Genomic DNA, 123110 nt, shown 5'->3' with positions numbered 1-123110 from the left:
TTAAAGATGAACATTTTCCGCTAAACAAATAAGCTGTTCAAAATTTAAGTATAAAAAGAGATAACGATTGCGTCGCATTTCACACGAAAAAAAAGTTCAGAAAAAAGGAAATTTTTTGAACGTAAGCAACTTGTCACCCGGTATCCATAATATGGGAAGAGCGAAATTTAAAATATCTGAGCTGAATTTCGCTCACGTGAAGCTAGTAATAAGCATAAACAAAAAATACCAAGACTGGAAACTCGGCGGTCAACTGACGTTTGCCTACAAGCTGCGAGGTGTGGTGAATGTCGTGAACCTATCATTGTGTTCGTGTCAAATGTGTGGTGAATGTCGTGAATCTATAAATGTGTGCGTGTTTACGTCATTTACCAACGTGGTGGCTTTCACATATATTCACAGACAGCACTGTACACAAGAGGGTTTTGGGGGGAAAGACGTACGAAAGTTTCCAGTCTTGGTATTTTTTGTTTATGGTAATAAGACTGCAGACAAAAAAAAATCAGAAAACTATTAAGTTTTGTGCCATACCTTGGAGACTTGTAGGTTTAAAATGGTGGGGATTTTTGTATTCTTAATACTTGAGGAATAATCTAACCAGTGCTGCCATTTTGAAATTTAAAAAAAGATGATAAAAAACATGATTTCTGTTGAAAAAACATGATTTATAAAAAAAGCAAAAACTGATAGAAAATGAACATCCACATCGTGACTAGGGGGGAATAAAACAAATTATTTCGAGTTCATTTTAGAAAATATTATTGATAAAGTATCAAAGGTATAACTACACAAGGTACTTTTTGCAAAAAGTCTTAAAGTGAAAATTTTCAAACTTATTTTATGATGCAGAAATCATAGATATTGGCTTCAAAAATTTAGTTTATAGTTTTTTTTTTCTGGAAAAATTACCTTTTGTAGGAAAAAATAAATTATTTGCTTTTGTAATTTTCCCACTTTTTTTCAAAAGGTGGCCATTGTAGTTATAACTTAAATTACAAAAATGGCAGGAATAAAACTTGAAAACATAGATACATCACTTTATAATTTGTACTCATTTACGGCCATATTATTCACTAGTTTAAAAAATACATCTGGATGTAAGGAAATTAAAATGTCAAAAATAAATCCAGATCCATAATATTCACTATCATACAGAGAAAAAAGTCATTTTTAACTATTTTTAACTATTTTTATAGTTAAAATCGGGATAACTATTTTGGATTAGGATTTACTTTTGACAATTTTACATTCAGATGTATTTTTTAAACTAGTGAATAAAATGGCCGTTAGGGTTAATTTCATATATAAATACTTCATGTAGGTATTGAATAACTTATTAAAAATAACAGTTCACCTAGTGAAGATTGTTGGTTAATAAATTGTTGGATGATAAAGATTTTTCTCTTGGATTAAAAAAAAACATGATTTTGGGCACGAAAACATTAAAACATGATTTTAGTTCAAAAAACATGAAAATCATGCTAAATCATGATTTCTGGCAGCCCTGAATCTAACATACTTAGTTTTTTTTTTAACATTAAAAAAAGAGTATATTTCCAAAATAACAAAATGTGGCACAAAGTCAGCTCAAATATTTATAAAATAGTACGTATACACCACAGTGAACAAAAAGTAATTTGCTTCTCGGATTTTCATTCATTAAATTAAAGTGTTATTTTTTTATAAAACCAATACCTTGAATCAAACAAGCCCTTTAATTTGGTTTTTTGAAGTTACATAATTTTAATCAAACCAACATTACGATGATGGAGAATTCCAATAAAGTAGTTTTCTGTGTGTGCGTTGCGTACATCTGATGCCTTAGCGGGTTATATTGTCTCTTCAAATTAGGTATAGATGGTTGTTATGTCGTTGTGAAAGTTAAAAAAAAATAATAATACATTTTTTCCCAAATCATTTTTAGCGATTTTTTTTTATTTTTGACTTTCTCCCAATTTCTTCCCAGAATTCTGGTCATTACAAGTTTATTTAAAACAAACAAACAGAGCCCAAAGCAATTTGTAGGTGTGAGTTAGGGATGTTGTGAATATTCGCATCCGCAAATGCGGAACATCCGCATGAATCGGGACATCCGCATCCGCAATAATCGATGCGGATTTTCATGCGGATGCCAGGAAATTGTGACAAGAAAGAAGTTGGGCGGAGCCGGCGAATGGCGCGTACCAATGGGATTCACACCGAGTAATGGTCTCTTACTGATTTGTTTTAGGCAAAACACAGAAAAAATTCAAAAGTCTTAATTTTATAGCCCATTTTCACTAGAGCCCAAATTAGATAATTTCGCAAATTATCTCATTTCGAATTTCAAACTGTATAGGAAATTTTCAGAATTTGAAATTCGAACTGACCTAATTTGCGATATTATCAAATTTGGGGTGAAAAAAAGACTAATAGAGATCTTTATTTTCAGACAAAAAAAAAGGGCCAGTGCCAGTAAAGTCTTTAACGATAATTTCTACCTACTACTCAGGCAGTTTTCCTAGGGAACAATTATTTAGTAGCGCGGGCTTAATTAACCAACCTCTGTGTAACCGACTTGATGCAGAGAAGGTGGCAGTATTACTTTTTATTAAGCCTAATGCACCTCTTTTTAATTTCTCTCACTAAACACAAATAATAAAAATGTTATTTATAACTGTATCATTATTTTAATCCATTTATATTAACTTTTTATATAAGATCTTAAACATCCGCATCAGCAGATGTTTACTTTCAAAAATCCGCATCGCATCTGCATCCGCGGATTTGAAAAAATCCACATCCGCAACATCCCTAGTGTGAGTGTAAGAATATCATTTTGAAATTGTGTTTGATTGGACGCATGAGATATTCAAGTCTTGCCGTCGAAAAAAAGTGACTCACACTCCCGCCGTAGTGCATCTGCGTCTTAGGTAATAGGCATGAACACCATCATGTCCTCAAAATAATTGAAAAAATTAAAAACTACCAACTGTATTTCAAATTAACATTAACAACGTTTTTATTTATTTTCTTAGTCAAATAAATAAATTTTTTAACTTAAAGATAATAGGTATGCATTGATTGAGTCTATAATTGCTTAAGTAAACGCTAAAATAAATTAGAAATACAAATTTTGTTTGTCTTCTTATTTTTTCTTTAAGATGCCATCAAAAAATCCATTTATCTTTTTATTTAAAGTAGATGGGTTTTCACATTTTTTTTTTTCAATTTTTTATCCAGATTCAATAATTTTGTACTATATTATGTTTTTATTATTGAAATTTTGTTTTTAATTTAATAAAAAAAAAAGTTAAGGCAAATAAAAAATATAATAAATGCTATTTTAATATTATGATAATAATTTCAAAAGTTCCCACTACATTTTTTGACTAGACTAGATACCGGCACAACAATTTTTTTTACGAAAAGAAAAAAATTTTAAATTGAATTCTAAAATAAAAAAAGATAATTTGTACGAATCAATCGCTAGACCAGCACACTACACATTTAAACAGAAATCACATCACTCTTTTTTGGACTTAATTGCGGAGGAAGAATTAATTATGTATCGAAGTATTTTTTAAAAATCTAGCAACTATTAATAAAATAAATGACGTCGTTAGAAAAATGCTTCCAGGAATAGAACGTCTTATTGGTAGATTTGGGTCCCGTTCTCGTTGTCTAAATAATTCCATATCTGTTTCGTAGGTTTCAAAATTGTTCCAATTCAAACATTTTTTAACAGCATAATCCCATCGACAATAAAGAAGTTCACGACCTAAAAAAAATAACAAAAAAAATAGTTTAAAATTATAAAGTATGACCAAGACTTTTGAAAACTTACGATTTGGTGCTGTTGTAGGATGAAAAACATCATAAGGAGGTGTGAACATTTTTTGAGCATTTTCTATCGATATAATCTTCATAGTTATTCCAGCTGCAATCATCGTTCCCAGACATGAAGATGAGGTAGTTTGTGGTCGCTCTGCAATATAAAAACACATTATGTATTTCGGAAAGCTTATATTATAATATATCATAAAACTTACCCAAACCATTTCCAATAATATCCGCCATAAACTGCATAAAATGATTATTTTCCGAGAACTCTCCACCAACAATTAGTTTCGGTGCTCGATCCCATGTTGGAGTATCTTTACGAAATGACTCTAAAATTTCATGAACTTGAAACCCGGTCGATTCGTAAGCGGCTTGAGTAATATTCTCAGCTGTTGTATGACTATTTAATCCCAAAATAATGCCTCTAGCATCATAGCGCCAATATGGCGCATACAGTCCATTGAATGCTGGTACAAAAATGATCTCACTACGTTTGGCAGTGTTTCCATTTTCATTTAAACCATTCAACATTGTTGATGATGATGATGAAATCATTGAATTATCGCCAAGAAAATTACTCAAGACTTCAGCAACATTTCCATTTTGATTAATTTCTGTATTTATTCGCAGTTGATCTTGGAGCCATGAGACTGTTGATCCGGCATTAGAAACGGCTCCTTCTAAAGCGTAGAATGTATTTTCTTTTGGGCCTAATTTAAATGCTACGCTGCTAAGGAGGCCATTATTTGAGTCTATAACTTCTTGGCCTGTGTTGAGAAGCACAAAGCAGCTGTCTTCTATTGTGCAAACACATTGGCCGACTTTGGTACACAATTGCCCGAGCAAGGCTGCGGGCTGATCTCCCATGCACTGTAATTAAAAAAAATTAATTTTTTCTGTGATTTGTGTATTAAGCCTTTATGTTTTCTTAAAAAACATGTTAGCATTTATTTGTTTCTAAATATTTTTAAGGGTAATTTGATATTTGTAAACCTAGAATAGTAATAGAATTATTTTTCCAAAATTTTTAATCAAAATTTCTGAAAGGATCACATAAATGCAATACAATTTATAAGAGTGTAGTAAATGGATACCAAAAATTATGTCTTACCAATGCAAAAGTTGAAAAACGTTGTGAGAGATTGGTGTTCAGGGCTATTAATTCCTTAAATATTTAAAACTTGAAGGCATTTGTTTAAAATCACCGTATAAAAAAAATATATTCAAATAAATAAGTAAACCCTTCTTTATCCTGTAAAATTCTGCACAAAATAAATGAAAGTGCATATCAATACTGAAATGGTGCTTTATTGACCACTTAACCTGATTATTGGGCCTTTAAAATTGACTGCAAAAAATCTAACCTAGAATCAGATTAATGTTTAAAAACCCAGTCGCCCAGTACTACGAGTACATCGACAACTTTTCGAAATATATTGAAAATCTTTTAAACTATTTCTCAAGGTACCCACCCAATGGGCGCAAACTTGTGGGTATTGACATAGTTGATATCTTAAGAAACAGACAAAGGAACAATTATTCTCTCCGTACATATTAACATTTAATCGTTTCGACAAAAAATTTATCTGCTTAAACGGGTATCAGCAGATAGTCACTACTGTCAATTCTGCACAAGAATTTGAATTGGTTTCCTTTTAAGGTTCAATTACAAGCAGATTAATCCCTGTATACTTTCTGAATCGCTCAAAAAGAGGTTGAAATAGTGCTCAACATTATTTTATGCTAGATTATACTACTTCCACACCTATACGGATACATGTAGGTAAATAAGCAAAATTGTTGAATAAGGAATGATTCTACACCAGAAAATCTCAAAAAGAAAGACAATCTTCCAGTTCCAGTGTGTGGTCAAAAAGACGTATTATTCTAAAAATTAAAAAACTGTATTTAAATAAAAAGTATTCATTAGGAATTTCCATAAATACATTTTGGCAAGAAAATATCCAAAACCAACTTGAATCTATATTTCAAATATTTTAAATGAAAAATCAGATCAAATCAGCTTGCTTAATAAGAATCAGTCTTTGTTTTATTTTTTAATTTCCTTGTTAAAGGCATTAAAACTCGTTTAATATAAAATAGTAGATCATTCACTCTTCAAAAACGAAAACCCATTTACTTGGTTGCTTGTGCAATAATCTGTATATATAAACTTTTTTAATATGCTTATTATTTATATTATTTTAGCATAAGTAAGCATCTAATGGATAGTGCCGACAAACCATTTCATTCAAATTTCAAAATGTTTATTTTAGCAAAATCTTATAAACATCTTAATTTTGTTTATAAAATATTATGTCTGTTTGCTATTTAACCAATCAATGGGTCGTTGTATGCAAAAACATAGGTTCAAAAATTTAATCATATTTTAGTGTATTTCATTGAAATTGATTTAAAGGAAGAAGTCTTAAAAGTAAACAAACTGCTTCAAATCCACTCCATCTATATGCTTAGATTTCAATATTTGCTTGTTTAAAATCTATTGATTAAAACCAATTAAAAATGAGACCATAACATCCGGAATTCATAAAAAAACAAACATAATTACATATGTTAAAATCTAAATAAAACTGATAAGGATTTTAAGTTGTTAAAGCTAAGGTATGAGATCTTACAAAATGATAAGAATTGGAACAGGAAATAAAAACATACCTCATTTCAATTTACATACAAGTTTCTACTAATAAGGAATACTTACACTTGCAATAGGTAATCCATGAAGAGCTCCATCAACAACAAATCCATACGTCTCCGAATTGGAACGAATTTCTGGTAAAATTTCAATTGGAATTTGAAAGAATTCACACAACTTTGGTTCCCATTTCAGAGTGTGTACATTCATAAGCATTGTATAGTTGGCATTTGTAACATCAGTTACATGACTTCCACTAGTTACTCCACCACTAAGATTCTTAAAAAAAAAAAAATATAAAAATTATCAATTACATTAGTTTAAAAAAAAAATTAAAATTTTTTGGACACCAAGTGCCGTTATACTTTTCGTAGAGATTTGAGCTCAAAAAACTCGAAAATTGTATCTAAAAAAATTTGTATGGATAGGTTTTCGAGATTTTTCGAATAATATTCTTCAAAATCTATTGATAAGTTATAAAGATATGACCAAATTTGTAACAAACAATATTTTTCTGATACTTTTTGAGTTTTTGTTTATAACTTGAAAATCAAGCCAAATTTGAAAATTAAGGAATTTCTTGCTTTTATTTATTTGCTTTTATGCATCCTTTTAAAAAATTTTAATAAAATCAAAATATTGTAAAAAAACTGAAGAAAAACTATTAAAAAAAGAGAACAAATACAACATTTTTAATGTTTTTACTAAATAGTCTATTTTTAACCTTTGAGCATATAGATATTGAACATGCAAAGAAGAAAAGGAGATGCTTAATCTTTCAACTTAATGGCCACAAAAATTGGATACGACTAAAATTGAATATAATATGGACTTTCAAAATCTACTGTTTTTGGTTTTTTTAACCATTTTTCTTTAACACATTCTACAATCAATTTATACCTATTTAAAAAAAAAAAAAAAAACAATCTCATATCATATAGTTTATCCTAAATCCCGAAACTATTTAGTTAAAACATAACAAATGTCGTATTTGTGTCTTTTTTGAATAGTTTTTCTTAAGTTTTTTTTTTTTCAATATTTTTATTTTTAAAAGGATGCATTCCGATAGGAAATTTAATTATCAACAAAAAATTACTTAACAAAAATTTTCAAATTCGGCTTTCTTTTAAAGTTATAGACAAAAACTCATACTTTGCACTTAAACATCTCTAGTGAACCAGAAAAGTTATTCTAGTGTTTCTTGCTTATTTATTCAGCTTTTGGGTGCCGGTTTTTCTGTTCAGATTAGTCGTTTATTACTCAAGATATAGCCCGAATCCCAAGTATGCATTACGGTTACCATCCGTTCATTATAATAATGAACTGTTCATTATTTGAAGTACATGTTCATTATGAATTATTTTGTATTCAAAAACATAATAATGTTAATTATTTCAAAAGCCGTTCATTATTTGTTCAGTATTTAGAATTTGTTAAAACAAAAACGAAAAACAAACGATATTTTTGGAACAAAATGATAATGCGAAGGTGTCCTAGTTTTCTGAATCTGATTTTATGATGAAAGTTTAATGGACATTATGAAAAAGAAGAGCGGTTTGGATCTAGATGATCCCGAGGATTTTGGCGAATGTTCTTGTTTGTAGAGGAGCTAGATGCTAGATGGATGTAAGATTTTAAACATTTTTTAAGACAAAAATTTCAAAAATATTTTAAAAATTGTAGAAATTGACTTGTCCTCAGGAATTTTTTTTTACTCTTAATTAATGTTTTGACAAATAAAAACACAAATTAAAGTCAAAGCTCTTTCTGCAATACGAATTTAAATTAACTTTAGTGTTATTCCAAGTAAGCCGACCACTAATTGGACAAGAATGTTTAAGAAATTAAATGATAATACACCGAAGCAAACTGAATCGATTTTCTAACATCAAACCGGTTACATCTTTTCTTAAGAGATTGTGAAGTTACAAGAAAAGTAAACAAAATGTAATTTTAGAAATATAATAGTAAGTAATTAAAAAAGTTACCTCTTATACCTATTGAATACCATATTCAGTGAATAGTGCACAAAATGAGGAACAAAAAGGAAGTCACTGTGTCACATTTGTGTTGTAATTTAAAAAAAAAAAATTATACAGCCCAATTCTGCTATTCGATTCACGTGAATCAAAAGATTTTCTTCTCTTTTCACGTCAAACTGGCTTTAAAAAACCTCTAACTTTCGACAGCAAAACGTTACTTCCGTCTGTTTTCGAAATTCTAAAGAAAAACAAAATTGTTTAAGTTTAATTTTTCCTCCCATTCAAATGCTTCTTATTTTAGACTTTCACGTGAATCGAATAGCAGAATAGGGCCGATAGTCTATTTTATTTTTTTAAATAAACAAAAACACCTACAAAAATACTCTGTTCAATTTTTGTTTTAGTTCATTATTTGGAATTCAAAAATATAGTCACCGTAAGTATGCTGGAAAAAATAAATACAAAAAACTTTGAAAAATCATATCTCGAAAACCTATCCATCGAAATTTATTTTTAAGTTATTTCTGAGTTCCTGAGGTCAAAATAAGTAAGAAAAAAAAAGTGGGATTGATTGTCTATTTTGGCTGTAAATGTAAACCAGTGTTATCTTCATTTTCTCACAAACTAGGTACATTTTCTTACCCATATTATCCAAGAATCAAGAGTTCCAAAAAGACATCGTTTATCTTCAATACTTTGATTAACTGCTGGTAGATTCTGCATTAGCCATTTGATCTTCAATGAACTAAAACATGTACTCAGCGGCAAACCACAGACAGATTTTAAATAATTGATTTTTCCTTTGACAATGTCTAGAATCGATTTCAATGTCGTTGATGTCCTGTTGTCTGCCCAACCTTCAAAACAAAATTGATTTAAATTAAACATGAATGAGGTCATGATGCACACAGAAATCAAAAGTGACATACCAATGGCATTATGTAATGGAATTCCAGTAACTTTGTCCCAAAGAACTGTCGTTCCACGCTGTGTACAGACTCCCAATGCAACTATATCTTGTGGATTGATTTCTAATATTAAGAGGTTCTTGCAGGCAGTCTTTGGTTTGAGAAGAAAGTCTTTTGATTAATCGATTTTTTAAAAAGTAAATTTATATACAAAAATCAAACCTCAATACATTGTTGGGTACATTTCCAAATATCTATTGGATCATATTCTATCCATCCGGGGTTAGGAAAATATTGTTTTAATTTAAGTTCATGAAATGTTAGGACTTCGGCGTTTCGTGAAGAGTAAACCTTAAAAAATTGTTAATTGTTTATTTTGAATGAATTTTTAATAGAATTTTGCACTTACTAAAAATTTACAAATATTATTTGCGACGGAGACTACACCTAATAGAGGTCCGAAACGACCGAAACTTGCCATTATTGGTGATTGCATTGCCGCTGGAATTTGTATTGCATTTAAGTTTTTTTTTTTGGTTGCGTAAATGTTTTTGAATTTTTTTCGTCGGCTCAGCTCGGGAGGTGAAACTTTTTTTGGTTTTCTTTTTTTGGGAGAATGACAGATGTCAATTTTTGTGTGTGTGTGTTTTTTTTTTCTGACAGATTGTAAAAGGGTATGTTTGATTACAATATTTGTATACCAATTAAAATTTTTTATTTTATTGCTCAAGTTAAGACCAAGTTCGCATTTCTTTAAAAATAAAAGTATTTTGTTGTATTATGTGTTTAACCAATAAAATTAAAGACTTTATTCCACTCTTGGTATTATAGTATTTTATTAATTCGCATTCCAAAACCAAAAGAGCCTATTATAATTAAATCAATAAAAGTATTTTGTTAAAGCCCAAATGTCAGATCTGATATCGTTTTCTATTGGCGATATTCAGAATCAAATTTGTGAATCTGACAGCTGAAAGAGGGGGTGAAGAGGGGAAAAAGTGGAAAAATCTGAGATTTCATGATCTATTTGCGGCTTGAGATTCAAAAAATGAATCTGAGATTCAAAAAAATGAATCTGAGATTCAAAACTCTGAATCTGGATTTTAATCAAGATTCAAACATACAAGCACACGCACTTTCACACACACTCCTCTGTTTGACATTTGTCTGAACATTTGTTGTTGTTTTTTTTATACGCTCAGATTTACACAATTAAGGTTTGACCACACCGGAGGGTATCCGGTAGCGGCACGGGTAGCGGTACGGGTAATTGTGTGAAAAAATTTCCACAGCTGAATTTTGATGTTCCAGTTTGGAATTTTTTTCATGCAATTACCCGTACCGCTACCGTGTGGCCAAGCCTTTAGGTGTGGCCAAGCCCTTAGTCAGCTATTACATGAAGCCTCAAGAGGCGCGCCTCTTTTCAAAACTAATGAGTGCAAAAGAGATAGAAGATCAAACAAAAAATTATCCGACCGGAGAGTATGTATGTATGTATGTATTTTTATTGAGACTTGAAAATAATGTTACATGAATACATGAGTAAGTATATTTAGTTCTTTCTTTCTTATTATAAGTAGAATAAGCGGAGGCTGTAATGTATGGCCGTCCTGTTCTGTTGTTTTAGTGTCGAATGCCAACATGGCTTGTCTTTTTCTTTTTTAGGAATATAATAGTTCTTGCTCTCGGAGCTATAAAATAGTTTCTGTAGACGATTGTCTTTATACTACTACTAATGACTAAGATATTTATACATATATATACAATTAGATAAAATAGGTACGCTATAAATACAGAAAGTGAGATGTATAGATATTTTACATAAACGAACATATGTTTTCTTTTCTGACATTTATTGACATTACCTATGAAATGTCAGTTTCTTTGATAGGTTTATATTCTTTCTTTTCTTATTTTTGGTTATTGTTTGTATTTTCATATTTTTACATTTTAATATGTTTATTTTCATAAATATAGTTTTGTTCCGATAGGAAGTTTAGATTGTTTATTTTTATTGTTGTTTTCGAGTTTTTTTTTCTATGTTTTGTTATTGTTTGTTGTTTGTTGTTTTTTTTTTTACATTTGTGATTGGGTTTTGAGTATATTTATGTTATGTTAATACAATTTGTGATTACTTTGATAATTTTGAGAGCATTTCGTTTTGATTTTTGTTTTTTTTTTTTTTTTTTATTTAACTTGATTAGTATTAATCGTATCGTAGGTTGTTTACACATATTTTATTTTCTTAAAACTAATACAATATTAAGTAGCAAAGCAAACAATGGTAGTATAGTTTTGACCCAGCTAGAGATCTTTTTTTTTTTGAGAATATGTTTTTGTTTTGTTTTTTTTTGTTTTTTTTTTTTTTGTTTTTAATGATTAATGTTGAAATGTTTTTATTTATCTTATGATTTGTTTGTATTTTCTTTATATACTTTTTAAATTTTAATTTCAGGTGATTTTTGATTTTACGTTTGATTGATTTATTAAACATTTTTTTTTTTGTCTATTTTAGATTGAAAGATCTGATTATTCTTTTGGCTGATTTAGCCTCTGTTATTTCCTCTGATTGAGGTCAAGAAGAATTCAAGAATTCCATCAGGAGTTGATTGGAGGTTTTCGTTGCTTATGCTGATTGGTGATGGATAGAGAGATTCAGTCCATGAATTATTATTTTGAGAGAAGTAAATTCCCTTGATCAAATCATTGTCTGAATATTTCATTTTTTCAATGTTTTTAAACATGAGTTCGACTGTATATTTGATCAATGGAGTTATGTTTGCTTCATTATAAATAAAGTTGTTTGAATATCTTTTATTTCTAGTTTTGAAGTTTTTACTTACACAGAGGCGTAACATCTTTCTTTCGAAGATTTCGAATTCATTAAGGACCGTTGGTGAAACGCTGAACCATACCGGGAATGCGTAAATCAGTGTCGGCCTTATCAACGTTTTGTAGAATAGAAGTTTAGATTTTTTGCTTAGCATAGAGTGCCTTAGGAAAGGCATTAGCATGTTGGAAAGTTTACTAGCTTTGGATTTATTCTCCCTAGCGTGAGGGTTGAATTTAAGCAGGTTAGTAAATTGAACCCCTAGGTACTTGAGCTTGTTTTTAAACGGAATGTTGATGTTGTCAAGGGATAGTTTCAGGTTTTTACTTTCGCTTACTACGCCAGGTTTACCTTTTCCGCTGGCATTTCGAAAGCAGATAGCTTCCGATTTGTCTTTGTTAATATGAATGCCCCATGTTTTGTAGTATTTGTTGATTATATCTAGATGGACTTTGAGATTAATGAGTGCTTCTGTTGGCTGCTCAGAGGGAGCATAGACAAAGGTGTCGTCAGCAAAAAGGATTGCTTCTGATGTGATGGTGTTGTTGGAAAATACAGTATGTGGAAAGTCGTGTATGAAAAAGTTGTATAGCTTTGGGCCGAAAATGGAGCCTTGGGGGACTCCCCTGTATGTCAAACAATTTTCTGACTTTGTCTGTTGAAGTTGGATGAAGAAAAATCTGTTGTTGAGGAAACTGCGAATCATGTTGGTTATGTGTGGTGGGAAATCCATCTGGCTGATTTTAAAAAGAAGGCCGTCTCTCCACACACTATCGAAGGCTTTCTCGATATCGAGCGAACAGGCTACGGTGCATTTTTTCTCTCGTAAGTTGATTGTAACTTCGTTGTGGATTTTAAGTAGTGAATGTACTGTAGAGTGGGACCTTTTAAAACCAAATTGGTGGTCTGGAATAAAGTCTATGTGATCGTCAGTGTGCATTTCAATTTTATTCATTAGGATTTTTTCAAGAATTTTTCCTACATTCGAGAGCATCGAAATAGGTCTAAAATTGTCTAGAGTGAAGATGTTGGGTTTTTTTAATAATGGTACAATTTTCGCGGTTTTCCATTCTGTTGGAAAGTATCCGTTATTTATACAGTTGTTGTATATAATTGTTAGGTATTTGATTGCTTCTGGTGAAATTTTTTTAAGAATAAAATTGGAAATATTGTCCGGGCCTGTCGATTTTTTAGCTTTAAGATTTTTGATTATGTTTGTCACTTCCGGGATAGAAGTGAAAAACTGGTTATTTTGGTTGATGGCGGAGTTTTCATTTGAAAAGATGAATATTCTTTCTGGCATAGATTCGGCTAAGCGAATCATTTCTGCCTGTACTGAAACAACAACATTGGGGTCATAAGAAGGAATTTTTTCACTGTAGAGTTCCCTGAAGTGTTCTTTAAAGGTGTTAACTTTCTCGGATTCGTTTGTAATTATACGGTTTCCGATTGAGATTTGGTCGCATATGAATCGTTTCTTTTTACCTGTTAGTTTAGCTGCTTCTTTAAAAGCTTGTGGACCTGGTTTGATGTTACTGAGTTTTAGGCTGAGTTGGTTATTTAGCCAAATACTAACTTTTTCTTTTATGATTATTTTGAGTAGGGAAATTTTACTTGAAAGGGCTTTGTACTCACAGTTTACTTTGTTGTATGATCTGTGGAAGATTTTTTTGAGATTTTTTTGCCAAAGGTGTTTAATTTTGTATAGATTGTTAATGTCACTTGGAAGATCTTTATATTTTTTAGTATTACATACAGAACTGGAGGAGTGAAGCTCTAAAGTGTCAGAAATGGTTTCGTTGAAAGTACTTATTTTCCGATCTATTTGTGCATTCGAGAGGGAAATAAAGGGAGATGGAAGAACAGTGCTTAAGGTTAAATCTAGGTCTTCCCTAAATCTGGGCCAGTTGGTATTTTTGTAGGATTTACCTACATAAGGTTCAACTAGGGGCAGCATTGCATCCGATATAGTCAGTTGCAGTATAGCTGGGAAATGGTCACTGAAAGTTGGAATTGTTTTGATTATGTAGTTATTATCAAATACATTGATCAAATTGGGAGAAACTAAAAAGTGGTCGAGGTAAGCCGAGCTTCTTGGGAATGTTGGATCTGGGGGGGTGATGTTTATTAGCTGAGGGTTGTTAGTATTGAACCAGTGGTCTAGGTTTCTACCATTTTGGTTGATTTTAGAGTCTCCCCAATTAGGGTGTCTAGCGTTTAAGTCGCCACCCAGGATGGCCCCGTCAAATGCTTCGGATAAGGTATTTATTTTCTCTAGTTCTTCTATCATAAGATTGGATTGGCAGTTAGAGGGGAAGTATAGAGAACCCAGTAAAATTTTTTTTGAGATGTTATTAATAGTGAGGCTTATGTAACAGAAGTTACTTGGGAAGATTGGATTTATTAGTTGCACATTTGTATAACTTATGTTGTTTTTTATAGCTATAGCTACGCCTTGGTTAAAAGGATTGGAAAGAAAATTATAATTGTCTAAAAATACTTTGTGTCTGTGTTTAAGGTGTGTTTCCTGGATGAACGCAACCGTGATATTGTGAGCAAGGAGAATTTTAAGAAGTTCGATTCTCCTGCTCTGTTCTATTAAGGACGAAATGTTATAGCTTAGAGTTTTTAATATCATTATGGTGTGCTTATCATTACCTCATTGAGGAGGTTTAAATATTCTAATCTTTTTTGTTGGAGGGATCCACTTTTATTGATGTTTTTTACGAAATTTTCAATCTTAGTCAAAAGTTCGGAAACACTGATTCCAAAGAGATCTTTGGAGAGGTCTAGAAATTGGTTCAGGTAATTACTGTTTGTGGTTTTTGGTTGGGAGAGACCCAGAGGTGCACTTGATTCTTGCCTAAAGAGGCTAGCGAAAGATTTTTGTGGAAGTATTGCGTTTGATAGATTTTTGGCAAGGCTTATGCCTTCCGATTTCTTTTGGTTAGCTTCAAGGATGGATTTTTTTCTGGAGTTGATGTATTCTTTATATTTTTGACAGCCACGATAATTGGCTGGGTGTTCTTTGTCACAATTGACGCAGTGTGCTTTCGACTCAGGGGTCGACTTCACTGGACAATTGCCTGGCTGGTGGGTATGGATACATTTAACACATTTATAATTTTTGCCACAGTTTTTAGCCAAGTGGCCAAAACTTTGGCAACGTCTGCATTGCAATACCCCTGTATTGCCTCTGGGTCTTTCCCAACTAATTTTTGTGTTTAATACAAAGTTTATTTTTATAATCTCATTTGAGAGTATTCCCTTGTTGAGTCTAACAAGGAAGAGGTTGGTATTGAAACCTAAGCTTCTGGATCTCTCCGTTGAGAAGACCGAGACTTTTTCTACCGTTCCCGGCAGGACGCTTTCTAGATAACTATGGATATCCGATTCATTGAAGTCGGATGTTAAACCCCTGAGGATTAAGTTAAGTGTTTTATTTTCTTTAAGGGTGTATGAATATCCCTGAATCTCTCCACTCTCTCTAATTTTGTCCATCAGCTCCTGGTGGACTTTGGGATTGTTTAAATAGAGCTTGGACGTACCATTTTTATGGTTTTTAAAATAAAATTTAAAATCACCTGATTTTGATAGACTACTTAGATCTAATTCTAATTGTTTTACATTTGTATTTTCTAAAATTATGGCTGGGCAAAACTTACTTGAATTAATTTTACGATGGCTGGAACCTCCTACGATGACTTCTCCTGGTGTTGCAGCAGCGCTGGTGCTGGTTTCGGTGGAAGCTGAAGTGGTGGCGTTGTTGGTGGTGGCGGTGCTGGTGGTGGCGGTGTTGGTGGTGGCGGTGTTGGTAGTGGCGGTGTTGGTGTTAGCTTGCGGGTTGGTGGCGATTTCTTCGTTGGTAGTGTGAGCTACTGACTCGTCTGTTGTTTGAGATGGTATTTTAAAGTTGCGTCTATTGGTAGACGAACTCTTTAAAAATTTTATGTCGCTCAAGGTTGAGAAGCGGTTACTGTTATTTATTGCCTCTGTTGCTGGGGCAATTGGGGTTGGCGATTTGGCGCTTCTTTTCGCCTCCTTCCAACTTTCGTTGAATTCCTCGATGAAATCCATATCGACATCGTTGCTAGGTTTAGCCCTTTTGTTAAGAGGCTGATCCGTTAGGATGTTTGAAAATCCATCGTTTTTCAGTTGCATGAGCAAATGTGCTGCACGCATCTGGTTAGGGCTGTTTAATAACGCAGCGTTTTTAGCGTTAGGTTTTTTCTTCGTTATGGTTGCTGATTCTTCTTTTTTATTTTTAGTGCTACTTGAGCTGCTACAGGATTTCGAGGAGCTCCCCATGTGGGGGCAGTCCACCTCACCGGGTCCTTGGATGTTTTTTGTATGTGGCTTTATGGTTATGGCGGTTCGCACATGTGCCGTTGAGAAATTGTTATTTTATTTTTATTTTTTTGTTAAAATTACCAAAATTGTAGCGTGGTTGGTAAGACAATTTAATTTTGAATTGATTGGACTATTTAATTTCACTTTTGCTCTACTGATGTATAAATTAATTGCGGATTAAAGTTAGCCGCGATGTTACTTGTTGCTCGTCCAAAAATCCGAGACGACCGGAGAGTCGTGGGCCAAAATTCTGAGACTCTTTTTTGACGTTTCTTTTTCCACTCTTTCTTTTTTCAACATTCCCTTTCATTCTTTTTGCTTCTTGGTGGAATACAACAACAACAATACTTAAATCAAAAGAGAAATGTCAAATTTGAGTCTTTGACTCAAGAGGCATCGTGTAATAGTACGCACCTCACAGAATGATTATCAAAAGAAAATTCGAAAAAAGAGTCAAGCCTCTTGAGGCTTCATGTAATAGCTGCCTTATAGTTTTTTTCAAAATTACTTGAAGAAAAAAATTTGTACTTTTAGCTGCGTTCCTTTGGAAATATTTATCTACTTTTTAGTACTTAAAACTACTTTGAACTACTTTTATTGCTATATTGAAAAAGTAGTTCAAGGCAGCTTTAAGTACTAAAAAGTAGATAAATATTTCCAAAGGAACGCAGCTTTTGTAAATTGCTCATTTTTTGTAAAAAGTTTCCATTGTAATTTTACCTCTTGTATACAACTGGCCCTAACCACGTCCACTCAAAAGTATTAATTAATTTACATTTTTGTAATTAAAATTTATTTAATTCTATTTTTAGTAGCCATCACATCGTTCTTTTTAATTTTTTTCTACCACCCAAGAAAGCCATCTAGTTTTTGTTAACTTTTGAGGCCTGGTACGCAGATCGAGCTAAATTTTAGCCGAGATAAAATTCCCATACAAGTTATCGATAGTTTGTATGGGATTCATTTTACCTCGGCTAAAAATTTTCGATAATTTGTATGCGAGCTAAAATTTATCTCGAACTGCGTACCAGGCTTGAAGTGAGTAAAAAGAAAGCAATTTGGCATCACTCTTCGAACCGGCATTTCTGTAACTTCTTAAAATTATCAAATCAAACAAGTCTTTTCAGTGACCAATCAAAAATCGATCACACAGAACTTGAAAAAAGGATAGCAGCTGAAATGACATTTCGCATTCGCATCAAGGATTTCATTCTACATTTTTCACAAGGACCAAGTTCAAAATCAAAAAAATTCGTCTAATTACCTAAATAAATTTTATTCCAAAAAGTAATAATAAGGAATAATATAAACATTAATAAATATGTCTATATTAGATTATAATTATAACGGTTCCACCTTAACATTTGGTAAATAAATAAACAAAAATTTTGCATAGTTTTTTGTTGATATTTTTCTTTACATTTTCCATGTACACAAAAAAATAAAAGATGACCGATTAATCGATTTGGTCAGGGCTCATCCGGCCATTTATGATGTGAACGATATAAATTACAGACGAAATAGTGCTCGTCAAGAAATATGGCACAAAATATCTCGAATGCTTGGTGCTTCATGTAAGTTCGATTGATTCTATTATCCCAAGAGTCAGAAGTTAATTTGGCTATTGAACTCTTTTTGTTTTCTAGCAAAAATATGTCAAGTCAAGTGGAAGAACATACGCTACAATTATTTAACTGAAATCAAAAATCCGAAAAACCCAAATATACGTCGAAGAAGATTAACTCGAGATTTGTCGTTTTTGAAGACGACGGCTTTTACATACAAGAAAAAAGGGTAAGTTTACTTAAGTACCTTATATCATGGTGTCCGTTTAACGGGAATGTCAAGGAACACAAGGAAGTCAGGGAATTTAGAAAGCGGTCAGGGATATTTTTTATATCATTTTTTAAATATTCTCTGAGAAAAAATGTATAGTTAGTTATGTTATCAATCACAGCATCGCACCTAACTTTGAAGATAAACTCCTTAAAGCTGTAAATAGATTTGAAGTAGCTCAAAAAAGACAAATGGATTTTGTTTCTTCGATTAAAGAAAAGGCATGGTCTTAGTATGTAAACGATGGTGCAGGGTCAACGTTCAATTTTTTTTTTCAAGAACATTTTTGTAAATTGATTTTTTAGTTTTTTTATGCCTAATTTTATTTTTTTTTTTTTTAATTTTATGTTTTTCTTAACTGACTCGAGTTTCGTTTGTAAAGCATATTGAGAAATTTTCGAAAACTAGCACAAAGAAAGCAGAACAAAATTTTGTTCAAATGACGATTAGTTTGGAGTCACATAGTGATAATCGCCAATGATTTGGGCAACTATCTCGCAAACAAAGCGGGTTAATTAATTACACTGGTTAACAAAATTAAACTTTTTTTTTGTTGCCGAAACAAAAATATACTTTTCTGAAGGTTTTCGGTGTGCTGAACTCGAATCCGAAGACAAAAAAAATTTATCAGCTCCCGTTTTTGAAATATTACCGTTAGAAAATGCAGTACTTTGGACCTTATTCTTTTATACAAGGAAAATTGTTTGAGCATATTTAGTAACGGTTTTTAAAAGAACTATTTTCCACCTTTTTAAATCTGTTTTAATCTTTCCGATATCTTTTTTACTGCTCGAGATATCCTCAGTTGTTTGGTATTTTTATAAATTTTATTACGTAATTATCTCCTTTATGATGTATGAAGCCAAACCGACTTACTTCATTTTAAGATATCTCAGGCAATACAAAAGATATTGAAAAGATTTAAACAGGTATCGAAAGATGGAAAACAGTTCTTATAGAGACCGTTACTAAATATGCTCAAACGATTTTCCTTATACAAAAGAATAAGGTCCGAAGAACTCAAAAAAACATTTTTTTGCATTTTCTAACGGTAATATCTCAAAAACGGGAGCTGATTAGTTGTTTCTGACTTCGGATTCGAGTTCAGCACACCGAAAACCTTTAGAAAAGTATAATTTTGTTTCGGCAACAAAACCCTTGTAAACCAGTGTTATCTTACGAAGATTAAAAACAAATAAATCCCAATTGATTGGCGGAAAGCGAAGTGAAAAAAATTTGGTCACATGAGAATCACCTCAAAATTGATTCTCCCGTGGGCAAAATTTGTTTCCGGTTCGCGTCCGGCTTGTGCAATTTAAATAGATTCTCATGTGACCAAATTTTTTTCCGCATCGCGTTTACCGAGTTATAACATCTTTGGTGTTCGCTCATCATACAATTAGCAAAACGGGCTTTTTTCATTTAATGTGTATTCTAATGTGTATTCAAATGTTTTAAAAAGCTTGTGAAATTATTGTATAAATGTTGAAAATTGAAGTAAAACCAACTTTTGGAAGTTGGTCTTATTTCACTTGGACTAATTTCATGGCAAACCAGTTGAACATTTAAAGAAGAAACTTTCGAAAATCGACGAGTGTTCCAGTTTTGAATTCTTATTAAAGTAATTTTCTGAGATTCACTCGAATTTAAAAGATATTTGCTTACTTTTTTTTTATATGTGCCCTTAATTATGAAAGTGGACTAAGTCACTCCTAAAAATGGCATCAAATCTAGCCTAAAAAAAAATTATTATTTAAGGGGTAAAGTTTATTTGAAAGCGAAATTGCAGCAAATAGACTTCTTTATTGCTCCTCTAGTGATTTCATAAAAGAAATATAATTAAATCGTTATAAGAAAATTATTATGTAAGTTTTTCTTCAAACAATGCAAAAAGTGACTTAGTCCACTTTCATAATCATAGGCACATATATGTATGTATGTATGTTGTGGAGAGATATTGCGAAAAAAATTAGAAGATGAGAGTTGAGCCCCATTATGAATTTTGACTTTCCTAATTGGTTACAAATTTTTGTGTGAACTTTTGACCCTCGTGGGTGGGTTGTAAGTCCATAATTGATTTGTGAAGCTATGACCCACACTAGTAAGCCAAAAGTCCATTATGGACTTTTGGCCTGTGGACTTTTGACCCTGCACCGTAAACGATATTTAAAGAGCGAATTTGTGGGTTTGTAAAATCCAAAGATAATTTAATACACTTTTTAACGGGATCCAGTATTAAGACAAACATAAATTCTTCAAGTGTCTATGGATGGGCCAAATTTTAATTTGTCATTAAAAAAAAAAAAAAAAACTAAAGCAAGAGTGAAAAGAGACACCCCCAGATGCCATGCAACTCCTTGATACTGGGTTATGTGGTGTTCATGTTGTTCATGGATCAATGAAGTCTGGGCTCTCGAGTGTTTCTTGTTAGGACCTTCATATCTTCTTAAGACTTGTTCATAAACGTTTTCACAACTCATGTTTCTAGCTCAAATGAACAGGGAGGGTATGTAACCTTAAATCCAAAGAAGAGACTGCATATGAGCATATGTCCCATTTTTGCATAACAGCGATGTTCATACTTTGGAATAAGGACCCTATCAATTGAGGAAACAATAAAGCTGTTGGAAAGAACTGACTCAAAATCTCTCGCCTTATTCTTTAAAGATATTTACAAGTAGTATAAAATGTTAATTTTCACAGAATTTTAATACATAGTTAAATGTATTTATTATTTTATATAAGAAAAGTTATTTTTATACACATATAAATTTGCTAACCTAGCTGACGGCAATGGCTTTAAATTATTAACGTGTATCAAAAGAAAAAATCAATAAAATGAATTAATTACTTACTTACTTGTTACTTATAAACGTTTTCAAAGACACTACAGCAAGGAGAAGTTTGTTTACATCCGAAACGGGGTGTACTAAATTTCCTTAAAATATTGTGAGATTCGATAGTTAGAGAAAAAAAGTGTTTAAAGAAGTGCTTCAACATAAAAGTGATAATCTTTACACAAAGAGATTTCAAAGCTTCCCTCATAATCTCCTTGAGCCTAATCGTAGAGGCGATGAAATTGAGGAAAGGGTAAACAAAATGTAAATAAACGCACCTATGAAATGATATCTCCAAACAATATTTTGAAATTGGTCAGGGAATTTTATTTTAGTGGACACCATGTTTGTATATTGACCAACCATAGTAAATTTAATTTTTTTATTTTTTTATTTTAGTGATCGAAAATCATCAGATAGCAGTGGTTACATTTATAAGCCCGATAATCAAGATGATTTCTATGAAATTGTCATGGTTGAACCGAGTGAAGATGAATCAACCGTTGGAATGTCTTCTTATCCCGTAGATGACGAAGTAGATGTTAAACCTACAATATTAGCTGATGCTGATTTAAGTAAAGTCACGGCATCAGATGATACCACAGCAGAAACACCCACAGAAACTACACCGATACCAACCAAAAGTCCAGAAATCAATGAAGTAGCAACATCATCTGTATCGGATTTCAGATCATCAAGTACACAGCGGAGAGAAGAAGAATGGAATCAGCCAACACGAAGAGAGTTGGATCGCAATGCTCCAGATGCCATTGAAATGTATTGCTTGTCATTAGCTGATTCATTGCGAGCCATGACAAGAAGTGAAAGAGAACGAGTCAAGTTTGAATTTGCACATATTCTTAAAGATGCTCAATATCAAGATAATAATTAATTTTTTTTTGCATTATTTTAATTTTTCTATTTATCTGCGTGTGTCATAAGTCATAATCAATTATAAGTCATTATTTATACATTCATCTTTTATTTAAAACTATTTATTAAAATTTTAATATTAAGCAATAAATCGAAAGAAACGCTAGTAATGTTTTTAAACCAAAAAAAGTTATGTGTATTTACTTTTGTTTGGAAAAATAAGGCAAGCAACTAGCTAAGATGAATAATGAAAGGTTTAAAGGTTGAAATGAATATTAAGCAATATATGAGGTTAATTGTGGGATTGGGGCCCTTCAAAGACAAATGTTGAGTTTTACTTTACGCTTTCTTGAAGGGAGTTAAGTAATCAAAGTTAGGGATTTTTTAGTTTTTTTTTAAGCTTATCGATAAAGTCTCAAAAATGATGCATCTGCCGCAGTCGATTTAATGGTCAAATCATTGAGCAACAAATTCAAGAATTGAGCAACAAAATAACAACAAAACCAAAATATTGCGTACTTAGATTATTATTATTTATTTTGTGAATCAAAAGTTGATCCTGGCAACAAAGGGCAGCAAAATAGCTTGATTTAATCCAAGTAAAACTCGTTTAGCTTTAAAATCTCTGGTATTCAGTTTCTTATACGGAAATTTACAATAGCGCTGAATGGAGGCTTTTTTGTTTCAATCATGCGCTTATTACAACGCTGAATAAGTTGTGAATTAAAAGGATTTATAAATAAAAACAAGTTAAGTTTGATTCCATTTAACATCAAGTTATATTTATGTATGTATTTAAGGATTGTGTTTTTGTATTTTTTTTTTTGTAGTTTTAATGTTTTTTTTAATGATAAAATAAAAATTTACAAAAGAAAACAATAAAAACTATTTTTATATAAAGTTCAATTTTGTTCTTTTTTTTCAATATTAACATTTTTATTTATTTAAATTTTGTTTATCCTAAAGTTTTTTTTTTGTTTTTTTTTTTTTTGTTTTTAATTTAAAATTTCTTTTAATCACCTTTCGCCAAAATGAGAACATAATAATTATTTTGATTTAATTTTGTATATAACCATCTTCAGATTTAATAAAAAAGAAAAAAACAAAATTCAACTACAACATTAGAATAGATAGTAATAGATTTTTTGTTTATTATTTTAGACATCGATTATTTTTATTTTTTACTCATTAATATTATTACTTTTTTTTGTTGAGAAAATACATTTATATTATTTATTCTGCATTATCGCCATATTTAAATATTATAGTTAATCATTTATTATTAATTCTTTTTTTTTTTTATTTTGTTGTTATAAAATTCCTGAAATTGCACAATTAAAACCTGTATTTTTTTGTATTATTATAAGAAAATGCATCTCGACAGGATGCATAACGCTTTGCATTGATTTTATCATGATTTATTTAAATTTTTATAGCTAAGTATTAAATTCCAAAAAAATAAAACAAAAAAAATTAAAAAAGAAACTCAAAACATTTATGAACTGAAAAAAATAATAAAACAAAAAAAAATATTTAATACGAACAGAAAATTCAAACTTGGCAGTGATCAGAATTACATTTTTTTATTTAGTTTTTGCAAAAATAAAAAAAAGAGATTAAGGCTGTGGTTTTGGTAAACTCATATCCACTTTCAACCAAACTGTTTACAATGATTCCCTTTCCTCTCTCTCTCTTTTGTCTCTTTGCTCTCATTTTGTGCCACAGACTTTTTTAAAGCCAAAATAACTATATTTTTATAATATTACTACATCGACATAAGACTAATATTTAATATTAAATTTTAAATTTATAAGGAAAAACGTCCGAATGGTTTTAAACATTTATGCATAGTGAAGATGTTTTTTGCTTTTTTCTTGTGAGAACACTGAGAACACATTCATTTCATGATACATTTAGAAAAAAACACAATTTACGATTCCCATTCGATTAAATACTGCGTGTGTCCACTGGTAGTTCGACGTTTTGCTCGTATGGTAAATTGTTCACCATTTTCAATACGATTGGCCGCTCCAAAGTATTTATTCACTGACAACTTCAGATCGGTCAATGGGACTGCACTCTGGGACTGAGATGAGGGCGGAGCCAGTGTGGCGCCTGTGTATGAATTTGAACTTGAGGAACTGGATATGGAATTTCGTCGACTATTTTGGGGTGAAATTTTTTCAGGACGCTTTCGCAGACGCCGGCCATGCGTCGCAACTGCTGCTGATGGTACACCGTCTAAGCTAGATGATGTGTTACTGGGTGAAGTTGATGGTGGCTGTGAAGATGTTGTTGCTGTTGTGATTGTGCTGGTTGATTTACTGTTGCTTATTGTTGTGTTTATTGATTCGGGTATTGGAGCACGAATTGGAAAGAAGTTACTTGGAATTTGATTTATTGTTGTTGTACTTATGACCTGAATGAGCAAATAAGATAAAATTGCAATTAGACAAGGTAGGATTTTTTTTTTTCAATTTCAAAGTTAAAGTTAAGACCCCTTCCATGGCCTTGATGTAGCTGAGGGGCTTATGGTATATCCTACTAAAAACCCTAAAACTATGTGTTTGCGGGCCTTATTTCCTAAAATGGTTTCCCATGGTCACCAGATCGAAGCGCAGTAGGTTTTTGATACTTATTAATGCTCAACAAATAAGTGTTACCTTTTCGTATGTTTCCATACTTGCAGTTAAGCTGCTATTTATTCCGTCAATTTCATTATGATTTTTGAACAAAAACAACATCTTGAAGGTGCTACCACTCTAGCCATAAACACTTGGTGGTAGCACCTTCCAGATGTTGTTGTTGTTCAAAAATCATAAATATGTAAGTGTTCCTTTCAACTCAAGAAACTTTCAAGGTATCAACTGTAGCGCCACTAGTTGCAATGAGGTGGAACTACTTCGTGAGCACCGTAAATAGGGTAATACAACATAACAAAAGTACAGGTTTGTAAGGTTAAGTCGAACTCTCGTCCTTGGAATCAGATCTAACTGATGAGCCCACTGTCGTACCTGGGCGAAACGCTTTATAAATTTTTGGAGTTGAGGTCACTTGAACTTATAAATTGAATTAGATTCATATTAACATTACAATAATTAATCCCAATCATTTTTCAGAAAACTGATTTAATGAGGCTAACCACTTGAAATTAGTTGGATCCTGACGCCCTACTCTCTCTGATTTCAGAGAAACAAATCACAGATGTTTTATTGGAAAGACTAGCCTTAAAAAACGCGTATTAGACTAACTTCAAGTGGTTTCCCCAAGCCCTTGTTTTCGAGAAGACAGTATGGGATCTACTGCCGGGTGTTTGGAAGCAGGTTAAACGTCTGTCTTGTTTTTTTTTTTTTTTGCAATCAGGGAATCGGCTCTCAGGATATAGGAACACAGAGTTTTAGTACGGGGGAAGTAATAACATGAGAAACAAACGGTCGAGTCGAGTAATTACTACATGAGCAAAATATATAAAAATATTGACAAGTAAGGTCATATATGAAAATTAGAGCTTTAAAACATAAAAAAAAAGAATCTTTAGACTCTATTCATAACTGAAAACCAAAATTTTGTAGGAGTTTGGGTTGCTGAATTATTTGCAATCAAAATATTTCTTTTCCTCCTTCATTCAGATATTTTCGGATCAAAGTCCCGAAACAAGGTTTGGTTTAAAGACATGAGATCACAGTCAACAGGCCTATGCATTCAGCTAAAAAAATTACAAATTTTTTTTTTTAGACTTGTCTTAAAATTTGGAATTTTCACAAATGTTCTCCAAATCCATCGAATGAGACATCAAAAGAAAGGACTCTTTAGACTCTATTCATAACTGAAAACCAAAAGGTTGTAACAGTTCGGGTGGCTGAATTATTTGCAATCGAAATATTTTTATTATTTTTTTTTTTTTTTCATTCGGAAGCAAATATTTTAGGATGAAAGTCAACAAGTTTACAGTGAACAGGACTATGCATTCAAAAAATGATCCTATATAAAAGAATGAGACTCAGTGAGCAAGATTAACGAAGATCCAGATTATATAATTATACAAAAATGTTAACTTTTTCTTGGAATATATTATTCTAGGACAATGATAATTATTCTATGGCATCAACAAGGATCGTACTTTAATTGTAAAAAATTGAACCCTTAGGACTCTATTATGACAAGCGAGTCAAACGATGTGAGAAATACTTATGTCGTCATCCGACAAGAAAACTATGACAATCTGACCGCAGTGTAATCAAAATAAAGAAAATAATGTGACAATATCATTTTTAAAAACGCTAAATCGCTTATTAAAGGCTCAATAACTTTGATTCGCCAAATTTCTAGCGATTCGCAACTAATAATATAGCCCCTAGAAAATCGTAAAATTTTGCAAATTTTATTTCACCTACTACTACCCTTTTCAGTGAAGCACTAATTATTTCAATACCTTTTCTAACTTGTGTTATTATAGCATGAATTTTAATCTTTTTTTTTTTGCTTCAAGGTGGTACTAATCAGGACTTGTACCATAAAAAAAATGGAGGTGTTTTTCCATTTCTGGTACCTTAAAGAGTGTCCTCATATTTTTTTTTGTATTAAAATTGAAAATCATGCGGCAAACATTTTAACACATATTTTTTGATTTCATATGACAGTAGTTGATGAAGCTTGATGAGACAGGGGTCCCTGATCATACACGAACTCGCAGGAAATGAAATTAATATGCCTCAATTATGAACGTATAAGATCTTTGGGATTCGGATAAACTGTTTCTGTCTCTTTAATGTCAACAACTTTAACCAAACATCACTCAGAAAATTAATGTAATTCATAACTACAACAAAATATTCGTGTTTTTTATAAAGACTCGATTCGGATTCCAAGACATTCACATGCCCATTAAAAATGAAAACTTACAAAATAAACAAACACACACACACATACATACAAAACTCACCTCCACATTGGATGATAATGGCCTAGTTCGTCGTCGACGAACCTCCTGATTTGGCCCGATCATTATATCTTTGGCACTCAGTCTTCGTTTAATCGTACGTACTAGCCTCGGCTGGCCAGCAGCTTTGGCAATATCACTATTACTAATATTCGGGAATAGCCCGGAACTTTTTAATGCTGCTATCTTAGAATTAAGATCTAATGTACTCGTAAATATGCTATTACTACCAAAACTGACACTCTTCTTTGAATTGCTGTTCTTTGATGTCACACCAGATGTATTTGTGGCAGTGTGTTCACTCTTTTTGGGCGTAACCATTCGAAATGGATTATTTAAACCGAGGAAATTTTTCGGCGGTGGTATTATAAGATCGAGGGTACCACGACTACTGCTCGAATTCTCATCAGACGATGAATCACAGATGTTGCGAGAACGGCTATTTGATTTTTCTGAATCTTTATAGCCTTTTGACAGTGTGAATGCTTTTCGTTTACGACTACTTTTTTGTTGTTGTGGTTTTGCAGCAATTGGGGGGCATTCTTCTTTAAGGTCTTTTTCCTCTTTAGATTTTTCGGTGGCGGTTTCTTTTGGAACAGCAGATTCTTCTTTGGGAAGAATCTGATCAAGAAGTTCTGTCAACGGATCGGATAAATCTTGCATATTCGTTGATTCTGATTTAACTTGTTCGAGTATTTGTTTGATGGGAATTTCATCGTCTGATGTAAATTTATCATCATCATTTTCGGCTATCAGTTCAGGTTTTGAATTGAATTTAGATTTTGCCAATGATGATAGTTCATTTTGAGTTGATTTTTTATCAATACTAAAATTAAAACAAAAATTATTTAAAATAAAGTAATGTCTAAATGTCGAACTTACTCATGTTCTTCCATCTCCTCCTGCTCCATTTCATCATCATTCTCATCTACATCCATATCCATCTTTTCCTCGTCCTCAATAAAGGGCAAGATATTTAGTTTAAGTTTTTCCTTAATAAACTTATTACAAAGAACTTCATCTTTAAGAATATTTATAGCAGGACTTTGTGGAGGTTTTGTAACACGTAAGCTCCAAACTGCAAATTCTTTTTTCAATTCTCTACCACAAATGAATAACTTTGGATTGTTTTGTAGCGTTTTTAATAATTCATTTTTAAATTCCACTTCTGAAAGATCGAGCATCTGGAGAAGATACAAAATTATAATTATCACAGATTTATGCGGTGGATTAATAGTTCTTACCGATTTTGGCAATTGTAATGCTTTTCTATTTTCAAGGGCGTACGGATAAATTTCTTTGTGTAGATGATGATATTTTTGGAAATTCTTCCTTATGGACATATTGTAGAGCAATAGATGTACTAATTCCACCCATTTGATTTCAAGACGTCGAAGGAATTCTTTGCCATTATTACATAGTAAACAACCAAATAAGTAAAATCTAGAAAATATATGAAATTTTAATTAAATATAAAGATGCTGATGAATATGAAAATTTAATAATACTTACACATCGCCTCTGAATATTGATTGAAGACTTTGTGATTGAACACAATCAGCATGGAACCACTGCTTACATTTACAGCATTGTATCATTTTGTTATCAAATTGTCCGCTCTTGCCGCAATAGCAATAGATTTTCTCGACATTAACACGATGTTTTTCATCCCAAGTCAGTTCACTCAACTAAAAATTAAATTGGAAAGTAGTAAAAGTTAAAATTTAATATACATATATAAAATTACGTTATAAGATTTCCGGATTTATTTTTTTTACATTATTTTTTTTACATATTTGTTCATTCTGCTAAACAATTTCGGTGGACAAGATATCTATTCAAGTAATTTTGCATCGACTTCGAAAATATGATTAGATATGACTAAAAAGTTACAACAGAACTTTCTATTTGAAGCAATTTAAATTTACAGTTTGACTGGACTGGGCAAAGTGTGGATCTAAAGATATTTAGTAAAAAAAAAAAATTCATCGACTCTGCAGTTCGAGTACGAAAAACGTTAAGCAATATTTTACTTAAATAGAGGCCCGGTAACTGTAATTTAAAGAGCGTTGTAATTTTGTCTACAAATTCGGAATTTTAAAAAATGTTCTCCAAATCTATCGAATGAGACATCAAAAGAAAGCAATCTTTAGACTCTATTCATAACTGAAAACCAAAAGTTTGTAGATGTTCGGGTTGCTGAATTATTTACAAGGATGTTATTAATAACCGAATTTATATATAGTAAATAATTACATTACATTACATTACATATTAATTTAATCCGAAGATAAATCTTCGAACTAGACACACACAGCAGCTTCGGAAACTTAGTCCATTTGGCTGATACAGCGCAAGACATTTATACAAAAGAGAAAGACAAAGAATAGAAAGAACAACAGAAACACATATAACACATAACTACGTGGCACAGAGGGGGAGACATCGTTGACAATTGTCTCATAATATCGCACAGGTGGCTTTAGTTAAGCTGGCGATTTAGAAAAACTTCTGAGCCGACCGTTGGGCTTGAACCCAGTTTTGGCTCTGCAGTCATGTACCTATTCCTCTGTGCCATGGCCACCTGCAGTAAATAATTTTCTACTATGAATTAATTAAAACTATTTATTTGAACATAAAGTTAAAAATTGCTAACCGAGCTGACGACAAAACCATAGCTTTTAAATTAATTGTTTTTGTTAACTATGCTAAGAAAAGTAGAATAAAAATGAAATACTTAATGAATAACAAAAAATAATGGAAAAATATTTACAATCCAAATATTTTTTTTGTTTTCATTGGGAAGCAGATATTTTCGGATCAAAGTCCCGATAAAAGTTTTGGTTTACATATATGAGATCACAGTGAACAGGCCTATGCATTGAGCTAAAAAAATTAAAAATTCATTTTTTAAAGATTTTCGAAAATTGTCGAACAGGTACCCCTTGTCTAAAAATTCGGAATTTTCAAAAATTTTCTCCAAATCCATTGAATGACACATCAAAAGAAAGGACTCTGGAGCCTCTATTCATAACTGACAAAAAAAGTTGGTAGGAGTTCGGATTGCTGAATTATTTTCAATCGAAATATTTTTTTTTTTATTCGGAAGCAGATATTTTCGGATCAAAGTCCCGAAGCAAGTTTTGGTTTACAGATATGAGATCACAGTGAACAGGCCTATGCATTCAGCTAAAAAAATTACAAATCTATTTTTCTAAGATTTTCGAAAATTATCCAAGGGGTACCCCTTCTCTAAAAATTCGGAATTTTCAAAATTTTTCTCGAAATCTATTGAATGAGACATCAAAAGAAAGGACTCTTTAGACCCTATTCATAACTGAAAACCAAAAGTTTGTAGGAGTTCGGGCTGCTGAATTATTTGCAATCGAAATTGTATGTAGTTAGCGTTTTATTAAGAAAAAAAGTCGAGTCTTTGTTCAAAATATTGTGGAAACACACTTTTTTGAGTTGTATTAATTTACATCCAGTGAGAAAAAGAGAAAGAGTTTATATTTTTAAGGAGAGTATTTAGTTTACGTCTGGTGCAACGAGATTCTTGCTATCGAAATTTGAATCTGTTGTTTTGTGTGAAAGAATTTAGGGAACAACGTCATGTTCAAAATTGTTAACTTAAAAAATTTCAAATTACTAGGGAGATAAACAACAATATTCAAATATGTCTGAACCTCACTATCTGACCTCGCAAACAGTGTTGAAAAAATTAGCGCAAAAAACAAAATTTTGGGTATTTTTTGTTGAATATTTGAGGCACAAGACATTTCAAAACCTATTTTCAAAAGTCCTACAGGAAAAAAAATATATTTGTATTATGTTGGTTACTGACGTTACATGAATCGGAGACTTAGTTTTATGATTGAATTTTTTTTGGAAAATCTTAATTTAATATAATTATAATGTATATTAGACTGATTCAAAAAAAAAATTTTTTTTGTTCAAAGCATTACTGAAAATATTGTTGGAAATGACGAAAAAAAAATACTGTAAAACTTTCAGCCCTTAATGTTAGCATTTAGTACCGCCGCATCGCAAATTTCTATTTCCCATACGATTTTTATGGGAAAGATTGTGTATTTGTGTTTAGATTTTTTTATCTTTTTAATGGTTCATCCAAAAGGCTTGACAAAATATTTTTTATAAAATTGTCCGCTCTACAAAAAAGCTCTTATTAATTTTTTTGATTTACCCCCGCGTTTCGAAGTTATTCAACTTTAAAATATAAAAAGTAATTTTTTCTCATTTTTTTCCGATCTTTTGACGAAATTATTAGGTTTTTCAAAAAAAATTGGCAAAATTTTCGAATATTTGTATTCTTTATTGTGTTTTGGTTAAACAGATTCTTTTTTATAACTCTCAAACCCCTAATACTATCATATTAGATTTCTTCAATAAATTCGAATTATTCATTTTTTCAACTAAAAATTATTTTAATTAATTTTTCGCGTCCGTTTTTTTTTAAATTTTATAAATGCAATTTTGTAGAGCGTTCAATTTTATACAATAAAATGGTTAAATCTAGCCTTTTTGATGAACCATTAAAAAGAAAAAAAATTCTAAACACAAATACACAATCTTTCCCATACAAATCGTATGGGAAATAGAAATTTGCGATGCGGCGGTACTAAATGTTAACATTAAGGGCAGAAACTGTTACATTATTTTTTTTTCGTCATTTCCAACAATATTTTCAGTAATGCTTTGAACAAAAAAAAAATTTTTTTTGAATCAGTCTAATGTATACAGGGTGTCCCAAAAGTAATGGATCAAACGAAATATGGTGATAGGCCTCCTTAAGGGCTCTCAGAATTTGGTAACTTGTTCATCCCAAATCCTTACGGTTTTCTATTTAATGCAATTCTTGTGAAATTTCGAAAAATCCCTACTTGGCAACAGTATTTTGCTTCCTGCGCCCATTATTGATTTTTGTTTTCTAAAATTCTTTTACAAAAACATTGCCAAATAATAAGGAACAATTAATTAATCAAAATATTTTTTATTCCATACGCCATTTCGCTGCAAATTAACTAACAGTTTCAAGTTTGATAAAAAATCAATTTTTAACTTTTATTTGAGAGCAACACGGCGACAAAAATTTCTACGGTGTGAGAATGGTTTATTATTTTAAAAAGTTGCCCTGCTATTGTAGTTTTCAAAAATGTATAAAAGTTTCCAAAGTTGCAGTTAGATCAGAAAATATTACAATTTGAATTCAACAAAACAGGGGTTTTCACAGTAAAAATACAAACAAAAATAGACGCTTTTGTTCAAAGAAAAATAAACAAATAACAGTTCGAGAAATGTGTTTATTTTTGGTTGTTTTTTGTTCTGAAAAACCCTGTTTTGTTGAATTCAAATTGTAATATTTTCTGATCTAACTGCAACTTTGGAAACTTTTATACATTTTTGAAAACTACAATAGCAGGGCAACTTTTTAAAATAATAAACCATTCTCACACCGTAGAAATTTTTGTCGCCGTGTTGCTCTCAAATAAAAGTTAAAAATTGATTTTTTATCAAACTTGAAACTGTTAGTTAATTTGCAGCGAAATGGCGTATGGAATAAAAATTATTTTGATTAATTAATTGTTCCTTATTATTTGGCAATGTTTTTGTAAAAGAATTTTAGAAAACAAAAATCAATAATGGGCGCAGGAAGCAAAATACTGTTGCCAAGTAGGGATTTTTCGAAATTTCACAAGAATTGCATTAAATCGAAAACCGTAAGGATTTGGGATGAACAAGTTACCAAATTCTGAGAGCCCTTAAGATCCCCTATCAGCATACTTCGTTTGATCCATTACTTATGGGACACCCTGTATATTCATTAAACTCCCTAAATTAAACTTCTAGTCGGAATGGTACATATCGCACTGGTATTACAAAACTGTTGTAACTCAAAATTTTTTTTGCTTGAGGTGACATCAGATATTTTACACAATCATTTTATATCTATATATCCAATATTATAAATAATTTCTGAGTAGTTAAAAGAATTATTTTTTTTAATATGGAACAGTTTTTAAATAAACATTTTTTCGCTGAGAAATTTTTTCAGCGAAAAAATTTTTTTTTAGTTACAACAGTCTTGTAATACTAGTGCGATATATAAAAAGGAATCTTTTCTTCCAACTTGCCTGCCTAATTTGTTAAATCTTCAAGTCGACTTGTTCATGGCATTGACCATATGACAAAACGTACGCATACGACTCAGTTTCCTAATAAAAAAAAAAACAATCCCTAAGGTTATTTATCATACGTTATTTACAACAATATCCTTGTTGCATCTGCCGATAAGATTAGATAGAAGCGAAAAAAACACACCTATATTATATTTTATGATCTTATTAAGATGAACAAATATATTTATTTTTTTCTTATAACTTACCTCATATGGAAGCTGATTTACTACATTTTTAGTTATCGTCGTCTTTTTAATTACTTTTTTAACTGATTGATCTTTTATGGAATACTTCATTGGTTTTGCACATCTACAAAATGAATAATAAATTAAAAAAAAAGAATAATATAAAAAAAATAAATCTTACCTCTTGCACATCCATTGACCAGAATTCGGTGACACTTCGTCAGTACACTGTCGATGATACCCTCTGCCGCATCGATCACAAATCTCAACAACATCTTTATCATTATCAACCTTACAAGTCAGACATCTTGGCTTCAATTTACTTTCATTATTGTCACTTAATTTTGTAAGTTCATCAACATTTGACCAATAATCTGTTTTGTCATCAAATTGCATCAAATATTGTTGCCTATGTTTATCAACAATTGTACCAAGATAATAACGCCCATCGCGACGTTTTACCAATGCGTCTTCTCCAATTTCAAATGATTGCATAGCAATATCTTCAAAACTGACACTTTTTTCCATATCGACGACTTCTTGATCTTCGGTTTCTTGTTCGAGAATTGTTTGATTATCTTGCTCCATGGGCGCCGCGAATTCACTGTGACAATGGGTCGAAGTTGTCGAATCGGGTTCATCGATATGCATATCGAGCATGTTGTTGGAAGTTGTATCCAATTGTTTCATCATCATTGGCGGCGCACATGTGTCTATAATTGTTGTTTTCTGATTTACTATTGGTGGGATTATGGGACTATGTAGACCAGCGGTCGCGATTGTGCCTGATGCTGTTGCTGTTGTTGGTATTGAGGTTGCGTCTCCATAATGATTGTTGATGCATATATTTATTCTATCTAACACTACAGTCGAGGTATTTGTCTGTGGCCCTGCTGACGATGGTCCCCTCGTCGTCACTAGGGAATTTGGCATTTTTATTACTGGATTGGGTAGAGATGATGATGATGATGGAGAATGTTGCAGAGCCATTGTCTGCATAGTCGTTGGCGGTGGCGGTTGTAGATGATGTTGGTGCTGGTGCAAGTGATGAAGATTATGATATTGATGCGGTTGTTGCTTATCACTGTTTAAGTTAAAGTTTGTCTCATCTAAGGAAGGCAATTTATTGCCACAACTGTTATTGTTGTTATTGTTATTAATATTGTTGTTGTTGTTATTATTATTGTTATGCGTTACGATTCTTATTGAACTATTAGTGAAACTATTGTTTACTCCTGAGATTGTTGATGACTCATCTGGTCCGAAATTGTTAGTTATCAAAATTGTCCCAGGCGCTTGTGCAACAAGTTGTGTTGAATAATATGCTGTTGGATTTGTAGCTGGGGCATAATAGGCCGCAGCAGATTGTTTATCTAAAATTAGTCCACTTTCTGGCGTTGTAACGCCAGGATAAGTGGCTAAAGCTGCGGCCCCATTATGATTTAGATAATCAATTGTGGCGGCAGTGAGATTGTGTTGTTGTAAACCATTACCAAATGCTGTTGCGCCTGTGTTGGACATCATTTGAACTCAGACTTTTGGGCAGTTCTGTTAAAAGAAAAAAAAAATGAATATAATTGAAAACAAAAACAGAACTAATTGCGTCACACTGAGGGCGAAGAATAAATCACGTCCCCTCGAGTGATCAAAGTGGTTTTGTATTTTTTTTTTTTTTTTGCGGTTTCCCTTGTGAAAGAAATATTAAACCCATTCTTTTGGTGTGTTATTGTTTGAGAACAAAACGCATAAAATTTTAAATGCTTTTTTTTAATTACTTTTTTGTATTGCATGGATTAGCATGTGCGATGGAGTCAGTAGTCAGGGTGTTTTTCTTTTCAATTATATTATGTATAGTTGAAGTGAAGTGTGAACATGAGCAACACGACTAATAAATAAGTATTTTTAAATTTTGTATACATATATGATTTTATTAAAAAACTGATTTATGTTTGAAATGTTTTCGTTTCGTCATATGGAAAGAACCAATATATGGAAAGAACCAATGCTATATGACAGTTTCTTAAAACACAAAAAGATTACAAAATCGAAGCCAGGTGCACATAACTCCAATTTAAAAACATAGTATTGATAATGGACAATAAAAACGAAATGGTCAAGTTTTTATCCATTATGCAATGACACACATGGAATTGGCTTGTTTCGTATTTCAGAAAACGGATAAAAATGCTTATTTGTGAGAATGAATTGTTCTTTGATAAAAAGTAGTCCAAAAAGTGGAACAAAATGTTCCGAGTTAAAATTTGTTTATTTTTTTATCGTATTTTTTTTTTTCAAATTTTAATATTCTAGAAATTTTCTAAAAATGATATGATGCACTGCGCAACTTAAAATGCGAACAAAACGTAATATTCGATTTTAAAGATCATAATTGTGCTTACTAGCACAGCATTGCTTATTACCATAAATTCACAGAGGAATATTGACCTAGTTTAAGGAGTTAGTGTGCGTTATGCTTCATTGGAAAAGTATGTACCGGATTGTATACAAAAAAAAACAATACAAAACATGTACATTAAATACCTTGAAAGTACATTAATAGACATAAATTTTTTTTTTTTCAAGATATGTAATTGAATTAAATGGAAAAGATACTATTTAGATTCGAGATCATCGTATTTACAAAAAAAAAAAAAAAAATGATCTACCAGAGAGAAAATAACATGATTTTTTCTGATGGAGAATTGTGTTTAACTCAAAGAGTAAAAGTTTGAAAAAATGTTTCAGATACTACACAGAGAAAAATATGACCCGCTAAAAACTAACAGATTGCCATATTGTTTTACCTTCCATACATTTCATAAGGAAATCTTATTAAAATCAACGATTAATAAGGTTTTTTTAAGGAGATTTCTTATTATTTTTATAGAGAAAATCTTATTAAAATTTGACTGAAAAGTTGATTTTTCTTGCAACTTAGCACTAGAACAAAAATCGCGATCAATATTTTCATGGCAGGTTGGTTCAGGTGGTAAGGTGGGCGACTAATGATTTGAAGTCTCCAGTTCGATTCCCAGCCTGGTCATCGTTTTTTTTATTTTTTTGCAGATTTTAAAACAATAAGGAAAACCCGATTGTTTTAATAAGGTTTCCTTCTTGGATGAAAACCATAGAGAAATCTTATTGTTTTTGTTCTATTTTATGTGGTCTATTTTTCTCTGTGTAAATTAATATTTGGGACAAAGTAACTAGTTTATTTTCAACAAGATTTTGAAGTTATTTTTCATCTAATATGCTCAGTAATAATTTATTTGTATGATGGACGGAATGTTTAAATTTGGAGAGAGTCCGGCGGCGGCGATGATAAAAAAAAATTGATGCTCACAAATTCCATAGACCAAAAACCTACACTTCGATGGCATGTGAGATGAGAAATTTCAAATATCTTTTTCGATTCCAAGTTATGTATCAGATCCCGGAATTGAAACACATCAACACATAATGACACAAACGTCAAAAAGCATACACTAACAGACATACTATTTCAGAATTCGGTAGATTTTAGAAGTCGTAAAGACAGTGGCAAACAACTGAACTGATTTTTGTTGCCTGAAATCGAAGATGTCGTTACAAATATATTTATAGAGAAACGTTTAAGTGGCCGTAGTTTTAAATTTTTGGCATATTTTCACCATTTTTTAGTTTTTTTAGAAACATTAATTTTTTTTTTTGAAAAATCGATTTCTTGACAAATATAAATTTTGTTTTGTATAGATAATTAAATGAATTGCACGACTGGGGTCGCACGTACTTGCTCTTATGCTTAAAGTAACTATAATAGCTGCGTTCCTTTGGAAATATTTATCTACTTTTTATTACTTAAAGCTGCTTTGAACTACTTTTTCAGTATAGCAAAGTAGTTCAAAGTAATTTTAAGTACTAAAAAGTAGATAAATATTTCCAAAGGAACGCAGCTAATGTTAAAGCTTCTTATTCAAGAAATTTAAAATTTGATATTTTGAAGAAATTTTATAAGTAGTATAAAAAAATTAAATCTGTTTTTATAATTAATTAAACTCCGTTTTAAATTACCTTAAAACAAAAAACAAATATGCCATTTTATTTCTTGTATAAAAAGGTATTTTTAGAAAAAAATTTTCGAAAATTGTAGGAGCCGTTTTTTAAAAAAGTAATTTTTTATGTATAAAATTTTTTAACATTTTTCAAAAAAAAAGTTGGTATGCCATTTTGAAGAAATAATTAATTTACACATAAAAACTAAATTTCAAAATTTTTCATTGATCCGTTTTCAAAAAATTGATTTTTCAAAAAAAAATTTTGAAATATTTTTTAAAAATCCAAAAATGCGTTTTTTGAAAATTTTCTAAATTTTTAATATTATCTTTACTTACACACGTTTGTATAAAAATTTTCATTTAAATCGGGTTAATGTTGTACGAGATATTCAGAAATGAAAAAACCCGTTCTATGACAGGTACCGTTAATAACGGTACAAAAAATATTTTTTTTATTTAAAAAGTTGGCTCTTATGTGTAGTACTACACACAAAAATTTTAATCAAAATCGTTAGAGCCGTTTTTGAAAATTAACTTTTCTATTTCCGTTATATGGCAGGTACCGTTAGTTTTGGTCATAAAAAAAAATTTCAATTTCCCCTCTAGGGAATCACCAAAAATTTCTAAAAATTCTTTGTTATACAAGAAATTGTAGGACATTATGTAGTTCGTTCGTCAAAACCACATAAAGAGGTATTCTATAGAATTTTTTGAGTTTTTAATAAACTAATAAAATAAAATTAAAATTATTTTTTTATAAATTTTTAAAAGAGTTTAGTATTTCAAGCTACTTTCACCATAAGAGCATGTACACTAGCACTAGCCCAAATTAAGAGAACAAACAAAATTCTTGATTTTTTTTTAGTGATTTTCGATAGGCTGTATCTTAGTAAAAAATGATCGTATCATGACAAAACGAAAATCATGGAAAGCTACATTCTTCTAGTTTTAGGATTTTAATGTTAAATATTTTATTTCAAATAGTAAACTAGCTAAATCATTCGAAATGTTAAAAACCCAAAATTTTCCAATTTTGGTGAGGAAGCGCCATCGAAAACTAGTATTTGAATTATAATGAATTTAAAAGACTCAAAGACGAGCCACCCGAACGTGCGTCACCCAAAAATAGCTGTTGTGTGAGAAAACGTGGATGCTTGTGACATAGAAACAAGTCTTAGCATGAGTGTTGATCAATCGTGAGTACCCATGTGGAAGTAAAGATTAAGCCACGGTTTGAAACTTTCAATTCGAAAAAATCTAACAAAAGTTGTGCAAGGTAGGAGCGTTTCGAAGCAAACAGTGGCGTGTTTTTTTCATGAAAACCAGTCACGTGGCTACTGTAGTCTTTTAAGCCGAAAGAAATCGTGATGTAAAAAAATGGAGAGAAACTAACTCGAAAATGAAAATCATTTTGAATCACGAAAACCCAAGTTCTCGCACAACAGCTCAAACAAGTGATTTTGACCACTTTAAAGATTCAGATGATCTAGTACATTTACATACGAGTAGATACAAATAGCATTGATTTCATTTAAAGAGCGTTCCATTGAAAACCGCTATAATACAGTAAAATAAGGAGAAAAAAGGGGTAAATCTCGGAATGAATGTTAGTAGAAATTTTTTTTGCTCAATATCTTCCTTTTGCCATTCTATAACATATCTCAAAAGTCTAGAAAAATCTCATGTCCGCTTGTCGCGATTTCAAGGTCAAATTGCGAAATGGAGATTTTCAAAATTAGCAAAAATAGGCTATGGTATTATATACACATATGATACATGATTTCAAAGTATTTTTTAATGCTGATTCCAAAAAATCTAAAACCAAGACAATCTGACGTCTCTGGAAAAAGTTATACCTGTTTTTCATCTGTCAACTCATATTATTATAACAGTTGCAAACTTACTGCCGAAAAACCCTTAAGTTATGGTAGATGAACCAAATTTTGCATGAAGATTTTAGAATCCATCATTATTAAAAATCAAAACAATCCATTACAAAAAATATATATACCTACGAAATAATGGTATTTTTTGATGGAGGGGCAAATTTTAGGATATGCACTAAAGAGGATTCTTGTTCATCTTAGGAATAAGTGCTAATAGGCTAATTTTTTCATTTTAATCTTTGTTTGGATATTCTTTAACTACCCTCAAAAATCTAAAAAAATCTCATGTCCGCAAGTCCTAATTTTCTTGGTTTGAAGATAAGGTGCAGATTTTAAAAAATTGAAAAACTACACTTCAGATATTTGTGTCAGATCAACATGAATAAGGTGCATTACTTTTCAGGGATGGTCAGGTTGACTTGTTTGTGAGTTTTGTTGGAATAAGTGTTAAAAAATACCTTTAAATCATGTCGCTTATGTTGGTATACATATAAAAATTTAAACTTTTCTTATTAATTTTTTAAAATCTGCACCTTATTTTCAAACCAAGAAAATTAGGACTTGCGGACATGAGATTTTTTTAGATTTTTGAGGGTAGTTAAAGAATATCCAAACAAAGATTAAAATGAAAAAATTAGCCTATTAGCACTTTTTCCTAAGATGAACAAGAATCTTCTTTAGTGCATATCCTAAAATTTGACCCTCCATCAAAAAATACCAATATTTCGTAGGTATATATATTTTTTGTAATGGATTGTTTTGACTTTTAATAATGATGGATTCTAAAATCTTCATGCAATATTTGGTTCATCTACCATAACTTTTAAGGGTTTTTCGGCAGTAAGTTTGCAACTGTTATAATAATATGAGTTGACAGATGAAAAACAGGTATAACTTTTTCCAGAGACGTCAGATTGTCTTTATTTTAGATTTTTTGGAATCAGCATTAAAAAATACCTTGAAATCATGTATCATATGTGTATATACTACCATAGCCTATTTTTGCTAATTTTGAAAATCTCCATTTCGCGATATGACCTTGAAATCGCGACAAGCGGACATAAGATTTTTCTAGACTTTTGAGATATGTTATAGAATGGCAAAAGGAAGATATTGAGCAAAAAAAATTTCTACTAACATTCATTCCGAGGTTGAACCCTTATTTAACTGGATTACTAGTAAACTACTAGTAACGAAGAAAAAATAATAAAATTATTTTTATTTAAAGTGGATAGATTGAATATAATTCAATTTAAAAGTTCAAGTGACCTCAACTCCAAAGCGTACAACAAAGGACTCATCAGTTAGATCTGTCGTCCCCTTACTAAGACGCCTTATTTTGGTCGATGTTTACCGACAACTTATAAAACTCACAGCATTAATATAGGTACTGTGAATTTTAATAATCTAAGGGAATTTGTTTAAATTAAGACACTTAGAAAATGTATGGCTGATGTAATAACGGAGAAAAAATAATAAAAATTGTTTGTATTTTAAGTGGAGCGATTGAATATATGTAATTCAATTTAAAAGTTCAAATGACCTCAACTCCAATATGGGCGAAACGCTTTGGAGTTGAGGTCACTTGAGCTTTAAAATTGTAAACTACTAGTAGTACTTTGCCACCTCCCATAGGAACATGGCTATTGATGGGACATCCACCTTAAAGCCCGTCGCGACTTGGCACCTAATGTCTATTCTTTGTTTCCAAAGAAATAAAGATCAGACCTTTCAAAATATGTATATTATCTTAAGAATGGTTAAATAATACACAAGTGCATGGCTTTTAAAGGCGAATATTTTGAAAAAGCAATAGTCATTTCTTTTCATAATTTTCAGTTTTTTATTACCATTTCCAGGAAATTTTAAGACAGACTAAGAAGCTGAAGCTATAGCTATGACGATGGGATCAAGCGATAGAGAATATAACTGAATTTAGTTCAATAAACAAGGATATAAGGACCCAAAGAATATATACTTTGTTTCAATATTGAAACAAACATTTGAAATTAGCTTTTATGAAATATTTTGCGTTACTTAAGTTAAGACGGCCTAATGTGTTGTAGCCATTTTATCATTACACCCCAAATATTAATCAATCAATCCATATCATTCCCACACTTTTTTTTCGAATAAGAAATCATCATGCCCGCATTAAATGGAAATCCAACAAAAATGTAGGTATGTTGTACATGTGCAATCAACAATAATTACAACTTGTGGTTACAATATCTATTGCATTTATTTCATCTATACTTTGCTGTTTATTTGTCACGTCGTCGTTTGCATACCTAGTTTTTTTAATTTCTCTAAAAAAAAAACTGCCAACTCGAAAAGTTAAATTATTCAAAGAAAGCACAATCAAAAGTTTGATATCAGTGAATTAATTGGTTTTCATTATCGCTCTATACACGAGTACAAATAATTAGACCGAATGCGAGTGCGACAATGTGGCTTCCATCAATTCCAGAAGCCCTTTGTCACACTACCATCATAAAAACCTACATAAAGTAAGCAAGGCAAAGCAATAAGAAAAAAAAAAAAAACAACAAAAAGGGCCCAACAAAAATGTACTTAAACTACATTCATCCATCATTTACAGAGCCTATGGTGGCCTTCGATGGGCAGAAAAAGTGTAAGGTCTAACATGCGTCGACCAAGTTGAAACTTTCAAAGTGTACAAAACTGCAAAACGCACATTCACACAAATTTTTCTTTGCAACTATGAAAAATTCATAATTTTCTTTTACGCATTTGATGGAAAATTTTATATTTTATAAAACTTTTCATTCAAGATTATTGAAATGCCGCAAAATTTACAAGTGAATGTGGAAAGAAGAAAATCTATGAGAGACGAGACATACACATTTCATGTTAGCCTCAAAAAATAGAAGAAACAAAAAAAAAAAGGAAAAAACAAAAACTTGTGGATTTAAATTTTGTTATATTTTCCTCAACTATTTAATAAGTCACAAGAACTTTGGAGTTTGGGTTTGGTTCTTTTCTAAACATGTAAAAAAGGGAATTAAAATATCCAATTTGCTTGGAGCACAGAAAAACATAAAATCAAAGCAAAAATGAGAAGAAAAAAATGTTCATTCAATCGCGCGTTGGTTTCGTGGAACATAGAGAAACTTAGTTTTATATTTAGCATATTTCAATAACATTTTTTAATGAACAAATTCAATTTACCTTCGAAATAAACACTTGGTTAATCGAATAAACTTAAGTTTCAAGTAGATTTATGATGAAAATATTTGAAAAAACATCAAAAATATGTTTAATCTGAAATCCCGACAGCCATTTTTCGTCCACTGTGTGTATGGTCGTTTTTTTTTTTCGTTGTCGCTTTCCACGATTCGATGGGCGCAAACAATTGGTCTAGATTCAGCTGTTTTTTTTTTATTAGATTTTCCAGTGGAGGTGTTTGTTTCTTTTGTGTGACAGTTTGAGCTGTTTGATTTATATTTTATACCATTTGATGAGTTTGGGTTGTTGTAGGACTGTTTGTGAGTGAAATCGAGAATTGGCATACAAAAATCAAATTGGAATTGACTTTTTTTGGGAGTACAAAAGGGTTGCGGCAAGTGAGGCCAACCAATTGATATGTTTAAGCTCGGTATGCTGCTGAAGTGAAACGAAAATTCTCATAAAACAAATAAAATATTGAAAATTTTCGTTTTAAGGAATGAACACACCGGAAAGGTATGCTGATGCAGCGCTTTTTTGTTGTATGATAAAAATTGAACGTTGACGGTTTCGGTTTTATCTTAATGTCGCACGTTTTACGTTCACATCCAGTCTGCCTTTCAAGTCGACGTTCAAGAAAAAAACATTAAAAATAAGTTAAAAAAAAAAAAAAATTCGTGCAAGATTTTGCTGTGCTATTTTTGTATGGAAAATTTCGTTTCGCTTCACCTGCGTCCCAGGCTTTACGCCAAAAAGCTTGCCCGCATGGCAAAAATCGACTCGTGAAAAGTCGGCATTAGATTATTTGGATGGATTTCTCAATTTTTTCACACACTTTTAAATGTTCTGATAAATTTATCTCACGAATCTGATGCTGGCCCAAACGTGGTTCAGTCTTGATTTAGGAATGTAACTTGCCGAATCCAAGCATGAGGGGTATTCACGATTCGATGCAAATGGTCTTGTATCGTTGTAAAAGTGCAAAAGTGTAACATTAGGTGTGTTTTTTTGTTTATCTATATAGATTTTGTGCAAAAAAACGACATCGAGATTTTTGAAATCAAAACAATTTACGTGTTAAATACAACAAAAACTTTATCTATATAGATTTTTGAAAAATCCAGATAATTATCCAGATTTTACTTTCTCTCGATAGAAAACAGTACTGCCAAGGTACATTACACTTATTAAATGTCAAATTCCATTAAACGACAGCTGCAGTTGACAGATATAATATGACAAAAAAAATATTATATTTAAAATTGAATTAAATTAGGAATAACAAACAACACAAATCAATGTAAGTACAAGTATATTTTTTGGAAAAACATAAAAATTGTACCATAAACTTTGTTTTTTTAATTTAATTTAATTATTTTAGGATTCACGTAATTGCAAGAGTGCGATATCTTCCACAAAACCAAAGAAAAAAAACCGGAAAAGCAGAAGGAAAGTAAATCAATTTATTAATACAATGAGATAGCATATTTATCTTTTTACTAGGAATTATTTCACAAAAGAAGAATTCTGTGTACTGTGTGCTTGTGTCTTAATCGTGTCGATACCTTCAAACCTCACAGCCAAATGTAATGTAAAATGCACTTGGAATGCCCGCTCGTTAGCGAAAACGTCTATTCTTTGACGATAAACATGGTTAAATGACAACAAAGCTCTTGTTTATCAATCGCCTCATTATGCCCACCACAAAAAGTCTCATAACTTTTTAAAAAGATACACGTCATGTCTGTGCGCTGCAAAAAAAAGCAAGTATAAACATACCTCCTGAAAAATATTCCTTCAGGAAATACTTTTCATCCCAAACAGCAGACAGCAACAAGCAAGACAATCCCAACCTTGCATTGCAGCTCATTCAATACCCAAATCCTTCGGCTCCCTAAAATCTCCCTCACTTTATGTAAATGGTATCAGAACCAAGACCCGTTGATTAAAAGCCATCTTAGAAGATCACTTCACTGCCTGTGCAAATGATGGTGTCCAAACTTGGACGACATGTGCATGTAAAGTGAAGTGTTGAAACAATGGCATCTTGAAAGTTGATGTATAAGAAATATTTAAAAGAACGTTATGGTAATTGTTTCAGAGCATCATTTAGGTCCCCAATTGGTTACAGGTAATTTTTTTATTTATTCTCCTTTATTGGTTCGATATATTCCTTATTCCTTCTTCAGATATAATCTGCCTGCATTGATGTCGTCCTGTTTCTTTAGGAAATGTCTTCTACAAATGGCTGTAAAGCCGAGATCCCGAGAAAATGATATCTGCATGAATTTTCTTCGCAATTACTTTCCCCTCCTTAACAGCTATGCAGGGGAAGGAATTAAGGCAGTACACATGGAGTCCCAACCCAACTCAACCAATCCCCGAGGACAACGTATACAGCAGACTTTTTAAATTAAGTTTATCCATGTATTATATTTGTTTATATTTTATAACTTTGTTCATTATTTAACGTTAGGCCCCCTTTGTGCCAACAAGATTTTGTAACTATCAATGTATCTTAGAAATAAGTTATTTTAAGTCAATTGTAAATAGCAAGTTCAATAAACCAAAATTGAATTGCAATACACATGGATAAACAAAAAAACATATTTGCAAGCTATCATTCTTGATCCAGCTGTGGGAGTCCTTACAAAGGCGGGAGATTTTGTTTTATCTTTTCTCCCCGAAACGTAATCTGTTTTCTCATTAAGATTTATTTGACCAGTTTCCAATCCGATATGAAAGTTAAATAAACAAATGTGTGCGCGCCTCACTGCATAATCTCAGAACTGTTTCTTTTTTGTTTGTTTTGTTGCTTGCTAGGTACTTATACAAGAAAAGTCTCATAACCAACTCCAAGTTGAAGCAGAACTCAAATATTCAATCTGGCGAGTGAATACAAGATTTTAAGAATTTCTGCAATAGGTTAAAGTATATTTAATATTTTGTGTTCTTCTAAAGAGAGCTGGAAAACTTTCAATAAAACAAGATACGAAAGTGTTTTGTTAAAAATAACTCAATCAATATCTGTTTAATATGTTTGAAATATAATTCTAGTTTCGCTAGTTCATTCCATATGTTTGGTTCATTTTTAGAGATGAAAAAAACTGTTTTGCTGAGGTTAACGCAGAAAGGGGATGATATGCCTTCTACGCCATTAGATGAAGCTAATGCCGAGGAAAAATCAACAAGAAAGAAGAAGAGCGACACGGAGCAGAATAAAATTGTAACCACATCACAATCCCAGTCACAGTCACATCAACCACCACATCCACTGCTGCTACCAAAGTCTGCCCAATCATCTCCCGCCGTCCAGTTTATGAAAGCAAAAGTTAAACTAGAAGCGGATCCAGAACTTGCGGAAGTTCATACTAATGCTAATTTTTTTTATCATTCGCCACAATTAAAACAGAAAATCATTTCATGTGATCACTAAGTAATTTAAGTTTTTATTTTTATTAAGGATTATAAGTTTGGGTGTAGGGCTTGATTGAAAAAAATTACTGTTAAAACATATAAGTAAATTGAGTCTACATGAGGGATGATTTAATAGATTAAGTACAATTGAACAAATTTTACTTAATATTCCAACTGTTGTTAAACAAATTCGTTTCACTTTTCATATTAAATATACAATCAAAAAGTTAAAACAATATTGGTTCAATATAAACAAAACAAAATTAATAAATTTTATCTCATTCAATTCATTGTGCCACATGCGTATAGCTTCTCTAGACAAGAGTTCTTCATTATGCAAATAAGGATTTGCATGTTATTTGGTTGTTATTCACAGCATTCCTGAAAGTTTAAATAAGAAAAAGCACATTTTAAACCATTCGAAAATACAAAAAGTTCGCGACTTAGATACCTAATTTGATTGACTTTCATTCTCCAGATTGTCGATTTCAATGTTTAATTTCAAATTAAACATAATGCAGCAAAGCAGAAGTAGATGTATTAATAGACATAAACCTCCATCCTATCTTCAATAAACGTCTTGGTGACTGGAAAATGTTTTTGTTTATACAGGGGCAGGGAACTGTTGTGGGATGAAGTGGGCTTAAATAACGAGTGGCTTGGTTCTGGAAAAAATCAACAAGTTTTGGGTGGTAAATATTACCACCTCCAATGAAGTCTGTGTAGACGTCGACATTCTCAGATAGAGCCCTTCTTTTTTGTGTTCAAGTGGTGTTATGGCTGATGCAACTTCCTTCACAGTGGGCAAACCATGTGGTAGAATTCCTGGTGGTAGTTTGGAATGGAACCAAACACAGCGAGAGGAACATGATAATCGACAAAACAGGAAAAATTCTACGAATTTTTTTGTTTGTTTCTTTCTCTATGTTTTATTAAATTTTAATTTTTAAAATAAAAAAAGCAAAAGCAAACTTTTTGACAGACATCTGTCAAAGTTAATGTTCAGTGCTGCCAAATAATTACACGGATTTAAAAAATCTCGATGTCGTTTTTTTGCACAAAATCTATATAGATAAACAAAAAAACACACCTATTTTCTTAAAATAAAACAACCAAATATACAGACTAAAATTTTTTTACACTTTTGCTATACCCCAACCCTATTGCAAAATAAAAATACAATAGAGTAAAATTATTTTTGACAGATGGGAGCTCACCGTCGCGTCGCCCATGATAAACAGTTTGTCTTTTTTATTCTGTTCATTATTGTTGTCGGCTTGTCGATACTCATGTCCCGTAATTTATTTTCATTTGATGTAAAATAATTTGTGAAAATTAATTAACCCGAACAAAACAAAGAATTAAATTATAAAAAATGGAAAAAAAGAAGAAGCAACAGTGGAGGAACAACCCTGTTAAAAAAAAAACATCATGGATTTCATTCATGCATCAATATTTACTATAGATAAGAAAAGGAGCGTTCACGATCTATTGTAAAAAAATAAAATTTTACATTTTTATTAGGCCTGTTGCACCAGATCGTGAATACCCCTAATTTAAGGAAAAAATAATTGCTCCATTGTAAATTTTCTTTTCGAAAAAAAATTGTTTGAGTCATTTATAATCGATTCGTATATCATTTGGGTTTCAAATCGAATTAAAACATCACGAAATATCTATTTAAAAGTTCAACCATGACTGATATTCACCTGGATATTTGTTTTTTGATTACTTACCTCCATCCCAACAAACAATATCACTTTTATAAAGCTTTATAGGAGCTATATTAACACCTGTAAAGCTTTATAGGAGCAAATTTGTTAGTTGGGATATTAGCTGCGGTTCTTTGGGAATATTTATCTACTGCTTAGTACTTGAAACTACTTTGAACTACTTTTGCTATATTGAAAAAGTAGTTAAAAGCAGCTTTAAGCCTGGTACGCTGCTCGCGCTAAATTTTAGCTCCCATACAAATTATGGAAAATTTTTAGCCGAGATAAAATGGATCCCATTCAAGTTATCGATAACTTGTATGGGAATTTTATCTCGGCTAAAATTTAGAGCGAACAGCGTACCAGGCTTTAAGTACTAAGCAGTAGATTAATATTCCCGAAGGAACGCACTTATTATTCAATAGTTTAAAAAATACATCTGGATGTAAAGAAATTGAAAAGTCAAAAATAAATCCAAATCCATAATATTCACTATCACACAGAGAAAAAAATAGTCATTTTCATAGTTAAAGCCTGGTACGCTGCTCGCGCTAAATTTTAGCTGAGATAAAATTCCCATACAAGCTATCGATAACTTGTATGGGATCCATTTTATCTCGGCTAAAAATTTTCGATAATTTGTATGGGAGCTAAAATTTAGCGCGAGCAGCGTACCAGGCTTAAAATCGGAATAATTACTATTTTGGATTTGGATTTATTTTTGACGTTTGACAATTTTATATCCAGATGTATTTTTTAAACTATTGAATAATGGCCCTCCCTACTAACAATTTTGCTTCTATAATGCTTTACAGAAGCAACAACTGCATCTGTAAAGCTTTATAGAACCAAAATTGTTTGTCGGGCTGTTCCATTGGAGGTGGTAACTTAAGCCTGGTACGCTGTTCGCGCTAAATTTTAGCCGAGATAAAATTCCCATACAAGTTATCGATAACTTGTATGGGATCCATTTTATCTCGGCTAAAAATTTTCGATAATTTGTATGGGAGCTAAAATTTAGCGCGAGCAGCGTACCAGGCTTTACTCGTGAGTAGAAATCTAGTACAACACCTATACATTCGTATCTCCTCGACTAGAAGATCATGTGTTAATTGTAGTACTAGATCTACTCATGAGTAAACTACCACCTCAAATGGAACATTGCTAATATGGCCGTTAATAAATCTTCCAACTTCTAAGAGCCATTTCAGTTTATTTAACGCCCATAAATACATTTTTTCTTGCCACAATAAATTGTTTAAACCAAAAATTTCTTGCCCAACTTCTACTTTTTTCGGAAGTTGAGAAAACTGGAAGTTGATCAACTCTTGAGTTATAAATCGAAAGTTGAAAACGTCAACTTCGACTGAAAAAAAGCAAATTCGAAAGTTGAGGATAAAAATTATCAAGTTATGTTCAACGTCAAGTGAACAAAATTGGCCCTAAAAGTTTCCATGTTTACAAAAACAGTAAAAAATCATCACTGTAAAAATTGTTTAATGTAAACCCTAAACTAAAACAGAGATAACAAAAGAACAGATCCTAGATCAGAGACCAATAAAATAATATCAAATCAAACAAACCTAACAGTGACGACTTTTTCTGTTGCTGTCAAAAAATAAACAGCATCGCGTATTTTTGTTTTCCGAATTTTGTTTCCAAAAATAAAAAAAAACCAATCAAAATACAAAATACACAAATTAAATCAAATCAACTTAAAAAATGTTTTCTCTAGCAAAAGTAACCCACCCACCAACTGGTGTCGAATACGCCATAAACTGCCGCTTCTTCAATAGCACCGATGAAAATCTCGTCACAGCCGGCACAAACATTCTAAAAGTTTATCGCATTTTTCCCGATGTCGACCCAACCATCCGAGCTAAAAACATTGAAATTTTAAATCCAAAAATGAAACTAGAATGTTTAGCTTCATATACATTAAATGGCAATGTTATGTCTTTGGAAAGAGTAACTCTATCTGGATCACTTCGTGATGCACTTTTAATAAGTTTCAAAGAAGCTAAATTATCTGTTTTACAATACGATCCAGATACGTTTTCATTAAAGACACTCTCGTTGCATTATTTTGAAGAAGATGACATCAAAGGTGGATGGACAGGAAGACATTTCACGCCAACAGTTCGCGTAGATCCGGACAACAGATGCGCGGTAATGTTGGCTTATAGCAAAAAACTAATTGTCTTACCTTTCAGAAAAGATAATAGTCTCGATGAAATTGAATTGGCTGATGTGAAACCTATAAAAAAGACACCAACACAATTGATTTCACGAACTCCAATATTAGCTTCGTATATTATTTCTTTAAAAGATCTCGATGAGAAGATTGATAATGTTGTAGATATTCAATTTTTATTTGGTTATTATGAACCAACTTTATTGATTCTTTATGAACCGGTTAAGACATTCCCTGGCCGAATTGCCGTTCGATCAGACACTTGCGTTATGGTGGCAATATCTCTCAACATCCAACAAAGAGTCCATCCAGTCATTTGGACTGTGACTGGTCTACCATTTGATTGCTTTCGATTACTAGCAATTCAAAAGCCAATTGGTGGCTGTCTTGTTGCCTCCACAAACGCTTTAATGTATTTAAATCAAAGTGTTCCTCCATACGGAGTGAGCTTAAATAGTATCGCTGATAATAGTACAGTCTTTCCATTGAAGCCACAAGATGGCGTTAAAATATCCCTGGACACTGCAAAATTTGTCTTTATTGATGCTGATAAGATTGTCATATCACTCAAAGGTGGTGAACTTTATGTTCTCACTCTTTGTGTTGATTCAATGAGAAGTGTAAGGAACTTCCATTTCCATAAAGCAGCAGCAAGTGTGTTGACTAGTTGCATTTGTGTTTGTCAAGAAGAGTATTTGTTTCTGGGATCACGATTAGGGAATTCTCTTTTACTCCATTTCACTGAAGAGGATCAGAGTACGGTGATAACTATTGACGATACAGATGTCGAGAAAGACAAAGAAGCACCTAAAAAACGATCTGAAGATGAAGAACTTGAAGTCTATGGATCGGGGATTAAAACCTCGGTTCAGTTGCGCAAGTTTATCTTTGAAGTTTGCGATAGTATTTTAAATGCTGGTCCAATTGGTTTTATGTGTGTTGGGGAGAGAGTTGAAGTCGAGGATGAGACTCCTCATCGATTAGCTGAACATGTAGCTGATGTTAAAATGGAAATAGTTTGTTCCAGTGGATATGGTAAAAATGGAGCACTTTGTGTGATGGTCAGTACAATATTTCCACAAATAATCACATCTTTCGAGCTGCAAGGATGTTTTCAAGTATGGACAGTTTTTGATGATCCAAATAAAAAAGCTCAAGGATTATCAGATCATCATGATTTTATGATTCTAAGTCAAAGATCAACTACATTGGTACTTGAAACTGGTGATGAAATTAATGAAATTGAAAATTCTGGATTTAGTGTTAATCAACCGACGATATTTGTTGGAAATCTTGGTAATAATCGTTTTATTATTCAAGTTACTACAAGAAATGTAAGACTTTTGCAAGGAACTCGTCTTATTCAGAATGTTCCAATTGATGTGGGTTCGCCGATGGTGGAGGTGTCTTTGGCTGATCCATATGTATGCATTCGTGTTCTTAGTGGACAGGTTATTACTTTAGCATTGCGAGAAACTAAAGGAACACCACGATTGGCAATTAATAAAAATACAATTAGTACTGTACCAGCTGTGGTATCGATATCGGCTTTAAAAGATGTTTCTGGATTATTTACATCGAAATGTGAAGATGTTATGAATTTAACTGGATCTGGGTCATCTCTATATGGCAGTGGTTTTGGGTATATGAAAGCTGAACCAAGTATGAAAACTGAAGATGAAGAAGAAATGTTATATGGAGAATCAGGAAATGCTCTTAAAATGAAGAATCTTGCAGATTTAGCGAAAAAATCACGTTCCAAGAATACGGATTGGTGGAGAAGACTTCTTACACAATCAAAGCCAACTTATTGGTTGTTGGTAGCACGTGATAATGGAAATTTAGAAATCTACTCAATGCCTGATTTGAAACTGATGTATTTGATAACGAATGTTGGCAATGGTGCAGATGTTCTTACCGATTCGATGGAATTTGTTCCAATGCCATTGAATCAAGGAGAAAATAGTAAAACTGGTATTTTATTGAATTGTATGCCACAGAATTTGAATGTTCCCGTACCAATGGAAATTATTGTGGTTCCTTTAGGGAATCAAGGTAATCGACCATTGCTACTCATTCGTACACGATTGGAAATAATGGTTTATCAAGTATTTAGATATACGAAAGGTCATCTTAAGATTCGATTTAAAAAAATCCATACCATCAATCAAGTGGATATGACTGAGAAGATGATTGAAGATGTTGAAGAACATGATCCATTTCATTTGCATGATGAATATGTTAATATAATGCATTATTTTACAAATGTTTCTGGGCTAAATGGAGTTGCTGTTTCTGGACTTAATCCGTGTTTTATCTTTTTGACAATTAAAGGAGAGTTGAGAGTGCATAAGCTCTATGGCAATGCTACAAATAAAAGTTTTGCTCCATTTAATAATATCAATTGTCCAGGTGGATTCTTATTCTTTGATAATTCGTTTAATTTGAAAATTGCTGTTCTACCTAATTATCTTACATTTGATGCTCCATGGCCGATACGGAAGGTTCCAATTAGATGTACACCACGTCAGATTGTCTATCATAGAGAAAATCGTGTCTATTGTGTTGTAACACAGACCGAAGAGGTAACCAACAAGTATTACCGTTTCAATGGGGAAGACAAGGAGTTGACTGAGGAGAACAAAGGCGAGCGGTTTATTTATCCAACTAGATCGAAATTTAGCGTTGTTCTAATATCACCAAATACCTGGGAAATGGTTCCGGATGCTTCAATTGATTTAGAAGAATGGGAGCATGTAACAGCTTTTAAAATAGTTTCTCTAGCTTATGAAGGAACTCGTTCCGGTTTGAAGGAATATCTATCGATTGGTACAAATTTTAACTACAGTGAGGATATAACTTCACGAGGAAACATCTACATTTATGATATAATTGAAGTTGTTCCAGAACCTGGTAAACCATTGACAAAATTCAAATTGAAAGAAGTCTTTAAGAAGGAACAAAAAGGTCCTGTTTCTGCAATTGGTGATGTTCTTGGCTTTCTTATAACAGCTCTTGGACAAAAGATTTACCTGTGGCAGCTCAAAGATGACGATTTAATAGGTGTAGCATTTATCGACACTCACATTTATGTTCATCGAATTATCTGCGTTAAGTCATTGATTCTTATTGCCGATGTCTACAAATCTATCAGCATTTTACGTTTCCAAGATGAATATCGAACGCTATCCCTAGTTTCTCGAGATCTTCAGCCATTGGAAGTTTTTGATATAGAATTCGTTGTGGACAGTACGAATTTGGGATTTTTCGTTACCGATGCTGATGAGAATTTTATTGTGTACATGTATCAGCCGGAATCTCGTGAATCTTTTGGTGGACAGAAACTCATTCGCAAGGCTGATTTTCATTTGGGACAAAAAGTCAATACAATGTTTCGTGTGCAATGCCATCAAAAGGGACCACATCAACGACATCCGTTCTTTTTTGAAAATAAACATATGATTGTATTTGGGACATTAGATGGTGGTATTGGTTATTGTTTACCATTGCCGGAGAAGACTTATAGGCGATTGTTGATGTTGCAAAATGTTTTACTAACACATAAAGAACATTTGGCTGGATTGAATCCAAAAGAATTTAGAACGCTGAAAAGTTCGAGGAAATTGGCAACAAATCCTTGCCGTTGTATTGTTGATGGTGAATTGATTTGGTCGTACTTTTCCCTACCGCACATAGAAAAGCAAGAGGTTGCAAAGAAAATTGGTACCAAAATTGAAGACCTTTATGTGGAACTGATGGATATTGATAGAGTGACGAATATATTTTAAGAGTTGAGAAGATAAAATAAAAAAAAAAATATTTCTTTTTTTGTTAAAGAATCTAAATTAATTGGTTTTTTTTATTGATTTTGAAAATTTTAGCTGTAAACAATTTTTAACGGTTTCAAATGTGATTCAAGATTTTTAAACCAATTCTATGTTTTTCGTTTGTCTGATTTTGGAAAATTTAGCTTTCAACAATTTTAAACGGTTTCAAAGGTGTTTCAAGATTTTTAAAGCAATTCTATGTTTTTCGTCTGTCTGATTTTGAAAATTTAGCTTTCAACAGTTTTAAACAATTTTAAAGGTGTTTCAAGATTTTTAAAGCAATTCTAAGTTTTTCGTCTGCCTGATTTTGAAAAATTTAGCTTTAAACAATTTTAAACGGTTTTAAAGGTGTTTCAAGATTTTTAAAGCAATTCTATGTTTTTCGTCTATCTGATTTTGAAAAAATTAGCTTTAAACAATTTTTAATAGTTTCAAAGGTGTTTTATTTTATTTTAAAGCAATTCTATGTTTTCCGGCGGTCTGATTTTGAAAAATTTAGCTTTCAACAATTTTTAACGGTTTCAAAGGTTTTTCATGATTTTTAAAGCAATTCTATGTTTTTCGTCTGTCTGATTTTGAAAAATTTAGCTTTAAACAATTTTTAACGGTTTCAAAGGTGTTTCAAGATTTTTAAATCAATTCTATGTTTTTCGTCTGTCCGTTTTTAGCTGCGATTTTGGGGTCTGAAATAGTCCTTGGAATGAGAAAAATAGTTATCTACAAAGAATTGAAAGATAGAAAACTCTAGTCAAATTGAGATCATCTCGTGAGGGATGAAAGAGTTTTCCCTACAGTACTATTTAAATCCAATTTGTGGTTAAATGCTGTGCCAACAAAATTTTGATTAATTTTGTTTATAAAGCTTCCTTTGGTTACCAGCTTATGTAAACAATTATTTTGGTGGCTACCAATTGCTTGCGTAGGTAACCATGGTTGCTTGGTGAATAGGTACTTGACATTATTATTTTTCAAAGTGAAAACAAATTCATCTTATTTCTCAGCGTCTTAAATTTTATTTTATTTATTTTTTAATAAAAATAAAATAATTAAGAAACACAAATTAAAATGGAAACCCCTTTCCCAGCGAATTCTAGTGCTTTAGCCTTAGCTGATAATTGCATTGTTGATTGTGAGTAAAATCGTACAAAAAATTGAGTAAAATAAAAAAAAAAAAAATATTTTATTTTTGTCCAAAAGGTGATATTTCAGCTGAAAATCTTGCCGTAGCTGAATGTGTTTTAAGAATAATTGATAATGGAATTGAAAAACTACAAATTGCTATATTAATACCAGAATTCCTTGAAAATCAAGATGTATTGATGCAATGTATGGGCAAGTCACATTTAAGAAAATGTATAAAATATTATGAAGATTATATTGAGCAGGCTGAAAAGGTAAATTTAAAATTTATATTGGTAATCCACAAAAAAAAATTATTTCAATTTTATTTAGATGCATGATAAAAAACAACATGTTAATATACCTCTAATTGAATTGATTGATTTGTTTTGTGAAAATGATAATATTAAACAAATTTTACCAGAGTATTTATTAAAAATACCTAAAGAGTATAATGAACTTTTGGATGCATTGAGGAAATTGAAAACAATTGCTGATGATCGATTAAAAACTACGGCAGTTGTTGAAATGCAAAGGGAAAAGGCGATTCATCGAATTTATCAAGATAATGAAAAAACTGTTAAGAATCTTTCAAGTAAGTATAATAATAAAAAAAAAACCGCCTCATCCAAATTAGAATTCCTAACCATTTTCTTTTCAAAAATTTATTATATTTGTCACTGGTGTAGTACCAACGCAGTGGAATATTTCGTTTTTTTATTAAGAACGTAAAACAGAAATTTTCTATGGGAGCTAATCACAGAGCCAGCCGCAGAAATATAGATGACGTTTTTTTTTTTCAAAAACCCAAAATGCAATATTTCGAATATTCAATTTTTTTTGACAAACGCAGTTTTATTAGAAGCACTTAAAGTTCTAAGAATACGAAATTTAATCGAAATTGTTAGAGCTCTTTTCAAAAAAATTGCAATACCTCGAAGATATTATATGGGAGGTATAGGCGTTTTAGACGGTCTTGGAAATTGCTTAGAAATGATAACCAAGTTTCAAAAGAAAACATTCATCCATTTTGGCATTAGCTCGAAGTACAATTGGACGCAAAGAATAATAGACACCGGACGAAAGTAAAAATAATCAAAATCGCAGCTGTGTCTGCGAAAATTTCACTTTAACGCTTTACTAACTCTACTAATTAAAAAATAGGTAAAGCATCGGGACTCTACCTATCAAACACTTGCATCTAGAGCCATTCTCTTACCATTGAACCACTGACTGATTTATTGTTGGTTAGCATAGAAAATAGAATGCCAAAATTTTAAATTACCTCGCAAAACAAGTTTCATTGCAAAAAAATAGGTTTAGCGAAACGTAAAAGTTCAAATTCTTAAGGTTCTTCAAATTTGGCTTATGTTAAAGTGTAATTATTTCATTACCTTCTAGTACGATGAATATTCCGCACCAAGTAATAGTTTGGCATTATCTTCGCCAGTTCAATTCAACAAGTGGGACATGCAGAATAATAAATGGTCCGGTCTGTTTTAGAAACTATACGAATTTTTGAAAAAATGTGTTACAGACCAATTGTTAAATTGCTAAAATATTAATTATTGTTTGTACCTGTGTGTAGAAGTGGCAAAGCATTCAATTTTTGAACATGTAGAATTGGTGTCATGTGGAAGCTTTATTTATGGTTCTCTTTTTTTTTTTAAATTGTTGACAAATTAAAGGTAAAGTATGGTCTAACGAGATATTTGAGCATAAATACTACAAACGGGTATGTCTCGTGAAACAATAAAAAATTTATCAATGTAGTTTGATTTCGAATAAATCAACTAAGTCCGAAGATTTTTGGGGAGTTCAGGATGTGCCTCTGGTTTTCTGCTCCGTGTCTCTGCACAGTGCTGCCATATAATTAAATTTTTGAATTTCATCAAAATTTCTTATTATTAATTATTTATTATTTTTTTATTTATTATTATTATTTAATTTATTTCGTAAACCATTGTGCTACAATGGTTTACGAAATAAAAAAAATATTTCACTAAATCAATGTTAACCAAAGTCAAATTGAAATAAAATCAATTATGGACTGGGGAAGCATAATATTGGTTTGAAGTAGTGTGTTTTCGAAATTTCACATGAACTCCATTTAATAGAAACCCGGTTAACAAGATTCCATATTCGGAGAAAACTTAAGATATTGTCTTAGTTACTCAAAGTAAAAATTGCATATGAGACAAGTTTTTACTTCTACCTTGCTTTTAATAACCATACAATTATTAAATCAAATTAAAATGCAATTTTGAGGACAGTTTTTTTTAAACTTATATGTCTAACGTATTTTTAAGTAAAATAAAAATTAGAAAACATTTTTTGATTTTTATATATTTTGCCGGTCTATCAGACGACCTTGTCAGAGTAAGGAAAATGTTTCTCTTTTGTCAGTTGGGATACCTATGCTTATCCCACCAATCTTCAAAAACTTTAAAAGAAACAACCCTATATTAAACCCGTTGAATGAGAAAAGGAAAGTTTATTAAAAAATTGTTCCATATTGCGGTCCTTGGTCGGGTTTTTAGTATTTTTTCCCGTCTATCGTTTTTCTGTCGAACAGCAGATCAACTTCGATAAATAGACGCATACGGGGGGAATCGGCTAACTTGATAGTTGATAGTCAAAAAACGACGATTTTGCTCCAAAATTTGTCGTTTTTGACTATCGCGTTAGCCGATTTCACCCCAGAATAATCAAAGGTCAACAATAGAATTATTCTAAAAAGCTAAGAAAAAAAATGTTGCACATACGCCACAGTGACTATTTAAAGTATAAACTCAAAAAATTGATAGAGGGTATTCTATCTGTACCCAAAAAAATGAAAACAGTTGACTTGTGCAACCATTGACTGGTCTTTTAACAAACCCAACAGAAAATAAAGAATTTACAAATCTAGATGTTCTCATTAACAAGGTTCACTCTTTTTCCCTAGAGCTAAAAAAGCAACTTCATGATCAAGAAATAAACTTACGCTGGAAGCTAGCCGCTAAACGAGCGCTCATCAAAAAATATGAAGAAGATCTTGCAACAAAGAAATGGGAAAATAATTTAAAAATCAAACAAGAAATGTAAAAATAATTCTTTAACTTTCATTTTGAGATAATTTTTATTCCATTTTTGAATTAATACATTTTTAGACTAAGATCAAGTCATAAGATTCGAGATTTTCATGCAAACAGTTTGCTGAAACAAGAACAATTGGCAGAAGAAGTAGAAAAAGCTCAAACAACATATGAAAAAGGTCTAAAAGCGAATTTAAAAACTGAAAAAGATATCAGAGATGAAAAGTAAGTTTTTTTTATCTAATATTCTATCCTGACTTGATGTTATTTTTTTTTATAGAAACAAACTGCTTCTGCAGTTACAAGGTCTTATAAAAAAATATGACCAAAATATTGGTGATAAAATTCAAGAAAATTCAGATCTTCAAATAGCCTACGATGAACAACGACAAAAGTTGGACGAGTTTTTAATCGAATTTCGTCGCCAAGAAGATGAATACAATGAACTGGCCCAAATGAAATTGAATGAAGAAACAGCCGATTTCCAAAGAAAATTGCTGCTGTTTATGACAACAAGAGCAGCCAAAACTGTACAACGGTATTGGCGGAAATATATTAAAACCAAAAAGAAGTCATCGAAGGGGAAGGGAAAGGGTAAAAAAGGCAAAAAGAAATAAATGAAAGAAAAATAGTTACTTTGCTTTTTTTTGAAAAAAATTTATGAAAAAAATCAAAAATAATTTTGTTTTTCAATCACAAAAAAATATTTTTAAAATTAATTTTTCTGTTCGTTCGTGTGGTGTATCAAAAAACTTTTAATTTAATTTTTCGATTTTTGAATTATTTTTATTTTCAAATAAAAAAAGGGGAAAAAAATGTTCTGAATTCAAAAATATTTAAACCATCTTTTGTTAATTTTTGTCCTTTGTTTTTTTTTATAAATAATTTAAAAGAAAAGCCCACCGAGCATTTATATATTATTTGTGCAAATTTATAAATATTTTTTCCTGAAATTTCATAAAAAAGAAAACAATTTGGTAAGTTACTTTTTTTTAAGTTCAAATTTTAACCGCTTGTTTAAATATTTAATGAAGACAAAATTTCCTCTTTTGGGGTTTAATCGAAAGTTTTATTTTACTTGTTAAGTTGATCTGCTAGAGATGAGACGATACACGAAGACATAGTTGTTGATTTTGTGAAACAAATAGTGAAATGTACTTTATTTTTAGCAAAGCCTTCCTCATGTTTGATTGCGATTATCTTTTCTGAAATTTATTCAGGTCCCTCGTTTTTTGAGCAACTGTTTTTATTTATAGAATTTCTAAATTCTGTAACTATCACTGGCGAAAAATGTTTCTCAAAGTCTCTAAAATCTATTTTCATTCATGAATAAAGCAAATTTTTTGATTTTAAACTTAAAAAATTTCTTTTATTTTGATGAGATGAAATGGATTTTAACATCATTCAAACATTTTATCGCTAGTAATAAAATTTACAGAACATTTGCACTAGTTGTTATGTAAAAAAGAAACTAATTACAACGCTAAAATAATTACGTGGACTTTTATTTAGTTCATATAGTGACCCCCCGACAAACAATTTTGGTTCTATAAAGCTTTACAGATACAATTGTTGCTTCTGTAAAGCATTATAGAAGCAAAATTGTTAGTAGGGCCGACTATCTATCATTAAGTTTTCATGAATGTTTTAGAATTCGAAGAAGTCAAAGATGAAGTCTTAAAGAAACATCCAATTAAAGTATAACATAAAATTTCATGTATGAAAAAGAATTTTTGAACATTTTTTAAAAAATTAGGTATCCCTTTAAGACCAGGGTCGATAATTTTTGAAACCAAAAAAAAAAATCATAATAGGATGAAACCCATTGGAAAAGTAGGTGAATATGATAAAAATTAAAGGAAAAATAAATTACGGGCGAGCCGAGTTCGGGAAGTGGGTGGGTTGAGCTTTTAATGGTAAAAAATTATATATCTCAAATTCCGGCAAAACTACAAGTTCTATGGAAAAAAGTTGTATGGCACAGTTGTGGGTAATAAAAAGATCTACAACTTATGCATTTACAATTTTTTCACATAACCTCAAAATTTATATGAAAAATTCAAAAAACCGAGTTTTTGGTTTTTTATTTTTATCTTTTTCAAAAAGATGTTTTTTTCTACGAAATTTGGTGAAAACCTTCCCTATTATTGTGTAAACATAAATTTACATTAGTATACCATAGTACATATTCTCGGAAAATGCAAAAAATGAAAAAAGATTAAATTCGAAAAAAATTTCTTATCATTATTAACAATTTTGGCCTATTTATTAAAATTTACACTTTAACTACTCAATAACCAATAGATATATCAATGTAACATAAAATAAAAAATCAATATCTTTCTCTACGAAATCGCCCAAAACTCTTATCTATAAGTTTAAAGCAAATTCCTTCAGTGGTTAGGCTTAAAGGCATAACTACAACGTCCACTGTTTGGAAGAAGTTCAAAAGTGAACGCATTTTGTGATAGTTTTTCCGAGAGAAAAAGTTGATATAATTATGCAGAAAGCTTAGTTTGCGGTTTCAAAAACAATTTTTGTAGTTTTTTCCAAAAATAAATAGCGCTAGAAAGAAATTAAAAATATTTTACTTTTTTAAGTTTCCCACTTTTTAAATCATTGTACATTAAGGGGTGGTCCTTATATTGCTTTTTGCCGAAATTCCACGGTGGATGGACAGCAATTAGTTTTAAATAGCGAAAAAAAAATTCTATAATTTTTGTGAATTTTTATTTCAACTGATTAGTCTTCCGGTACAATTAGAAAAGTCCAATATAAAATTACCTAAAATATCAAAGGAAATGACATTTTATGAAAATTTGGCGTTGAATCCGGGGGAAGAAGGAAGTCAAATAAAAGTCTTAAAAAAATTAGGGAAATTTTTTCTCAGTATTTCTAACGAATGGCGGCTATTTAAGTTCATAAAGGTATAACTACAACGGACACTTTTTGCAAAAAGTCCAAAAGTGAAAATTTTCAAACTCAATTTGTGACAGTTTTTCCGAACACAAAATTAAAAATAATGATGCAGAAAGGTTTAAAAAACCTTTTTTTTGTAGTTTTTTCTAAAAAGCAAATAAGGACCACCCTATTCTACATAGTTATGGCTTTAACGAATAGATTAGTAGATTGGCGTTGAATCCGGGGGAAGAAGGAAGTCAAATAAAAGTCTTAAAAAAATTAGGGAAATTTTTTCTCAGTATTTCTAACGAATGGCGGCTATTTAAGTTCATAAAGGTATAACTACAACGGACACTTTTTGCAAAAAGTCCAAAAGTGAAAATTTTCAAACTCAATTTGTGACAGTTTTTCCGAACACAAAATTAAAAATAATGATGCAGAAAGGTTTAAAAAACCTTTTTTTGTAGTTTTTTCTAAAAAGCAAATAAGGACCACCCTATTCTACATAGTTATGGCTTTAACGAATAGATTAGTAGATTGGTTACACATTTATGTATTTTTTAATTTCAACATAGTTTTTCTGCCTCTTATACCAAGGCTTCTCGACTTCAAAATATAATATAGATTATCTTTTAAAGTAATTTCGTTTAACAGAAAGTCAGCTCTCTTTTTAAACAAAATGAGTGCAAAAGAGAAAAAAGATGAAAGAAAAAATTATCCCACCGGAGAGTCGTGGGTCGAAATTCTGAGACTCTTTTTTGCGGTTTCTTTTTCCACTTTTTCTTTTTTCAATTGGGCTTTTAAGCCAAACGTCAGTGTCGATGAAAAAAAAAAAAAAAACAGAAAAAAACTTTTGACATTTCAATTCTGAGGAAAACTGGCGTATTATGCATGTATTCGTTTGTTTTCCTCAGAATTGATTTGATTTGATTGGTTGGTTTTTTCTTGTACTTCTTTAATAAACAGTTATGATAGAAATGAAAAAGACAAAAGACAGATTGGTTAAAAGCCCATTATTTCCTTTCATTTCTTTTTGCTTCTTGGTTCAATACAACAACAAAAAATTTTAAATCAAAATAGAAATGTCAAATTTGAGTTTTGACTCAAGAGGCATTGTGTAATAGTTCGCGCCTCACAGAATGGTTACACTGGTCAACAAGGTTTTTGCCACAAGAACCAGAATATACTTTTCTATATGTTTTTGATGTGCTGAACTCGAAAATGAAGTCAGAAAATATGTATTGGACTAAGTTTATGAAATATTACCGTTAGAAAATGCCGAAAAACGTCATTTCAGATTCGAGTTCAGCACGTCAAAAACCTCTAGAAAAGTATATTTTGGTTCTTGTGGCAAAAAAAAAGTTCAATTTTGTTGACCAGTGTTATCAAAAGAAAATTCGAAAAGAGTCAAGCCTCTTGAGGCTTCGTGTAATAGATGACAAAGGAGTTTTTCCTAAGCTCAGCTTAAAATGTTTAATAAAATGTTTAAATAAATTATTTTAAATTCGTTAATATTCAACCTTACTACTGTTGAAATTCGTTACTTTTCCCTCAATTCACATCCATACATTCGACATCTCACTCACACCTCGCTATTTCACCATCAACTTTCCAGTAGATTTCTCAACAATTCCTCCACCAAAATAAAAAATTCAACACAACGAAGCAACAAATTCACCAATCGCTCGTTCATTTTCAATCTACCCTCAAACGAGTCGAGTAGGGTCCGTTTTGGTGGGCGGTCGTGCTTGAAGTTTACACGACTTTTCTCACAATTCTTTTTTGTGACAAAAAATAAAAAAAAATTAAAAAAAAAAAAATATAAAAAAATTTAAAAAATATTACAAAAAAAACCCAAAACACAAAAAAAAATTGAAAAAAAGTAGCAAAAATCGAGCAGTGTTGAATTTATTATAATTTATATAAAAAAGAAAAAAAAAACGTGAGTGGTTGTTGTTTTTTTTTCTCCTTTAATAAAAAGTGTACATACGAACTTTTTTCTCGCTACTCGCCAAAGAAAAAAAAAATGAAAAGAATTTTTTTATAACTGTAATTGACGTAGACACTTTTTCCATTTGCTTGCTGTCGATGTTGAAGAAAAAAATACAGAAAAATCAAAATGAAATAAAAATTCTAGAAAGGAAAAAAATGGCAGTGATTTTTTTTTCTTCTCGTTGCAGTTTCTTTTGAGAAAAAAATAACTTTTCTTTGTGTAGTAGATTTTTCTGAGAGAGCGTAGTTTCGAGTACGATTTAAATTAAACAAAAAAAAAACAATACTAATCTAATTCTAAGCTAAAACTAACAAAAAGAATAAACTATATAATAAAAAAAAAATGAATTCAACAGGACCCAATTATCAAATGGCTTCCCTATACGTTGGAGACTTGCACCAGGATGTGAATGAGGCTGGCCTCTTTGAAAAATTCTCTTCAGCTGGGCCCGTGCTATCGATCCGTGTGTGCCGCGATGTAATTACACGACGTTCGCTTGGATATGCTTACGTTAATTTTGCCCAACCAGCTGATGGTAAGTATTCTAATTATTTTTGCAATTTCAATTTGGAAAAAAATCATAAATCAATGATAAAAGATTGAAAAATTATTTAAACACGTGGTCATTTTTTGGTGTCATTTTTTCGGAGTCATATTTAGTCGGTGTGTGCAGCGCTGTCGCTGTAGAAAGAAAAAATTGCGTCCATTTTACTTTAATTTCGTCAAGTTTTTCCGTCGTCTGGTCGCCATTTTTGTTGAGTTGAACAAAAAAAATGCCGTGACACGAAAGAAGAAGGAATTTCCACTTCCACACACTGGAATCCTTTCCAGTGTGGAAAAAAAGAAAGAAAGTTGTTGTATATGTTTGTCCTTGTTGTTTACAGAGAAGGCAAATGTTGTGCTTTCATTTTTTTTTTTTGCAGAGAAGAAGCAAAGCAGATAAACATGTGTGTTTTGTTTTGAAAATGATAATATGGGGAGTAGTGTTGCCATGACAACGTGGCTTTTAGTTTTTTTTTGTATTTTTTTTTTTACAGGAGAATGATGATGATTATGATTAAAATTTTTATTTATTTATTTTATTTACATTTTATAATTTATGACTAATGATATAAAATGAGGAGAGTTTTAAGTTCTATTCTAATTTAAAAGTTACCTCCTCATATTGATTATTCTTTCTTAATACCTACAACTACGTAGGTTTGTAGGTAGTTGATAAAATTGATTGTAGGAAATTTGCCCTGTCATCTGTTTTATGGATAAATTTATGTCACAAGATAGGTTTATTGATTTATTGGGGAACTTTTTTTTTTTTTTTTACTGTTTGTTGTATTCAAGATGATGAAAGAGATTTGTAATGAATGAACTTTGAAAAGATAAAAAATATAATCTAGTTCACAAATTTGGGGCGTAAATCCATTTTTGTGCATTTAAATTATACAATATGTAAATTATGTATTAAAAAAAAATACATAAACAAATAATATGGATATATAGATATAATAGGGTTGAGCAAAAAATACAGAAAAATTTATAAACTTTTATTTGAAAATGCAACCTGAATTGAAGGTGAGTTCATCATTGAATTCCTTCAATGATAGTCATCTCATCAACGAAGCTTGTTTTATGCAATGCTTTATTTTTGGGTCCACTTTAATTAATGCTTAAATTTAAGATAATGAATCTCTAAGCTTTTGCATAGGTATCATACTAAATTCAGTATTTATACAAAAAATCTCAATTATGTAACACTAACTTTATGGGTTGAATAATTTAGTATGCGTCAGAAACACAGATATTTTACTCGAGAGATATGCTTTCAGAACCGTTTGCTGAAATTTTAAGTATTTAAGTTGATCATTAGTTTTAATCAAGGAATTCAAATCAGCAAATGGTTCTTGATGTTATCTTCCTTTGTTCGATGAGCATTGACGATGAAACATGAAGTTTAAGAGGTAGGACTACAAAACAGTCAACTCCCTATGAGGTAATTTTTTTTTTTATCATTTTCAATGAAAACCTTTCAAGAAAAGAGATTTATTAATTCCTCTTAGGCTAGTCGCGTACTTGCAATTTTTTCGAAACCAAATATTCTAATCATCAGTTAAACGAGTAGCGCTCATATTAAACAGTTCCAATAAACGAAATAAACCAACACATATGCAGCATCTATAATCTCAATGTTATGCTTAAACCTAGGTGTCATGAAAACGGTTGATTCCATACTTTTTCTGTAACCAAAACCCACCACTGAACACGCTTTGATTCTCTCCGCGGAAATCTACTCGATTAGCTTTTTTTTAAATTCGCAAATTAAAATACCTATAAGCAGTCTTATCACCGACTTAAATTTAACTCACATGGTTAAATTTAATAGATATATAATCGCAAACTTATAGGTACACCTGTCATCGCATATATTATATTATAAGTCATATTTTAATAGTCCTCCATTAGTTTCATACAAATCGTCATTTTTCACTCTTCTAAAAAATCATTTTTTCAAGCAGCGATTAAAAAACTTAACTGTAAATAATTGAATAAGAGATTTTTTGTTTATTTTAGTACAAGAATTTAACTACTTTTTCAATAATTTTTTTATCTTATGTTTTTATTTAAAAAAGTTATGAATTTTGGACGAACAAATAATTTTTCAAAAAAGTGTCCGCAAAAAAGTCTCATTATTGTGTTGAAAATATAATATTAGAGTTCCTTGGAAAATTCTACGTCAATTTCATATACATAATGTCTCAAAATATTGAAAGGTGTGCCTATAATAGAGGTTTAAATACAATACAAAAAATCCGCATCACCAAACACAAATTGATCTGATTGTATGCAAAATTCTTGTTTATTTTCGCTTGTTGTTTGTTTAACAAAACCGATCTATCCGTTAGAACTTGTTCCAATGCTCCTCGTTCAGCCAACTTCTTTAATAGGCTAGAGTCATTTAATGTTTACCATTTTATGCAAAAACGTTCCAAGGTTATTATAATATATGTACATACATACGTACCTACTGAAAAATAACAAAACTGTCCTCTCTTTGTTTGGTTTTCATTCCTAAATTTGCTGATTTTCGATCCAGAGAGTTATTCAAATTTGTTTGGTTCCCAAATGTGTTCCATATCTATAATACCTAAATATGTATTTTCTAAAAGATCATTTAATGCTCGATGAAATGCGTAGTTAAAAGGACAAGAAGAAGCAGATGGACAAAGGCCTCTTTTTAAACAAAAATTCTTTAAACAAGTTTTAAGACAATGGTTTTGTTCCTCACTTCTTCATGTGTGGTTGTATAGGTTGTAAGTAAGTAAGTAGGTATGTACTTTCCATTCACTTTTGTACTTTTATTTTTTTTATTTCATTACTTCACAGGGGATTTTTCTTTGTTGATAATATTTTTTTGCAAAAAAAACATATGCAATGCTTATTGTGTAATGGAACGAGTTTTGCAGAAATGTAAAAAAAAAACAACAAAAATCTCCGACTTCTCAAAGGGACTTGATAAGCAAAAAAAAAAACAACTTGAAGAAAAACGTATTATCTTTTTTTATATTCCATTGAATTTAATATGACAACATTTATTATCGATTTTATTTACTTTCCACTTTATTTTTCTTTTTAAATCCTTGTAGGTGTTGAGACATTTGTAGTAACTTAAATGAAGTACATAACACATATTTTGAAACTAATACGAAAAAAATAAAATTTTCCAAAATTAATAACGTCTTTGTTAAAATCAAAAGATTACTATTACAAGATTAATGTAGTTCATTGACCGTTTAAGCTGGGTGAATCATTCAATTCTGCGTAAGCCTATCTGCATCTGAACTTCTTCAATTAGCACTGGTTAGTGTTTTTTTTTTCTTCTTCTGTTTACACGAAACTGTCGAATTCTAGTATTTTTTGACCTGTACTTCTAATGGAAATGTTGTGATTTTTCAGTGGACAGAGTTCCTTAAAAATGAGATTTCTGTGCGTGTTTTTTGGTCGTACAAAAGCTTCGATGTTGATGCGCAAGCGACGTGTCAATTTTCAGTATACAGTAGTCGTTGTATTCCATCAACTGAAATAACGTTGCTCTTTAAACTCAGCTCAATAATTTTGACGATTTCGTCATAATGCACTGAAACCCTTTTTCTTCAACCTTTCTCCGATCCTAGATCCGATCCGATCTATACTTTAACAAATTCAGTCCGTATTCACTGCCATCACTAAAGAGATTTTTCTTAACTTGAGTGACGACTGCTTGCTGGTAACAGAAACAAGTTGTTCAAAACCTTCAATATAAATTTATTGATGAAAAAGCCATACAAAAACCTCTTCTGAGTGACGACTATTAAAGGCCAAACAAACATAATTTAATGCTTCATTAATATGTCCATTTACACAGAAGGTGGCCAGGGATATTACATTAATTCTATCTAAAGCCTGCATTGTTGACAGCAATAAATGAACCAAATAATTGAAGTAGATTTTCGACCTATCCTTTGTTTATTATCGCCACGTTTCGGATTGAGAACATTATTTTGTAAGAAACCAGATTTTCAAAAGGAAACTTTTGCAGACGTTGATATATTCTTGATGACTCGTCATCATCTGACTCTTGTGTTCCCAAGCACATTTTTTTATCAACTTTTATTGTTCACATTCATATGGTTGCTAGTCGTTGTCAGCACATTTTAAGTATTCAAGATGCATTTTTATAGTGCTTTGTTATTTTTTTGTTTGTTTTTAGTTTTTATTGAAGTATTTCGATGAATATATTCTTTGTCACTACCCGCTTTTTGCCTGCCTGCCTTTCTGGTAAGCCGTATGTGCTTTGTATATTAAAAGAGTATTAAACTTTCACCTTGAGAGTGTTTATATTTCTTTTTTCCTTTCTCTCATCCGCCACAAGGATGAATAATACTCGAATTTCAGATTCACAATTAATTCCAAAGCAAATACACATATGCCTTAAGCATCCAAAATAACGATGTGCTAAACTCGTTAAACCACAGTCATATAAAAAATATACATAAGCAGTCTATACATAATGTACAACATTGTTACTCGATTTACCCTTTCACTTTTTTTTTTTCTTGTGCTTCTTTAATTTATGTTTCGTCTGTCGCAAGCTTAATGATGAAAGTAGTGTTTTTATTTTTATTTTTGTAAAAAAAAAGGTCTTTGGACTGTGTTGGAATGTTTAGTATGAATAACACATGAGCTTGATCACACAGTGGTCAACTTTCAATAGTCTAGCTAGCTATTAAGCTATGTCTTTTGCTAGTAACCCATTGATAATAATTTGAAAAATTGAATACATTATGCATGAGTCAATTCACATTCTTCATTTGGTTATTGAAAGAAATAATTCTGAGACGCATGTGGAGTATTATTTTTTTGATTTATGCCAGTTTGCAACGTAAATTTTGCTTTTATTTTTGGTAGGTAACCTTGATTGGTTGCATGTTGCGCAAAAATGAAAAAAAAACTTACGAAACATGTTAAAAATGAAATACAAGGTCGTTATGTTTTTTTCGTATCTCTATTGGAACAAGTTAAAAACGTGTTCAGAGCTCACTGTCACTATAGAATCTGGAGTAGGTATAGATTATATTACATGGGTACAATGCATGTACATGGTGAATTTATTTTTGCGGAATTATAAAGAAAAATAAAACAAAAAATAAATTCCGCAGCAGATACAATTTAGTCAGGCAGATTACTCAACGGATATTGTAGCAAATTATGAATTTATTTTTGTTTCGGTTAATTTTTAGTAACATGGTCTGAAAAACTGGGTTTTTCTCCTTCCTTTCTCTAGGTTTTTGCATTTTGTCTTAACGAGTTGTAAGTTGGGTTGATAGGTAAAGATTATTATTTTTACAATTTTTATACAATCAATTTCAAATTAGAATTGCCTTTTTAACATTTTAAAAACAACAATCGCGATGAATACAACATTTATAAAAAGTTAATTTGAAGTTTTGATTGATGTTATTGATGGCAAAAAAACTTAATAGAAACACATACATTGCTTAAAATCAAAAACAATTGATTAAAATAACTTCATTTTAAAATTAATATTAAGTTTATAATTCTAGATTTTGAAAAAAGCATCAATCAAAACTGTAAGTGTTGCCGTTGTTTTTTAATAATTTTTTTTTATTTTAAGTATTTTTTCTAGAAAATTGCCCCTCCCGCCAAAACGGGTGGACATTGACCCCCCCTCCCATAGTAAACAATGATTGTATTTAACCCGTCTACAGAATTTCATTATCAGTTCTTGGTGCTTACGTTATCGTACTTTCCCCTCAAATGTTTCTGTTTTACTTGAGTAAAACTAAAAATGCGAAAAAAAAGCTAGATTAAAATGGACATACTTCGGTTAATTTTCAATGAAAAAATTTAGTGAGTACAGCATTTTGAAGGAAATTTAATCTTCTTTTTTTCTTTGAAGCAACGTTTATGTCTATCTCAACCCAAACAAAATTTACAAGTAAAAAAGCAAAAAAACTCAAAAAATCGATTTTTTTGATATTTTTTTTATGATTGTTTCGACTATTTTGGTATGGAAATTTCAATTTTTAAAAAACATTATTCCAATAGGAAATTTAATTTTCTACAAAAAGTTATATGTGCAATATATTAAAATTTTGCTTGGTTTACGAGGTATATTGAAAAAAACAAAAAAGGGGCCTTTGCACCCCTATCTTCAGTTTCCACCCTCTCATTTAATAGCACTCCGCGGTTTTATCTTCTTTTATAACCCATTGAACGATTCCTGCAATAAAAAAACTTGAACGTCTTAGTTCCTTTCTAAACTACATAATCAATAGCCTATTAGGAGAAATTTTTCCCAGTATTATGTATAAGTATAACAGACTTTATCTTGGCTTATAGAATACTTGATACAGTTCTTATCGATTGAATTTTATGGACATGACAAAGTACTTTATCTTCCACTTCTGATCAGTGTTGAACCATAGAGGATTTCCATTTGCTTTCTTGTCTGTAATTAGATTGGAACGGCAGTATTTGTCATAACAAAACTTGACACAGTCCTTAAAACTGATTCGCCTTATTCACAGAGCATTTTAAAACTAGAAGACAATTTCACACCTTATTACACTTAGGCCCAATTTTTCAGTGTAAGATTTAAGTTAACCACGAGTGGAATCACCTATAATCTTGATTAAACTCTGGATACACTCTTTCCGCATCCATCCTTCAGTAAAAATTTACTTCTTGAGTTGACTATAATTAAATTAATTTGCAGGATTAACTATAACTCTGACTTGACTCAGCATTGACAAACGGGCTCTAAGTCTGTATCTACGAACATATGTTACGAACATTCCAGAGAATTCAAGAAATTATTTTCTTTTGGTCAATAAATCTAGTCTTGCTTAATTTTTGTTTCAATAAACTTCGATAAGATAACGTTTAACTATGTGATTCATTGACGAACACGAGGGAAAAAGATAAGTTCAATGTGCAATTATGTTATACAAGACCTTAAACTGATAAGGAAGTTTACAATTATATTTCATAAGAATTAAATTTGAATTACAATTGATCTGAATCACTTGACTGCAACAGAGAGAGAAACTCCCCCAAAAGATGATTTGCCTTGATCAGCAATGATTCATGCATTCCTGATTATTATTATTTTTTTTATTGCATTTTATGCTATGCGAGGTATAACTGTAATTTAAATTCAATTGATTGTTGATGATTTTTTTATTGATAAAACTGGATTGATTGGAATAATACCTAATAACGTGCATGTTAATTGACTTATAAATCGAATGAATGCATAGCTTTAAAACCTATAATATGTGGTTTTGAAAATAATCTATTGGATCATATGATGGACTTTTCTATTTCTTTTTCAGTCGACAACAATTAGTCGATAGTTGTAAACCCTTTCGTTGGATTAACTTTCATTTCTTTAATAAAAACATGCTTAACTCTTAGGTTTTAAAAAAATTCTATTCGAATCGCATTTAACACCAAAAATGATCACTTAAATATCAACAGCTTTACACCCATTGGTCAATCAATTTATCTAATTTTGAGTTGACTAAGATTCACAGCTGTAACAATAAATAGCTAAACTATTACCGTGTTTTTTTGAAATTTATTCAATCAACAGAAGTAGTTTGGCAATATCAATATTTTCCATAGTTTTCTCTTAATTAAAAAGATAATTAAAATTAAAAAAAAAAAAAAAAAATTTCTCTCACTTGCAGCTGAACGTGCACTTGACACAATGAATTTTGATTTAATCAGAAATCGACCAATTCGCATTATGTGGTCTCAACGTGATCCATCACTTCGTCGTTCCGGTGTCGGTAATGTTTTCATCAAAAATCTAGACAAAAGCATCGACAACAAAGCCATCTACGATACATTCTCTGCTTTTGGTAATATTCTCAGTTGCAAAGTCGCCGTCGATGAGAAAAACAATTCAAAGGGATACGGTTTTGTACATTTTGAGACAGAAGAAGCTGCCAATATGTCTATTGAAAAAGTAAATGGCATGTTGTTGGCTGCTAAAAAAGTCTACGTAGGCAAATTCATTCCACACAAGGAACGCGAGAAGGAATTGGGCGAAAAGGCTAAGCTATTCACAAACGTTTATGTGAAGAACTTCGGCGAAGATTTTGATGATGAAAAATTAAAGGAACTCTTTGAGGTATTCGGAAAGATCACAAGTCATAAGGTTAGTTGAAATGGTGTTGATTGTTTTGGATGTTTCTTACATTAACGTTTTTTTTTTTAATTTCTCAGGTTATGACCAAAGAAGATGGAAAAGGCAAAGGCTTTGGATTTGTTGCCTACGAGACAACTGAAGCTGCTGAGGCCGCTGTTACTGCACTGAATGGCAAAGAAATGACAGATGGCAAGAATTTGTACGTTGCCCGTGCCCAAAAGAAGGCCGAACGTCAAATGGAATTGCGTCGTAAATTCGAAGAGCTCAAGAAGAAACGCCACGAATCAGTTTATGGTGTTAACTTGTACGTCAAGAATCTTGACGACAGCATCGATGATGAACGCCTTCGCAAGGAGTTCTCACTCTACGGCACAATAACATCTGCCAAGGTCATGACCGACGAGGATGGTCGTTCCAAGGGATTCGGATTCGTTTGCTTCATTTCGCCAAACGAAGCCACATGCGCCGTCACAGAGCTTAATGGACGTGTTGTTGGCTCCAAGCCATTGTACGTTGCTTTGGCTCAACGCAAGGAAGATCGTAAAGCTCACCTTGCTTCACAATACATGCGTCACATGTCTGGCATGCGCATGCAACAAATTGGACAAATCTTCCAGCCTAATGCTGCTGGTGGATTCTTCGTTCCAACAATGGCTCCCAGCCAACGATTCTTTGGCCCACAAGTCACCACACCAATGCGCAACACACCACGCTGGGCACCACAAGTTCGTCCAGCTGCTGTTGGACAAGGAGTTGCTCAGGGAGCAGCTGCTGCCGCCGGTGGATTCCAAAATGCTGCTATGGCTGCATCGACAGCTCAATTCAGGCCACAAGGTGCCCGTGGAGCTCCACAAGCTGTCCAAGGCGCTCATGCTGCAGCAACAGCAAGTGCATTGAGAAATACTGGTGCACGTGCCATTACCGGACAACAGGCTGTTACAGCCAACATTCAGATGGCAGCTCCAATTGCCACAGGACCACAACCACGTGCTCCCAATTACAAATACACAGCAAATATGCGCAATCCACCAGCACAGCAAGTCCAAGCTCAAGCTGCTGTACAACAGATGCATCCAAAAGGTAAAAAAAATTGTTATATTCTTTGTTTTCTCAGAAATATTGTATTTTTGATGTTTGAAAGAGACATAATGTGTTGTTGGTAGGATTATAATTTACAGCTTTTCACCCATTGGTCGATCAATTTACATATTTTGAGTTGACTAAGATTCACAGCTGTTAGATAAAATAGCTGAACTTACCGTGTTTCTTGACAATCATTCAAGCCGCACAAGTAGTTTTGCAACAACAAAAACATGGCATTTCTTGCAAATTTTGGCAAAAAGGGTTCTAGGTTAGTTTTTGAACACTTTATTTTTGGTCGGATTAAAATTTACAGCTTACTACCCATTGGTCGATCAATTTATTTGTTTTGAGTGGACTAAGATTCATAGCTGTTAAATGAAATAGCTGAACTTACCGTGTTTCTTGACAATCATTCAAGCCGCACAAGTAGTTTTGCAACAGCAAAAATATCGAATTTCTTGTATATCTTGGTAAAAAGGATTCTAGGTTAGTTTTTGGACACTTTATTGTTATTCGGATTAAAATTTACAGCTTACTACCCATTGGTCGTTCAATTAATACCTTTTGAGTGGACTAAGATTCATAGCTGTTAGATGAAATAGCTGAACTTACCGTGTTTCTTGACATTCATTCAAGCCGCACAAGTAGTTTTGCAACAACAAAAACATTGAATTTTTTTCCATCTTTTGGCAAAAAGGGTTCTCAGTTAGTTTTTGAACAATTAGTTTGGTAAGAAAAAAACATGCCATATTTTGCATCTTTTGGCAAAAAGGGCTCGGTTAGTTTTTGAACACTTTATTTTTGGTCGGATTAAAATTTACAGCTTACTACCCATTGGTCGATCAATTTATTTGTTTTGAGTGGACTAAGATTCATAGCTGTTAGATGAAATAGCTGAACTTACCGTGTTTCTTGACAATAATTCAAGCCGCACAAGTAGTTTTGCAACAACAAATACATGGAATTTCTTGCATCTTTTGGCAAAAAGGATTCTAGGTTAGTTTTTGAACACTTTATTGTTGCTCGGATTAAAATGTACAGCTTACTACCCATTGGTCTATCAATTTATTTGTTTTGAGTGGACTAAGATTCATAGCTGTTAGATGAAATAGCTGAACTTACCGTGTTTCTTGACAATCATTCAAGCCGCACAAGTAGTTTTGCAACAGCAAAAATATCGAATTTCTTGTATATCTTGGTAAAAAGGATTCTAGGTTAGTTTTTGGACACTTTATTGTTATTCGGATTAAAATTTACAGCTTACTACCCATTGGTCGATCAATTAATACCTTTTGAGTGGACTAAGATTCATAGCTGTTAGATGAAATAGCTGAACTTACCGTGTTTCTTGACATTCATTCAAGCCGCACAAGTAGTTTTGCAACAACAAATACAATTAATTTCTTGTATCTTTTGGAAAAAAGGGTTTTAGGTTAGTTTTTGAACACTTTATTTTTGGTCGGATTAAAATTTACAGCTTACTACCCATTGGTCGATCAATTTATTTGTTTTGAGTTGACTAAGATTCATAGTTGTTAGATGAAATAGCTGAACTTACCGTGTTTCTTGACAATCATTCAAGCCGCACAAGTAGTTTTGCAACAGCAAAAATATCGAATTTCTTGTATATCTTGGTAAAAAGGATTTTAGGTTAGTTTTTGAACACTTTTTGTTGGTCGGATTAAAATTTACAGCTTACTACCCATTGGTCGATCAATTAATACCTTTTGAGTGGACTAAGATTCATAGCTGTTAGATGAAATAGCTGAACTTACCGTGTTTCTTGACAATCATTCAAGCCGCACAAGTAGTTTTGCAACAAATAGAAACATTACATTTTCTGTGTATCTTTAATAGTTTTGACCAAATAATATTTCTATAAACATTATAGTTCGCAAAATTAACTTGATTTTGACTAATTTGTATTATTAACTTTCTTTTTTCTAGGACAAGAGAAACTCATCGCTTCCCTTTTGGCTAATGCTGCACCTCAAGATCAAAAACAAATCTTGGGTGAGCGTCTCTATCCATTGATTGAGCGTATGTATCCATCGTTGGCTGGTAAAATCACCGGCATGTTGTTGGAGATTGAAAACTCTGAACTCTTGCACATGTTGGAAGACAATGAAGCCCTTAAAGCCAAGGTTGAGGAAGCTGTTGCAGTTTTGCAGGTTCACCGTGTCAAGGACCAACAAAACTAAAAAGTAAAATAACACATTTAAATCTACTCGTTTACTGAACATCTTTATTAAAAAAAAAAACAACAACATCAATCAACAACCTGCAAGAAAAAAAAAGTAGCAATCTAAAAAAAAAAAACAAAAAAAAATATTTTAACACCATTACACAAGTCGCGTTACTACTCACACGTCATAATAATCCTCCCAACTTTTTTTTTTTTTGTTTTTCTTTAGTAATTTCTTTTTAGTTTTTTTTTTTGAATTCAACCAGAATACCGAAGCTCTAAAAAAAATAATGAAATAATCAAGCAATTACTGAAAATCAATCTTAAATATCTTAAAGCTTTGAAACCGAAGAAGAATTTTTCAAAAAAGGTTTTGAGTATTTTTTTTAATTGCAATAATAATGATAATAATAATAATAATAGATATTTTTCACGGGTCCTTTTGCAGATAAAGAAGAAAGAAAAGAAGATTAAGCCATTTGTTGTTTTTTCGACGTGTCTCAATCAATTTGGATAGAAGCCGACACAAGTATTTTTTTTTACTCTTTTCAAAGTGGCTTATCTTGCTAATGCATAAGTATTCTTTATTAATTTTTTTTTATAAAAGGCAAATTGTGCCTTGAATTGTATCACCCATTTTGCCCAATAAATTTCGTTGTGTGCATTTAGTTACGAAAATTAATTCTTTCATATTTTCGTTTTCATTTTTTTTTTTTATTATTTTTTTCCTAGAGCTGATGGTTGTTATATTTGTTTCTGTTTCTGATTATTTTTTTTTTCCATAAATAACCAAAACCTAAATTTTTCCCTCAAAACGAAGAAAATATCTTATATACTAAAAAAAGCAAAAATACAATAAAAATGGAAAACATATAAAAAAGAAACAAAAAATCGAAAATTAATTAAAAAAGAAAAAAAACACAAAAAGGAAAAAAAAACTTCTTATGAAAGAAATGTATAAAATATATAAAAAAAATCTCAAAAAAATTGTAAAACGAAACAAAAAATTTTAAAAAATTTACAAAACAAAACAATGGAATATAGGAAAAAGAGAAAAACAAAAAAAAACTTGAGAAAAGAAAAAAATGAAAAAAACTTACAAAATTATCCAAAAAAATGGTTATTATTGTCGTCAGATGAAAGGGAAGAGAGAAATATATGATTTTGCTACTTTAAAACAAAAAATATAAAAAAAAACTTCATGAAAAAAATATAAAAAAACATAAAAAACTTTATATATAAAAAATCTCAAAAAAATCGTAAAACCGAGTAAAAAAAAAAAACAAAGACAAAAAAATGTTTAAAACACAGTGATGTCAAAAAACAAGAAAAATTATATAAAAAATGTAAAACATACAAAAAAATATGAAAAAAACAATTGCGTTCGCGACAAAAAAAATTTCATACAAAAAGCATAAAACAAAGATAAAGTAAATACAAAAAAAATTGCAAAAAATGAATACACAAAAAATATTGAATAAAAAATATTTATACAAAATATTAAAAAGAATACAAAAAAAAAAGAAAATATTGAATTTTCCAACCCCACACTTAATATGATTTTTTTAATTTATTCTTGCTCTGACTGAACCACATTTGGTAAAGGATATCTTATTTCGATATTCTGTGGTTTCAAGTCGATCTTTTCGTTTCGTTTTTTTTTTTGTTCAATTTTAGTTTACTTCTTTTTTTTAAACAAAAAAATCTTTGTTTGGATTTTTCTTCATATCGAAATCATCACAATGAACTGAAAAAAATCTTGTGCCTGAGAAAAATGTTGCGCGTAGTGGGGAAGGCAAACAAATTTCAAATTTTCACTTTATTTTTTTCCTTTAATTTCATAATTTTTTGTGATGAATGAGAAATGAAAACAAAATTATGGTGATTTCATTAAAAATACACAAATAAAATGGCAAAAAATATATATATCTCATTTAAATTAATTATTATTTCCTTCGCATTCGATATTATGTGACTTTGAATTCCGTTATTGTTTGCGAGATAAAAATTACCTTTTAGCCATTTTTTTGAAAATCACCAGAGAAAGAGATATATATATATATTGATGATAATTTTCTACAAAAATCACTTATTATTTTTCAAAACAAGATAAAAATATAAAAAAAAAATAAAAAAATTAAAAAAAATATAAAAAATATTTTTTTTACTCCGAAGCGGAAATATTTTTTAAAATTAAATTCATTTTGATTTGTTTATTTAGTATAATTAAATAGTTTTTATTACTTTTGCATCTTAATTTTTATTGTTTGCCAAAATGAATTACAAAACAACAAAATATTAAAAAAAAAAAAATAGAAATACAAATATCTTATCATTATATAAAAAAATAAAAAAACGAAAAAATACTTATATGAAAAAAAAAATAGAAAAAAACAAAAATAAATACAAAAGCAAAATTATAATTCCATATTGTACAAGAATTTTGAAATAAAAAAAAAAACACAAAAATGCACTTCCACTTCGGTTAAACATTTGACTTTTTTATTTTTTGCACTTTTAAAAATAAGTTTGAACAAATGTTCCTGGGATGTAGTGATGTGAATATAAATGAACCGACCGATGGATGCTTAATATATCAAATCTTTTGGATATTTTATCGTAAGCGACAATAGAATTTACATAAAATATGTATTTCTATTAATTTTTGCTTTTGTATTATGTCCTTGAGAAATGGTTGATAAAATTGAGGAGAAAAAGTGTTATACTTTTCGTTCTCAGTACATATTGGAAAAATTACAATTATTAAATGTTGTAGGTAGATTTTTTTTTGCGCTTGGCGGGAAGAGATCGATGCGTTTGTGATGTCACACCCGCAGCAATGTAATTCTTATGTGAAAAATATTTTAACCGAAGTATTTTTGTTCGTTCCGATTTTAAAAAAAGCTGTTGCCCAAATGTAAATAAAATTTAAAGCTAAACTGGTTTGTTGTTTTCCACCAAAGTTTAAATAAGAAAAGCGCTATCGGTTTACTCGGATTTCACCTCGAAGAGTGCATAAAACGGACAATTTTGAAATTCAGTTTTCGAGGCAGGAAATTTGTTCATGTGAAGCCTGAATTTACATTTTTTATAAGATATTTTTAGTATTTTCAAAAAGTAGCGAGTGTTGCAATAATTCTTTAAAGATCATAAGACCAAATTTTATAGTTTTTCTAATAAAATAAATAGATGGTAGATAACGTACGTAACGTTTCTCTATTTTGTTCTAATCTCAATCAACTTTTTGTGCTGATCCAAGCCTAATGGGAAAATCTTGTAACTCGCAAATGTAAAATGTAGAGTCGTAGAGTAAAGTGCTATGCAAAATTTTAGTTTTTCTCGATGAAACTATAGGGGGCTATCGTGAATAACAAATTCCCTGAGGTTCTATTACGTAATAAGAAACGACCGGCAAGTAAACGATAATGAAGTAAATAATAGTCACGACAAAGAGCGATTATGTAAAATGAATTTCACTTTTCCCCTATTGTGAGTTCCGGGCGAATAGTTGTTCACGTTCGGACATCTCCCTGTATTTTCAACTTTTTTTTTGAAGTAACTTGTGAGGTGGCGAATACCTCTTCTCTCACTTAAATTTTGGTGGCGAACAAGAAACTAGTTTATCGGAAAATGTAAATTCCCTTCAGGTGAAACTCATGATAGCTTTTAAAATTCCGGACGAAAAAAATATTCCTGGTGGAAAACATTCCACGTGAAACTCACAATAGGGCTGATCACCAAAAAAACATTTTTTACTAAGTCTTAAAAAAATCTTATATAACGCATACAAAAAAAAAAACAATTAAATTATTGGCAATCAATTCTCTAAAAGATCTGATGATACCTGTAGCAGATGTTTTAATGCAATTTGCTAACTTGATTAGCTAACGAGTTTTTTCATGAAGCACAACTTCAACAAATTTAATTGTATGTATTTGACTTTGCCATTATTTAAAAATTAATTAAAAAGCATTAAAGAAAAAGTATTGGATATTGGATAAAATAAGTTATAAGTTTCATCTCGTCGTTAACTTGCCCATCAAATACTTAAAATTCAACCAGATTTTATACTCCTGCTGGTAGAGGTTAGTAACTTGCAAGTGCTCCCTGTCTAGACAACTTCCAAAAATTGTTAAACCCGAATTTGAATTTGTTTATTATAAAGCTTCATTTTTTAAAACATTCAGTTGATCTTGAATCCTTGCGTAGTAATAATCAAATTTAATTAATATCCGTTCGGTAAAAATGATTTTAAGATATTTTATCTTTATTGCATTGTATTGCACCACAAGCAATGTTAGTTTAACTTTTGCAGAAGATACTGCTACAACTGCAGATGCTCTTAACAAGCTTGTTCAAGATTTTGAAAATTTCAAAAAACAATTAGATTCTGTAGACTCGCGACTTAAAACCATACAAAATGCTCTCGAACAAAAAGTTACATCCGATGATAGTAAATGCTTGACTCGTGATATTGTCGATGCAATTAATAATCGTCGACTTGATTTAGCCGAAGATAAATTAAGTGAATTGGGTAGTACAAAACGAATTGCCTACATCGTTCATGATGTCTATGCCGATTCGGCCATAAATTTAGACAAAATTGTTGAATTTGCTAAAAATCTGAAAAATGGTGAATATCAATTTTTGTTTTTCAATGCAATTTTAAATGAAATACGTTCGAGTGGAGAAAGTGATCCAAAGAAATTGATAGAAATTGTGGAATTATTGGAAACGGTTATGTCAAAACAAAGTGATAAAGCATTTAAGGCTAGAGTTAAAACTGTGATTGATAATGCTATTGAGGACATAAAATCAGCTTCTATAAGTTTGCTAAAACTTGCCATGGTCAAGAATAAATATCAAATTACCAAAGAAGTTGAAGATTTAACAACTGCTTTGTATGAATTCCGTTCTGATGTGTCAAATAATGTTATGGATGGTGTAGTTGATAGTGCCTTTGGAGTTGTTTCTGCTAGTAGAATTATGGACAATATTAGCAGTCAGAAAAATATTCCTCAAGTAATTTCAGGTCTAAAGGCAATATTTAATCGTTTCAATTATGCTGGTAACTTAAACAATGATGCTACTCTCAATTTGGCAGCTCATTTACGTATGCTAACAAAACGAGAGAAATACTCTGAAATAAGTCCCGAGTTGAGAGATGAAGTGGTTAAAATCGTTGAGCAATTACCAATTTGTGCTCGAAATTTATTCTTTAATACAAGAGTTTGTTTTTGGAATAGAGGACGAGGACAATATTTATATGCTGCTGATACATCGATAAGCTATGATCCAGAAAGACGAAGTATTTACACTTGGCATCCAGGTGGCGTTCAACCGGGATCATTATTCTATGCCGAAAGAATGGGTGATTCTTTCTATTTCAAAAACGAAGAACATTTCGATGAGTATTTGTATTCGGTTGGTATTGACTTCAATAAGGACATGCGGTATGTTTTTACATGGATTGCAGGCAATAATACGGATGCACAAAGTGCTTGGGGAATTGAATTGGATGGGGATTATTGTTATATTAAAACTACATATTACAATGAGTATTTGTTTGCACCAGCAATGAAATATAATCAAGATAATAATTATGTTTTTACATGGAAACCGGGTACATTGGTGAGAAGTCCAGAGTTTCAATGGCAAGTGAGGAGTTGTGAAAAGGCGCATACATTGAAAGATTCTTCTACTTAAAAGTGTTAGTTGAAATAGGGTTCGAAATAAAATACATTATAAAAAAAAGATTTTCTTTGTTTCTTTTTGTAAAACAAAAAAAAATAGTACGTATACGACCGAGTGTCCACAAAAATGAATGAAAATGAAAATTTGTTGTAATCTTTTCTATCGCTTTTCCTGAGAAGATCAATATATAGTCATTAGTAATTTGTGTGTCATACACGAGACACGGCTTATCTCCAGACAATAATCTTTTTTTTGTGTGTTAAAAAAACATGAAATGTTGCTTGACACCTGTTTATCATTATACAAAAAGGTACTTAATTAATTTGATAATTTGTAACTTGAATTTAAATTTTAAAGAAAACCAGAATTTTTTGATTTGTTGGTGTGACTAAGATCAAAACAAAAATTTTAAATAATAAATAAAAACAAATAACAATGCAGTCCAGCAAATGCGTGCAAATGAGGTCTATTTTAAGAATATCATAATAAAATTTAATCATTTCTAGTATAGAGATCAGAAATCACTATTAACCTTTATTTTTAATTAATTTTTTACTGATTGTGAGAAATACTTCATAAGAACAGTGACAGCCCTACTAACAATTTTGCTTCTATAATGCTTTACAGAAGCAACAATTCCATCTGTAAAGCTTTATAGAACCAAAATTGTTTGTCGGGAGTGGCATTAAGGGCTATGGTTGAGATTTATGTATTTTTGTTTTGAAATAGAAAAACACTACATTGACAAAAAAAAGGGAAGTATAAAATCGAAATCACTTTTGTCCAAATTCTTTAATAAATACAAGTTGAAATACGCCGATCTGTTTAAATACAAGTATAAAATAATGCGCAGAATTAAGAAGAGAACCCATTTAGTTTAAATTTTGATTCGATGTTTTTATTTTTAACCGACTCCCAAAACTGAGAAGGTTATCAATTCATCTGTATTTTTTTTTTATGTTTGTTACGTCATAAGTTTCGACTGGGTGAACCGATTTCAATGATTCTTTTTGAATTTGAAATCTGGTGCGTCCTGTCCAGTTCTTATCTTGATATTATAAGTTTATGTCTGTAGAAGTTTTTTTTTTTTTTTAGTAAAAATGAACATTTTTACCTGACTATGGCTATACTACCCTCGTAAAGGCCCTAAATACATTTATCATACTCCTGAGTTATAGAGGAAAACACAAAAGCAAATACCGCAATTTGCATATCGCACCCCCGGTGGAACAACGACGTAAGTGCAAATTTTGAATTTTCTGAGTTAAGTATGCCATAGTTCCAAGAAAAGGTATTTCCTTCCGATGAAACAAAGACCCAATTGAAAATGTTTTATTTGTATCCAGGGGGCAGAAATGTATTTGGACCGTTACATTGTTTTCAAACGTTTTCAAAATGTTTAATCTCGTTTTCTGAAGAATCAACATTTTTGCACTTACGTCGTTGTTCCACCGGGGGTGCGATATAAAAATCAAAAAAACTTTCAAAAATATTTGGAATTTCTGACTTATTTAAAGACCTAGGTTAAAAAAATAAATGAGAATAAATCAGAGACCTAACTCCAAATATGCAAAAAAATCAAAATCGAAAATTTTGTAGTTAAGGCCTTTAAGAGATTATGGGCAGCATAGGCCAAAAGGAAGAGGTTAAGTATTTAACCCCTATAAATCTATGTACGTTTGTTCATCTGTGGCATCATAGATTCTAAACTACTTATTGTAATTTGACAAACGAGGAATCGTTCAAAGCGTCTTGCTTGTTCGCTGATTATAAGGGTTAAGAGTGGCTTCAAACGCGCCAAAGATAGGGGCGATATAAAGCTGTTTATGTATATACACTGTTCAACAAAATTAAACTTTGACACAAGAACCAAAATTTATACTTTTCTAAAGGTTTTAGTTATATCAACACCACTAAAACCTACAGAAAAGTATATTTTGATTCTTGATGACAAAAATCTTGCTGACTAGTGTTATTTGATTAACTTAAAAAAAAAATAATGCACAATTGTTTTCTTTGAAAAAATTGTCAAATAACTTTTGTTTAAGATGAAGTAAATGTGGTGAAGCTATTCTGATGTTACAGAAAAAATGCTTTATTTAATGATTTAATTCAAAATCATTTCAGAAAATATCGTTCACTTAAAAAAAAAATTGGTTAAACTTTTGCAAATTTCAGACACAGTAGTCACCTTGTTGTTCGGTAAAAATTACCTTTGTTCTCGTCAAGAAAGTACAAAAAACAATCATTTACAAATGAACTTTGGATACAACATTACGGACCATGTATTTGCATGGTTTCTATAAAAATATTCCCTTCATAAATATGTAACATAAACCTGAGCGTTTGTTTTTGCACCAAAATAAATTTTCGAAAAAACCTTTCTATTTAATTGCAATCTGCCTATTCCGCGTAAATGAATAAAAACACATGTTACGTATACGTCAGAGTGTCCATAAAATAATTTTTTTATATCAATTTACATCGCTATTCAACATTAAAACTTAGACTATAAGAGCATTCTTAAGCTGGTTATGATAAAAATTTAAAGCCCTGAAGCCTCAAACAATCTTTTTCCAACTTCACGCCGGCGCCACACGAGCTTTCTTCAGGACTAGAAAGTAAAGAAACAATGACATATTTTTGCTAAACGATGACATTAAATAATTTGATGAAGTACCAGTGAGATTCACTTCCAAGAAACTAAAACCATACGGGTGGTCATTTTAAGAGAGAAAAAATAAAGAATTAATTATCATAAAAATCGCTGTTAACATACAAAAAACCGTAGATTAATTGCCTTGATCATGCTGATCGCAAACCGAATAAAAAAATACTACTACTACACCCAAATTGGTTTAAACTAATGAATATGTACAAAGTTTTCATATGTAAGCCAATACGAATACGGATCATATCTGAGAATATCTGGAAAAAAAGCTCTCTCAATCATAACAATTATAAAAACATAGGGGAAGATGGCCCAAAATGGCCCCCCTAAGGAAAATGTCCCATATCTCGAAAAAAAAGTAACATTCAAACTTAAATGCTATATACTTTTCAAAGTTTAATTTTTGCTTTGGGAGTTAAAAAAATTCCAAAAAGTATTTAAATTTTTTAATTTTTCTGGTAAAATGGCACAATGTCCAAAAATACGTGATTTTAAATGAAAAATCGAGTCAAAGGGTTCCATTTCCATTTTCTTGGAACAAGTGGTACTTAATCCCCCCAGATCTTTCTACGAGTCATTTAAAACCCTGTTCGTGTCGGTTGCTCGTCTCCTTAATGTAGTTTTTGCAACTTCGAATGTTATGGATGCTTTTTTCCAGATATTGAGCGGAATCAAGGACTTTCCTGAGTCCAGGACTTCCTCTCTGTAGATCGTTTACATTAAGCAACCGCATTTTCAGTATATAAAGATGAAAATGTGAAAGTAGGTATAAAACGGCATGTGAAAGTAGGTATGCCATTTTACCCGAGTACTAAGTAGGCCATTTTGCCCATTTTGGGGTTTTTTGAATTTAAACTTTATACCGAAAAATCTAAAATCATTTTAGGCCAACTTATTTCAATAAATTAATAAGAAATACACCATGCATACATATGTACATTAACTTCTTTTTCCAAACTGCAATGTTTTTTATACTTTTTTTTGCAAAAAAAAATTCACACAATTTTTAAGAGTGTACTTTTTGAGGTGGCTTGAGACAGTTTGACCTGTCAAATTTCAAATAATGGCTTGAATTTGCTAAAATTTCGTATATGTCAATTTTGCCAGATAAACCAAAGGAATTGCGTTCATAAAACTTTCTAATTATGTTCGATTCTACGATTTCTAGCAAGGGGGCCATTTTACCTTGGGGTGCCATTTTAGGCCACTATTTCTAATTTACTTATTTCAGAATTTAAGGATCAACTGTTAAAAATACATATTTTTAGATGATTATTTCTCAAGCCATTTTAACCTGTTCAACAAAATAAAGTAAAAACTGTTGTTTCAGTTTTTTATCCAATAGATATAAAAATGTTATTTCAGCTTATAAAGAAGAATAATACATACCTTCATTTCAATAACATCTTCTGATGCATTAAAATTCAATTCATTCAAATTCATAAAATCAATATTTTTTAATAACTCACAAAAGAAGAAGATTTAATTACACTGTGCTACAAAATAAAAAAAAAAAAATACACCCGAGAAATAACATAGTGGAGGCTGTTCGTATGGTCGAATAATGCATAAAAATATTTTTGTTATATTTTTGGAACCCTCCATTTTGTTTTTATTTACAAAAAACCATTTTTCAGACCTTACGATGTAATATATCAATATCTCAGTCATTTTTCTATCAACTCTCAATATGTTATATGTTTTTGGAAAGAGGATTTCCAGACCTTTTGAATGATGTATATAAGTACGGTGACCATCCGTCCCGGTTTACCCGGGACTGTCCCGTATTTCTACAGTTTGTCCCGGGTTTTTATTTAAGAAACCCGGGACGTATAAGTGTCCCGTATTATGCAATTTGTCCCGTGATTGTCCCATATTTGCACATTCTCTGATTTTTTTATTCAATATTTTAAATACTTTGTACGGAAAACAAGAAAACAGTGGTTGGAAATTAAAATTTTTCTAGTACACTGCTGAAGGAAAACGAAAAATTTTCTAAGTTTCCAAAGTAAAAAAACGATTAAAAACTCTCCATATATTCTAATACACGTAAGAATTTCGTTGCCTAAGCTGCGTACTGTGCAACGAAAAGCAAAATTGTCGTTTACGATTTCGTTGTGCTGGTTTTGTATGAAAATTTTCGTTTTACCTCTAGACTAGGCTTCAGTTTTTTTTAAATGTTCGTCAATTACACTGGTCAACAAAATTTAACTTTTTTTTGCCACAAGAACCCAAATATACTTTTCTAGTAGTTTTTGGGGTGCTGAATCCGAATCTGAATTCAGAAAAATTTGATTGGCCTTCGTTTTTGAAATATTACCGTTAGAAAATGTCAAAAAACGTAATTTTGGCTGTTTTCGAGGTTCTGTTTTTATGTGGGGTAGTTCATTATAAACAAATTTGTAAAGATTATTATAAGAACAGATATTCTTCTTTCAAAAACTGTTTAAATTTTCCCGATATCTCTTTTATTGCTCGAGATATCTTTAGTTTCATTTAATAAGTCAAAGAGAAACTCAATTTAATCTAAAGTTTAAGTCACTGGCCACAGAATTTTTGCCACAAGAACCAAAATATACTTTTCTGAAGGTTTTTGAGTTGCTGAACTCAAATCCGCAATCGGAAAATATTATAAAATGCAAAAAAGGGTTTTTTTATAACGGTTATATTTCAAGAACGAAGGCTAATAAAATTTTTCTGATTGTGGATTCGAGTTCAGCAACCCAAAAACCTTCAGAAAAGTATATTTTGATTCTTGTGGCAAAAAAAAGTGTAATTTGGTTGGCCAGTGTTGTTTCTGATTCAAAGACCGCTACTTAAATTTTAAATATCTCGGGCAATAAAAGAGATATCGGAAAGATTTAAACATTTTTTGAATGAATAAAACTAGCTCTTATTGGCACCGTTACAAATTTATTCACAATTAATTACTCCACATAAAAACATAACCTCGAAAACAGCCAAAATTACGTTTTTTGACATTTTCTAACTGTAATATTTCAAAAACGAAGGCCAATCAAATTTTTCTGACTTCAGATTCGGATTCAGCACCCCAAAAACTACTAGGAAAGTATATTTTGGTTCTTGTGGCAAAAACCTTGTTGACCAGTGTTATTTAGTTCCAGCTTCTGTTTGTCAGGTTGATACACCAGAAAAAATTTTTTCGAATAAAGAAAAACATATGGAAGAGTAAAGAACCCAGATAAATTTCAAAACTTTTAAGGAGATGTTAAAAGTTGTGTTAAGGTTCATACAATTTCAAAACCATTTAAATAAAAATTTTAAAAAACAGCTCTCCCGATTTTGATTAAAAAAATATTTTTTTAGAAGTTATTAACAGACATTGTTAAAAAACCATTTTCTTGATTTCTGATTTCGTAAACGACTTAAATGATTTCAACAAAAACAATAAAATCGTTTAGGAAATCTAAATATCAAAAAATGAAAAATTATGCAAAACTCATTGAAAAAAATTTTAAATTTTTTTCAAAACGATCCAACGAATTTTGTATCCGTCCCGGGTTTGGCTTCCAGAAATATGGTCACCGTATATACAGGGTGTCCCAAAAGTAATGGATCAAACGAAATATGCTGATAGGCCAACTTAAGGGCTCTCAGAATTTGGTAACTTGTTCATCCCAAATCCTTACGGTTTTCGATTTAATGCAGTTTTTGTGAAATTTCGAAAAATCCCGACTTTGCGACAGTATTTTGCTTCCTCCGCTCATAATTGATTTTTGTTTTTTACAATTCTTTCACTAAAACATTGCCAAATAATAAGAAATAATTATTTAATCAAAATATTTTTTATTTCATACGCCATTTTGCTGCAAATTAATTAACAGTTCCATGTTTTATAAAAACTCAATTTCTTTCTTTTATTTCAGAGCAACACCCTGAAAAAAATTTGTATGGTGTGGCACTGGTTTATTATTTTGAAAACTTGCCGTGTTATTGCAGTTTTCAAAAATGTATAAAAATTTCCAAAGTTGAAATTGTAACAAAAGATATTACAATTTAAATGCAACAAAACAGGGCTTTTCAGAGAAAAATAACAAAGAAAAATAAACACATTTTCTCGACTGTTGTTTGTTTATTTCTTTTTGAATAAAAGTCTCGACTTTTGTTTGTTATTTTTCTCTGAAAAACCCTGTTTTGTTGCATTTAAATTGTAATATCTTTTGTTCTAATTACAATTTTGGAAACTTTTATGCATTTTTGAAAACTGCAATAACACGGCAAGTTTTTAAAATAATAAACCAGTATCACACCATGCAAATTTTTTTTCGGGATGCTGCTCTGAAATAAAAGTAAGAAATTGAGTTTTTATAGAACATGAAACTGTTATTTAATTTGCAGCAAAATGGCGTATGAAATAAAAAATATTTTGATTAATTAATTATTTCCTATTATTAGGCAACGTTTTAGTGGAAGAATTGTAAAAAACAAAAATCAATTATGAGCGGAGGAAGCAAAATACTGATGCAAAGTCGGCATTTTTAGAAATTTCACAAAAACTGCATTAAATCGAAAACCGTAAGGATTTGGGATGAACAAGTTACCAAATTCTGAGAGCCCTTACGTTGGCCTATCAGCATATTTCGTTTGATCCATTACTTTTGGGACACCCTGTATAAGTCTATTGTTTAAACAAATTAAGTGTAGGTTTTTATCCCATAAATCTTGAAAAAGTGATTTTTTTCTCAATTTTTTCAACTTTACCTAATTATTTTTGCAAAATAAAACAAACAAAAAAATAAAGTAAGGTTATATTCTGAAAGAATATACATTTAGGCACAAATTGGCGTATTTTTTTTATTGAATTGGACAAAAACTGCGGAATCTATGCTACTTTTTCGTAAATAGAAAATGTGGCTTTTCATGATCTGAATTGCAAGGTGCACAATAGGGTGTTCGTTATTTTAAAATAATTAGAATTTCTATGCTCCTAGGATCTTATATGGTTGAAAATAAACTAAAAAAAATATTCCCCAAGTTTCAAGTCTCTAACTTGATTCTAACCTGTGCCGCCAAGCGGTTGAAGTTTCTTATGGGAATAACATGGGGTCTCTTGGACCTTGTTCGATCAATTTTAAATTCCAGCCAAACCATTCGTTCAAAAAATTTAAAACTTTATAGACTCATATATAATAAGTGTACCTATTATGTGAAATTTTTTCAGATTTTTAATTGTTATAATTTTAGAGATTTAGCTTGTTAAAAAATCATTTTTTTCAGACTTTTTCAAAAATCGCTTTTTACACGTTTAATGCCAAAAAATTAAAAAACATACATTTTTATTCACAAATAAGCGTAGTATGTATATTTAAAATGCATATTCAATTCATAGTTGTATAAAAAATTAGTTGTGTATTCATTCTTCAACTCACATCGATATTCAAAAAACGTGTTCACGATTTAAGAAAAAGTACTGAAGTAAATAAATAAAAAACTAGTTAATTATATAACTTTGAGTTAAATATAAATATGTATATTTAAAATTTATATTTAAAAAAAGTCTGAAAAAAATGATTTTTTTAACAAGCTAAATCTCTAAAATTATAACAATTAAAAATCTGAAAAATTTTCACATAATAGCTACACTTATTATATATGAGTCTATAAAGTTTTAAATTTTTTGAACGAATGGTTTGGCTGGAATTTAAAATTGATCGAACAAGGTCCAAGAGACCCCATGTTATTCCCATAAGAAACTTCAACCGCTTGGCGGCACAGGTTAGAATCAAGTTAGAGACTTGAAACTTGGGGAATATTTTTTTTAGTTTATTTTCAACCATATAAGATCCTAGGAGCATAGAAATTCTAATTATTTTAAAATAACGAACACCCTATTGTGCACCTTGCAATTCAGATCATGAAAAGCCACATTTTCTATTTACGAAAAAGTAGCATAGGTTCTGCAGTTTTTGTCCAATTCAATAAAAAAATACGTCAATTTGTGCCTAAATGTATATTCTTTCAGAATATAACCTTACTTTATTTTTTGTTTGTTTTATTTTGCAAAAATAATTAGGTAAAGTTGAAAAAATTGAGAAAAAAATCACTTTTTCAAGATTTATGGGATAAAAACCTACACTTAATTTGTTTAAACAATAGACTTATATACATCATTCAAAAGGTCTGGAAATCCTCTTTCCAAAAACATATAACATATTGAGAGTTGATAGAAAAATGACTGAGATATTGATAGATTACATCGTAAGGTCTGTAAAAATGGTTTTTTGTAAATAAAAGCAAAATGGAGGGTTCCAAAAATATTTACATTTAATTTAAATTTTTAATTAAACAAAAAAATCTTGTCAATTTGAAGAAAAAAAAAAATATTGGCATGAACTTTAAATATGTGTGATGAAACGGAGAAGAATTCTTAGTGGTGACTATACAAATATTAGGGGAAACCACAATAAAAACTAACTAGGAAAAATTTAATTTCTTAAGAAATTTAATAGAGTTATGAAATAGTAAAATTCCATGAAGAAAAAGAAACAAATTGCATCATATCCAATCATCTGTTACAAACTTGAATCTTCATAATAATTTACATGTCATGTTACTTATTCATAGATATTTTTAAAACTTAAGGTTTACTCTATAGCTATTGAAATTGATGTTTTCAACCATATATTGCGAGAGTTTGCTACACGAAAAACTACATTTCACTAACTGGTTTTTATTTTTTATTTGGCAAAACAAAGGTAATGTGAGCACCAAATCGAAAGAAAATGTTTTAACAAATAACACTGGTCGGCAACGGATATAGAGCAAGAACCAAATCCTACTTTTCGGGAGGATTTTTGTGTGCTGAGTCCGAATCTGAAGTCAAAATTTCACTGGCACGTTACGTTTTTGAATTAATTGAATGTTAATAGGTCAAAAACGCGTTTTTTTGGGTACTTTTGACATCGAATTACATCACCGTTAATTTTTTTTTTGTAAAACTACTTATGCAATCTCAAAACGCCATATTAACACGTCCTAAAGGTACTTATATTTTTTCAAAATTATTTTTTTTCTCAAAGATATTGAAAAAAGAAATTTATGATAGATATCTCAAAATCTTGATTATTTTTTTCAAAGTAATGAATGGTTTTTTGAATCAAATTCCATCTTGCGTCTTCTGATTTGGACTTATAAAGAGGAACATATTACGGAAAATATATATTTTTGACTAAATAAAAAAAAAACTCAATTAAAAATTAGTTTTTGAAGCTTTATAGCGAAAATAGTGATGAGTATGGCTAAAAAACTAGACGTGATAGAAAAAATCTGTAAATAGTTTTGAATTCAGCACACTCCTAAATTTTTTAGTTTTTTGCCGACCAGTGTAATTTATATCCTTTTTTTTGTTGTTGACAAAAAAAAAAACATTTTTTGTGCTGAAGGGTATCCTGAAGAAAAAAAAACATTTTTTGTGTGTTTTCATAGACCGATTTTATTTGCGTTCAGATATCAATGACTTATTGGCATTCTTTGGTTTATGAAAATAAAAGAAATGAAATGGTCTACGAAATTAATTAATAATTATATAACAATGTTATCCATAATATAAGCTTTTTCAGAATTAATAAGAAAAAATTGTGCTTTTTAAGAACTACTTTGACTGTATCTGACTTCCATTTTGTACTTTCTTATTTAAATATGTGTAATGAAATGGTACCGAAGTGACAGAAATTATAATAAGGAATATGTACAATAAATCAAAAAATTAAAATGGTCATAGCACACTAGTGTGCAATAAGATATCGATTTTATGCAAACTGACATTAGCTAGATTTTTGAAGAGTAGAATGATCTTTCATGGTGCTTACTCCTTTTTTTTTGGTAGGTACCATATTTATATGAAACCTAAACTAAATTCCTAATTTTTTTTATAACAGCTGCAGAACCTGCCATCTCTCACGATTTAGAAAATAATAGATGTTCGTCGATTTTCAAACCTACTCACACATGGCGACAAGGCGACATGGCGACATGACGACAAGGCGACAAGACGACATGGCGACCCCAAAATAAATTATAAAACTCTAAATTTTTACTTTCATCTTTAGTCCTGTAAAAAACAAAAGAAAATCGAACCAATTTATTAAAAAAAAAAAAACTCATTATCTTGATATTTTTATTTATTAATACTTTATATTATTGTTATTATAAAAATCTTAAAAAAACTACTATCTTCCACCTCTCTCCACATCATCCATCCATTCTTGCATCAATCTGACCACAATTCCGAATTTGCCATTGAAATTCCGGACTCCTAACCAACGAACCCGGTTTCCATGTGAAAACATAACTATTCAACTGATTATATCTCACATCAGTAGCATACAAATATTCATTATGAAATATTGTTTTAATATAACAAAAGTCTCCATCCAATTCAATACCCCATGCACTTTGTGGATCTGTATTATTGCCAGGAATCCATGTAAAAAGATAACGCTGATCCTTGCTAAATGAAAAATCAGCTAATGGTGAATATAAATATTCATCAGCATGTTCGCTATTTTTCAAATAAAATGCATCTCCCATTTGATTGATATTCCAAAATGCTCCAACAGGAATATCTCCTGGATACCAAGTGAATATATTACGACGATCACCATCATGACTTTCTGATGTACTAGCTGCATATAAATATTGCTGCTTGGCTTTGTTCCACAAACAAACGTACGTGTGGAAATAGAGATTTCTAGCACAAGCTGGAAGTCGCTGAACCACCTTATCCACTTCGTCCTTCAAGTTCCGACTCAAAACCTTGTATTGCGCTCGATCTTGTAGTTTCCGCAAGTGTGAAGCAAGACTTAAAGTAGCATCATTGTTTAAGTTCCCGGCATAATTGAATCTATTGAAGATCGCTGTCAAACCTTCAATAACTTGATAAATATTCTTGTGGCTACTTATGTTATCAAGAATCTTTCCAGCAGCGACCACTCCAAACACACTATCAACTACACGATCCATTACTTCGTTCGAAACTTCTGTTTTGAAATTAAACAGCGCATCGGCAAGATTATCAATCTCTACATTCATTTGATACTTATTTGCAATCATAGCCGTTTGGAAGACTGTTACGGAAGCTGCTTTAATATCTTCAACAGCCTTATCGATGACAGTCTTGGCTTTAGCTTTTATCGACTCATCATTCTGTCGAGCAACTTCTCGTTCGAAAGTTTCAACCAGTTTTATCAATTTAATTGGTTCCGCATTACCACCCTTAACCATTTCTTCTAAAACAGTTGCAAACACTTGAAACTGTGACTCGCCGTTCTTTAAAGCTTTTGCAAAGTTAACAATTCTATCGACATTCACTACCGATCCGGCATAAACATCATGAACGATGGTGGAAATTTTCTTATCATCACCCAACTCGATAAGTTTTTCTTCAGCAATTTCAAAGCGTTGATTATTAATTGCATCTACCACGTCTCGGATGAGACATTTACTTTCGTCAGGTGTGGTTTTAAGTTCTAAAGTTGTTTGCATTGTATTCATTCGTTCATTCAAAGCGTCCATTTTTTTGTTCAATTTTTCAATAGCTTCGAATAGTTTTTGGATCGCATCCATTGGTGGACCCATAGGTCCTACACCAGTACCGCCATAAGCTCGTTGAGCTAGATTTATTCTGATATTTAATAAAAATATGCAAAAGGCGAAAATTTGTATAAAATAACTTGACCGTCGCATCTTCGTAAGTGTAACGCGAAGAAAACGTTGTTCGATCGATGATGATCAGCACGAAACTGAATATGATCTTCAATTTTCTCAGAGAAGAAATATTTAAAATCTTGTTCTCGCAAACTGGTAGCTAGATAGTAATATAATTATAGCTTATACTCAACTTGTTTAACAGTGCTAAGGTTTGGTGGGATTTTTTGTTTTTATTTCAAGTTCGAGGCTTGTGTTGTGGTATTTGAGATTGTTCTTGAGAAAAATGTGATGTTTGTGAAGTACGAAACAAAGAGAGGACCGAAAAACACTTGATGTTCTTGATCAAGTTCGGTCAAGTCCAAAATGGCTTTGTTATACTTGAGAAATCTTGATGGTGAATCCTTAGCAGTGTGCTACTCTGAGAAGCACGCGTAAAAAATGGTAATGAGTTGAGAGAAAAACTTTAATTGGAGAGGTTTTTTTATGTGAGTGGTTTATGAATCAGCAACAGGGGAATTCCAATGGGGGCGAAGCAGATAAGACATAAAGATCTAGCCAAATTGTGATATGATAATAATTTTATTGGTTCTATGTAGGGTAATTGCGGGATAGATGCCGCGGTTTTTGAAAAATTAATTTTTAAATTATATAATGGTGAAAAATTTTAAATTTTTTTTAAAAAACTAAGCAATGGGTTTGTTAACTATCATAAAAAAATACTTAACTTAAAAAAAAATTATTTTTTTTATGAAATTAACAATAAAGAAAAAAGTATTAAGTGGGCCATCTCTCCCTTCATGTGTGGGAGAGATGCCGCATAGTAAATGCATTGAATTTGTATTTGTTAATTAATGTGGAACGTGTTGTATTCTTTAATCATCACGCCTACAATCTGTACGATTGATGAATTCGTTTTTTTTTTGTACAGGGTACGATTTTTTAGTACCCGTTTGCTACATTTTTTGCATTGGATACATTCTTGTTTTTTTTTGTTGAGAAATAGTTTTTTCAACATTGGTCACAATTTTTTCGGTTCTCAGCGGGCTAAGCCAAAGCAACATTCACTTTTCAGTTGTTGTCTCCTTTTAACCTGTTTTTCTTTTTTTTTTTTAACGAGGTAGTTAGGTAGTGGGTAAAACGTCTGAAAATACCCTAAGTTTTTAAAAATTGGGCATCGGTTTTTCAGGAAGTGGTGAATTTCTTAAAATAATTTTATTGGCGCAGCGCTTTTGAAACAAGATGATGTGTGAATTCGCTTTTCAAAATGATTGCAAGAGTGAACGTGATTGCTTACGTGGGAATGTCAGTTCTGAACTTGTTGTAGGAAGAAGAGATGTTTCTGAAAGCTGAGATGTTGCGGGGTTATCCCTTTCTCGATGCATTTTAAAGCTTTTTCTAAGACATCTTTGGTCTAACTTCCTCTTTAACTCTTACAGATACATTTTCGTGACCTAATAAAGCTTAATATTTTCTTTTAAACGAAAAAAGACACTAAAATCAGAATGCGGCATCTTCTCCCAACAAAAATGCGGCATCTCTCCCTTTTGTGAGGGAGAGATGCCGCACGACACCACACAACAACAAAAAATAAGAACAAAACAAAAACTCACACCCATCACTTCTTGAAACACATATTAACTAAACAAAATCATTACATTTAGAAAAAAACGCAATAACTTGTCTCAGAAACGAAAAATTCCCACAGGCTGAAAAATTTCCATAGTCAAAAGGCGAGCAAAAAACAAAACAAACGACAAAAAATTCCGTTACATATACAATATGTGCAGATTTTTTTTGCTACGTTTTAATTTGAATGTTAAACGAACAAATTACAAAAAAAAATGTTTTGCCTGGACGACTAGATATATGATTTCAGTTGACTGCGGCAACTCTCCCGACGCGGCATCTCTCCCGGAATTACCCTAATTAAAAGATGTTGTTTATGTTTTTAATTAAGAAAAAAAAAAAAATATCTATACGAAACAATTATTATCGGCAGCAGATGTTGCAGAAAAACCGGCAATTTTTTTCTAAAAATGTATTTTTGTTCTGTGTATTCGATTAATAATTTTTTTTTGCGCGTTTTATTGGTAAAGGTTAGGCGCAAAATAGTATTCTAGACAGAAGGCAGTAAACAAAATTTAATATAGAAGTGATTATAGAGCTTTGGTATGGTGAACTAAGCTTTTCGCTAATTGTTGTCCAGGAAAGATAGAAATTTAATACCATAACGGACAGAAAAATTTATTTATATAGCAGATTATTGCAAAATCATCGAATTGTTTATTTTAATTTTAACGCATTAAAGGTGAAAAATTAAGCTTGAAGATGGTGGTTGATCAAGGTGGAAAATTTATGTTCATACAATCTGGCGATATGACATATTATTTCAGAGTGCTGAATAAAATAAGATTAAATATTAGCGATACAATTACCCTTTAAAATAAAATGCACGTACTTGCTCTTATGTCAAAAGTGTCTTGAATTACACTATGGTCGGCAACGAAAAAAAAAGCTTGAACCAAACCATACTTTTCTAAAGGATTTTTGTGTGTTGATTACGAATCCGAAGTCAAAATACTGACACGTCACGTTTTCGAAATATTTGATTAACAGATCAAAAACGCGTTTTTTTGGCACTTTGGGCGTTGAATTTAATCACCGTTAAATTTTTCTTAGCAAAACTACTTAATGCAATCTCCCAAAAGCCATATTTTATTCTTTTTAATGTGCTATTTTTTTTTTAATTATTTTTTTCTAAAAGATATTATTTGATATAGATGTGTGTGAAATCTCAAAATCTTGGTGGTTAAGGTAGCATATGTTTTTTTTTGAAGCAGATTTGAAGTAAATTACAGTTTTCGACTCTTGATTTGGATAAAAAAAGCAAAATATTACGGAAAAATATATATTTTAAATCAAACATCAAAAAAAATTTCATTAAAAATTAGTTTTTGGGAGTTTATAGCGAAAGTAGTGATGAGCATAGCTCAAAAATTAGAAGTGATGGAATAAATCTGTAAACAGTTTTGAATTCAGCACACTCAAATTAATTAAAATCACCTTACAGAGTTCTTGCTACCGACTTTTTTTTTGTTTTTTGCTGACCAGTGTTATTAAAGCTTTTTTTTAAATTCATAAAACATTTTTTTTAAAGAAATATAAAAATTATTGAAATTCATTCAAAAATGTTGTAACTTGTATAATTTTTGCCTGTTTTAACTTAAATGGCCACTGTGGCGTATGCGTATTATTTTTTTTAAAGCAACTTTTAAGGCTAAACATTTATGTCTTTCGTTAAATAAATAAGTATCTTCTGACGAATCATATTTTGTAGTGGTCAGCGGAAATTTCACATTTGTACGAAGCTTTAGATATGACCTAGTAAGGGTCTCAGAAGCACATATACAAAATTTCAGGTTCCTCTCTTTCAGGTTCCTTGCTCTTGCGGTTGATTTAATACCACGCTTTAAGGCATTCTGCCCCACTGTGCGAAGTCGTGATCCTTGTGGATTTTCCGGGTTTTCGATCATATTGATATAATATGCACAAAATCATTAGCAAAGGTCTTCAATTGCAGAGGTTTCTTTTTTAATTTGATTATTTGGAATCGACATAGTTGTTGGTTACTACAAACCAATAAAAATAGTCATACAATTCGTCACAGCTAAAAAGTTAATGGAAATCTCAAAGCTTTGATATAATTTTGTTGGAAAGTCCGTAACGTACACAAAATACTTTTCATGAAATAAATAAAAAATCTATTTATGAAAACACTTGGCCTTTTTAATGATTGTGATTAAGAACAAGAATTAGTAAACAAGACTGAGTTGTGTTATATACAGTATGGTAACAATTAATTCTGCTTGCCTTAAACTTTATACCAAACAATGAAGTTAGGCTTAAACTCAAACAGATTAATTTAGCTTATAATAGCCGTATTTTATTGTAAAGATTCGGCTTATTAAACCTAAGGAAATAACCCTTCTTATATGTATAAGAAGGGTTATATGTACTTTTACATTAAATATTTTACAAAATATGTAATGTACGCCGTTCATCAATGTTAGTTTGCAAATATAGCAACCGAAACTATTAATTTGCCCATCTATAAATATAATAATGATTTTCTTATGAATTTTTGTTTCAATTTAAATTACATCATCGGTTCACATTTTTATATTCAATGCTGAGAAATATTTTCAATTTAACTCATCGTAAATATATTTGAAAATAACTCATTCATCCTTCAAAACTCGCATTAAAAGACAAGTAGAACTTGCTGGCAACAAATTCCTTACTCAAAACTTTGTTGTTCGCTTCCAAAAAAAAAACACACATAGTTCAACTTAAACTATGTAAAATTTTATGTATGAAAAAATATTTTCCCTTAATCTCATTACAGCACATAACACAATTCTCTATTATCTGCTAAGCATATTTCTATTTATGGCTTCTTCTACTTCTTCGTTGGCATGTGAACTTTATTAAATAACTTTCCGCGACTTAATTTGAAAAGAATTTATTTTGTTTTTATTTTTTGTCTAAGATGCGCGCTTATGAGAATTTTTTTATGATACTTTTATTTTAAAGAATTTAAGTTGAAAAATTAATATTTTTATTGTAAGGGAATTTTCATTTTCATAGTGTAATTGTGAAATTTTGTTTTATGCAAAATATAGACTTCCAACAAGAAATAATAAAATTGACTTTCTTGAAGGGCCTATTTGGATAACATGATAAGCCACATGTGAAAATAACCAAGATATGAAAGTTTAACAATTTCAGTGAGTTATACTAGGGTGAAGGGGTTAGTTAGACCATGGAAAATTTTTTTTTACCTCATATTCATTAGAGAAAATTATACCAAGTTTGGTTAAAAACGGGTCATTTATTGAGGTTTTGTTGAGTTCGCAAGTGATCAATCCGAGAGACAAAATTAATGTATGGATTAAATTTATTTTCTATGATCAAGGTCTTGACAAGATAATGAAAAAACCTCGCAAATTATTTTGAAGGGCTGTCTTTCTATCGGCCGACAGTTTAGTCGGTCTCTTAATCAGTATGAAAATGTATGAAATTGCGCACATTACAACGATTAAGTATCGGCCGATCAAAAAGTTTGTTTGATCGAAAAAAAAATAGTTTGTTTTGCTACACAATTGCCTTCAAACTAAAATATTTCTTACCCATCTGACTAAACCCGGCTAAACTATCGGCTGATAGAAAGTCTGTAGTGTGCGGGGGCTCTAATTTCTTGAATGTGCAAATAAAAAAATAGAACTGGCAGCCACTGAGGATCGTAAGTACAACTGTTGGATCACTATAGGAGAGTGCCTTACCATCGTGCTATCTCACTGTTGGAAATAAGCATGTTAAACTGCAACTTAAACTACAGTATGACTATAATTTAAAATTTTGTAATTTTGGTCGGTTTTTTAAGATGAACATGTTAAATATTGGTCTTTAACAATATATACGTTTACAATAATTATTTACTTTGATATATTTACTGTACTAAATTTATGTATAGTGTTTCTGATAATTATGTTTTATTAATTTTGTAATTAATATTTTTCATTCAATCAACTACTTTTGCTTAATAAACATTGTTCCTGTTTGTATTATTATAAATATTCTTTTTATTAATTCTTCTTTTGGGAACCTGCATAATATTCAGGGGCGGACTGGCCCACCGGGCATTCTGGATTTTTCCCGGTAGGCCCTCGGGCAAGAAAACATTTCTTAAAAGCACTTGAAATTCCATTTTTAAATTCACTCACGTCATGCTTCAAATCGGTTTATGGCCTTTTTAGTCAGTATAAATCTATTGTGCCCCTTATGGATCTTTCGAGAGCTATAGAATTATGTTTGTGAGCCCCCTATGTATGTTTCGAGGCCCACAGAATTATGTTTGCGGCATTTAAGTCAACGTAGGCCTCCTATGGATCTTAATGGGCCTACCGAATTCTGTTTGTGGGCCCCCTATGGATTTTCAAAGGGCCCCATATGGATATTTCGAGGCCCACAAAATCATGTTTATGGCGTTTAAGTCAATGAAGGCCTCCTATGGATCTTTAGGGGCCTACCGAATTCTGTTTGTGGGCCCCCTATGGATTTTCAGGGGGCACCATATGGATCTTTCGCGGCCCACAGAATTATCTTTGTGACCTTTAAGTCAATGAAGGCCACCTATGGATCTTAATGGGCCTACCGAATTCTGTTTGTGGGCCCCCTATGGATTTTCAAAGGGTCCCATATGGATATTTCGAGGCCCACAGAATCATGTTTATGGCGTTTAAGTCAATGAAGGCCTCCTATGGATCTTTAGGGGCCTACCGAATTCTGTTTGTGGGCCCCCTATGGATTTTCAGGGGGCACCATATGGATCTTTCGAGGCCCACAGAATTATCTTTGTGACCTTTAAGTCAATGAAGGCCACCTATGGATCTTAATGGGCCTACCGAATTCTGTTTGTGGGCCCCCTATGGATTTTCAAAGGGTCCCATATGGATATTTCGAGGCCCACAGAATCATGTTTATGGCGTTTAAGTCAATGAAGGCCTCCTATGGATCTTTAGGGGCCTACCGAATTCTGTTTGTGGGTCCCCTATGGATTTTCAGGGGGCCCCATATGGATCTTTCGAGGCCCACAGAATTATCTTTGTGGCCTTTAAGTCAATGAAGGCCTCCTATGGATCTTTGGAGGCCTACCGAATTCTGTTTGGGGGCCCTATATGAATCTTTCGAGGCAAAAAACAAAAAACAACAAAAACTTTATTTGTATAGATTTTTGAAAAATCCAGATAATTATCCAGATTTTACTCGATAAAAACAGTGGTGCCAAGGTACTTTATTTGTTGTGTTAAGCCTGAACTACATCAAAACACAAAGTCAAAAAAGTTCAACAAAGTAAACACGATCTTCTTCCCCCTAGTAGCTTGTTTGTATATCTCTCTTTCATTTTAAAAAAGTATTCGGTTCAAAAAGCTTGAACAAGACCAAGCTTTCGATTTTCACAAAGTTTTAAAAACAAATATACTGAAACAATATTTTATATCCTTTCCGTAAGGTAGCTCTTCGATCACATAGTTCCTGTCATTTTCCGAAAAAAAAAACTCTTTTGACAAACGGGAAACCTACACTATCTCCAAAAAAAAATCTCAATCGGATAAAATCTCCAGAAAATTTTTGACCCCATGGACAAAATCTCCATGGGGAAAGGCATCCAATGGACAAAATCTCCAATAAATAATTTTTTCTCCCATTTTCTCCAAATCCCCAAAAATCTCCAATTAGCAAAAACAAAAACGTAATAGAATGATAGAAAAACCCTGTAAGTCAAAGTAAAATCAGAACTTAACACGACAATTTTAAAATCATAAAGGTTGCTCTATTACAACGGAACAGAAATTATGTAAACAACCGTGACTTGACAATGATTCTAATATACTGGAACAATGATTCTAATATACTGGAAGGATACAGCAAGTTGAACTTAGCATAATCTTTTGAAGCAAGTTATCACAGCTTACAAATAAATATGAGTAAAAATAGGTCTTTCCAAAATGAAGATGCGCAAGTTGTGTATCAAGCAATCAAATCGCACGCGCGATTTAAACGTCCTTAAGTTACTTATTTTTTTTCAAAATTATTTTTTTCTAGAAGATATTGAAAAAAGAAATTTATGATAAATATCTCCAAATCTTGCTTGTTTTTTCCAAAGTAATGAACGGTTTTTGAACCAAATTCCAGTTTGCGTCTTCTGTTTTTGACTTAAAAAAACCAACATATTACATATTATATTAAATTTAAAATTACTTTTTGGGAGTTTATAGCGAAAATAGTGATGAGTGTAGCTCAAAAACTAGACGTGATAGAATAAATCTGTAAACATGTCGCCTTGTCGCCATGTCGCCATGTCGCTTTGTCGCCATGTCGCCTTGTCGCCATGTCGCCCTGTCGCCCTGTCGCCTTGTCGCCTTGTCGCCTTGTCACTATGTCGCCTTGTCGCCATGTCGCCTTGTCGCCATGTCGCCATGTCGCCATGTCGCCTTGTCGCCATGTCGCCATGTCGCCTTGTAGCCATGTCGCCATGTCGCCTTGTCGCCATGTCGCCTTGTCGCCATGTCGCCTTGTCGCCTTGTCGCCATGTCGCCTTGTCGCCATGTCGCCTTGTCGCCATGTCGCCATGTCGGCCTGTCGCCTTGTCGCCTTGTCGCCATGTCGCCTTGTCGCCATGTCGCCATGTTACCTTGTCGCCATGTCTCGCCTTGTCGCCTTGTCGCCTTGTCGCCATGTCGCCAAGTCGCCATGTCGCCTTGTCGCCTGTCGCCATGTCACCCTGTCGCCTTGTCGCCTTGTCGCCATGTCGCCTTGTCGCCTTGTCGCCTTGTCGCCATGTCGCCTTGTCGCCATGTCGCCTTGTCGCCATGTCGCCTTGTCGCCATGTCGCCATGTCGCCCTGTCGCCTTGTCGCCTCGTCGCTTTGTCACCATGTCGCCTTGTCGCCATGTCGCCATGTCGCCCTGTCGCCTTGTCGCCTTGTCGCCTTGTCGCCTTGTCGCCATGTCGCCATGTCGCCCTGTGAGGCCAGATATTGCAAATACCGTCTCAAGATTGGGACAATTTACTTGCAATTCAAATAAATGTCATTGGTTAGCAGCGAAACGTGTGCTAAGGTATCTGGCTGGAAGTGCAAGTCTTGGGCTTGTGTATACAAAAAAGAAAAAAGCCTTATGTGGATACACTGATGCTGATTGGGGAAATTGTGTCATAGATCGTCGATCGTATACTGGGTATGTGTTCTTACTCAGTGGTGCAGCAATTTCTTGGAAATCAACAAAACAAAGAACTGTGGCCCTTTCCACTACAGAGGCTGAATATGTAAGTTTATCTGAAGCTTCGAAGGAAGCAATTTACTTGAGAAGTATATTGCTGGAGCTTGGATTTTTGGACTTTGCTAAAACTAAAATTTTTGTTGATAATCGTGGTGCACTGTGCTTGGCAAATGATCATGTTTTTCATGCACGCACTAAACATATCGACATAAAACATCACTTTGTTTGAGAATCTGTTGTTGCTGGGATGTTTGTGTTGCAACATATACCAACTGATCAGATGACTGCAGATATTCTTACCAAGGCGTTGAGTCGTGAAGTTCACTCGAAATGTACTGAAGCACTTGGATTAAGAAAACTAAATTAATTTCTTTATTGTTAACGTTTGTATTGAGAGGGCGGTTAAATATTGGTCTTTAACAATATATACGTTTACAATAATTATTTACTTTGCTATATTTACTGTACTAAATTTATGTATAGTGTTTCTGATAATTATGTTTTATTAATTTTGTAATTAATATTTTTCATTCAATCAACTACTTTTGCTTAATAAACATTGTTCCTGTTTGTATTATTATAAATATTCTTTTTATTAAGAACATTCTTCTTTTGGGAACCTGCATAATATTTCACAGAACATTCACATCAAAATAAGATAAAGTTCACATTATATTTAACTGGGTTTAAGTGGAATCACCTTATTTTATAAGCGGATATTTTAAGGTGGTAGAATTCAATGTGCACATCATCTTATTTTAAGGTGCCTCTTTTTTCTCAGTGCATTAATTCATGCATTTAACTTTGAAAAAAAAAGCGCATTCAAACTAGTACAAATTCACAATTTTTGTTTCTAATTTTGTCAGAAAGCGGATAACCAAATGATTTTTTCTTGGAAGAAAATATTATTATAGGTACCCAGTTTACGGTGATTCTGATTAGTTTCCAACTCACAATTCGTATATTTTTAATACTTGTTATTACATTTTAATAAAAATTTTATATTCAAAATAAGGTTTTTAATACAAAAATATTTTAAATAAATAAAAGAAATATTCAAAAACTGCGTACAGACATTAAAAACATTAAAAAGTAAAAAAAAAATCATAGTAGAATGAAACCCATTGGAAAAGGAGGTGAATATGATAAAAATGAAAGGAAAAAAATAAATTACGGGCGAGCCGAGTCCGGGAAGTGGGTGGGTTGAGTTTTTACTAGTAAAAAATGGTATATCTCGATTTCCGGCAAAACTACAAGTCCTATGGAAAAAAGTTGTATGGCAAAGTTGTAGATAATAAAAAGATCTACAACTTTTGTAAAAACAATTTTTCCACATAACCTCAAAATTAATAATCATTATTATTAATAATTATAATTAGTAATAAAATCATTTAGCTTGTTATAACAACTTTAAAATTCGACCCTGGCGTAACTCCGTGAAGTCAGTGAGTATTTATCAGCAACTAACGAATTTTTACAAATTTAACACTAGAGATGTGACGACAAAATCGTTCAACTAGCTATTGAAAACAGCCTACAGCAAAATCTGGAAACTATGATTGCATTTTGTGGTTCATTAATAAAAAAATTTATGGTTTTTTTTTTATTTTTTTCTATTCCAAACAATGAAACCAAAAGAAAGAGACTCTGCGTTACGAATGATTTTGTTGATGTGGTCATAAACCTGCAAAAGTCCAATAGGATAAGTTTTTTTTTTAATGCTCCACATACACCTCAAAAGTTTTCATTTTAAGAAAAGGTTACGCATACACCACAGTGACCGGTTACGTTGAAACATTTGTATTTGCTAGGTATTATTGGTATTCAAAACCATGTGGAGGGAAACATGAAAAAAATTATAAATCCAATAAAAATTGGTCAAACAAATCATGTGGGTAAGGTAGCGTAGTAACTAACTAGTAACTAACTAACTCTGAAACACGCTTGGAAAAGAATTGTCAATAAAAATGAAAAATAACTTGACTACCTATATTTATTGTTAGAGAAAATATAACAATATGTCAAATTTTTTTCCCTACCATTCCGCGAACGTTTTGACCCTCCTTTCTAATTAGTTGTTATTTTATATTTTTGTACTGTATGTATGTATTTTTTTACAACATAATTGTGCCCATTATTATGAAAGTGGATAAATAGTACAGGAAACAGGGAGCTGAAAATGGGTCATCTGAGAATTTTTGGAAAGGATTTGAATTCGATATTTCATATAAAAAGGTGCATTGAGACGAACATAAAAAAATATTTTTTTTTGTCCCAAAAACGTGTGGTTTGGCCGCCATTTTGTTTATCGTAGAACAGATTTTTTTGTCTTGTTTTGTAGAAAACCGTATTCTAAAACTTTTTTATTTTATAATTTTTTTTTGTAATATTGCTCTATAAAAAGTTATTCACGAAAACATGTAAAATTTTTGGAGATGATCGTGAGTTTTACATTTTTTCTTATAATAACAATAAAAGAGGTATCGGAAAGATTTAAACAGTTTTTGGAAGGAGCAATGTAGTACTTATAGAGACCGTTACAAATGATTCTCAAATAAATTGCTAAAAATTACAGCTCATCCTCAAAAACAATAAAAATAACGTTTTTTTGCGTTTTATAACGGTAATATTTCAAAAACTAAGGCCAATACATTTTTTCTGACTTCGGATTCAAAATCAGCACCAAAAAATTTTCAAAAAAGTATATTTTGATTCTTCTGCCAAAAAAAGTTAAATATTTTTGAGCAGTATTATCATTGTAGCCAACCAAAATATTGAATTCGTCAGGTTATAACTGAGATAATTTTGGACGTGCAAGAAAACTTAATATACCAAAACGTAGGAAATTTAGAGTTGTATCAATGTTATTATAAGAACTTTTTCGCTCAGATGGACCTACATTGAAAAAAATGTAAAACTCACGATCATCTCCAAAAATTTTACATGTTTTGGTCAATAACTTTTTATAGAGCAATATTACAAAAAAAATTATAAAATACAAAAGTTTTAGAATACGGTTTTAGAATACGGTTTTTTTTATGTTCGTCTCAATGCACCTTTTTATATGAAATATCAAATTCAAATCCTTTCCAAAAATTCTCAGATGATTCCCTAATGCCTGTAGTAAAAGTCACTTTTTCCATTTTTTGAAGAAAAATTAATTTATTAATTTTATTAGAGTCGTTTGGGGTAAGATCGCTCAGTGGGTAAGAGCGCGCAGTGCTTATTTCTCGAGTTGTGTCCAAAAAAAACTTAAACGAGCGCTTAGTAGGACGTCAATAAGTGATGACCTTCGCGATTGTGTGCTCAGCTCCATTTTATTTTAAAAGCGGGTTGAAAAAACCCGGCTCAAAACAAAAAAAAAGTTGTGCGGGAAAAGTGTGTAGCGTTGGCGTGGGAGCATTATATACCGAGAGTAGTACATATTTTGGAATTGTGCATATTTATATTTGATTAAAGTTAAAAATTTGTTAGATTTTGTTGTATTTTAATATAAATTTGGTAAATTGAAAAAAAAAGTACCTTTGTGGGTAAAATCGCGCAGTCCATTCGTGGGTAAGAACGCGCACTTCTCCCCATATTAAACTTTCCTTTTTTCAACAGGACAGAAACATTTGAAACTTGAATTTTGAAAAACGAAGGCTGTTATTCATGAATTCTAAAAAAGAAAGGCCGTCTTCTAATTTAATTCGAAATATTTGTTTGTTTGTTTTGTTTTATAAATAAAGTTTAAGTTTTTGTATTTGAAGTTAATTTGTTTTTTCATTAACATTTTCATTCATTTTAGTGAAAACTTGAAAGTTTTGAAATAAAGTTTTGTTTAACTAAGTATAACATTAAGTTTTTAGACATTTAGCTGCCGTAAACTGTCATGATTCCTATTAAAATTATGTGCGCGCTCTTACCCAAGATTTTGCGCGATCTTACCCTGACTTTGGGGCAAGAGTGCGCACTTCGACTTCATTTGGTTTTTTTTTTTAATCATATGAAATATTTAAACTAAAAAACTTTTTTTCTGTGTTTTCTTGTTCCCAAAGTATAGGTTTATCAAATCTAAAAAACATTATGCTGATATCTCTTACAGAATCTTCACAATTTCGCCTTAAAGTGAAAAGTGCGCGCACTTACCCCAACTGACTCTATGCAAAAAGGATTTAATGGTGTTAGTTTTTTGAAACAATTAAATAAATAATAAATAATTCTATTTACTGCAATTTGGCATTTAACCTATTATAAAAAGATTTATGTAAGATTTAATCGTTTTTTTTTTTTAACAGTGACTGTCCACTCTCATTATTTAGGGCACATTTGTCCTTTGTATAACATGGAAAGTTTTTTGGTTTAAAAAAAATCTCCTTCAATATTTTTAAATTACTACAGATGACAAAAAAGCTTATAAACATCTGAACTGAACCCATGTAAGGCATAACAAAAAAAAACAAAACTGTACGAAATTGCATTCCTCATCATCTGCTTCCTGCAATGAAGACTTTATCTTAAAATTCTGTTTCCTTCCCAAATTATAATTAAAAAACTTAAAATAATCACCCAAAAACACAGAAAAAAATAGAATGGATAATTCATTTATCTTGATAACAAAATTTCCGTTGCAAACATAAAAAAAAAACTGAATAAAAAAGAAAAACCCAAACAAAAATGCTTTAAAGACAAATAAAAAAAAATAAAAATTAAAAGCAGTTGTATTCAAAATTCAAATTGAAAACTTAAATCGGAAAATACACATAAAACAGGAAAACAAAAAATAAATGAAGAAAAAGATAATTTTTTTTGTTCCAAAGCTTATCCATTTTATTCTTAATGTGTATGTTTGTGTGTGTGATGGGATCCTTTTTTTTGTTATATGATGGGTGATGCAAAAAGCTACGCGATGGAACATCAAAAAAAAAAAAAAAAACAGTTATGTTAACCGGAAGAAAAACTTAACAAACCGGAAAATATGCAAATTTCCATTCCGATCTGCATTTATAATGTTTGCGATTGCTTTTGTTTACGAAGGATTTTCTTAGAATTTTTTTTGTTGTATTCTTTGTGTTTTTTTTTTCTGTCTTTCTATTGTTTTCGAGGGGGAGTGGTGATGATAAATAGGGTAAAATAAAATAATTCTAAAAAAAAAGATTAAAAAATATAAGAAAGATACAAAATTTTATTATTTTCTTGAGAAAAATTGCGAAGAAAAATCAACAATTTCCTGCATTTTTTTTTTGCGATGATGAAAATTGCTGACTCGTTTTATTTTCGCGTTGCAGGACAGCACTCTCTTATTGAACCCTCTCTCTCTCCATCATTTCAATTGGAGAAGAACAAATTGAACATCATTAAATACATTTCCGATTGCTATTTGTCCTCTGTTCACAATCTGTATGAGTGCTTTTTCAAAAAAGTTCACAATAACCAACCCAACCCTCCCGCCATCCATTTTTCAACCGGAAACAGTTTCCATAAAATGAAATAAAATGTTTACACACTAAAAGCGACCATTTCTATATTTGAAGAAAGACGCACAAGAAGAATAAGTTTTTGAAAAAGTTTTCGTCCTTTTTTGTATCAAAAATTCTTGTTATGGTACTTAAACGATCTTAATCCAAAAAAGTTTGCTCGTTTTACGTTATTTCTTTTTGAGGCAAGGACATAGTTAAAAGAAATATACAAACGTTCATATTAGTAAACAAATAATATAATTTTTTTATTTAATATTTGTTTGGTCTCATAGTGATGGAGAAGGGGATTTGGGTATTTATATGGAAATTGTAAGGTATTATAAAAATATGGAAAAAGTTGTTCCTTTTTTTTATGATTCGTTTGGAAATAAGTTAAAAATGGCTTAAGGATCAATTCACCATGGCAGACGGTTCGGTTGGTTGTTGGGAAATATCTTTTTTTTCCAGACTAGAGTCGCTTTCTTTGGTTTGTAATTTATGTCCTGCTGCGTTGCAGCTCAACCAGGACGAAATGTAATTTAAATGCAAAATCTTTTTTTTTTCCATTTCTCTCTCGCCTCCTTTTTGTTGTCCTTCCTCATCTTTTTTGATAGCTTTCTTATATATGCAAGGATATGGTAAAGTATATGAGACGATGAAATACCTATGTATTGGCAAATGGTAGTAATCTTGGTTGGGAGAGGGATCAATTTCATGGTTAGTAAAAAAGTGAAGTAATTCAAGTTGAAAATTAAATTTGAATATGAATATGGGACAGATTTGTATCATATCGTTAAAAGTTTCGGAAGGGTATTTATATGCTGCTGCTTGCATAGCCATGAAAATGAGATTTTTTTTTGTTAATTTTATGAGGCTTGCAGCAGAAGAATGCTGGTGGAGAAAATTTTCATGATAGGAATTTTTTTTGTTTTTTTTTCTCTTATGAGAATATTATAGACGTTGCCGCCTTAAAAGGGGTGTGCATGCTTGAGTTGTGTTGTCTTTGCAAAATGAGGTCAAGAGTGCAGGCTGGCGATGCGAATTGGATTTTTGTGCTTTATTGCTTTTACACTTGAAAGTTATAGAGTTGAAATTTTAATAAGTTTTTCTTTTTTTTATATAGGTAGGGGAGAGTTGCAGATGACGATATGAATATGTTTAAAAAATACCTCATAAAATATAAGTTCTGAATTTAAATTAAGATTGAATTTTAAAATAAACTGCTTATTACAGTATAGGTAGTAAAAAGTGTGGTGTCGTTAAATAGAGGATTTAAACTTTGTTTTTAAATACTCTATTTTAAACGACACCATACTTTTAACAACCTAAACTGTAATAAGAATTTTATTTTAAAATTTAATCTTAATTAAAACCAGACGTTTGCTAGTATATTGAAAGGCTTTACATTTATTAGGTTCTGGACTGACATGTTTAGGACGGGAGCGGGTCAAAATTCTGACTTCAAAATTCTGATTTACAAAATTCTGCTTTAGTTAAAAAAATTCTGTTTTTCAAAATTCTGCTTTTTTTCTATTCGGTATTTCAAAATTCTGCTTTTCAAATTTCTGCTTTTCAAAATCCTGCCACCAAAATTGCTAATTTTGCTTTTTTCTTCATAGCAAATGCGTTAACTATACCAAAATACACCTCATTAATGTTTTTTAGGTTGGTATATTTTCTTAACTGCTTCCTGTTAAACCATCACAAATACATTTTCAAATTGCTTAGAGCACTGACTTTCTTATAACTCACATCTATACGAGTATACCGTTGAAAACTAATTATAGAAACGATGTTTCAAAAAAATATGAATATTACAAAAAATTGACAAAATACTGTAAGTAATCTCAAATAGGCAGGAAATTTTTCTAGAAGATGGTTTTTCATAATTCTGTTTTACAAAATTCTGCCAAAAATTAAAAAAGGGTTTGAAAAATGTTAAAAAGCGCGCGCTTTTTAACATTTTAGAAACCCTTTTTTAATTTTTGGCAGAATTTTGTAAAACAGAATTATGAGAAGCAGAATTTTGAAAAACAGAATTTGAAAAGCAGAATTTTGAAAAGTAGAATTTTGAAAGCAGAATTTTGACAAAGGAATTTTGACCCCGGCAGAATTTTGTCTGGGACACGTCCGGGACATGTCTGGGACATGTCTGGGACATGTCCGGGCCACGTCCGGGACATGTCCGGGACACGTCCGGGACATGTCCGGGACATGTCTGAGACACGTCCGGGACGCGTCCGGGACATGTCCGGGACATGTCCGGGACATGTCCGGGACACGTCCGGGACATGTCCGGGACATGTCCGGGACATTTCCGGGACACGTCCGGGACATGTCCGGCACATGTCCGGGACATGTCCGGGACACGTCCGGGACATGTCTGGGACACGTCCGGGACATGTCCGGGAATGTCTGGGACACGTCTGGGACATGTCCGGGACATGTCCGGGACACGTCGGTTACATGTTTAGGACACGTCCGGGACATGCCCGGGACATGTCCGGGACATGCCCGGGACATGTCCGGGACATGTCCGGGACACGTCCGGGACATGTCTGGGACACGTCGGTTACATGTTTAGGACGCGTCCGGGACATGTCCGGGACATGTCCGGGACACGTCGGTTACATGTTTAGGACACGTCCGGGACATGCCCGGGACATGTCCGGGACATGCCCGGGACATGTCCGGGACATGCCCGGGACACGTCGGTTACATGTTTAGGACACGTCCGGGACATGCCCGGGACATGTCCGGGACATGCCCGGGACATGTCCGGGACATACCCGGGACATGTCCCGGACGTGTCCGGGACACGTCCGGGACATGTCTGGGACACGTCGGTTACATGTTTAGGACACGTCCGGGACATGTCCGGGACACAACCGGGACATGTCCAGGACACGTCCGGGACACGTCCGGGACATGTCCGGGACACGTCCGGGACACGTCCGGGACATGTCCGGGACATGTCCGGGACACGTCCGGGACATGTCCGGGACACGTCCGGGACATGTCCGGGACACGTCCGGGACACGTCCGGGACATGTCCGGGACATGTCCGGGACACGTCCGGGACATGTCCGGGACATGTCTGGGACACGTCCGGAACATGTCCGGCACATGTCCGGGACATGTCCAGGACACGTCCCTGACATGTCTGGGACACGTCCGGGACATGTCCGGGAATGTCTGAGACACGTCTGGGACATGTCCGGGACATGTCCGGGACACGTCGGTTACATGTTTAGGACACGTCCGGGACATGCCCGGGACATGCCCGGGACACGTCCGGGATATGTCCGGGACATGCCCGGGACACGTCCGGGACATGTCCGGGACATGTCCGGGACATGTCCGGGACACGTCCGGGACATGTCCGGGACATGTCCGGGACACGTCCGGGACATGTCCGGGACATGTCCGGGACACGTCCGGGACATGTCCGGGACATGTCCGGGACACATTTCCGGGACATTTCCGGGACATGTCCGGCACATGTCCGGGACATGTCCGGGACACGTCGGTTACATGTAAAGGACACGTCCGGGACATGCCCGGGACATGTCCGGGACATGCCCGGGACATGTCCGGGACATGCCCGGGACATGTCCGGGACATGCCCGGGACATGTCCGGGACATGCCCGGGACATGTCCGGGACATGTCCGGGACACGTCGGTTACATGTTTAGGACACGTCCAGGACATGCCCGGGACATGTCCGGGACATGCCCGGGACATGTCCGGGACATGTCCGGGACACGTCCGGGACATGTCTGGGACACGTCGGTTACATGTTTAGGACACGTCCGGGACATGTCTGAGACACGTCCGGGACATGTCTGAGACACGTCCGGGACATGTCTGCGACATTTCCGGGACACGTCCGGGACATGTCCGGGACACGTCCGGGACATGTCTGGGACATTTCCGGGACATGTCCGGGAACGTCTGGGACACGTCTGGGACATGTCCGGGACACGTCGGTTACATGTTTAGGACACGTCCGGGACATGCCCGGGACATGTCCGGGACATGTCCGGGACACGTCCGGGACATGTCCGGGACACGTCTGGGACACGTCCGGGACATGTCCGGGACACGTCCGGGACATGTCCGGGACATGTCCGGGACATGTCCGAGACACGTCCGGGACATGTCCGGGACATGTCCGTGACACGTCCGGGACATGTCCGTGACACGTCCGGGACATGTCCGGGACACGTCCATGACATGTCCGGGACATGGCCGGGACACGTCCGGAACATGTCCGGGACATGTCAGGGACACGTCCGGGACATGTCCGGGACACGTCCGGGACATGTCCGGGACACGTCCGGGACATGTCCGGGACACGTCCGGGACACGTCCGGGACATGTCCGGGACACGTCCGGGACACGTCCGGGACATGTCTGGGACACGTCCGGGACATGTCCGGGACACGTCCGGGACATGTCCGGGACACGTCCGGGACATGTCCGGGACACGTCTGGGACACGTCCGGGACATGTCCGGGACACGTCCGGGACATGTCCGGGACACGTCCGGGACATGTCCGGGACATGTCCGGGACATGTCCGGGACATGTCCGGGACATGTCCGGGACATGTCCGAGACACGTCCGGGACATGTCCGGGACATGTCCGTGACACGTCCGGGACATGTCCGTGACACGTCCGGGACATGTCCGGGACACGTCCATGACATGTCCGGGACATGTCCGGGACACGTCCGGAACATGTCCGGGACATGTCAGGGACACGTCCGGGACATGTCCGGGACACGTCCGGGACATGTCCGGGACACGTCCGGGACATGTCCGGGACACGTCCGGGACATGTCCGGGACACGTCCGGGACACGTCCGGGACATGTCCGGGACACGTCCGGGACACGTCCGGGACATGTCTGGGACACGTCCGGGACATGTCCGGGACACGTCCGGGACATGTCCGGGACACGTCCGGGACATGTCCGGGACACGTCCGGGACATGTCCGGGACACGTCCGGGACATGTCCGGGACATGTCTGGGACACGTCCGGGACATGTCCGGGACACGTCCGGGACATGTCTGGGACACGTCCGGGACATGTCCGGGACACGTCCGGGACATGTCCGGGACACGTCCGGGACATGTCCGGGACATGTCTGGGACACGTCCGGGACATGTCCGGGACATGTCCGGGACACGTCCGGGACATGTCTGGGACACGTCCGGGACATGTCCGGGACACGTCCGGGACATGTCCGGGACATGTCCGGGAAATGTCCGGGACACGTCCGGGACATGTCCGGGACTTGTCTGGGATACGTCCGGGACATGTCCGGGACACGTCCGGGACATGTCCGGGACACGTCCGGGACATGTCCGGGACACGTCCGGGACATGTCCGGGACACGTCCGGGACATGTTCGGGACACATCCAGGACATGTCCGGGACACGTGATTTTTGGGGATTGGGAGAAAGTGGGAGACAAAAATATTTATTGGAGATTTTGTCCATTTCGAGTAAGATATTGTTAGATAAGAGATTCGCTGAATCGTTGAAAGTATGTACATTGTACACATGTATGTATAGTACATTATTTATTTTTTTAATTATTTAAAAATATGGCTTCTACTTCCTATGCATGTCCGGGACACGTCCGGGTTATGTCTGGGACACGTCCGGGACATGTCCGGGACACGTCCGGGACACGTCCGTTACATGTCTGGGACACGTCCGTTACATGTCTGGGACACGTCCGGGACATGTCCGGGACATGTCCGGGACACGTCCGGGGCATGTCCGGGACATGTCCGGGACATGTCCGGGACACGTCTGGGACATGTCCGGGACATGTCTGTGACATGTCCGGGACATGTCCGGGACACGTCCGGGACATGTCCGGGACATTTCCGGAACACACACATTATTTATTTTTTTAATTATTTAAAAATATGGCTTCTACTTCCTATGCTGTGGTTGCAAAACAGATTTCAAAACCTCGCCTTAAAATTGGTTAAAGATAAAGCGAGCGTTGGCTTTTATGATGCACATTACAAAAATAAGTGTTGACGATACGAACTTTTGTCTCTTGTAGTAACTCAAAGGAATTAGTTAGGTTACTATGTAGATTATAAGTATAATACTACCCTTTACCAAAATTCCTATCTAATTATGATCCAAACTCAAAAACGTATAAAAATCCATTTAATATTCATTTAAAGTATCTGAAACAACTAATTTTAAGCAGATTGCTTACGTTCTTGACTACATAATCTCAAAAGACTCATCAATTATTAAGACACACTGTATTATACAAAATGAAATTGATTGAACGGGCTCTTAAAAACACCATCACCCCATCACTACTCTCCACTCTTCTCTTAAAAAATCTAAATCGTCTGTATACATACAACTACGACATCTAACAGAATAACCAAAAGTATTTTAAACGTTTTTTGAATGAAGAATATTATAGAATGAATGGATTTGAGTCAACACAACATCCCTTCTGCACAACATCAGCTGGTAAAAGGATTAACTGGAACAAATCCCTGATGTTATTTTAGCAAGCACACATGGAATCCTGAAAATTAAAAACAATACAAAACAAAAAGAAAAAAATAAACTACAGACAGCAGCTTTATGTGTATAGCATTTTAATTTATCATTGTTCTTCCCTAAAATCTCCTACATGCACAAAGCTTTATCCTGGGGCTGAACTTTTCAAAACCAAAAATCCAAATAAAATTTTATGAAAAGGGATTTTTTTTTGTGTTCTGTTTTTTTTTTTTTATTTTTTTGTATTTTGACAATATGTCAAAATGACATGCAGTCTATTTATACATATGTCTGTATGTTAGGAAGCTCAACCACTCACAGTGGAAAAAAGGATTATAAATGATTTGTTTCAAATATCTAATAAAAGACACCTTCACGATGTAAATACCCGAGTGCACGAGTATATACGAGTAGTTGCGGGAATATTAGGTAGGTATTATTATTTTGCAAACAAAGCACAAAAACACACACGCTCCGCTCTTTGTTTCAGAGCAATTTTGATGGAGTTTCAGGTTTCACATTTGGGTGACAAAAAGACAAAACCCTAATTTTGACACGTTCAATGTGGAGTAGGATTAGTTTATGTGATTTTTGGCGCAAGGCAAATATTGTCTGTTTTTTTTTTTTTTTATTATTATTTGTGGAAAGATTATTGAAGCATTTTCGTATGACACGATTTAACCATGCGTTAATATTATGTGTAAATTATTATGTTTTCTATAATAATCAAAAGGAATTTTAATAAAACATTTCAAACGGAAATACGTGACAGCCATCAAGAAGTGGATTTTCATTTAAGTTATATTTAATAATAATAATCTTTTATGTAAATTGAATAATTTTTTTTTATTAGGAACAATAAAGGTTTTAATAATTTTATTGATACAAGTTTGACAAAAAAAAAAAAAAATTATTCAAAAAGGAACCAAAAAAATTCTGTCCTAAATTAAACATTTTAAAATATTTGGTGTATAATTTAAAATTAAATTTTAAAGAGAATAAAGAAGAAAAGAATGCAATTTTTTGTATATTTTTTTCGGCTCAATCGTCTCCAAATAAATTCTAAAAAATCCTCTAATTTTTTCGGATTTGTATATCTATACCCCTTACTTGCCATGTATCAAAATGAAATTCTTGTACTTGAACTTTGCGTCTGATTTTTGGATTATTCCCATCTCCTTTATGGCTTTATCGATTTTGTTCTAATATTGCACAGTAATACTAAAAATTATTTTTAGTAATACCATTGAAAAATTGCAAACAGAAGTAGACACCCTGCAAAACGGCCACTATTTATATTGATGGCGTTAGTATCACCCGATGAGGTTGGTGTATTAAATAAATAATAAAAAAATATTCTTAAATCACAATAAAAGCTGCGTTCCTTTGGAAATATTTATCTACTTTTTATTACTTAAAACTACTTTGCTATACTGAAAAAGTAGTTCAAAGCAGCTTTAAGTACTAAAAAGTAGATAAATATTTCCAAAGGAACGCAGCTAAAATCAAAAATGAAATGTATTTTTTTAGTACCTATGTACCTATATAAGATTTATTACACGTTTTTTTAGATTTCTCAAAAACGGCTCAACAAATGTTTTGCAAATTTCCTTAACAAGCTTATATGCAATGTTGAAATAATGTTGCATACTACCTAAATATTTTCATATGTAAAAAAAAAAATCAGAAAACTGTGCCATTGAATTTTTTGTAGAACAAAAAATTTTTATTCGTTTTTGAAAATTGTATCACAACAAAAACATTACTGTAGGGGGAAGTGGTCACCCTTCGTACATTTTTTACTTATTTTTTTAAAATTATTTATTTACTCACACCAGCTTCGAGAAAATGGACTTTATTTGTAATATGTATATTATTACATTTTACAAAAAATTTGACACTTCTAAGTCAAAGGCTTAAATAGTTATAGCCATTTTACTGGGATTAGATTTGTTTACGAATCCTCCCCACCCGTGGGGTACCTTCGTACAGGATATTTAAAACGTTAATTTGACTAACTTTTGATTTTTCAAATGCCAAATATGAGTTTTAAAGCATTTAATTACTTATTAATTTATTAATTAATTGAACTTGACTCAGAAAAAAACAAAAACAAATAAAAAACTTAATTTTTCGCGATTCGATGATTCTGAAACAAATTATTATTTACAAATATAAAAATACCAACCTTAATTTACTATAGAATGCGAAAAACTTATTATACTGGTTTAAATTTCATTTCAATAAAACTGTAACTCCGTGTTTTGATTGTTATCTGCTCAAGAAAATTTACTGGCGGGCATACGTATGCGTACGAATGTGCCCCATGTTTGACTGTACGAATGCTCCCCAAGCTGTACCTACATAATGCAGAAAAATCGATTTTTGAAAAAATGTACTGAGATTTTGCAATATTTATAATTAAAACACAAATTTAACACTTTAATCAACAATTCTTCATTACTCTTTAGCCAAAAACATACTTAACTTAAACACAACATGACATCAAATGTACATAAAAAAATTACTCAGAGCACTAAAAAACACTAAAAGTCTTGTGGCGACCGAATCCGTTGCACTTAGGATTCAAAATTTATCTAGCAGCTCGGCGCCTACTATGTCTATGCACAGTATGCATTGCACACTAGTAAGCACGTGTTTGAATACCGTTTAGTATTTGTTTTATGCTCACTGTACGAAGGGTGACCGTGTACGAAGGGTGACCACTTCCCCCTATGTGAATTTTTATATGTAGGGTAACAAAAAGATGAATTATTGTTTCATTAATTGCATTCAAAAATAAAGATCATTAAAGCCCAAATACAACATAGGTATAAAACTTTAAAAAAACATTACTGTTAAAAAAAGAGCCAAGTTCTCCTATGTTGAAATTATGCTGGCACAAAAAGTACTGAGATATAAAAGTGTACCAAGTTCTAAAGTTTGGGTTCAAATTCGTATCAATAAAATTTTGATTGTTCTCTTGACAATTTTTCTTTTAATTACCGATTTTTAAGTTCTTTCAAAAATTGCCAAGTAAACAATCAAAATTTTATTGATACGAATTTGAACCCAAAATTTAGAACTTGGTACACTTTTATATCTTAGTACTTTTTATGCCAGCATAATTTCAACATAGGAGAACTTGGCTCTTTTTTTAACAGTATTGTTTTAGTTGTGATTTCACTACTTTTTGCAAGGTATGGCTGTAGAATTGAAAATCTCTATATTTGATGAAAATTCAGTGATAATGGGCGGTTGCCGCCCCCTGGTTAAAATTCTCAATTTTTAAATTTTTTTCCTTTGTATGTATAAACTACCATCTGTACCATTCTACCAAATTTCAAGATTCCATGCTAATCAGAAGTGCTCTATAATATTTGATGAAAATTCAGCGGAAATGGGCGGTTGCCACGCCCCCTAAATTGAAAATCTCAAATTTTCGATTTTTCTCTTTGCATACACCACAAGTCCTATCATCGTGTAAAATTTCAAGTTTCTACGATAGCGGGAAGTTCTCCATAATTTTGATGATCAGTGAATCAGTGAGTCAGTTACGGTTTTTGCGATTTTTGAAGTCCTATATCTCAGAAACTACTCATCGTAAGAGGCTGAAATGAGTGAGTAGTTTGGTTTTGACCAGCTCAACAAATGTAGGGAGTTTGAAATTTCAAGCTTCTTTGGTGTGGAAGTTAGAGGAATGAAATGAATTTATCAAAAATAAAAATTGAAATACGTTTAAAAAATTTAATACTTACTTAAGGTTTTGTAATTTATTTATTTATTATTAAGTATGTGTGAAAAGAATCAGGCATCACCGTGTAATAGATGAATTGAAGGCAGTTATACAAACGTTGTTTAGTATTCTGGTTTAATTTTTTAACTCACTGATTTCGGCGGATATACTGTGGTTTAGCTCTGGTTAAAGCATGTACTTACCTATAGCTTAAAGGGAACCTTAAAATACAACCACCTTAAAACAAGAGGATTTCCTCTTAAAATAAGTGGAATCTGCTTAAATTGTGTTAAAATTAATATGAATTTTCATCTTAAATAAAACGATTAAAAATAATTTTTTTTAAAATTATAGCCAGCTTTTAGATTTATGTAGTTGCAGTTTTTTTTTTAACTAATTTCTATTAAATTTGCGCAGTTAAAAAATTAATAGGATTTTTCCGCTTAATTTTAGACTGTAGTCATCTTGACAAAAAACCATGCAGAAATCCGTTTAATTTAATGTGAAATCCGCTTGTTTTTAGATTTATCTCCGTATATAGATACAAATCGCTGAACTACGGTTTAAGTATTTGTTCAACTGGCCCTTATAAAACACAATTTATTTATGAGTTAGGTAAAAAGCAAAATAATGAAATCATAAAAGAAACTTTCTCGCACAAATTTATTATTTATAGATTAAAGTTGCTAACGAAATTGTTTATCGTTTATTAATATGTACATATCTAATTATTTTAAAAATATTTTTTTTTTTTTATAATGAGAAACAGTTTCCATATAAAAAACAAACGTTCAAAAACAAATAAAAGCAAGAGCAAATACTCCAATATATAAATTCCCATAACAAATTCTCTCAAAAATAATTTCATCTTAATTTGTTGATAATTTCCATTTTCCCCAAAATATAAACTAAAACTTCCGAGTTAAATTTAAATTTCTTCATTAAGAAAACTTTCTTCCAAAAACATGCGGCACCCATAAATCTTTTTGGAATAAAATTGTTTTGTCCTCTAGAATTGGCTATAATATAGAAACAACTTTCTCTCAAATTACGCACGTTTAAGGCTCCAGCTTCAGTTAATTTGTTTCAAGTTTTCTCTAAACTTAATTTACCATAACAGTATACTGTATACAGTGGGTCACCAATTAAATATTTTAATTTTTGCATATTTAAACTACATCCCTTAACGCTCAAAACAAAACCAGCAACCCGTATCCAACTATATAACAGCTTTCTTCTACTAAGAAAACAATGGAAGAATACAAATTAAACGATTTACCCAATCAAATTTGCAAAGAAACATGTCCGAATACACAAAAGGACATTCCAATCTTCATTACTCTGACTCCTATTTCGACATAAATACAAAAGCACAGAGAAACAGACTAATTGCTTAAGAACCTACCAAACGACCGGCACGCAAATTATTTAATTCATAATTGAATCCATGTCCAGAATTTTAATTCGAAGGTCAAAACAATAATAATCCATCCATCCATCCCGATTTCCCAATCTCAAACCCTACAATATTTCGCATTCTCGGGCCCTGGCCCACTCAATATAATATCAGCGATATCATAAAGAGTGAGTAAGTATAAAGAGACTGGAAGAGAAATGTGAATGAATGAATTGAGTGCCTGTCCGGAATTCAATTTATTAAGGATATCAAACTGACTAATTGGTTCGGGCCGGGCCAAGTCGGACTGGAGCCGGGTCTTTATGGATAAAACGAAAAACCCTATAGTATAGCAAGTTCGCATTTGTTCTCGGGGAATGAGGAGAACCCAAAAACGAGAAGAATGAAATATTTCCTTGAATTACCCGGAAGTAAATTAACACTCTTTTAATGTTGCTCTCAGTTCGAGATTCCGCTCAAAATGTTTTCCATTGTAATTTATTATCCTTCCTCTTAACACTCAACATAATAAAAGCAAACTACGTGTAAAGTGTTATGGAATACTTCTGTTTTTCAAACCAAAAAACGAACGTATCCAGGCATTGTTACCCCCTTCCCTTACTCTTCTCTTTCTCTTCTAAGGTCGTCTCTCTTTGGCTACTGATACTGATACTGACTTGGATGCTATGCGTCAACGTGTATAATAATTTCAACCGAACGGAAAATTTATTGAAATTTTCCTTCTAGACCTTCGTCATGAATGCTTAATTATATTCAAATAAGGGTATCTCTTGCTTATTCTAACTGTTTTGTTGTGTAATCCTTTTTAGTTGGGAGTAATTTTAATTATTGGCCATAACTCAATGTGGGTTCTATTTTGTATTAGAACGAGAATATTTATTTTGTGTGAACTTTTCGTCAAGAGAGATGGAGAAATACTCCATTTCATTTCATTTTGGGATGTTTTGTGTATTTATTTTTTGAAATGTTGTTCTGTTTATATAGAGTCCTTTTTTTTTTTAATTTTTGTAGAAGGAAATATGGTTCATTGTTATGCAGCAGACGGTGCTAGTGCTTGGGTCAGTGGCCAACATTGCCTTCATTAGACACCAATCAATATAAACTCTGACAAAGGTCTTAGGAAGATGAACAACATTTTGGCATTTATTATTGAAGCCAATGGCATACAAAAAGTCAATAGACCTTTTAAGACCCTTTTGATAAGGGATAAAGTCAAAGTCATCTGATGAGATCGGTTGATAAATTTTAGGAGTCTTTTTGATGGATGAAAAGATATTGGCAAAGAGAAAAGGAAATTCAATTGGTAAGTTTATTAACTCTTTAAATAACGGAGCTTGTTGTGATATATGAACATTTTCAATGTCAGGAACTCCTAAATTTGTTGCCAATGTCACAGAAAGAGTTGTCGCGAATTTTGTTATAGTTAAGAATTTAAACCAAAACTTACTTAATTTTTAACCAACCTAACCACTTAACTATAAAAATAATCATATTGAAAAATGCCTTTCAATTAGTGATGGGAACTATCGAATGATTTGAACAATCGATAGTTAGTAACTGAATGATTTGAACTATCGAATAGTTCATTCATTCATTCATTCATTTATTCATTCGAATAAAAACTATCGAATAAAACTATCGAATAAAAACTATCGAACAAACTATCGAATAAACTATCGAATAAAAACTATCGTATAAAAAAACTATTCAAATGAAAAAAACTATCGTTTAAAAAAACAATTCAAATGAAAAAACTATCGTTTAAGAGAATTATTTGAATGAAAAAACTAACGTTTAGAAAACTATTTGAATGAAAAAACTATCGTATAAAAAAACTATTGTAATGAAAAAACTATCGTATACAAAAAACTATTCGAATGGAAATAGTAACTAAACTATTCGAATGAAAAAACTATCGAATAGCCCAGTCATTTTAGTCATTTTTAAGCCCAATCTGCGGAAAAATTCCTACTGGGCTGAATTTTGGTATACAGCTTAATGACGGCTTTGTTATGAAGATGTGAAAAATCGACATTGATATCGTGTCCGCGTTAAGAGTTATAGGGGTCAAAAGGTCACGAAAAGTTTTTCGCAAATATCTCGCGACCTATTGATCGGAGGTCATCAGAGGTCATATAAAAATTGATGGTCGTGAAATTATCTACAACATATGCCCAACACATTTTTCTGTGAAATGAACCGTTTCGCTAGTAGAGCGCAGAGAAGGTGACTAGATTGCACTCACATACCAAAAAATACATATTTTTGGTTTATTTTGCTCGATTTTTGAGGTTTTTATCGAAGTAGCTTAAATTTTTTTAGTTTTATTAACTTATCTTATTACGTAAATACGAATTAACTAAAAAAAAATAAAAATGTACACATTGGGATAAAAAATATTATCCAAAAGGGGGAACCACGTTTTTTGGAAATGTTGTATGTTTCCATTTTTTGTACAATAAGTGCCTTCATTATTAAGAACACACTTTTTAAACATGGTTCAATTTTAGTTTTAAACTTTAATATGTTAAAAAATAGAAGGTAAAATTCCAAGTTGTGATAATAATCATAAAAATCATGATTTAATTCAAGTATTTTAAATACAGGGACTTTACTCTTACAAACAATCGTAAAGTTTGATTCTTGATGTCTTAAAAAAAAAAAAACTATACATGCAAGATACAAATGAATTGGTATGCTATTAATAAAGAAATTATCCACGACACGTAAAAACAAAGTTTCAATAAAATTCATTGGTCCGTTTTCAAAAACTTCATTAAAAAAAAAAACTTTTTTTTTAATCAAAAAATGAATTTTTTTTTGAAAATTTTTCTTTTATTTAATATTAGAGTTACTAAAATATTTTCTTTAAAAAAAATCGTTGGAGTTGATCATGCGATTTAAGAGAAGCTCAGACATTAAAAAAAGGTTCAAACAATAACAGTCCATAAAATTTTTGTTTATTTTAAAAGTACGACCTTATTTTCCACATTACAACTATTTTTTTAATCAAATTCGTTAGAGTCGTTTTTGAGAAAAAAAAAACACTTTTCTTTAATGGTCGTAGTACCTTTCAATTTCAATTTCGCCTCTTGGTCATTCTAAAGTAACGGAGAAGACATATTGACCTTGAGTCCAGTTTATCTCGTTGAAGAAGCAAAATTTTTTTTTTGAAACTTGGTAGGTCTTAAGAACTCATGATAAAGTTGATGTTCTAAAAGTTTCACTAAAAACTAATTAAACGTGGCCAAATTATTTACAGATAAAGCGGTAACGGAGAAGACGCGTACAAGTCTTCTCCGTTACCGTCTTTGTCTCGTAATAATTTAGCTATTTTGAATTAGTTTTTCTTCTAGAACTTCAACTTTATTATGAGCCCTTAAGACACACCAAGTTTCCAGAAAAAATATTGCTTTTTAAACAATACAAACTGGATAATAAGCTTGAAAATGTCCTAAAAATGCAAAAAAAATTAAACTACGAATTAAAAAAAAAAAACCCTTACATATTTTTTTGAACTCTCCATTAAATCTGGAACATTTTCCATCATTTCTGATTGCAATTTCATACATTCCAAGAAGGGTGATCTATGTATAAGCTATCGTGTATTCCGAAAATTAAATGAGGCAAGGAGCCAAATTTGAAAAATCTTGGAGCGAAAAATAGCAACTTTCAAAAATGGTATAAAAAACGCATATACAATTTTCATTTTTTTAAATTTTCAGATACGTTTATTTATTGGATTTATGTTATATTGTAATAGTTTTTACTTTTTATATACCTAAATCAAAAATAGAATTTTGAAAAAAAATATTTTTTTTTTGAAAATTGAATTTTCGAAAACGGGATATTAAATTTTTCTGAAGTTTTGGTGTTAGCTTTTGATTAGAGCTCTTGAAACCCGGGTACCCGAAGACCCACCCGGGTACCCAGGTACTCGAATATCCGGGTATTACCCGGGTAGCACCCGGGTACCCGGGTACCCGAAATACCTGAGTACCCGGGTCCTTAAAATACTCGGGTACCTGGGTACCCGAGTATCCGAGTGTTTTCAACAGCTCGTGTAACCAAGTAAATTCGCGTAAAACAAAACGTATAACCCGAGCTTTCAACTGCGCATGACGTTTTTCATCTCTGTCGCTAGTTCCAAAGTTCACCATTACCAAACGTAATAGATCGCCGGTACCCGGGGACATTAACTTGTCCTCGGATAAAAAACTGTGCTCCACAATGTTTCCCAAACATTTATTTCATAATAAATTTGCTCCTTTACAATGTCACCCAGATACTGACAATTCAGATATGGATGACTCAGATACACCTATAATTAAAAAAGTGTATGTGCCTCCTAT

General features: G+C 32.2%; 10 protein-coding genes and 1 long non-coding RNA gene across 19 annotated transcripts; 7 read left to right on the top strand and 4 right to left on the bottom strand.

Annotated features, from left to right (window-relative positions):
- Nucleotides 1-3303: 3303 nt before the first annotated feature.
- On the bottom strand, nucleotides 3304-10000 carry LOC129919110 (glycerol kinase). The gene is made up of 8 exons (XM_055999959.1): nucleotides 9775-10000; nucleotides 9588-9716; nucleotides 9387-9516; nucleotides 9100-9314; nucleotides 6542-6754; nucleotides 4032-4692; nucleotides 3827-3967; nucleotides 3304-3760 (listed from the first exon to the last, which is right to left on the bottom strand). Exons 1-8 carry the CDS (start codon nucleotides 9859-9861, stop codon nucleotides 3540-3542), a joined length of 1797 nt encoding a protein of 598 aa, XP_055855934.1. The 5' UTR covers nucleotides 9862-10000; the 3' UTR covers nucleotides 3304-3539.
- A 5890-nt stretch (nucleotides 10001-15890) lies between these two features.
- LOC129919239 (formin-1-like) lies at nucleotides 15891-16503 on the bottom strand. The gene is made up of 2 exons (XM_056000093.1): nucleotides 16186-16503; nucleotides 15891-16070 (listed from the first exon to the last, which is right to left on the bottom strand). Exons 1-2 carry the CDS (start codon nucleotides 16501-16503, stop codon nucleotides 15891-15893), a joined length of 498 nt encoding a protein of 165 aa, XP_055856068.1.
- A 1206-nt stretch (nucleotides 16504-17709) lies between these two features.
- LOC129918119 (transcription factor Adf-1) lies at nucleotides 17710-22293 on the top strand. Its single transcript, XM_055998467.1, has 4 exons — nucleotides 17710-17912; nucleotides 17994-18119; nucleotides 18192-18339; nucleotides 21618-22293. Exons 1-4 carry the CDS (start codon nucleotides 17867-17869, stop codon nucleotides 22108-22110), a joined length of 813 nt encoding a protein of 270 aa, XP_055854442.1. The 5' UTR covers nucleotides 17710-17866; the 3' UTR covers nucleotides 22111-22293.
- Nucleotides 22294-23919: 1626 nt separating this feature from the next.
- On the bottom strand, nucleotides 23920-42719 carry LOC129918118 (polycomb protein Pcl). The gene is made up of 8 exons (XM_055998466.1): nucleotides 42525-42719; nucleotides 33594-34960; nucleotides 33434-33536; nucleotides 28543-28718; nucleotides 28275-28473; nucleotides 27913-28214; nucleotides 27034-27856; nucleotides 23920-24510 (listed from the first exon to the last, which is right to left on the bottom strand). The coding sequence occupies exons 2-8, from the start codon at nucleotides 34934-34936 to the stop codon at nucleotides 24022-24024; spliced, it is 3435 nt and encodes a 1144-aa protein (XP_055854441.1). The 5' UTR covers nucleotides 34937-34960; nucleotides 42525-42719; the 3' UTR covers nucleotides 23920-24021.
- An 879-nt stretch (nucleotides 42720-43598) lies between these two features.
- Nucleotides 43599-45108, top strand: LOC129919129 (uncharacterized). 2 transcript variants are annotated; one of them, XR_008773059.1, is made up of 4 exons: nucleotides 43599-43821; nucleotides 43903-44288; nucleotides 44353-44652; nucleotides 44711-45108. It is a non-coding gene; the product is annotated as an uncharacterized LOC129919129 (long non-coding RNA). The 2 variants fall into 2 exon arrangements; XR_008773058.1 differs by having other exon boundaries at nucleotides 44349-44652.
- A 4133-nt stretch (nucleotides 45109-49241) lies between these two features.
- On the top strand, nucleotides 49242-53693 carry LOC129918659 (cleavage and polyadenylation specificity factor subunit 1). Its single transcript, XM_055999286.1, has one exon. It carries the CDS (start codon nucleotides 49373-49375, stop codon nucleotides 53630-53632), a length of 4260 nt encoding a protein of 1419 aa, XP_055855261.1. The 5' UTR covers nucleotides 49242-49372; the 3' UTR covers nucleotides 53633-53693.
- Nucleotides 53694-54639: 946 nt separating this feature from the next.
- Nucleotides 54640-58498, top strand: LOC129917904 (golgin subfamily A member 6-like protein 26). The gene is made up of 6 exons (XM_055998112.1): nucleotides 54640-54800; nucleotides 54869-55065; nucleotides 55124-55385; nucleotides 57738-57873; nucleotides 57943-58092; nucleotides 58148-58498. Exons 1-6 carry the CDS (start codon nucleotides 54737-54739, stop codon nucleotides 58482-58484), a joined length of 1146 nt encoding a protein of 381 aa, XP_055854087.1. The 5' UTR covers nucleotides 54640-54736; the 3' UTR covers nucleotides 58485-58498.
- Nucleotides 58499-58729: 231 nt separating this feature from the next.
- LOC129917901 (polyadenylate-binding protein) lies at nucleotides 58730-76036 on the top strand. Of its 8 annotated transcripts, none has more exons than XM_055998110.1 (6): nucleotides 58730-58844; nucleotides 63117-63296; nucleotides 71008-71480; nucleotides 71549-72551; nucleotides 74502-74758; nucleotides 74969-76036. In XM_055998110.1, exons 2-5 carry the CDS (start codon nucleotides 63131-63133, stop codon nucleotides 74753-74755), a joined length of 1896 nt encoding a protein of 631 aa, XP_055854085.1. In that variant the 5' UTR covers nucleotides 58730-58844; nucleotides 63117-63130; the 3' UTR covers nucleotides 74756-74758; nucleotides 74969-76036. The 8 variants fall into 8 exon arrangements, 6 of the variants coding, with proteins under 6 accessions (XP_055854085.1, XP_055854084.1, XP_055854082.1 ...); XM_055998109.1 differs by lacking the exon at nucleotides 58730-58844 and adding an exon at nucleotides 62421-62710; XR_008772897.1 differs by lacking the exon at nucleotides 58730-58844 and having other exon boundaries at nucleotides 63104-63296; nucleotides 74969-75109; nucleotides 75188-76036.
- A 1547-nt stretch (nucleotides 76037-77583) lies between these two features.
- LOC129917903 (uncharacterized) lies at nucleotides 77584-80542 on the top strand. The gene has a single exon (XM_055998111.1). The coding sequence runs from the start codon at nucleotides 78985-78987 to the stop codon at nucleotides 80443-80445; it is 1461 nt and encodes a 486-aa protein (XP_055854086.1). The 5' UTR covers nucleotides 77584-78984; the 3' UTR covers nucleotides 80446-80542.
- Nucleotides 80543-91249: 10707 nt separating this feature from the next.
- LOC129919860 (uncharacterized) lies at nucleotides 91250-92887 on the bottom strand. Its single transcript, XM_056000946.1, has one exon. The coding sequence runs from the start codon at nucleotides 92807-92809 to the stop codon at nucleotides 91316-91318; it is 1494 nt and encodes a 497-aa protein (XP_055856921.1). The 5' UTR covers nucleotides 92810-92887; the 3' UTR covers nucleotides 91250-91315.
- Nucleotides 92888-101341: 8454 nt separating this feature from the next.
- Nucleotides 101342-101842, top strand: LOC129919237 (uncharacterized). The gene has a single exon (XM_056000092.1). It carries the CDS (start codon nucleotides 101342-101344, stop codon nucleotides 101840-101842), a length of 501 nt encoding a protein of 166 aa, XP_055856067.1.
- The last annotated feature ends 21268 nt before the right edge of the window (nucleotides 101843-123110 follow it).

This window comes from Episyrphus balteatus, chromosome 4 (genome assembly GCF_945859705.1).
Source record: "Episyrphus balteatus chromosome 4, idEpiBalt1.1, whole genome shotgun sequence".
Lineage (NCBI taxonomy): Eukaryota > Metazoa > Arthropoda > Insecta > Diptera > Syrphidae > Episyrphus > Episyrphus balteatus.
The sequence above is the reverse complement of the archived record's forward strand: the minus strand, read 5'-3'. Positions and strand labels throughout refer to the sequence as shown.

Excerpts from the sequence above, each read along its gene's own strand:
- LOC129919110 (XM_055999959.1), bottom strand. The coding sequence starts at position 9,861 with ATGCAATCACCAATAATGGCAAGTTTCGGTCGTTTCGGACCTCTATTA. Across the intron at positions 9,517-9,587 it reads GTACCCAACAATGTATTGAG|ACTGCCTGCAAGAACCTCTT; the intron begins GTTTGATTTTTG and ends CTCAAACCAAAG. Across the intron at positions 6,755-9,099 it reads TTGATTCTTGGATAATATGG|AATCTTAGTGGTGGAGTAAC; the intron begins GTAAGAAAATGT and ends TTTTTTTTTAAG.
- LOC129919239 (XM_056000093.1), bottom strand. The coding sequence starts at position 16,503 with ATGGGGAGCTCCTCGAAATCCTGTAGCAGCTCAAGTAGCACTAAAAAT. Across the intron at positions 16,071-16,185 it reads CAATTGCCCCAGCAACAGAG|CTCACACTACCAACGAAGAA; the intron begins GCAATAAATAAC and ends ACGAGTCAGTAG.
- LOC129918119 (XM_055998467.1), top strand. The coding sequence starts at position 17,867 with ATGTCTATATTAGATTATAATTATAACGGTTCCACCTTAACATTTG. Across the intron at positions 17,913-17,993 it reads CGGTTCCACCTTAACATTTG|ATGACCGATTAATCGATTTG; the intron begins GTAAATAAATAA and ends AAAAAATAAAAG. Across the intron at positions 18,340-21,617 it reads TTTACATACAAGAAAAAAGG|TGATCGAAAATCATCAGATA; the intron begins GTAAGTTTACTT and ends TTTTTATTTTAG.
- LOC129918118 (XM_055998466.1), bottom strand. The coding sequence starts at position 34,936 with ATGATGTCCAACACAGGCGCAACAGCATTTGGTAATGGTTTACAACAA. Across the intron at positions 33,537-33,593 it reads GGTCAATGGATGTGCAAGAG|ATGTGCAAAACCAATGAAGT; the intron begins GTAAGATTTATT and ends TTCATTTTGTAG. Across the intron at positions 28,719-33,433 it reads TAAATCAGCTTCCATATGAG|TTGAGTGAACTGACTTGGGA; the intron begins GTAAGTTATAAG and ends TTTAATTTTTAG.
- LOC129918659 (XM_055999286.1), top strand. The coding sequence starts at position 49,373 with ATGTTTTCTCTAGCAAAAGTAACCCACCCACCAACTGGTGTCGAATAC.
- LOC129917904 (XM_055998112.1), top strand. The coding sequence starts at position 54,737 with ATGGAAACCCCTTTCCCAGCGAATTCTAGTGCTTTAGCCTTAGCTGAT. Across the intron at positions 55,066-55,123 it reads ATATTGAGCAGGCTGAAAAG|ATGCATGATAAAAAACAACA; the intron begins GTAAATTTAAAA and ends AATTTTATTTAG. Across the intron at positions 57,874-57,942 it reads TTAAAAATCAAACAAGAAAT|ACTAAGATCAAGTCATAAGA; the intron begins GTAAAAATAATT and ends ATACATTTTTAG.
- LOC129917901 (XM_055998107.1), top strand. The coding sequence starts at position 63,104 with ATGAATTCAACAGGACCCAATTATCAAATGGCTTCCCTATACGTTGGA. Across the intron at positions 63,297-71,007 it reads TTTTGCCCAACCAGCTGATG|CTGAACGTGCACTTGACACA; the intron begins GTAAGTATTCTA and ends TCTCACTTGCAG. Across the intron at positions 72,552-74,501 it reads ACAACAGATGCATCCAAAAG|GACAAGAGAAACTCATCGCT; the intron begins GTAAAAAAAATT and ends TCTTTTTTCTAG.
- LOC129917903 (XM_055998111.1), top strand. The coding sequence starts at position 78,985 with ATGATTTTAAGATATTTTATCTTTATTGCATTGTATTGCACCACAAGC.
- LOC129919860 (XM_056000946.1), bottom strand. The coding sequence starts at position 92,809 with ATGCGACGGTCAAGTTATTTTATACAAATTTTCGCCTTTTGCATATTT.
- LOC129919237 (XM_056000092.1), top strand. The coding sequence starts at position 101,342 with ATGTCGCCATGTCGCCCTGTGAGGCCAGATATTGCAAATACCGTCTCA.